Genomic DNA, 144,179 nt, shown 5'->3' with positions numbered 1-144,179 from the left:
AAGGTGCCTGCCTCATTAGATAAATGTTCATGTTTATAGATATCTGATATGCACCATAAAGTGTTTTACAGAGATCTCACTGTTTGTTTTTTTTCCTTTAAAGCAATTTAGCTTTGATATCGCTGAGAAAGCAGCTCACGTGTGCCTTGCTCATCTTTTCACATATCAAGATTTTGATATGGGAACGCTTGGACTGGCTTATGTTGGCTCTCCCAGACCTAACAGCCACGGTGGCATTTGTCCTAAAGGCAAGACTTCCTTTTCTTCCTTTCTAATTGTGGGTAGAAACCTACTTTTTGTTAACTTATATTTAATCCTCTTCTAGCTTTCAGGGATCATGACATGTTATTTGCATAGTCTCTAGTGGCTCTTTTGGATAGAATAGATGGCCATTTTCTTGGCTGGAGCTGGAAAAAGAAGGGAGGGAAGAAAAGTCACGAGGCTATCTGGATTGAACAAGCTCTGTGAAAGCCACTGCAGGCTGGCTAGACGAAGTTCCACTTTGGGTGCATCTTGCAACAGTTCTGGAATGGCAGATGCTGTTGTCTTGGAAATTTCTTGTATTATCCCCTTTACTGCTGTACATGAGCTGTTTGTGCTGTGCTTTAAAGAGCTCCCACTGAAAAAAAAAAAAAAAAAAAAGAACAAGGAAAAAAAAAACTGGCAAGAGGCTGACTGGTGAGTCTGTGAGAACAATAAAGCTGTTCATTTTGTCAAACAAGGAATAGTCCCACAGCCACTTCCAAGAAAGAGAAAGGGGAAAAAAAATTGAAACTGAGAAAAACGCTTGTCAATTCGATTTGTTTCTTTCTCACCTCTCTAGCTTATTACAGTCAGATTGCAAAGAAAGACATCTATCTGAACAGTGGCTTAACCAGCACCAAGAACTATGGGAAAACCATCCTCACGAAGGTAAGAGAATGAACGTTTGGAGTACAGTACATACGTGTTTGTTGGTGTTTTCCGGGATTGTGACAAGCTTCTGTGCTGTCAGAAGCAAGCTGCTGGCTTTCAGGCTGAGTCCAATCCCAGGGGACAAGGATCTAGGTCACAGAGACCATATCTTTTTTTTTTTGTCCTTCTTGACAAGGAGAGTCAGGGCTGAGTGCAACTGAAGACTGAATTGACTGAGAGCAGGGATGGGGAAATGTAGCCAGCGTCTAATAGGAGACGTAGTTATCCAACTACAAACAGGATTTTGATATCCTAAAATTAAATGTATTTTACTTAAAAAATTATTCTCAAACGGGACAAGAAATATTACACAGCAGGTAGACTTACAGCAAGTATACAATTAGTCTGCTGATTGAAAGAAAGCAAAATATGTCTGTGCTGTTGTATGCATCTACAGCATGCAGATGGAAGATAGAAATGCTGGGCCTGTTCTACGTGCAGGGTAGAACAGTGAAAGTAGTGCAGGCAAAGTAGGAGGTTAGTTTGGACCTTCTCATGGAGTTCCTCTACCTGATTTTTGTGTGTCTGTATGAATAGGGCAGAGAACTGTAGAGTAGGCAGGGCTTATTAGTGCTAATACTGATGGAAACTGATGCTATCTGGAGTTTTTCCATCACTAACGAGGCGGTAAAGACAGAAAGGCCTGAACGTGGGATTTGTTTCTCTTGTAAAGACACCAGAGCAGTGCCTGCATGTGCAGCTCCCACATTTTTGTAGTTGGACGTTTCCCTTCTGCTGATTTCTCAGCTGTGCATCGCTGTAGCCCGATTATAAATGGAATTCATAATTGGTGAGTGGGCTAAAACTTGGCACAGAAGCTGTCAAGAAGCTAGGAAAAAAGAAGACAGTGAAGCTTTGTGTTCGAGGGATGTTGACAAAGAGCTCTGAGCTGTTGCCACGCTATTTGCATTTGCTGCTCAGTCTCCAAGCTGGAGCCCTGTCTTGGCTGACAAAGGAGCTGGAGTTTGACGTCTTCCCAGCAGGAGGCACGAAGCTTGGATGCAGCAGTAGGTGCGCACGGGCTCTTTTCACAGGGAGGGTTTTTGCACAGCGTCTGATCAGGTTTAAAAAGGAAGAAAAAAATTTTGCTTAAAACCCTCCCCCAAACGCAACGCGCTGTAGTCCTTCCCGTGCTTGAAGAGAGCAGAAACGGCCGTTTCCTCACCCAATTTATTTCTCTGTTGTGAACCACGCAGTCTCCCTGTGGTTAACTTTTATTTCTGTGCTCCTTTTCTTTGTGGTTGTCGCCTTGAGAGCTCGACACCACCTGCTGGTCGAGGCCGTGCAGAGAGGCACTCATTTGGGGTCCTTGGCAGGAGTCCTGCCGTGTAAAAATGTTGGGAATTCACCCCCGTTGGGCTGCGTTTGTGGATGCCTTTCCTAGGAGTCGTGCAAAAGAGGAGCTTATTCAGCAGCCTGAATGTAATCGTCCATTTAGAAGGAATTATTTTAATGGCAAGATCAGTTGGAGCAAGAGATTGACGAATCGTGGTAGCTGGTGTGTGTTTGGACTGGTTTTTGGTTTGAACTTTCTATTTATGCCTTTTAAAATCAGATCTAGATACTCTGAGTATCTGCTTTGCATTGAAAACAAAACAGAACTGGTATCCCAGGACAGCACTTTGCCTCTAACAGTGCTCTAGCAGTCAGACCTAGTCCTGGAATGTGCTTTTGGAATCAGGCCGTAATTTTACTTGCCTTTAGTTCCCCACCTCTAAAAAAAATGATACTGGAGAAATTCCTTTTCCATCTAAGCGTATCTGAGAGTTGTAGGTGGCTTGGAAGTAGCTGGGATCGCCTCTTCTGTCCTGCTCAGACTGGTTATTTTCAGCAATCATTGTTTTTACTCTTCAAAAAAGGAGGCTGACCTGGTTACGACGCACGAGCTTGGACATAACTTCGGAGCAGAGCACGATCCTGACAGTCTGCCAGAGTGTGCCCCCACTGAAGACCAGGGAGGGAAATACGTCATGTATCCCATTGCTGTCAGTGGAGATCATGAAAACAATAAGGTAAAGCTGCATAATTTTGCTTCCACACACGCTTCTCCAACGTGATCAGTGATCCTTTGCACAGAAAGACTGTTTAGCTAATGATTCTTCTAGGCTGAAACAGATGGGAATAAACAGATCAGGCGTAAAAAGAAAAGATGTTTGTATGCAGCTGGGTTCTCTGCAAGATGAGCTTTGCTTTCTGAGTTTCACTGGAGTTCACAGCGTGTCCCAGTAGTGTTTGCAATCAATTGTTTGCAATCAGCTGTGGCCAAATGCTCCTGAAAGCAAGTCATCAGCCAGGTGATTTTCTTACCTTAAAATCGTTCCAAGCTCTCAAAATGTCAGCATGGAGGGATCATTGCTTCCCGAGACACCAGAATTTGGAGGTGTGAGGAGGCCAGGACTGTCTGAGATGCACTTGTTGACAGCAAGGTTCACTCCTCAGTGCTGCTCTTTCCCCTCGTGACTCTCCAGATGTTCTCAAGCTGCAGCAAAAAATCCATCCATAGGACCATTGAGATCAAGGCCCAGGAGTGCTTCAAGGAGCGCAACAACAAAGTCTGCGGGAACTCCAGGGTGGACGAGGGGGAGGAGTGTGATCCCGGCCTCCTGCACCAGCAGGCTGATCCCTGCTGCTCCGCGGACTGCAAGCTGAAGGACGGTGCCAAGTGCAGGTGAGGGGAAAGGAGCTGCAGCTTCTGGTGCACGGGGAGAGAACGGTTCGGCTCTGCACCCTGCTGCAGGAGATAAATCTCACTAAACTCCTGTTTAGCAAGAAATTCCCTCAATTTTAATGCGTGTGGTTGTGCTGAGGGCACTCCTGCGTTAGTGAAGGATAAAGAGAGCACAAAATACAGTAGTAAAACTTTGCCATGCCCGTACTTCTTTGGAAAACAAAAAAAAAAAAAAGAAAAGTTGCTCAATATTTCTTCCTTTCACGTTGATGTTTCCCCAGCGATCGGAACAGCCCCTGCTGCAAAGGCTGCCAGTTCGAAAGCGCGCAGAAGAAATGCCAAGAAGCCATAAATGCCACTTGTAAAGGAGAGTCTTTCTGCACGGGTAGGACATGTTTCTGCCTCCCCTACACCAGCTGTAGCCAAGTGCTCCGGGCTCAGCGTCCTGTTAGGTCAGCTCCCAGACTAGCGCCCTTTGTTCATCCGGGACAACTAATTTTAGAGAGCAGTTGAGCATCACGAAATCGCCCCATAATGAGTTTCATTGTAGTTCAGGAGCTGTTTGGTGAGTTTCTGCCCAGGAGAACATGGAGAATGGTGATTCCTTCTCCCCCCCTCCTCCTTTTCTTCCCCTTTAAGACAAAAAGAACAGGGCAAGTCACGGGGAGGGGACGGGAATGAGCTGAACCTTGCAGTGATTCCACCCTTTCTATGGCGGCTCTGCTTCACTTCCCCACTGGTTTCCTTCCTCCTCATAATCTTTTCTGGAGGCAAGACGACAAGGCAGGGCTGCTGGTGCTTCACTGATGGGGCTTCCAGGATCTTCTTGGTCTCCAGAGTGCCCAAATGCCCGAGTTGCTGAAAGCTAAGAGAAAGCTATTGGAGTTCTCCCTGGGATGAGTCTGGATTTTGCTTTTTCTCTCTCTTTTCCCCTTTTCTCTCTCACCCCGAGGTGCTCTGCCCTTTGCTCTAACCCTGCCGTTGTTGCCCCCACCTGCAGGGAACAGCAGCGAGTGCCCTCCCCCGGGGAACGCCCCGGATGACACGGTCTGCGTGGACATGGGGAAGTGCAAGGACGGGGAGTGCGTCCCCTTCTGCGAGAGGGAGAAGAACCTCCGCTCCTGTGCCTGCAACGGTGGGTCAAAGGGTCCCGGCTCTGCTCCTCGGGTAGAGCCCCTTGGGGAGCGGAATTTAGGGGCCCTCTCGGGTTTCTGGAGAAAAAAAATCTGGTGTTTAAGCTGTTGGTTTTCCAGGGCTGGCGTTTTCTGCTTGGAAAAGTCCTTTTTTGTTTGGAAAACGTGAATGTCCTCCTGTCCTCTGGAGGCCTGGGTTGAGGATTTTAAATGAGACGTACGGCCGGCACCCTGCTTCAAGGAGAGGGTGCTCCCACCCTCCTCTTCCTCAGCCACAGGCAGGCAGGAGGGAGAATCTGGGCTGTCCTCTGATCGTAAGGAGTTGCCAAATGACTTCTGGACAGATGTGGCCTCCAGCAAGTGGAATCTCTTCACCTGCAGTTAATTCCTGCGGTGTTGGGGCATCAGCTGGCAGAGCTTGGTCCTACTGTGTCCCCCAATAACCCAAACGGGGCATCTGCTTCAGTTGGGCATTGGGGTGCCCAAAACTGGGTGCCTTGCCTGTTCCTGCCCTCCCCATGGGAAAGCTGGGCAGGAACGGGGCCAGCCCGGGGACATCTGCCCGGTTTGGGGTTTTTTGGGCTGATGATGGAGCCTGTGGGTTTCTTACAGAGACGGACAACTCCTGCAAGGTGTGCTGCCGCGACGAGCAGGACCGCTGCGTCCCGTACGTTGACGCCAACGACCAGTTCCTCTTCCTGCGCAAGGGCAAGCCCTGTACCGTGGGCTTCTGCGACACCAACGTAAGTGCTCCTGCGTGGCAGCATGACAAAGAGCTCAGCTGGGTTAGCAGTGCTTGCTACTGCAGCCGTGCACGTCAGCCCAATTAATTTTGGCTAAAATGAAGCAATCTGACGAAGATCTGGCTGGCGCTGTCTCGGTGGCCGGTTCTGGCCACAGCCTGCAGGCCCCTTGGCTGAGCTGAGCTGAGCTGGGTGTTGGCAGGCGTGAATTTTGGAGGGCGTACCGCAGCCCTTCTGCTGCAGGGCTGAAGCTCTGCTGCCTTTAAATCAGCACGGCCAGATCTGGAAGCCTGTCTGTATCCAACAGTGCCTGAGAGCTGCAACCTTTTTGGTGTGGGAAGTAGGAACTTTGGCTTCCAGTCCTTAAACCTCTCCAGAAACCTCAGCTTTGTGTCCCCTACCGTGGGAGGCAAAATAGAGGCAATAAAAATGGAGCAGTGAAGCTGTGAATGAGTAAATCTATTCAGAATGTGTGTGAAGTGCTTCTGTGTCCATGCAGTTTTTATTTCATTGCAATCTTTGCCTCTTCTTCCCCCTCCAGGAAGCAAGTAGTTAATGCTTACATAGCCTAAGATGAGTTTCATTTATTTATTTATTTATTTATTTATTACTTTTGCAGGGCAAATGTGAGAAGCAAGTACAGGACGTGATCGAACGGTTTTGGGATTTCATAGACCAGCTCAGTATCAATACCTTTGGTGAGATGTGTAACCACAGCCTTTGGGGTTTTCAGTTCCTGACACGAAGCTCGAAACCACAGGGGGGGTTAGCTAGCTGGCTGGTTTTGCTCGTCTGTACGCCAGGGTAGTTTGTAGCTGTGCTTCTGAAATCCAGATGTATTTCTGCGTAAGATAACACTGGTCTTGCCTTTGAGGCTGAAGGGCTGGGAGCATTTTGCATTTTTCCTCTCCATTCTTTCCTACTCATCTTCCAAGCTTGTGAAAGAGGTGGCAGCCCTTCCAGCGAGCTTCTTGTCTAAGAACCAGTAAGTAGGGCAACGAGAGGAAAGGAAATAGCGGCCTTGTTAGGGGTCAGCTTGCTGCAGCACAGCAGAGGTAAAGTAGGCCTTGGTGGCATTTAAATGTCAGCAGGCTGGGAAAGGAGAACTTCATTTCTCATTTAATAAAACCACCTCCAGCTGCGTGCCTGAGCCACTGGCTGGTGAGGGTACGCATGCCTCCTTGGTCCCGAATAATAATTTTAGAAAATTATATCAAATATGCTTAAAAAGAGGCAAAAAAACAATTGCATTATGCTGGGCTGGTCCTGCAGCCTGTGTTGTACCTGAGAAATCCCATGAGCTGGCTTGCAGAGGAAAGGGAACTTGTGTGTACAGTCAGGAAATGCTCTTTGCTCAGTCACTGATGGATTTGAACTGATTTCCCAGGGAAGTTCCTCGCAGATAATATAGTGGGCTCCGTGCTCGTCTTCTCCTTGCTCTTCTGGATTCCTCTCAGCATCCTTGTGCACTGCGTGGTGAGTGAGCTGCCTGGAGATGACTGCTCTATCGAACTGAGCTGTAGGAGAGCGCCCTTCCTCTCGTGAATGGCAAATGTCTGCGGGAGGAGGAGATGGGAGGCTTTTAGGAAAGCTCAGAGGGAGCTTCCCTGCTAATTTCTGCCAGGCTCTAGCAGCCCCGTGCTCCAGCTGTCTCCTGGAGCCGTTCCTGTTCTCCCTTAGGCAGATTTTTTCTGCCCAAGCATCGTTCTGATGACTTGCATCAAAGTTTTCTCTAGCCCACAATTTGTGGGGACACCCGGGGCAGGAAGTGGTGTTGGTTGAGTGCACGGGTGAAGAGAGAAAGGTCACGGTGACTGCGAACGTGGGCACGTGGTGTGGGGTTAGGGCAGAGGATTGCTGCCCCGTGAGCTCAGCACGGGGGGCGGATGGGAAGGAAGGGGGAAGAAAGCCCCAACCCCGCTGTGTCCCTGCAGGGAAATGGGGACAGGGGCATTGTTTGCGTCTGGGAAATTAACTGTGTGTGTGTGTGCTTTGGTTTACTTTGTGTTTATTTCCCAACAGGACAAGAAATTGGACAAGCAGTACGAGGAGAACACCAAGTCTCTGTTCTGCCCCAGTGTAAGTCGCTGCCTGAACGCGGTCCTGCAGCCCCCGCCTCCAGCTGGGGCCAGACACACCGATTTGAGGGAAACTCTGCTTTCCTGCCCCAGCTGGTGTTTGATGTACCGAGCACCGTGGTGTGGCAGGTCTGGTGTTTCCTTCCTGTGAGAGCTGGGCCTTGACCTTGGTGACAAGGCAGCTTCCTCACCCCAACCACAGCCCCCGAGGCAGGAAGCCGCCGGCACGGGTCACTCAGCTCCCGCTGCAGGGTGCTTGCTCCCAGCAAAGCTCAGCAAAGCAGAAAAATCTCTGCAGCACGTGGTGTCTCTGCTGCGGGGCCTTTAGCGGCGGGGCGTGCTGAGGCTTTCCACTTACTTATAGAAAAATTGGTGCAAGGACCCATCACGTGGCAGGTGGTGACACGTCTCGCAGTGCAGAGGCTGATTTGGGAGAGGGGAAGAGCAGAAAAGCGCAGAGATAAATTTTAATTACAGTCCAGCTCGAGGCGTCTTCTGGCAGAGATTTTTGGGCATCCTGTCTGGTGCTTTGACAGCTCAATTTTTATTAATAACTGCGGCAGCGTTAAGGAGATGTCATTTTATGTCATTTTTGTAATGGGAGGGGGAAAGGAGCCTTGCAGAGCTCCTCAGCTGCTGGAAGAAGCATCCTGGAGCCAGACTTATGAGGCAAATTGCCCCTGTAAGCTACGTGCGTGTAACCAGAGGTGATGTTAGCTCGAGTCCTCAGGTCCCTCATAATTCCTCTTATGCCATAGAAGTCACCTTGAATCTGTGCACTTGGATCCAGGCAAGAACACGCTCCAGAAGCAGATCTGGCTGTAGGCTGCAGCTGTACTCACAGAATCACAGAATTTCTAGGTTGGAAGAGACCTCAAGATCATCGAGTCCAACCTCCAACCTAACGCTAACAGTCCCCACTAAACCATATCCCTAAGCTCTACATCTAAACGTCTTTTAAAGACCTCCAGGGATGGTGACTCCACCACTTCCCTGGGCAGCCTGTTCCAGTGCCTCACAACCCTTTCGGTAAAGAATGAGTTATCATAAAATACTTCATAAAATAGAACCATTCATTTATTTATGCATAGATTTTACCAAAGAGGATAATTATGATCTTCTCCTCTGGCTTAATACTGAACAGAAGTTCGGGCTCCTTGCGCCAGTAACAGGTTTAACAGAGAAACCCAGCTTCTCTTGGACCTGCTGAGTATTGAGCAGCTCAGAAACTCACTAGTTAGCATCTGAAAATTTTACCCTACTTGTCATGGCACTCCCTTGTCCATTCCCTTACCCGTTATTAGCATTTACTAAGGTCTGTAGGGCTTTTTCACGCCTGGAAATCTCCGGGTATTTCCCAATCCACGCTCAGACAGAAGCAGGAATCAACAGTTGAACAAATTGAATGAATCCTGAGCTAGCAGCCGTTTGCTTCTCCCCCTTGCAGAACGTGGAGATGCTGAGCAGCCTGGACTCGGCCTCCGTGCGCATCGTGAAGCCCTTCCCGGCGGCGCAGGCGAGCAGCCGGCACCAGCCCCTGCAGCCCCTGCAGCCCCTGGCCGCGGTGCCACCGGCGGCGGCGCCGCCCAAGCAGGACCACCAGCGCATGGACACCATCCAGGAGGACCCCAGCACCGACTCCCACGTCGACGAGGACGCCTTCGAGAAGGACCCTTTCCCCAACAGCAGCTCGGCCGCCAAATCTTTCGAGGACTTGACGGAGCACCCCGTCACCAGGAGCGAGAAGGCGGCGTCCTTCAAGCTGCAGCGCCAGAACCGGGTGGACAGCAAGGAGACGGAGTGCTAGCGCCCCGCTGCCCGCCCGGCGGGATCTGAAACCATTTCACTGCTATAAATACGGATCTATATGGATATATATTTTTGTGAGGGAGCGGGGGGAAATAAGGAAGTGACCTACTGCAGATGCTGGTCATGTGTATGACCTTCCTTACGTTACGTTTCTGAGAGCATTGTATCTTTTTAAAAAGCGAAAATCCAAACTAAAAGTGGCTTGTTTTTGAAAGCTTTTTTTTTGGATTTGTTTTTTCTGGTTTCTTGACCTCTAACATTTCCTTCAACCTGTGGTGCAAACCCGAATATCCTCCTGGATATTGTGTATATCGGCCTTGTGGGTTTTTTTTTATATAATTTAATGTTTTGTAGTCTGATGGCACTGACAGCCGAAATTAAGGGGCTTTTTAAACAAAACAAAACACTGCAGCACGTTCCTGACGGAACAGCTCGTTGGAGCATCTAAACATTACAGGTGCCTGGAGAACAAACAGAGAGTAAGGAAGCAGTCATGGCTTAACGGCATCTAATTGAGATGCACAATCCGAATCCAGAAGTTTTCCATACAGCTTTAAACAAAAACAAAACGGCTCCTAGAGGTGGTTAAAGCTTATTCAGTGCACAGAAGAGCTCCTCTAGCATGAAACTCTTCTGCCTCTCGCTGTGAGGTTGCCTTGCCTGGTGTTTTTGTGGCAGGGAGATGGTTTTCCTACAGCAGGAGCTGTGTGTGCTGCAGGTAGTGGTGAAAAGGAAGAAGTGTAAGTGGAGAAATCATTTATGCAGATGGGAACTGTTCCAGCGAATTGTTTACAGTCATTTCAGTGCAGAAATGTTTCTCTTGAGGTACCACCGTCAAGCTGTTCAAAGAGCTGAGCCTCCTCTTTCAGGGTTTATATGGCCTTTGGAAGCCCCTACTGCTAAAGAAACGAGAAAATGCCACACTCCACTGCAGGAGCACGGTTGTTTAAAAACAATTGTGACTTTAACAAAGCTTTTTGTGTTGTTTTTTGTTGTTTTTTTTTTTTGATGAAACTCCTAGGGCACGTACTGAGGAGGTGTTAGGAATTCCAGTTCCCACGCAGGCGCTGCGATGCGATGCTAGGAGCAGGTACCTGGTGGTGCCCTCTAATTCGGCGTACCTGCACAGAAGGTTGGAGCTCTGTACCGGGGGGGCTGTGGGCTGGGAGCTGAGCGATGTTTTAGCCTGGCAGCAGCTGGACTGACACAGGGGAGCCGCAGAGCAGCTGTCACCACAGCAAGGAAGCATTTAATTCTGCCTGCTTTCTCCCACAATAATGAATGAATCAAACTGACCCGAGACGTGAACGACAGCAGCCCCATTTTAACTTACAAACCTGTGCTCAGCCACGTAGGAACCACAGTGGGGGAAGCCTTTGTGTTTTTAAACGTGATGGGAAGTAACCAAAGCTGTGCTGAGAGAGTTGCCCGAGTCTCTGCCTTCCCAGCCCCGGATCTTGTTACACTAATACTTGAACGTGTGCCTTACGGTATTCCTACCTGGCTAGCTCCTGTTTTGTGTACTGGTTTTGGTTTGTTTGGTTTGCCTTTGTTGGTTTTTGTTGGTTTTTTTTGATTCCAGGAGAAGCACACGTGTGAGGAGTTAGTTAATTTAATTCCCAATACAATAAAAGCTTTTTATATTAAAAGAAAAAAAAAAGCCAATTAAACAAGAGCTGGTTTTGTGATGTCCTTTCTGAAAGATCTTTAGCTGTAAAACTGGGACCTAAAAGGGCTTGGAGGTGTGGGTTGGGGCTCAGGCTCCCAGCAGCCGGGTGCTGAGTGCCTCGGGGTGTCCTGCAGGGGCTGCTACACCTGAAATCGATCCGAAATCATTTCACCTCTGAACTCCTGTAACCCATCCCTCGTCTGATCAGGGTTTCAGAAACTGAACTCGGTTTGTTCTGTACAGCTAAAGGGAGACGACAGCTTCCACAGGGAGCCCTGCCACTCCGTAGCCAGCCTTTATTCCAGGAAATCACTACACAGCAGCCAAGCCAGTTTAATCTTCATAAACATTTACAAATAGAGCCAATGTGCTTCTGGGCTGCCTCCAGAGACATGAAGAATAACCAGCTGCAAGCCCATTCATAACGCTGGTGCCAGGTCCTGGCCAGTGCCTCAGTTCTTAACGAAGCTAAGACGCAGGGGTAAAGAAGCTGCTGCTGGTGCCCAGCCTGAGCTCACCCCCCAAGCTATCATCTATCACTATCACAAGCCTCACCAAAGCACAGGTAACGGCTTTTACTGCTTCATTACAGCCAAACGCATGAATTATTCTTGACAAAAGAAAAAAAGAAATCTATGCTGCTGCTACATATCAGCACCTGGCTGTGACAGACCGCGTGGATCGCCCTGGAGCTGGGGCAGGCAGTCCTTAGGGCAGCCTCTTCCCTTCCTGCTGTCACAGGGCAGCTCAGAGCAGTTTTCCTCCAGCTCTTTTACAGAGTTTATCACCAGAACTTCCCAAGCCCTCAGTGCAGGATGCATGCAGCCAAACCACCCCCTGGGCTCATCTTTACCCTGACATTTGCAGCACGCTGCAGGTACTGGCTGTCCATCAGCAGAATCGCTCTGTGGGGCAGGTTGGGCTCCTCGGGCTCACTCCTGCGGCACGTCCTCACAGCAGACTGGCCTCGGGGTGCAGGTGGTCCACCTCCCGCCAGTAGGGAAGCAGGGAGGGCAGCGCAGACACTTTATTCTCCAGGCGTTTCCAAAGCTGGGCTGCCAGAAAGCTGTTCCCTTTGGCCGACAGGTGAAGCCCGTCAGACAAATAGGCAGAGAAATCCTACAGGGGAGGTTAAAAACCTCGGCATCATTCCAGCGATTCGGCATCATTCCAGCGATTTCAGTCCCAGAGCCTCCCCCCCGCCGCCGTACCTGATTTTTTTGCATCAGTGTCCACAGGTCGAGCACGTCAGTCCCGCAGTCCCCGGCTACCTGCACGCAGGCCTGGGCGTACTGCCCCGTGGTGGCATTGCGGCGGTTCAGTTTGTCACCTGCCAGGCACAAGGGAAAGGCTCAGCAATCTCCAGCAAAAAGTTCCTGACGGCAGGGGACTGCAGAACTGGAAGCAAACATCTGGTACTTAATGCAGTTTTGCTTCAAAAAAATTAAATTGAAAAGCAAAACAAAGATGTTTTATAGTCAAGGCCAGCCCTGAAACAGCAAACCACAGCATCTCCCCAGCCCGTTTATCTTTTTCTCTGCCGTGCCAATCCTGCCCAGCCTGCCATTACTCAGCAGGTACAAAGAAGGAGCATGGAAACTTCCCAAGGGGCAGCCACTGCTGTCGGTGCTATGCACAAGCAGATCAGGATGGGATTCATTAGTCGATAATATTCCACGTGCTCATCCAAGAGAAGTGTAGGACCAGCGAGCAGTCAGTGCCCATCAGCTCAAAGCACACGAACGCGCTCTGGCACCAACACAAAACTGATCGTCTGGGCTCACTGACTTGAACTCTGGGGCTAAAAAGCAGAAATTCTGCCCAGACGCATTTACCTTTGGCAAGGCACTCCTTCTCCCAAGCTGACTCCTGAAGAGGGGGCGGCGTTATCAGAATGATCCTGTCCTCAGCGATGTCGATGGACTTCAGGTACTGCACCATGCTCTTCAAGTTCGCCGCGTATTCCTCCAAAGGAACGTGCTGCTTAGGGTTCAGCTCTGTCGGGGGTGGAGGAAATGCATCAGTGATGTAAAACTGAGCTGCTTACACATTTATTACATGACGAGTAAAATGGTTTTCATACAGAATAAAAAGGTGGGCACTTCCCACTTCTGGTAAACAGTTCACCTGCTTAATTCGGGAGGTGTGGTGGGAAAATTCAGCTCCTCAACATCCAGAGCAGACAAATCAGGACCTTAAACACAGCACTTCTAATATAGATGAGGCACAGGGAAAAAGAAATCACCTTTTTTTTTGGAGATGCTTTTTCTTACAGGCTGCATCTTAGTATTAGACCACATCATCACCTCAAACTTCACCCAAAACAAAACCTAAGGTTTTTAACTCTGTTGGATGCAGAGAAAATTTTGGAAACTCCCATGGGCTTTACAGACAGTCCTTTATGTACTGATCTTACCGTTTTGATTACACTAAGCTCTGCGTGCTGCTATGCTTATCTTAAAAGAGAATCCAAGTGCTATCTTCCCTCATTTCATCAACTGCCAAGGATCCATCAGGCTGCTTTAAGGGCTGAAAAATCAGCTCGATGCCCAGCTCCTGTTTTTAGTGTTGGATATATGATTAATTCTTGAGCACCTTCAAGTTTCCTGGTATTGTTAAAACTTGGTCAGAGAGAAAGGGAAGGCAGTGCATGGTTTAAATACACAAAAAAAAAAATCGATCCACTGTAAAAATGAAAAAAAAATGACAGCTATTTCACAGAGAAGAAGCAGGAAAAGTCTGTGTAACTTTCTGTCTTTTCTACTAAACTATAAATCTGTCATAAGAGCACAGGTCACAGGAAAAAAAAATGAAAGTTACCGTACCTTTCAAAGCGCTGTCATTAGCTCCAAAGAAAATCGTGACTGCAACAGTACTCTCAGCACCAGAATTTTTGCTGATCAGTCTCGGAAGGATCACTTTAGCCCACCTGGTATTGTACCCCGAGAGTCCACGATTTACAACATCGCATTTTCTGAAACAGACACACGTATCAGAAAGAACACCTCACCCCACCAGAACGAAACTCGAGAAATTTTGACCTGTTTTGTCAGGATAACTGCCTCTGCATCTCAGCCTCAGTGAGATGTCACAGGAGTTTCTAGCAGAATCGTAACTTTATGTTTTAAAAGTGCACTCACAGGTTGCAGCTACAGTATTGAGTTATCACTTTCTGAGACTATGAAACCAGAAAAGCAACTTTGACAAAAAAAAAGATATTTTTTTTTCTTTCCACTCAAGCTTTACAGCAACCTCCAATGGGTATTTCTACCAGCATTGGGATGGACACCACCAAGAAATTCCCATGTCAATAAATAAATAAATAAATAAATGATAATAAACACACATCAAACACTACTTTGTGATGCTTTTCTTTTTGAAGTTGCTTGATGCAAAAATGACTTTTTGCATGCTGGTAAGAAGTACTTTTAAAACGTAAGCTCTTACCTGACAAGTCTCTCAGCAAGGAATGCTCCCCAGCCGTGCTCCTGGAAGGAAAACTGAACACAGGGAGCATGTCAGACTGTCACTAGAAGCAGCACTCACTCCTCAGCAGGTCAGCAGCATTTACTTTCTTATTTTCCTGTTCTTTACTAAGATTATTTCACTGTGACTTCATTCTGGGGAGCACGTCTCACAAATCCTTTCTCTACATGCTACCTCAAGCGCAGTTTGAAACCCACCTCTTTTAGTAGTGGGGAATAAAAGATCAAAATCCCCTTCCCCTTTTCCTTATTCCCACTGCTGCATCACCCATCCTGCTACAGCATTTTGCCTGCTGACAGAACTACAAAGAGAGCTACTTTAGACACAAACCTGCCTTTAAAAGGAACCACTCTCCTTCCAGAAACAATAGCCCAGCTCTGTGATCTGCTTCACCGTGCTATGGTGCAGGGCATCGAGCACAGAGCAGAGCCCCTGCACTCCCCAAAAGGGTTCCCTGAAAGGAACGGAGCCCCAAAATGGACACCAGCGTGCCCCAGCGGGTATTGCCTCAGAGGAAACCTCTGCATAACCCCAGCGTGGTCACCCCGACACCAAACGCGTCCCTGGGGGCTGCACAGGAGCAGGGCTGGGGCTGGGGGGGGGGGGGAGGGGGGGGTGCAGCAAAGGGGTGGCTGGTACAAAAAACAGGCTCTGGAAAACACCAGCGACACACCAGCAGTTTCACTTTTACCTGACGCTTCTCATATGTGGCCTTCACTGCAAAAAGGGAGTGAATCTCCTAAAACACAGCCCCCTGGAAGGTGTCCCTGGGGGTTCAGCAGGCTCGCTTCCCACCTCACGGCCTCCCTCCTGCCCCTGAGGTGACAGCGGCTGAGCCAACCCCCTCCCCCCCCCCCGCAGCTGTAGAGAGTGCTCATTTTTCCTTAAAAAACAGTAATAAATAACACCACTGCAGCACCAGGCCTTGAGGGAAGTCTGCTGGTGCAGTGGAAAACCTGAGGGGAGGCCAAGGCCGGGGCTGCCCCTCAGATAACACACAAGAGGCACAGGGATGTTCACGGGGCTCTGCAGCTCTATGAGGGAACCCCACCGGCCCCATAGCGGTGAGGAGAGCACACGGGGAGCGCCGTGGGGCCGCTACCTCAGTGATGGAGTCTCCAAAAAGGACGATGCGGGGCCAGAGCAGCAGCCGCCCGCCAACACCCGCCTCTGCCAGCGCCATGGCGGCTGCCGGACATCCGCCAACAGCAGCAGCAGGAGGAGGAGAAGGAGGAGGAGGAGGAAGAGGAGCGGCTGCTGCTAAGCTCCGCAGTCAGATCCCCTCGTGTCGAGCGGGAATTAAAAAAAATCCCCGTCACAGCCATTCAGATGCTGAGCATCCTTCCTTGGGAGGTGGTGCTGAGGGCCTCCCACCCGGGTGACAACAGTCCTAAGGCTACTCTAGTGCTGTTTGCCTGTCCTAACGAGCGCTTCCGCAGCTCTCAAAGCTCCAGCAAAATACCTTAAAATGGCAGGAAATAAAAAGGGATTGGGCCTGCAACTGAAATGGGAGTGAAGCTGGGGCCTTGAGACTCCCCCCACCTTGCACCCTCACCTGCCTGGCAAGGCTCGCTGGTCTGAAACACCGCCGAACAAAACTTTCCCCAGCACAAAATCCTGAGCAGCTGCTTCTCTTCACTTTTATTTTAACATTTTACTGCTTTCCCCTCCTTTTAAAAAGCCTTTTAAGTGATGTACATCCTCCTGCAAACCCACTAGAGGTTTCAGAGGAGACTGTGGTTGGGGGGAAAATGCACTCACTGCAGGATAACATCCGTCTGCCCCATGACAGAAGCAGCTGTGAGCATCAGTTTGAAAAAAAACAGCACAAACCAGAAAGATGAAATATGAAATGACAATTTTGGAGACCTATTCCACCGATATATTAAAAATAAACCACGTTGCATTTATCAGAAACACATTTAAAAAAACAAAAAACAAAAAACAAAAAAAAAACACATGATTTTGAAAATAAGATTTTTACCTCTGCCAAAGAGAGAATTCCTTTTTAACACAATGCTGTTATCACCTTAAAAAGGCTTCATAGTCATACTTGGCTAACAAAAGATCCACAATGCAGAGTGGAAAGCTGACACACACATACCTACTTCACTAATAGCGCTGTAAAAATTATCAGGTGTCACATTAACCAGCTAGTAGAAAAAGTATGTGTACCAGAGAAAATCTGTTCTTTCAACATGATTTGCTGTCTGACAACCACCCCAGCTAACTCAGAGTATCACATTTGTGTTTGAAATTCCCTACACCCTACAGATTCCAATAGCCTCTTTCATTTTGGTCCAGGAGCATTGTTTCACTAGTGCTGAGTTACAGGATCATCAGCAGGAGCAGATGCATGCTGACTGTCTGAGAAAGTGGCAGGACCATTTGCACTTCAGGCTGTTACTGGGTCACAAAAGCACTGACTTCTCTTGAAGCTTCTGTTGTTCATCCAGCACAGTCAATGGCAATGTTTTAAAACATGCACAGTTTTAAAACTGTAGTTAATCTCACTATGCAAACCTGGATTCCATCTGAGATGTGTTCAAGCCCCCCCTTGATTTCAAGCAAATACAAGCATGCAGGTAAAAGAGCTTCCCTGACGGGAACAAAATCGTATCAAAGTTTGATTCTGCAAACTCAAACCATCCAGTTTATCCTGCAAATATTAATCAATCTCCAAAAATGTGAAACTCTTTCTGTAATTCAACATTTAGAAGGCATGTCAGTCCACACCGGGTTAATAATTTTTTCTTATTTGTTTTATGTGCATGTAAGAAAAAAGGAGCATATGCATACTTTGCCTAATTTTATTGTGATCTATATGTACAAATATAGTTGCTGTAATGTTGCTTACCCATTATTTGAAATAACTTAGCAGTTTCACAGTCACAGAATTGATGCATTTGTCTTACCGAAGAAAAAAGTTTATTTATTTTTAAAAAAGAGTCCAAATAAATTTGAACATTAAAAGTTTTTCTTGCGTGTCCTAGATATCTACAGAGGTCAGTGTACTGGGCTGAGGGCATCATAGAGCCTCTGCGCAGCGAGTTCCACCATTTCACGAAGGGAGTCGTCATCTTCGCTTCCTGGCTCACAGTCAACTGTCTGGGAATAAAAAAAGAAGTAAGTTAGGAAAATTAGCACCTCATATTCCTTTTCAGAATATCAGGAATGGTGATAAGGGGAAAGGAAAGAGTAGCTATGCGAATTAAAACTAAAGATCTTTAGAGTTTTCAGTGGTGCTGTCTATTTTTAAATGGTCCACCACCATGTAGAAGAGTTCTGTGAAGACTTATGGAAGTCTTGCTACAGAACAAGAAAATTAATTTAATGTTTTGTTAGTCACTTGCTTCAAAACTACTATGTGAAATGCCTCAAGTTCCATAGATTGCATTTGATTCAAAATCAAATAAAACCACACAATGTTCAGTCCTTGCAGATTGAATTTTATCTGTGAATTCATCCCCATTGTATTAGGTTAATATTGTAAAATATGGGGATTCAGAGATACTGGTGCCAGTACTCCACCTCCACACTGATGTTCCCACACGAGGTAACATTTACATTACAGTTGAACCCAAACATGATTATTTTATCACTATAACAATTTTAAATGTATCCACAGAGAAATTATGGATGCCCCACCCAAACAATCAAGTTTCTCAACGCTCAAACTGCCTGCTCTCTCAAAAGCGAGGGGCAGCAATTACATGCTAATATTATTCACAATCCCATGGATTTTCTAAGCACTAAGACAGTAACTTCTCGATTTCTTAGACCATCTTAGCAATCTACTGTAAGAACACTGGGTTAAGAGTTAACATGGAAAGAAAATCCACATAGCCCATCATTTAGTCAGATCCGTATTAAATAAGTTTTGATTTAACACTAGACGAAAATGAAACCTAATGTTTTGGTTAAGCAGCTTGCACTTTTATCCAATCTATTTCTTTTTTCTCTATTGCAAGAGCTCTTTTCATCAGTGCTGTATTTTTTTCTGTACTATGTATATATTGAAATGTATCTTGCTTTATTGTTATGAAATGAAAAACCAACAACACAGGTAGCACTGTATATTAACCACAAAACTGTTACCTGCTATCCTCTTAATGCAGTTAGCATTCATTTGTTATGTTTCAACAGGTAAATTTTGGGCAGGAACCAACCTTTTCTTCTGCATCTGCAGAACACTTAAAATATTTTTTGCCATCACTAAGAAAAGCACCCGAGAGCTACTCCAGTGGAATATATTACTGCTACCCAGGTTTTTAATATCTTATTAATAAGTACAAAAGGATCAAGATGACCAAAATATTTATTAGCATAATTCCTATTGAACATAGTACAGATAAATAAAGTGCTTCACTGTTCATACCCGAGTGTCCAGAGAGACGTTTGCAGTCTTTCCATCTACTGTGACACACAGAACAGAGCCATCTTTTGAGCTTACACAGTCTTCTCCAAACATATCCCTAAAACAAAGGCCAATACATGTAAGACATGGACAAACAGCAAACTTTTGCGTTCTTTCCATTAATCTTAGGCTTCCAAAGGCATTTTGACAGCAGAGTATCTCCTTTCAGAAACTATTATTTAACCCACTTAGATAAATCAACAAGTGCTGGTCTAAATTATTGTGAGAGAGGGTGTCACATAACAATAAATATTTCACTGAAATAAGCCTCATCATAAATAAAGGGAAGTATTCCTTTGATTTTAAAAGAGATAAGAATTCCACTTAAGTAACAGAACAAACATCAGAATAAGTTTTAAAGACATGATCTCAGATTTTTTTTTTTATAAGCATTCATAGCATAATTAAAAACCATTTCTGGAAGAAATAGTTGAGTCCTGGACTGAAAATTTCTATGATGCTGAGGACTTTTTTTTTTTTTTTTTTTTTAACAGTACCTCTGCCTTTACTTAATTCCCATCCTTCATAGAAATTTGACTGATGTCAATTTGGATAGGCTATTTTAAAATAATTCTATCTTTAAACAAGTAAATGGTCAAAAAATTACTATATTCACATGATTAACAGCGATCACTTTAGTTTAGAAAAATATATATGAACTTACTGAAGCATGATCTCCATTCTCTTGCTGTACAAATCCATATCTACTTTTTTAGAAATTTTCTGCACTGCAGCTGAAAAGAAAAAGTCATCTTACTTTCACAGACATTTGCTGAGAGGGAAAATTGGCTAATTGAAATAACCTAGTTCCTCTCAAGAAAAATAATCTAAAAGCTATGCAAAATACAGGCATTTAGACAATTTATAAAGAAAATGTATTTAAAGAAAAGATGGAAAAGTCAAGGAGGTGCTCACATTTTACTTTTATGTTCCCTGTACTTAACACATTTTAGAATAGTAAACTTTGCAAGTCTAATTCTCATTTTTTAATTCTCTTTTTTTTAGTTGTTTACACTTATTACTTTTCACATTTCCTTTATTTAAAAGGAAAAGTAATCCATTTTCATCACTTGTATATAATCCCTCCATTGTCTCTACCTGTAGGAAAATACAGCATCATGGAGTCCAGGAGCATACAGAGAACACCAAGTAAAACTGGAGAGCTAATGTGAGTAGCAGTAATAAGCAAAGACATTCCAGGAATGTGTTCCAACATACAAAGGTTGGAATAAAAATATTGATACTTGTTTTAGACTTCATTTCAAAATCAACACTACCAACTTGTATAGATAAAGTAGAAAAGTCAAGCCAAGTCAGATATTACAATAAGAATTTTTAAAAAAATTGCAAAACAAATTATTTTTATTTTCAGTCATATAAAGAAAGATAGAAAAAAATGAAAAAGCTAAAGTACCATCCAAAAATGAAATGTATATTTTTGATTTGTTTCTGTAGATCAGAACATGAGGGCATGGCTAGAAGTGCTGACAAGAAGATACATGCTAAAAATAATCACAACCAAGATATGAAAATTACACTCTAAATTTGCTTAGATCAAGTGAACTGTATAACCTTTATGCAAAAATAGTGAAAGAACTGCTTTCACACTGCTGTGTGAATTTCTCAACTCAGGAGAAAGAATTTTTAACAGATTTATTGAGACAGGTGTGAGACTAAACACTTAACACCGTACGAATACTTTTGTATAACACCCAATGAATATAATTTTGAATTCTGCTTGCCTGACTTCATCCAAATCTGAAGTAAATAACTCTCTAAGATGTACACTCAACTGCTACTTACTTCACAAGGAGAGCAAGGGTACACAAATGCAGAATTTAATAATCTTTGTAAGATCTTTTTAAATAATAATGTATATTGCAAGTAATGGCTTAAAAAGTGATTTTAAACACTATATGATATTTTTTTAAAAAAGTATTTTATTTTGATAAATGGGTTATCAGTGTCTTGCCCAGCTGCCAAAATTTATTCTCCATGTCATAGAAGGGATGCCAACCCAATATTCAGTACCCACTCCAGATTCTTTGCATAGTGTCATACATACTCAAAAACAAAACAGTGGAACAAAAAAATATAAACTGTTATCACTGGTAATCCCAACAAAATTCCTCTAATTCTTGAACAGCAAAGCAAAACTTGGTATCTGATGGCACTACCGTTACCCCCTGATACCACATGGTTACAGGGTCTTAGTAAGTGTAATTGTGAAATTTGTCAGACTTTTTATAGCATCACCTATCTATCTCTTTCTGTTGTATGGTCACTGGAATACTACTCATGGATGGTAACCATAACTTTTGAATAAGAAACTGAAATATTTCAATGTCTATCAGGAATTATGCAGTTTAAATAGTTTATATACAAAAAAAGAAACAGAGTAAGGTTGCATTTTCCATAGTCAGCTATACATGTTAAGTTGATGTATAAAAGAAAGTTTCAATGTGTTACAAATAAAGAAAATCAAGTTGTAATTCTGTATTTTAGTAGCAAAAAATCTGAAGGAGTTTCATAATGACATGAAGGACAATAATGGAAAATTAATTACAAGGCATGACATCCCTTTAGCTTGATATCAAAAATTAAGAAGAAAGCCTCAGTTAAATAAACATACACTAAACTTATTACCTTTCTGTATTTTAGGATTTGACTGAACTTCCAGTATCACTGTTGTCACGGTGTCTGCATACATATCATTAGCAGGATTTGCCACCCACTGGAAGATAACAAATATATATATGTATATAATTTAAGCATATTATTTGGGCTGAATGAATAATGCAACACAAAAACAACATTCATGGCATTCTTTTATTTTTTCCCTGAATTCTAGCTTAAAATGACTCTCATAAATTTATTATTTTTAACTACTTGTAGCTTGATATATTCTAGTAACCTCCCATGAAACATTCAGGCCACTGAATGTTTCTGAACACATTTATGAAATAGTTATTAATTAACACAACTAGGGGCTGTAGGGAAAGGAGAAAACACCATCTGACCTAATTTCCAATTACTATTTGCTGAATAAAAAAGGACATTGAATCTACCATTAGAATTTTGAACTACTGAATAAAAAAAAAAAAGAAACTTGGTAAGTGAAACAACATGCATCAACACAGGGCCATAGCTCAAGGGAAACTTTACTTAAAACATTTAATCCTGCATGGCATCAATCTGACACTATTCTACAGAAAAGAGAGGATTTGTTTCTTCCCCACCAGTGCCTACCTCAAGGACTACCATGCCTGGTTCTTGGATCACGGTAATATTTTTGAAAACCTTCAGGGCTGGTTTTTGTTGGATTTCTATTTCTTCTACATCACCTAAGAAGAAGCAACAAATGGTTAGCAAGAATAAAATTATACTCAGAACAGGACCAAATTTACCTGCATAAGAAAACAAGTCATTTTGAGGATGAGAGGGGCTGTCTGTTATTATCACAGCAGTTCACAATCCATTTCTAAGCCTGGAGTGCTTACTCTGTTCCTATTCTCTTTATTTTTTTTTAATGTAATATCGGCCATTTTACTTGTTTTGGATTCTTACATTTGACTGCCTTAGTACACTGACCTGAGTGCACCAACCAGCTCCTCCTCTACCCTTAAAGACTTGTTTACACAAGTGTACAGCGTGGTTCAAAAGCATTTTTGTGTGAGGTAGCGTTCAGGCTATGAGACCTGAACACCAACTGAATACAGGTTCTCCCTTCACTGGTGATACGAATTTGACGCTGTCACTAGGTGACTGCCATGAAAAGAAGAATCCTGAGCTTCAAATCTGGGAAAGCATCCTAGAAAGTGTGGGTGCCTTTATTGAACTAGGACTGGAGTTGCCTCTGTGCTTTAAAAAAGCTAGACAGAGGCACTGGGGATCACACTAATAGCAGATTGAAACAGCTTCTGGCTCAGAAAATCGCCAAGAAGACTAGATTCATCCCTCATGGGGAGGGACAAAAGAGGCTGTATGACACAGTTTTTGTCTTGTTTTATTAATTAGATGTCAATAACCGCTCTATTTTGGGGTCGAAGACAAAAAATCATTTAATAAATGTTTCATCAGAGTATTCACTTTGGGGGCTGATAGGAAACAAAAATCATCTGAAACTCTATACTGTTAGATGCTCGTGATTTTGTATTTCAGCTACAGTAGGATCTCTATAGAGGGTTAGTCATGCTCATGAACTAGATCTGGCAGAAGCTTCATAATCTAATAGAAGTTTTAAAATATAAAACAAATCGTGACACTTCAGTTACTGGCAGAGCAAAGAAATTTCCACTCAGAAGTTCTCTGGGGACTATAAGTTCTTTTAAGAATTGACCACCATAAATCACAAACATTTCTTCCCAAATACGCACCAGTAAGCTTTTGTAGCTGGTAATAAAGGAGATTGAAAGGGCCGGTATATGGAATAGCTTGTGTCTGTGTTACAGTGCTCATAGCCAAGTCTGTATAATCTGAAAGATTTTTTAGAAGAATGTATTAAAAATGAGCTTTTTAAAACTGCTTCCTAAAAAAACTAAAGTTGTCGCTATAGTGAAATAATTCTAAATAATCACCAAAACATTTAAGAAAGAGGATTGAAAAGGGCAGTTTGTAGAGTGTATCGTGAGACCGTGAGATAAATACACCATTTGCAGTTAAGGAACCAGCAAAAGCTTTTTATCATATGCATTACAGGCAATGAACTAGGACAGCAGAATTGCTTTCCCCCAGCTCTTTTGACCTTACTACTCCATTTAATTACTCTTCTGTTTTGAGAATAAATCAATTTATATAGCAACATACAGCATAGGAGAAACATGCAGTACTTTCACAGTATCTTGGTTTTTATGCTAAGAATTAATGACATTTTAGAAACGAGCAGGACAACTGACCAAGGTGCACTTCTGCTCTTACTGGTACCTATGATACACACTCAAACATAGGAAGAAGTTTTCAGTAAGTAGGAGAAAACAGTTTTGCTGCTCCACTTTCAGAGAAAGGACAGAAAAGATCTTAAACTTCAGAGGACAATGAATTGAATGCCTTCTCACTTCAACAGTTTAGTACCTTAGGCAAAACTAAGCTGAAGTAGAACTAAGGTGTCCACTAATTACTTATCCAACACAAAAATAACAGGAAAAATAAACAGTGCTGTATGTGTTTTAATGACAGAAGAAGGATACAGTTAGTTTCAATTGCCCACTAAGCACATCACTCTCTTTACTTACTGGAGAGGTCACACGGAGAAAGGATATGATAGTTAAAATTTCTTTTAACTAGGATTCCAGAAATTCTCTGTCCTTGTTCTGGCTTCTTATCTGCTAAAGAGCCCATCACCTGGAAAGAAAACATGCATGTAGGGCAACAAGGCAACCTGAAGTTTTCATGGCTTCAAGTTAACCGCGGAGATGAAATGTAGGTTCCTCAGAAAAAAACAAGCATGGTATAGAATTACTCTGAAAATAAAGGAAGGTCAGCATAAACACGGACAACAAACATTCTGGGATGTAACACAATAAAGTGTTGGTCACGTAACTAACTCCCAGAAATAGCCAGGCGTACTAATTTTCAACAATGCTCCCTAGTTTTCACACAAACTCAGAGATGAGCACTGTTACCTAGTGAGAAGAAATGCCATTCTAATCTTTACATATTTCTAGGAAAAACCTAGAATTTTTTCACCCTGAGGTAGTTGAACAGCAGAGCAGGCTGCCCAGAAAGGCTATGTAGACATTGGAGACCTTTAAAATGGGACCGTGCAGGGCTCTAAGCCACCTGCTGTAGTTGGTCCTGCTTTGACAAGAAAGTTGGACTCCCTCAGGAGGGCTGAAAAGGCTCAAACCAAAGTTTATGAATACAGATCTCACCATCAGAAAAGAGGAATTGCACTGTACAGAATTTTTTATCACAGAACTCCGGGGAAGAGCCAATTTCTTTTCAGCACAGCGCTCCAGCCAGCGTGGTAGCTACCTGTGCACGGCAGCGCATTGCAGCCTGCTCCAAAGATGTCATTAGTAAACAATTAACACCTTGACCCTTCATCTTAGGGTTGTGCTGGAGTTCAGATCTGTAATAACAAGTCCCCATTATCTACAAGTAACTCCACTGCACAAAGCAGTCATGCACTATGTTCCAGTTCTGCTTCTAGGCTAATAAGCACTTGATAAATTAAACTGTGACATTTTGCCTGTCGGTAACACCAGTGCCATTTTTGGCACTGATTCTATAAGGAGTTAAGATTAGGTCCTTATTAAATACCAGTTAATCCTTTTCAATCACTTTTCCTTCAAACTTATGTACCATGAGGAAACTGATGTTAAATTCAGTTGAGTCTAATAGAAGTTGGCTATTAGGGACTAGTCATCAAAAAAGGGTCGTCTTTGAAGGATCTAAACTAGATTCTGATTAGAAGCAGAATGTAGTTCAATTCATATAGATTTCTCTACAATTTCTTGTACATATTAGCTTCTACTTATTTCAGTATTTAGATTTTGTTGTTATATTTAAAGGTTGTATTACAAAATATTGTCATAGTAGTTTAAATGCATTACATTTATTGCTACTAAGAACACATCCATATAAACTTGTAAAATATTGTTTTTTAGCTGCTTTAAAAAAAAATCATTTTACAAAATACACCGCACAGTCATGGCTACAAACTTTCTTCTGCCAGACAATCCTTTTTACAAGGATTTTATTTTACAGGCTGTCTCACTGATTAAAGTATCTAGAGACAGCATTTCTAAATGTCTGATTACAGTCAAGTATGTAATTATTTAATTCAGCCAAAGCAATTATTCTCTTCTAGTACGTATAGATGGAATGGGTGTTTGACAGCGTCTTCCTGAAATGTAAATGAAATCTATTACATTATTTATGCACAGAATTCAGTGCTCTAACATGACTGGAATTGATGTTCTTTGTTGGGAGAAAATTGAGGACTGCCGTTTTGGATCATACAGCAAATGGATTGGGATGATGGGACTGAAAGCACTAGCAGATTTGTCGATAGCAGCATAGATTTAGGTTAGCAAAAATGAAAAAAAAAACAACCCTCTCCCCACAAAACTAAAACAAAAACCAGCCAATAACATTCACACAATGAGTTCCTGTAAAACACATGCAATACAAAAGCAATTTAAATTAGGGTCTTGAAAGAATTTTAAGAATTTTAAAGAATTTAGTTTTTAATCCAGAGAAAAACACTGTTGTACAGCTAAGAAAATACTAATTTTATACCTTGGCAAGTTTTTCTCCTCTGAAGTTTAATGTCACAGCTTCGGTGTTCCTAGGATTATGAACTTCTATATGAACTTCATCATTATCCTCATATTCCCGTATCAATGCTGCTTTCAACCTGGCCATTTCATTCTGCTCACCATGAACTAAAATCTGTAAGAAAGACAATTTTCCTTTTAACATAAGGTATTTGCCCAACCAGACATGTTTAGCAAGCAAATTATCTAAAACTGCCATCCTGTACTTAATCTTTGTGAAAATGTGCATTTCATGATGCCATAATATATGTAGAATAATTGAACTAATGTTTCACACAGTTTTATGCTTGTGTTTGAATTCTGTATATTATTCAAAGGCACAATACCTCGACACTATATGTAGAAAAATACAAGCAAGCAAGTAGAATGCATTATATAGATTTCATTTAATTTTTGTACATGAACACACTGTTATGTTATGAAAGAAAGCATTAACTTCAGTTCAACCATGAAAGTTAGCCTTATGTTTTTGTGTTTGCATGTAGATAAATATATACATATACAAATAAATGTACGATTCCCAGATATTCCTACATACAGACAGTCAAGAGCATGTTCATCTTTACTTCACTAAGGTAACACAGTGAAAAAAGGCAAAGTCTCCACCTTTTATTACTCAAAGGATAGGGATGCTGGCTACTGCTAGACACCAATCGTGGCCTTAATGACTCAAGGCTGTGAACTGGTTTGATGGATCCCACTCTGGAGAAATGGGCAGCATGTATACTAACCACATGTGGAGGTTTCAGGGCCCGGATAAACTCACTAGTTTGTTGATAATCTGTGTGAGCAGAGAAAGAAATGTAATCCACAGACATCTTCAGGGGGAGTTTTTGCCCTGACATAGTTGTGATCTCTTCGGGTTCAGACATGATGTGCTAGAAAAAAAAAAGAGCACTTCTTTAAATAAAAAATTAAAAGCCTCCTGCAGACACTACAAAAACTAAAGCTTTACATTTCAAGCATCAACGAAATAATATCGACAGACAAGTTAAATCTGAAGAAGTGAAAAAAAATCCTCAAAATGTCACAAAACAAACAGTCAAAAATTAAAAAAAAAAACATGCACAAAACACAAATTTCATCTTTTACATGCCCAGCAGATCTGGCAGTTCATTCTTCCTCCACATACATCTCTCTAAAATGTACATGGAAATTATAACAACTGTCTGATTTCTCTCTCTAAAGGCAAAGCTAAACATTCCGGTTGCCCTTAGCTGCTAGAATTGGGAAGAAGGATTTCCTTCTCTACAAGCAGACAGTGGCACAACATGCACAAGGCATGATCTGCTAGATTTAATGCTGACTCCTCTAGCACTGGGGCTAGGGCTCCCCCTCTCAAAGATCTAAGCATGGAGAAAAGTATCAGTCCTTCTCTCTCATGACAAGTTAACTGCTCCTAGAACAGCTCATTCTCTGTAACATCACTGGAAATGACCATATGCAAATTTTCGGTATATTTCATTAGTAAAGTGCAGTTAACAGCAATCTTCTCCCTAAATCCAAATAAACACACCTCCTGTTGGCCAATTCTTTTTAAATGCAACATGCATGCTAGTTTGTATTAAGAATTTGTGGTGCGCTAACAACTCACCTTAGCAAGTGTTCCTTCAACACAGTACCCGGCTATAATCACTCCATTCCTCTTATCTGTGCACCAGCTCTCAAACAGCTCTCTGGATAAGCCACTCTGCATCATACCTGGGGAAGCCATCACCACACTCGGGCCGATATCATCAAAATGATCCATACTCTAAGTGGAAAACAGCAGCAGTTACCATAATCCTTCAACAACACAGAAGTAGAGCCCGACATTCACAGATTACACAGCATCCTCATAAAAAAGGGTTTTCATAGGAAAATTCCTCCTCCTAATGCCCATAAGGGGCAAATTATAAGCATACAGATCGATACTGGAAGAAAAGTTGGGATGTAAGCTCCCCTCATCCAGCCCTCTAAACAGTGGGAGAGCAGAAAATTCAGATATAAACCTGTAACTATTAATCTATTAGGATACTACACATGCAAACAATTCAGCAAATATGAACTCTTCCATCATTCTTCCTCTATTATAAGACAACCTTACCTTCAGGTTACTGATATGCTTGAAAACAAAGGGATTGTTGATGTTGATTTGCTTGCGGATTTTGTCATTCATGGCATTGACATATGTCTGATAAACTGCCATGCACTTCTTGGCCAAAGAGGAGGCATAGTAAATAGGGATATCGTGGAGTTCTGGGTGATTTTGCCAGTATTCATCTGAAAAAAACAAACAAACCTACATATCAGACAGCTCATAAACACAGCATTAGCTCCAAAATGCATACTTCTCAGGAGTGTTTATACTTTTTGTAAAGCAGATTTAGCAATGTTTTTATCATTTTTATTATAGAAAATCACAATCATGGTCTGTTTTTTTCACCTGGTCTATTGGAGAAGAAAAAGCAATCATCAACTACAAATGTAGGTAACTCTAATACAAACATATGGACAAGAAAGAGACGAACTTCAAATATTTTTGGCCAACCCCAGTCAATCACCAGTTTCAGCCACAAGGTATAAGAATATGTGATACTACACAGCACTAAATTTACTTTTACAACAAAATAAGTTCTACAGCACTGCAAGAAAGCTTAAATGTCTCTGACAAATATAAGTTATATATCTGACAGCCAGAGACATCTGCACATAGATGGGTTTGTGGGAATTCACTATATCAAAGTTCTGTAAAACAAATCCACGGACTTCAAGGAGTGAAGGGATTACCCAGTTACACGCCTGGCTTCCTGTATTATCACCAACAGTTACATTTTACAAGCTTAACTGAAACAAAAACAGGAAAAAAAAATCCTCCACTTATTTTTAATTTATTTTTATCATGATGACAGTAGTGATGACCTTTACTAAACATGAAGAAGAGATCTGAATGCAGATACGCAAGCATAACTCATTTTCTCACTTGGGTACAGCTCTGCTAATATAAAACATATTTATATTGCAAAACTGCAGAACAATCACCCAAAAGAGTAGTATGCTCTTTTGGCTGTATTTGTACATTAAATGATACAGCTTTAACTTAACAGCTTTGGTCTGCAGACCAAGTTTTCAGAGTATGTCAGAGCAGCTCTCTGCCATGAATATCTTAATAAGCTCAAACGTAAAAGAGAAACGATGGCCAATAGCAGGATTTACTCTACTATCAAGAGACTGCACTCATCATCATACATTTCTGTATCATAAGTATCATTTCTGTAGCATTTACATGTACAGAAATGTATCATTTCTGTATCTTATTTTTTTGCCAAACACATATGGAAGGAATACAAACACAGAAGCCTGCGGGTTCAGTTGTGTAGGCATGTGAGATGCAATTTTATTTTCTACCTAATTAAGCATCCAATTGCGTGTCTAGCTTTAGTAGATGTACTTCCAAGCTTTCCTTTAGAATAGCACTTTAATATCTACACACAGGAAGGAAAGACAAAAAATTCCAAACTAATGGCTACACGAGGTTTCAAATGTTCAGCTTTTACCTCTTTTCTTAAAAAAAAAAAAAATATATATATATATATCTTGATCGTTAAGAATAATCCTACTATACAACATTGACTACTACACTATGCCTAGATCCAAATTTCTTATTAACATTTGAATAAACCAATAACACATTTTGAAAACAAATACCAGCTTTTCACATTGATCTAAACTTAAATGGAAAGTAAGAAAAAAAAATCAAGTATTGTAGGTAACATTTTAGATTTAACACCTCTAAAAATAAGCATTTTAAGTTTGAGGTAGTTATCTTTTGATTCTGACAGCAATTGCACAAGAAAAAAGTCTAGTTAAAGATCATAGTACAAATTGTGCTAAAAGGAAGCACAGAAGCCTGGAAATACTTTAAAAGTTGTTGTATCTGAAGTGCCTTACAACAACTATTTCTATCTTTTATGTGAAGTAGCTTATTATGACCACGTATAATTTTTCCCCTCCATTTTGCTCTTCTTAACAAACCCTAATTTGCTTTCCCATTGTGGTTAACACTTTAGAAATGCTAGAAGTGCCTGTGGTTATGGTCTTCTCAGATTTTCCTAGAAAGATTTCACATAGGTTTGTGAATTGAAGGGAAAAAATAGTAAAATTTTGGAAGAAAGCATACCTCTTTTTAGCAAAGCTTTTGAAATAGAACAGTCATGTTTTGATTACTAACTTTGCAATCTAAGGTAATATTTTGCATTTGCTGAAATCCCAGTTCAACAGGATTTGAAGGTTGAGCACGTATTACTGTGGAATTACCTGTTCCTTTCTAGGTCTCCTTTCTACCTCACACAGCCAAGCTGCCTGTCCTATAAACACATTTTCAAAAGGCTTCTTGGGTGGTTGATTTTTATTTTTAATTTTACATTTGAACAAACAATATTACGTATTCTCAAGTAGTTAGCATACTGAAAAATTGCTTATGTTTAAAAAATTCATATACTGGAAAAACTGCACGTGAAAACATTCTCCTTTTTTATTTGCCTTTTATTAAGAGAAATTGGAAAGATACATACCTAAAATTAAAAGTAGCTCTTGAGCTCGACCCAGGGCAAACACAGGAATAAGACCTCTACCTCCTCTGTTTACAATGTCATGAACAGTATTGCAGAATCGTGCCTCTCGCTCTTCCCTTTTCTCATGAATATGAGTACCATAGGTGGACTCCTACATACAGAAAAACCCGGTATTAAAAGCACTGACACAGACTAATTTCTGATCTTCTCTAAATCCAATAAAATTCAGAAAAACACTGGTGTTACCGTGCAGAAACAGAACTTTCATTTTACCGTTAAGGACTTCCATTTTTGTGTCATTACATCGCATGCACTAAGTTTTCAGCTTTATAGTATGTTGGGGCAGAACGGGGAGGGGAAAGAAGGGAAAAATCAACCACCTCCCAACTCCAAATTCCCATAACCACCTCCTCCACCAAGATAAATAACCTTCCCCCCAAGCTCCTACCAGCAATTTGGAAAGAGATCCTTTAAAAAAATAAAAATAATAAAAGGTAGAACTACAAATTTTGATGCTCCTTTTAAGAGGTTTCAATTTTACCACATTTTCCCAACTGAAAATGCTGCCACTTCTTTGATGAACAGGTTATTACATTAACATGGCTCACTAGTGGTACATGTTTAGAAACACCTAATCTAAAATATGGGAATTACATAAAATACAAGATTCTGATGTGATTTAAAATATAATAATTATCAGTTACAGAAAACAGTCAGATGGGACAAAACAAATGGAATATTTTCAGCATTACTCTAGAAAATCCCACTGGTCATTTTGAAATAAAACATTTATGTTAGGATTTATTAAAGAAAAAGATCAGCCTACATTGAAGTTTGTACCACATATCTAGGAAACACAAGCTGAAACTTGGTAAACTGCTTGTAAAGACACGTCTAGAGGCTTATGAAACATTATCAGAATAATTATAAAATGAAAATTAGATGTTAAGACTTTTTAATACAGTAAAAAAAAAAAAAAAGAAAGAGTGTTTTGAACACCCAAGTGTTTGGATATTGAACATCAGTCACATACTACCATTAAACCTCCACTGTCTTTCTCATGCCGTTTCAGTTCTAATTTACTGATATCCCTGTATATATGTAATTACTAATATAAAGAAATAATTTTGTAACACTTACAATGATAAGAATATCAGGCTTAATATTGGGAATCTCAGCTGCCATCAGATGTCTGTCTTCCTGTCTTGAGAAATCACCTGTATACAAAAGCTGTGAGACACAAAGAGAAGCAGTTACATATAAAAAATAAAAATAAAAACATATATTTTAGCTACAATAAGTAGAGGTATTTCAGGCAGTACCTTAATTACAACAAAACTAGGTTAAAAAAATATATATATACATACTAATTTGGTACATAAAGGTACAATTTTCACCATTTTTCATATATGCACTTGCCATTTAAAGTACAAACCGACATGAAAAACTACACTAGGTACTACCTGAAAAAACAAAGTAGATAAATTGGCATTTGCACATCAGAATGCAAATACAATGAATAACCACTATTTTTTTTAATTCTTTCTAAAAATTTATGATGCTTACAAAAAGCCTGTAGTCAAACAGATTTTTCAAACAGAGTGATCATGTTGTCTGTTATACCAAGAAGTTTTAAAAATTTATTAAGTCTGGAATTCTCAAGCATTATAAACCACAGACAAAGTCCTGCTAGAGAGCAAGCCTTGGGGCCTCTCTTCCCTCTTCAAGGCTTTTCTTTGGTGGTGATTATCCTACTGAACTCCAATTTATGAGATTAGTTTTGCATACCTGGCATTGACACAGAGCTGCCTGTGATTATAGGATAATTTATTTAATCTCTCTCTGTCTACAAGTAACAGGTACTTTCTTAGGTACTTTAGCATTAGAGTGTTTTGAGAAAAATGTAACTTGCAATCTTTGATGAAGACCATTTACGTACCCAGATGGGCAGACACGGTAGATCAGAATTAGAAAAACAGCCACCAGTTTATAGCTTTTACTAAAAGGCAGCTTCAGTAAGACTGCCTCAGCTATCAGCAGACCAGCAAGGAAAACCACACATTTACTGATTCCGAGTCTGAGACATAACTCACTCCTGTAAAACCCAAAGTTATTACCTGGTTCAATACACAAATGTCACTTGCTCCTTTTAATCAATGAGAAAAGACATGCTCCAAGTCAAGGCTTCCCACCTGCATGCCCAAGCCTGCCTGACAGCTCCAACCATAGCAGCGAGGTTTGGTGGACAATAATAATTAATGATTACATTAGAATTCAGGCCTAATTTCAACTGTGTAGCAAAAAAAAAAAAAAAATACCTTCACACCAGCTATTTCAATCATAAACATGGCTGCTCCCAGAACGTGGCCTGCGTGGTAGCACCAGAATTTGATTCCTGCCACCTCTTTCACTTCATGGAAGTTGATGGTTTCAATCTTGTCCATGCTTTCTTCAAGGTCTGTTTCTGTATATAGCATGTCATCCGCTGATATATTACTGGAAAAATGAAATGGCTAAATATCAGCTAGTTTTACCAGCTTAGATTATACAGCAGTTGAAAAAAAATGTTCCTGGATTTTTCACCATTAAGAATAAGACTCCCATTCGGAAATGTCATGCTTCCATGGCATTAGAGACATTTTTAAATTACAAATTAAGTCCAGGAACGCTAATATAGTTCACCTCAGTAGAGTTAACATGTCTCTTTAAAGGCCATGTTACAACAGTCTTTGCATTTTAGGATCTGCTCTTCATATACCAGTCCTCAAAAACCAAAGCAACCCCAACCACTTTTCCCATTTGCATAGAATACACAAGCTACAAAAAGATTGTTTATCAGACTTCTGACCCAAATCTGCTGAGTGGAAATAAGCTCAGGACCACTGCATTCACATAGTAAAGATGTGCTTGAGACATGTTAACGGACAAGGGGGGAGAAAAAAAATAAAAAAAAAGAAAAAAAGAAAAAAACAACACCATGCAAATAGCAGCACTCTTTGTACCTTTTTGCCTAGGTCTAATACTTAATTTGACCTTGTCCTGAAGAGTGAGTTATATCTTTAGGGGCTTAAAATTCACTACTTCTGCAAAGCTTAAGAAAAAAAATACTGTCATTAAATAAGATCAAATAAGAGCAATTAAATAAGAGAGAGAGAATGGGTAAAGAAAAACAGATGGGAGTGAAGGAAAGAGACACTAATAGATTCAAGGTTCAAATAAGGCAAATGAAAAGAATAAGAGGAAACAAGGTAAAATTTTGTTTTGATTGATAGGAAATTATTTTAGAGACACAGTATCCCTGAGGCAGTAAAATGATTCATTATTTCTAATCTTGCTACTAGTGGCAATACCCAGGTTCACCCAGCCACCTTCAGCAGCTTCACCTTAAGTTTCCCATTGGGTATACAGGGGAAATAAATCAGCAGTTAAAGAGAAAACCAACAGGACAGCTCACCTGACTTTGACATAGTCTGAAAGAAGCCATCTGTAAATAGCTTTTGTGGCATGAGTCATAAATGTCCTTCCTTTAAAACTTGTTTTCTGCAAAAACCATGGTAAAGCTCCACAGTGATCTAAATGGAAACTTAAAATAGACACATGAATCCCATTAATATGTTACCAGTACACAACGCTACCATATAATTCACTACTTTACCATATTGACATAACATCATGAAAATTGTCAACCTCATTGTTAACTATGCTGGTCTATATCCTGTACATCAGAAACTGGAAAAACAACTGAGAAAAGGTAAGAGTAACACAGGAAATTTGCCATTAACTGTGAAGATTTTGCCCATACAATTTTAGAACTGACTTTTTTTTTTTTTTTTTTACACAGAAATTTAGACAGAAATTTAGAGGGGGAAAAAGTAATTAAAACATGAACTTTAAATAAATTTATTTGGTCACACTTCTAATTTGACATATTCTAAGGAATTACTTTTGAGATACAGGCAAAACAAACATTTAAAAGTTTGCATAAGTATCTAAGAACCTTTTTCATATAGAGCCAATAAAACAAAACAAAACACAACAACAACAACCAATAATTTTCACAAGTCTTTTAGTAGCAAATTCATTCTAGAAGCTGTCACAATGGTCAAAAGTGACTGAACATCCTTTATTTAAAAAAAGTTAGAAACTAAAATTTTGCCATGCCACTACCATCTATGTAACACCTAATTTCAGCCTCTCGGCCTACAAGTGTGAGTGTGGCTGAGACCATGACCTCAGTGTATTTGTTCTTCTAGGTGCAACTTACTGACTAATTAGGAGGAGATCAATCTCAGCAGGGTCTATCAAATCTATGTAAGGAAGAGCATCCATTCCTTCCAGTCCAGGGTGGATGCCACAATCAAGCTGAAAAAAAAAGAAAAAAAAAAAAAGTTAAAGCTGACTGAAAATGGAAGGGATCTCTGGAGGTCACCTGGTCCAACCCGCCCCCTCTAACAAAACACATTAAAAAACCCTCTTCCATTCTGACCTAAAATATAGTTACAAGCAATTAGTAATCTTTAGCATTACTCAGAAAAATGTTTTTTTCCTCAACCACTGCTTTTAGTATAGGATACTACATCTAGGGTGTCTCTCTGAATGATTTATCTCCACAGGTAATCACCTTTTAAAAGGCTCCATTCTTTGTATATAATTTTGTACCTATGCAAGCTTTCATCCACCCTTCAGCACTACCTGAATATACAGAACTGGTATCTGCAAGATATTTTAGTTAAGTGTCTGAGAAGACACCTGAAAAGGGGGAAAAGACCGTGTATGTGTTTACACATGGCTGCTTACACACACCTGCAGCCTTAGGTTCCAGTGAAACCTAACACATACAGGTTTCAGAATCCATACTTCAGACACACACATTCTGTTGGGGATATGGATTTATTTTACAGGACAAACCTTGTAGTGCCTACTATCATAAATGCTATATTGTTCCAGAAAGCTACAAAACCTGCCTCTTCGGGCTGACTTCAGGGAGGAACTGGATTTAACCTGTAACATCTTTTCATGACCTAAAGAGTGTGACAAATCCATTCATGAAGTGATTACCATTATTTTTCTTCCTTTAAACTCCAGAATAATGCATGATCTTCCTACTTCTTGGCCAGCACCTCTGCAAAAGGACATCAGTGTTACCGAGACTCAAACAATACACAGCCTATACAGGTGCCTTTTGGGGGATCACTCTTCTGTGCTGAAATAAGGACTGCAGAGTACGATTAAGCTCAGACACTTAGTATCTCAGCAGTTACACTTATCTCAGAGGAAATTATAGAGTATTTAATACTGCAGGAGGAAAAATATCCCTAGTTTGGGGAAATGATTTTGGCCTCCTTGTGTTTACTGCACAGCTGTCTGTCACAACGCTGAGATGTGTAACACATGGAAAGCTGCTCTAAGAACAAACTACTGGGGACAAATTAGTCTTGGGACAGTCCCGGGGAACACCTTGTATTGGCATCTTTAGCAGAGGAAAAAATATTTACATATATAACGAGTTAAAGCCCACAGAAGGGCTCGCTGTTGAAGCGTAAAGGGTAGAGGGATGAGTTGCTTCCAAGCTGCAGGAGGAAGGGATGCAACCGTCCTAGCGTGAGCCAGGTGATATAGGAAGGCCTCCAGGCTCGCTGCCTGTCAGAAAGCGACCAAAACCCGAGAGGGAAACCCCAAAAAGCCCCTTTAGGGCCGGATCCCCCCCGCCTCCCCTCAGGCTGCCTGGAGCCCGACCCGCCGGCGGCGGGGCTCGGCGGGGCTCAGCCCGGCCCGGCCCGGCCCGGCCCGGCTCGGCTCGGCTCGGCCCCAGGGCTCTCACAGGGGCCGGATGAGCAGCTGGTCGCTCTCCTCCGCCGGGATCAGGGCCTCGGCTTTCCGCTTCGCCGCCATGGCCGCTCACTCCTCCTCTTCCTCCTCCTCCTCCTCCTCTTCCTCCCGGCCGCCCTTCCCCGGCGGGCGGGGCGCTGCGCGGCGCCGGAGGTGAGGTGAGGCGAGGTGAAGGGGCTGCCAACGAGAAGGGATTTTTGGGGGGCTCATAGGGGAAAAAAGGGTTTGGGGGGGCTGCCCGTGTGTCCCCTGAGGCACTAAGCCCGAGGTGGCTCTTGCCGCAGCCTTCAGGAGTGCCTCGGGTAGCTGGGGCTGCCCCTGGCAGTGCTGCAGCGGCTTGTTCCTCAGGGTTGGGGGCCTCGGCGTTTGTTGGGTTTTAAGTTTGTAACAGAGCTGTAATTTTGGGATAGGGTTGCATGGGATGTACATAAGAAGGCAATTAAGCTGTGTTTTAAAGCGATGAAGTCATCTGATGCTTCTAAGTGGGGAAAAACACTTCCAATTTTGTCTCGTTTCTGTGTATCTTCATATTTGTATGTGTGTGTTTATTATATGTGTGTATTATGTAAGTATATTTATTATACATATATGTTTATTATATGTATTATTGATATAAAGTGTATATTTATACAAATTAGAAAGTCCAACAGCTCTCGAAGCTAGGCAGCAGCATTTGGGGTGGATCAGAGGAATGGGGAAGTCTGAGCAGAGATCTCGAGGGACTTTTTCCCAGCCACAAATTAAAAACACCAAAAACTTTCCTGCTTACGTTCCTAGAGCTGCTAACTTAGTGATTTCTGGGTTTTGTATGCGTTGGATACAGTTAGCGTGGTGTTTGCAAGCAGCTCTTTTCCTTGATGATACCAGAGTTTAATTTTTATCTTTCCTGCTACCTAGAGCGTCCTCATTGATCCAATTATGAAAAAATGTTCAGAAAAGGAAAAAAACGACACAGCAGCAGCAGCTCACAAAGCAGTGAGATCAGTACTAAAAGCAAGGTAAGCTGAATTCGGTGTTTGATCTTTATGGCAAAACTTTCACCTGTTACGAGGTGGCAGCTGAGTGGTTTGCTTGCACCGATACTAGGATGTGATTTCATAAAGTACGTGTTATAAGGCCCTTGTATTCTAAAAAGACTGCTTGGTTATTTCCATACTGAAGCCCCCAAGAGCTTCTTCTGGCAGCACATACTAAGATTTGGAAGAAAAAAGTAGCACACTTGTTTACTAGTGATAAATACTGCCTTTAAGAAGGTGCCTGGTGCAAGGCACTGAGAGTGGATTTGTTCTTCAGTATTAGTTGGTTACTCAGCATCTCTAAAAGCTATTCTTCATTTTAAATAATGTGTTCATTTTGTCTGATAGGTTTTGGAATGATCAGTTGAATATTCTGGATTTTCCAAGGTGCCGTTTCACTCCCCTTGCACCGCTATGTTATTTCAAGCATTGGTGACAAGCATGTAGTTGTCAATTTCTTCAAGTTAAGATGCAGTACCAAAAAAGTCTGGACATAACCTTAAGGTTCATTTTCTCTTCTTCTTTTATTTCCACCTTATTTGAAATATTTGTGGACTTTTAAAGGGCTTCTGCTGAATTTATATGAGTCTAACCTACAATGAGGTAGAAAGATAACTTCAGGAAAAGCATAGGGCGTTTTTTTTTTTTCCTTCCAATTTTACAGTGCTGCTTAGGTAATTGAAATATAAATATTAATTTATTTTAAAAAAAGAGTTGAGGCAGGGCATCTAAAAGTGAATTGCTAGTATGTTCTCAGTAGCTTTCTGATGACATTTATTTTCTTCTTAGTCTGTAGATTCCAGTCTCGGAGGACTTTCCAGGTCTAGTACTGTGGCTAGTCTAGATACAGACTCCACAAAAAGTTCAGGTATGTAATCAGAGTTTGAGCAGCAATGTATGGAGCAAAACTAACTTTGTGTGTATTTATCTGTGAGAACAGAAAATGAAAAAGGTTAAAGTACATATTTTTAATAAAGGAATGAATCTGTTAGCCTGTTGAATTATGCATGCATAACTTCAGGCTTCTGAAGTATCTAGTACTGAGTCATCTAGTATTAAATCATTGTTTTTAAAGTAATGTGTCTAACTAAGAAAAAATCAGTTAGCTGTTCTAGCAGTCTGTTATACAGCACAAATCTGATGTAACTTTTTGGGAAACTGTATTGCATGCTCTTAAAAGCTTACATTTGCACTGAAGCAAGTGAAATAGGAGTTTTGATTTTACTTGTTCTTGATTACCAGATCACAGTGTATGGTTGATCAAACAGCTCATTTAAAGGTATATTTATATAAAAGTAGAATCAGCTTTTCTGTGTTTTCTGACTAAAGTTAACTGCAAATCAGAATTAGTATAAACAAGTCTATATGTTTAATATAAAATTATTGGATTCATATAAAATTATTGTTTTTACTAAGGGCTGTTCTGAATCAACCCAGGACAGCTCATTAAAGAGAGGTTTTAATATACTGTGATGAGGTGAAGTGTTGGAAAGTCTGCAAAAAATTGAGGAACTGAGTAAGTTAGCCCCACTAATGCTAATTAGAAAAGAATTACTGTTCTTGAGCTCTTCAGGATTGCTGTTTTATTTTGTTGCAGGACAAAGCAATAGTAATTCTGATACATGTGCAGAATTCAGGGTTAAATATGTTGGTGCCATTGAAAAGTTGAAATTCAATGAGAGCAAAAATCTAGAAGGGCCATTGGACTTGATAAACTACATAGATGTTGCCCAGGTAAGTGCATTACAAAAGAATACCAACATTTTTAGAACGTCCTAAACTTAGATGTATTTTTTTCATGTTATCATGCAGTCTAACATCTTGCCTTACAAGTTTTATACTTACTAGAATAAAATAGCTTAATTTAAAAAGTATATCCCAGTCACTGTGCTATGATCTCAAAAGCTGTACTCCATTCCCTCCTGTTGTATAACTGGGAAGATGCACCCAAAAGGACTTGTGAAGAAGCAGACTCAGAGCTAGGATCCTTCTCATGAATCGTTATGGAATGAGTGTCCCACCTGAAAGCTGTTGCATCATCTTCAGCACAGTTAGGATTAGAACAGAATAGAATAAAGCAAAGAATATCTCCAAATTTCACCAGTACTACAGAATAAGTTTTCCTGTAGAGGAAACTGTCGGATTCTGCTTACATTTGCTTATGAATCTATGACTAAAGAACCTGAATAACGTTTGGGTCATCCTTGCTGTACTGTTTGCTTGTACGTTTTTTTGTACGGAGGCTGTAACTGGATGTCCTGGTTAGGCAGCTGATGGTTTGTACCCTTACAAGCACACAATGTCTGTTTATCTGACAGCAGCTTGACACTTCAAGTATCTGAAACTATTTTTACAGCCAAACACAAAAGTGCTGCTAACCTGGAACTAGGATCACCCAGGGTCAGCGCAGGGTAACAGGGCCAACCTCCCCTCCCACCTCAGATGACAAATTCCTTTCTGGATTCATGCAGTGCTTCACATAACGTAAAGGGATGGGGCAAATGCAACAATGTCAGACTTCACACACTAAGATACACACGGGGTAGTGATGTTGCTGATCCAGTGGACCAAAGTACAAATAAATACGTTTTAGGCTATGTATTTTCATTGTTCATGTTCTTCTGTCTGCACTAAAGGCTTTTGTTTGTTTCCCTCCAAAGCAAGATGGAAAGTTACCTTTTGTTCCAGGTGAAGAGGAGTTTATAATGGGAGTTTCCAAATACGGCATTAAAGTTTCAACATCTGATCAGTATGTAAGTGATTCACAGCAAACTTTGGGGAGAGTTGAGAAATGCTTTCTTTTATTTCTCTGACAGATAATCCCAGTGACCAAGATGTCACTTCTGGCCTGAAGCAAGTGGTTTTAGTTTTTATTTATTTATTTATTTATTTTTAAGAAAAAGCTCTCACAGCAGTACCACTCTGTTTCATATCTCCTTAGGGCTCTGTATTTCCCTTGCTGGATTTTTGATGTGAATCCATTCCTTTTGACAGAGAGCATCAGACAAAAAGCAAGAAGGCTTTTATGCTCTGGGCCCGTCTTTCTCTGTGGCTGTTCTGCCATCCTCTCCTGTGGGAAAAGGGACATTACTGGTGCCCAAGACCATAGGTTCCTGGGCCTGAATTAGTAATTCAATTCCTGTTAGTGTGGAGGAAAAGAAAAATGCATCCTTGAAAAAAGCATCTCGTCTTCCTCTTCAAAGTTGCAGCCTTGTGCTGCCAATCCATGAGTGTGAGCTCACTCCAGCACTAAAACTGTGTAATTTCACTTTATTGATCGAGCCCATTTTTTGTTTGCATTGTTTCCTCCATGTGCTTTATGTTCCTTTAGTGAACTTCAGATAGTTGTTTCGCTAAAAATAAAGAGCCCGTCTCTTCCCCAGGGCCCTCCAGCTGCCTGTGTATAACTCTGTGTTGCAGTCATGTGGTTTCCTTCTGGTTGCCCTCAGAGCCCCAGCTACTAAAATACTCAGCCTTACAAAGTCACGACCCATCAGCAACCCAGCAATGCCTGATCATAAAAGCCTCAAGTGTGAGAGCGGTGCATAGCGTTGCTCAACAGCTGAATACTCTGAAGAGGGCCTGAAAGCCTCCTTTCAGAAAATAAAACGCTTGTTTCCTAATACCTGGGAGGAAGTACAACATTTGGTCCTCACACTTCTGTTTTTGCTGTCCTCCTAATTTCTTAATTCTCAGTAAGAACACAGGTCACATTATTACTTACCATTCTTTTGTACTCTGATAAAGGTCAAATAGGTATTTTTAAGATTTTTTTGTTCATCATTCTCTTTCTTCTGGCTTTGAGCTGAAAGCAAGCACAAGCTGATAAAGCCTTATGTGATTAAGCTAGCTTGAGCTGGCATTTTATTGCAATGCATTCTGTTTTCCAAATCCTGGCTTTTTGCATTTGTGCCACTGTTGACATTTAATTTGTCCTTCAGTGTTAGTACACCTAGCTCTTTCAGGCAGTTCCAAGAGGGAAAGGTTATTTTCTCTGCATTCGTACGCAGACCTCGAAGCAGTATGACTGGAATAAAGCAGATAAATGTCATCAGTTGGGTAGGAGAGCTTAAGAAGGGCTTTGTAGGGTTGGTCTGCAGAAACTGTGTACCAAATGACATCATTGACAAATCTCTGTTTGGAACGGCCAAGCTCAGAAGTGGAACTTGCCAATAAAGCAAGAAGTACACTTTATAAAACTTTCTTCCTCAAAGCACACCTGCTGCCAGGCAATAAGGTGGCAAGAGGCAGGTTAAGTACAGAGAGTGACTGGGGATAGGTGGGAAGCAAATGTGTGCTTTGGTAATATGGCTAGGAATACAGAGCACATACAAATGCAACTCAAGCAAAAATTAAAGCTAAAATTGTGTTAAATCATTGTGTTAAAAAAATGAATAAATTCTTAATTAAAAAACTTAGTTATGGTTTTACCAAGGCGTACTTTTCTCCTGTAAATAAATCTGAAGTATTCTTCTGTCAGAGTGGATCAAAATGTGCAGAGGACTGAAACAGCTGTCACAGTGCTCCACAGTAACTCTTATTTCCTGAATGTTTTCAGGATGTGTTACACAGGCATGCCCTCTATTTAATCGTACGGATGGTCTGCTACGATGATGGGCTGGGAGCAGGGAAGAGTTTACTGGCTTTGAAGACGACAGATGCAGCCTCTGAAGAATGCAGCCTCTGGGTTTATCAGTGCAATAGTTTGGTAAGAGTTTGCTTACAGTCTTTACTTCAGGTATCAGTATTTTCATTTTGAACAACTCTGGCTTGTTCAAAAGAGTTCACTGCAAACAGCTTCCCGCGTGCCATTGCAGACCACATAAAATCAAACTACTCCATTTTGCTTCTCTGCCAAACAACTGCTTTAAGCGAGTTTTGAGAATTTTAGGAGTCCTTCAGCAAGTATTAACGTGCCTGTGTTTATGCACTGCAGGAGCAAGCACAAGCTATTTGCAAAGTGCTATCTACAGCCTTTGATTCAGTTTTAATGTCGGAGAAGTCCTGATTTTCTTCAGCAGCATGTGACCGTGTAGGACAAGAGGCCTTTGTGCGAGGAAGAAACGGGGCTCCTTTGTGATACCACAGACTGGCTGTAGCCACACACAAACTTAGAAAAGACTCGCTGTGCAAAAAAGAGCCATGCAACCTTGTACATGGTACTTTGTCATTCCCCAGACGTGACTTGAAGAAATTACTCCACCTTCAGTTTCCAGGACTACAGACGTTTGTATTTAACATGATATTTTTTTGCTAAATCTGTTTTGTATATTGATGTCAATATTGTAAAAATGTAAAATAAAACTGACACTTGCTTCTATCTTTTTGTCTTAAAACCGGTTTGTTAGTATAAAATGCAGTTCTGCTTGACATAGATCTTAAAACAACAAGAGAAAAGTAGTAGTAAGTAGTCATTTAGTGCTTTATAACCCTAATATAATGTAATTTGTGGTGCCTCCATAGTTCTTACATTCCAGTGAGAATCCCCAAGATGTACTTTTTTTGCCCCTTTACTACTTGTATTTCTCATTTTACATAGCAAAAAGCAAGGGAGGATGACATAAGAGGAGTAGCCCAAGTGATTTTAAAAGTAGTTTTATTTTTCCAGACATTTGACTGGTTAACAAGAGTAAAATTTATTAATCATGCTCTAATTATAAATCACTGCATCCAGGACATTGAAAATAAGAGTTGATTTTCGGTTATACAATATATACAGTTGCTCTGCAACTAAACAAAATAAAAACAACTGAATTGAATATTATACATCTCATAGCATTCTAAGCTGCATTTTTAAATGTCATTTGCTCCTTTTTAAACAGTTAACACAGCAACCTAATAGTCTGTCTATTAACAGCTTTTTGAATCATTATTTTGATCAGATTTGAAAAGTTGTATGAAATACGCCAAAGGTTTGGACTTAAAATTCTTACTTTTATATTATAAATAGATATCTACAGGCTCTAGAATTTCTTTTTCCTCTGCCAGAGGACAAGCAAACTTTGAGAAACGTTGAAAATTTTGGGATAAATTTTGCTTAGCTGCTCCTTATTGGTCCTCAACATTTTAACAGTCTGCAGGGGTAGTGCTATTACACTGAAGTCTAAACGTTTTCTAAGTGACTAGCGAACAGGGTTGTGACATTTTAAAGTGTGTTCCTCTTCTAGCAGAGCCTAAGGAAAATTCGCATCATTGTTCAACTTTACGAGTTGTTACTTACACTATAAGATTCTGTGTTAAAAATACTGTACATTAGGAGATCTGTGCAAAATAATATGCCCATTTACTCTCTAGACTCTATCAGGGATAGAAACATACAAAATAGTGTTGCAAACTGAACATTATCAGTAAGTGAATAAAACTGTAGTGCTAAACTATTACTCTATCATCTTACTGGGAACTTTGAAAATACAGACTAATTTGCTTCAACTTGCAACAAAAATATCTTGAAACATTCCAGTTTGTTCCCCATTTATACTGCAGCAACAGCATCTAGAAAATGAAAGGTCAGTATATACCTAGCTGTACCCACACGTTTGAGAGGCTATCAACCAACTGTACCATTCAGGGAAGGTGATAAAGGGAAGATCAGTGTTGCTCTTCCAGCATTAACGCAACGTGATTTTTCTCCAAATAAGACTACGCAGTGGCCTATTTTCCTTTCTGTTAAATACGAAGTGGCCAATTTGAACACCACTTGTCCAGAGATTCAAAGTTTTCTCGGAAAATCTAGAGATGGAATATTCACAGAACGTGATCAAAGCCAATTTGACCTAGACATAGATTTCTCTTACCCTATGCCATCGGTTGTTTCCTGTAGCACAAGCAAAAACTGGTACAATCTCTCAATATCCAACATCAAAACGATGTCTGATTTGTATCGGTGTTTTCCATCAACCACCCGGGAGTTACCAATAGCCTAGCCTTTGTTCACAAATTAGTAAAACAAATTTAACAACAGTGTAGCTACCATATATGTGGGTATATTATATAAATACAGAGTGAGTTAGCAAACCATCCTTGTTTGCAAGGTAGTGGCACACAAATTTTTATCAAACAGAACATAACGTAGTGTACTTGTGAGGTGTCAGAGACCTTATTGACCACGGATAGTTACCTACATCCTCCACCAAATATGTTCTCTGTGCGAACACATTGCTGGATGATTACGAAATTTCAAGATTTAAAAAAAAAAAAAGCCTAACCACTATAATGATACAAGTGTAAGAAATGCTCTGCAATCCATCATCATGATTAAGTACATTTCAGGAAGTGCAGTTTTCATATCCTTGAGTTAATGCAGTTAACTCGGTAATATTGCCATCGTTTAGATAACCAGCAGTAGTCACATTAAATGACCAAAATGGATGTAACATACAGAAAGAACATTCAAAAAACAGGTTCCACACACGTGCAGCCTAGAAAAATGAAACAGTCTCAAGCTCACAAAATCAGAACTAGAAAGTTCAACGACTAACACAGATTTCAGATAACTTGAAGCAAATATCTACATCCATTCTGAAAGAAAGAAGTTTCTCCTGTGGTAAACTGAAATACTTTGTCACTTTTACCTGGCCAAAGGCACCTAGTTAAAATTGGTTCTTCTGCAATAGTTGACATCCTGGATGACAGCCAGTTTGGCAAGATGCTGAATGAGTCCGACTGAGAACTATACAGCAGCTTGCACGTTTTGGTTCTGAATCCTTACAACGGTATTGAGAATTGGATAAATTCACTGCCCTGTTACAGATGCACACAATTTCTTTTGACTGGGGAAGCAACACTAAACTGTGGTATTGTCACGTTACCAAACAGAGAATGAAATTACAGCAAATGTTTTCAAAAGAAAATTCATAATGTTGTGATGTCGACACACACATATGGGTTTTGATTGTTAAAGCTTTTCAGTTCACCTTAAAAAAATACAGGAAGAGGTTTTTTTTCTGATTGTTTTTGTAAACTGCTCATGAGAAGTTTTCACATAGAAAAAAGTTCTAAAAGTCCCAAAATCAGAACAATGGTAATAAAAAAGTAAGCTACAGTACCTAGGACTTGGGCAGTGCTCTGGCAAGGTGTCTGCAGATAGGTAGATGAAATGAAATAGAGCAAAACTTATTTCTGTGACCGCTGGAAATGAGAAATGTCTCCACTTATCAGTAGCAATTTAGTCAACAATAAAGTGCACAAATGAGACAGGGAAAGCTCCTTTCCGACTGGGGTCTCCATCAATATGGCCGATCTGCAAGAGTTCAGACAGTTTCCAAGTTAATCTCAAAAAGGAATTAGAACCAAAATAAATACCAGTGACCTTTGTTTTTGTTAGACTTCTATTTTTTTTTTCAAATTGTCTTATTCAGTTCTTTAGAAGTAACACCTCTTGATGTGGTCCCACTACTCCATCATTTCAGTTCATTCTGGAACGCCTGGCAGCCCATATCATGCCTCTTTTAAGTTGCTTCTGCTTCCTTCTCTTCTCAGTGAAAGGTAAAAGAATGGATCAAGCTTCAACAGATCTCAAGCGTTTTGTTTCTTAATCTATTTGTGTTTATACAAATAGACGATAATGTATCGCCTGCAATTTAGATGCAATATGAAATTCTCCTCTTTACTAGCTAACAACTAAATGAGTGTTTTCATGCATAATAACTTTCCAGATCTACTTTAGCTGATGCAGTTCTGGGGTACAAATAGTTGAGATGGTTTCCCAGCACACAGAATAAACCATTTCTCAACGTCAGTCAGCTAAAGAATTAGGACAATACAAAGCTGTCTCCTGAGGACTGTGACACAGCATCTTCAAGGAAGATGAAATAGTAGCAGATTCTCCAATTGCTGACACCCACCCAGGAGTTTCCTAAAGTCACACAGACCATGTCCCCTGTGTATTGTGACCCTACTAACCATGTGTTGTTGTTTTTTTCCCTGAATGTAAAAACTTTTCTTGAGAAAAGCTAAAAGTTTATCTGAAGCCTGAATTTTAAACAAAAGAAACATTTGGAATCAAGTTTCCACGAGATGAAACTTCTCCTGTTATTTGGAAACCCAACAGAGATCTTCTGAAGTCAGCGTCAACCTCTAGATTTCATTTCTTTCTTTCAAAGTATATCGATAGAAAATAGGAAATACTCACCCACCACTCCTGATCTTCTTCACCATCGACTACAATGATATCTCCTTCTGAAAAAGTTAGCTCGTCTGGGTTATCTGCTACACAGTTGTAAATCGCTTTTACTCTTTTGGGTTTAGTTTTTGACTGAAATATAAAAAGAAAGTGTAAATAATAAGCATGGAAGAATCAAAATACATTTGAAGGTGATCTAAAGCATGCAGCAGAGATGCTATCAATCATTTTTCATGGGTTAGAATTCACCTAGATCTTTTACACCAGGTGCTCAAGGTTCAGGCTGATTTTGGCAGCATCCCAAGCCTTTCAGAAACACTATGTCACCAACATGGACCAGCTTTCCCTTGTGAGCTTCCATTTTAGCTCACTCAAGTCTGCTTCAGAGCTCTACGCACCGTTACAGCAAGTGTGATTTCACTCAGAGAATGGGGTGATCGAGTGCTACACAGTGAGTGTAACACCAGTGTTGTCAGAAAGAGGCCTGAAACACCTGTCAGTATGTCCCTTCTTAATTTACTAAACCCTGCTCAACAGTACAAAATTTCCAGAATGTCCTCAGGCTCTTTGTAGTGCTTTGAGGACCACAAGCCACAGAAGTGGTCTTTTAACAGCAAAGGTAACACTGCTGTTTGGTAGGGAGCTGCAGCATTTCAGTACTGAGTGGGACTCCAGTCCTAGTTGTGTTCTGTTTGAAGTGATGTTGCAATTGTTTTGTATCCACCATCCTAACCTCATGCTTCTCCATGTGCAACCTGGCCTGTTTCCACTCTCAGCTTCCTGCTGCGTTTGTTTTCAGCCTTCTCAATCCCTGTTGCAGATTAACACTAATGCTACCTGCATCGTCTTTCCATGCAAGGAGCACAGGACCTGGAGGCAGAGCATTATCTTTCTGTGTCAATCTACCCTTCCCTCCACTTTCCCCAGCCTCAGCCAGCAAAAACCTTTCCTTTCTACCTTCAGATGCCAGAGCAGAGCTGCAAGTGCCAGTCAGATCAACAGCTGGAAGCTTGTGAAGGAGAAGAGACTCCATCCACAAGTCTGCTTCTTTTGACCAGCCAAATGTTCTGTTGTGGACAAAGCCCTGTTCCCAGGAGACTAACAAACAGGGAAGTTTTCCATACATCTACAACATGGTTTCAAAAACCTCTAGCATGCATTGAGAAAAAAAGAAGCATCAGGAACCTTCCTCCTGAAAAATGGGCTATTGGGTAAATGCACTGTACAGCAGGTAACTCACTGGCTGCATGCGCATTGTAACAAGGTCTCTTTTTTCTTTACTCAAGAATCACTTCTACAATCATTTCCTCAATCTGGTTTGGCTTCCAGATTCTCTGGCAAACGTAGCAGAAAAGGGTGAAGTATAAGGCTAAGGGGAGTGATTTAGCCAAAGTGCTTTAGCTAGACTGATCTAGCTAAAGCTCTTTAGCTGAGGGGCCCTTGACTAAATCTCAGCTAAGATGCTTTAGCTAGATTGATTTAGCTAAAGCACCTTAACTAGCACACACCCCCTGAGCCAGGTTTCTCTTTACTTCTCTGTCTTATGACAGAAGAAAACCATCCAGCTGATTTTCTCAGGCAGAATTTTGTGACTACTGATGCCCTAGAGATATTTGGAGACTCAGATTTGTTCTTCATACGACATGCAACTAATATTAACCGGAGAGTGGAGACACTGTTCCTAAAAAACAGCCAGGACAACCCATTCACACATAAGTGAAGCAATTTGCCCCGTAAAACAAAGAAGGAAAAAAGATAGAGAACTACTACAACCTTAACTTAGACAGAAAGCCAGGTAGGGAGCTATTCCAGAACTGATAATGTATTCAATGGATGTAACCAGCACTGAATCCCAGAGCACACAACAGAAATTGTGATCAGTTCAACAGCTTCACGGAGTAAGTATGGCAATTCCCTTAGTGCACCTAAGCTAAAGGGACAGCTATTCAATTTTTCACTAACCAGACTATTAAATTTTACTACCTAAACCATGAAAGTTGTTTTGATGCAAGACAGGCAGTAACTTGGTTAAACAAGAGTGGGAGAGGCAAGAAAACAGAAGATTTTATAATCCCAACTAATGCAAGATGAACTCCACGTGTCTCTGTGTTTTTTTTTTTTTTTTTTTCAGCATGATCAGATGACAAAAGCTAGGAGGAGTTCCAGGAACTCAAAACAAATGCACAAGGCTATGCACACATACACGCTGCAGTCCTGTCCTGGAGAATTACTATTTCAGTAGACATGGTTAAATAAAAATGAACGAAGAGAGACAGAGGACCGAAGAAGGTAAGATGTTTTTTTGCAGCCCACTAATAACACAATCATAGGGCCAGGAACAGCACAGCTCCTACCTCTCAGGTTATTATTCACCTACTAAACTATACAGACGTTAAAGCATAAACCAGCCCAGACCTAGTCACATACAGTATCTCAAGAGCACGAGCTCTCTGTCATGACCAAGCATATAAATGTTTTATGTCTGCCACAGAAGAAAACAACGTAAAATTGGAGCGAGGGCCAAAGAGTCAATTGAACTACACATAATGGAACAGCAAAACTGACATCCAGAAATATGTCCCTTCACCTACACCAGCACAAGAATATAAATATTGACATTACTAAATGTGTCACCATTCATGGACCTAAATAAGAATAAGAAAAGGCCACACAATCAGATCAGTCATCTAAGTCCAGTATCTAAGAGTCACTGTATCGTTAGGGGAGGATGGAAGAGAAGAAGAATATAAAATATTTCCAGCCCAACACTTCCAGCCTTCCCTTTCCCCCTTCAGCCACCTTATGGTTGGACCAGATGATCCTAGAGGTCTTTTCCAGGCTTTATGTTTCTATGATTCTGGTTGGGATGCCTCTCATCAGATGTGATTTCTGTGTATTTAGTAACTTCCAATGGATTTCCCTATTGTCACCCACTGAATGCCTGACAAAGCAGTGTAAAGTGAAACAATTCCACAAAGTTCAAATTTCTTTTGTTTTGAAATTAGCTCCTCCTAGTCTTTTCTGAAGCCATTTGGTCCACCAATGTAAACAAGTGTATTTACTTCCCTTGTAAAAGTAAGCAAGAAACCTCACTTATTACTTACTTCACTGAAGTTTAAGAATTGAGTTGCATATGGCTTACAAGAGACCTACTATTCTCTTATCAAGCTTACCTACCTTCAATAAATCAAACCATAAATTCTACAAATTCAGACACAAGCAGTGAATCCAAGATTTGTCTTTGTTTTCTCCTTTTTTGCTGGTGTTCTTTTTCATGTAAGATCACATATCATTGCATAAGAAATGCAAGAGAAGCAAGATTTTCATAGATACCTACCACAAGTCACACATTTGAGAGGATAAGGGTTTTGTATTTTCCATGGTTCACACACTTTATTTCTAACAGAACAGACTATTATGGCAGCTGTGCGTTTGACAGTGTGTGGAAGCTTTAATAAAATCTAAACCTAGGTTGTCTACTTACTATTTGTGATTTCCTTGGCATTGGTGCTGGTGGCTGGATCTGTGCCAAAGTATTCACTGTAGAACCAGTTTGTGTTACTGGGATCTCACACACAGAAGAAGATTCTCCTGCTGCTAAGGCAAGTAAAATGATTAAATCCTAGGCATGCTTTCAAAAAAATAAAAAAGCAAGAGCAATGATACAAATTGCAACCAAGTTCATTATTCTTAATTAGAGAATACAAAGGATCATGTATACCATGAGTATTTCATCTTTAATGTCGTTCTTTTTTTACACTGAGTGTGGCATTCCTACCCTTTTCCTTACCAAAGAAGGCCTCTTTTCCCAAAAAGAATTACCTAAGACCTTTAATATCACAGTTACACTGAGAAAAGCTATAAGATAAATGACTAAGAGAAAAAAAGCCTATAAAACAGATGACACCAGAACCAAATTTCCCATTTCCCCACCCATTCTCTACAGACTGAAGACTTTTAGAACTTTTCTTTCCTAATAAATCCCATCCTTATCAAGATGCTGTACCCTTCACAGGAGACTTCTGGCACATTCTGATAATGATTTGCAAATTTCAGCTCTGTGGAAATGTTGAAGGGAAATAAAAAAGAATCAAAGTACGAACCAATAAACATAACAGTGGAAGAATAGAGTGGGTAGAAGAACTTCCACTAAAACCACTACAAAAGCAGGATCAATTTGCAATTTCATTAATTAGATGTGATGTATGAAGTTTCATTTTAAAACTACAATCACATTTTTCTGTGCAAAAATGTATTTTGGCCTTGCCCGTTGCCTCATTTATGAGGCATGTAAACGAGAGTGAACTAACTGAAGCTTTCATACTGCATCCTCTCTTTGAGTGTGTGTGTGGGGTAGGTGAGTTGAGATGACATCAGGAAACCTAAAGTCCAGCTGGAATTGAAGCTGGCCAGGGATGTCAGACAAGGAGAAAGGTTTCTGTAAGCACATGTGTGACAAAAGGAAGGCTAAGGAAAATGTGGACCCACTGCTAAGGAGAAGAAAAAAAAACAGGTACCAGGCTGTGCTGGGGGCCACTCAGCTGGAAAGTAGTTCTGCAGAAAAGGACCTGGAGGGTCTGGCTGCACATGAGCCAGCAGTGTGCCCTTGCTGCAAAGACAGCTAATGGTATCTTGGGTTGTGTTAGGCAAAGTATCACCAGCGGGTTGAGGGAGGTGATCCTTCCCCTCTTGAGTAGCACTGGTGAGGCCACACATGGGGTGCTGTGTCCAGTTCTGGGCTCCCCAGTACAAAGGAAACGTGGACATACTGGAAAGAGTCCAACAAAAGGCCACAAAAATGATTAAAGCATTGGAGCATCTCTCATAGGAGGAAAGGCTGAGAGAGCAGGGATTGTTTAGCCTAGAAAAAAGAAGGCTGAGGAAGAATCTCATCAATGTGTACAAAAATCTGAAGGAAGGGTGCAAAGACAACAGAGCCAGGCTCTTTTCACTGGTGCCAAGTAACAGGACAAGAGACAATGGACACAAACTGAAACATGGGAGGTGCTCTCTGAGCATCAGGAAACACTTGTTGTTGATTTTTCTTTTTTTTTTTTTTAAACTGTGTGGGTGATGAAGCATTAGCACAGACTGCTCAGAGAGGTTGTGGAGTCTCCTTCCCTGGAAGACCTTGCAAACCCATTCAGGCATGGTCCTGGGCAATACCCTGTGAGCAGGGATCTGGACCAGATGACTTTCTGAGGTCCTTTCCAACCTCAACCATTCTGTGATTCTTGCTACATGGTTCCACTGCTGACATAATTGTCCCCAACTCATGCAGAAAAGCTTTAAGCATAAGGGCCTACACAATCAAGAAAAGAAACAAAAATGCTGGTACTGATTGTGCTTAAATGTACAAGGTAAACTGAAAACACTCTCCTTTAGGCTGTAATAACAATAGCTTAATTACAGTAAAATAAATCTCTAAAGCATAATTACCAGTTTGTTGTAGAGACCCAAGTCCTCTAGACTGCCCTTTGTTTGCTAAGCCAGATGACTTCTCAGTCCTGTTCAAAAAAAAAAATTAGAAAATTTTCCATTTAAGAAACAAACAAGAACTCAAACCACAAGAATTCAGACTATTTTCCAAATTATAAAATTATTGTAACATCTTCAGTATATTTCAGTGTCTGGTATTTTAAAATATTAGTTTGTTTCCCTATTTCTGAGCAGGCCAATGGTAAACTGCACCTTATCTAAAAACGTGAGGCAGAAGAATTACATACATTCAATTTCTGCAATTTGTACAAAGCTGATTTTCTTTCCCTAAGTTCTGAAGTTCTTAACATTACTTTTTAAAAATTCTTTGGTGTGCTTTGTTAAAAATATGTATCGTGTACATTATAGCAAACTATAATCGTGTACATTACAGCAAACTTCAGGAAGCTGCTTCTCCCTTTTACAATTGCATGTATATGCAATTAAAAGGCTAGAGAGGAAACTCAATGGTTGCTTGCTTCTTTCACTCACAAAGCATCAACCATGTGTATTATCTCACATATACATATATCTGTACTTGCTAACCATCTAGGCTTGCATAAACGATACTCTACCAAATATTCAGTGTCTAAGAATCCAGAATTTCCCAAGACAATTTACTAACATATCTCACTATGCTTACTTTGGGAAAACTTTCCATAGTGTCTACATTATTGTTGTCACAACTTAGAAGTTTTCTTTTTAGAGCCACCATGAGACGTAAAAAGGAGTGGAGTGATGCAGTACTTTACATGGACAGACCTGCATCTGTGCTCCAATTTATTTATTTATTTATTTTTAAGGATGAGAGACTCTCACTTCTTCCAAACTTTTATCACAGGCCATATTTTCTAGACTTCTTATTATTGATATTCTCTGGTTTTGGCCTTACTACTTTGTATCTTTATTTTAATTCAATAACCAAGACTGAATACAGTAGTCCAGCTGAGACATTATTGATGTTGAGCCAATCGGAATAAGTAACTCCTAAATTTTGCAGGTCATAATCAAACAACACTCTTTCTCTTTGCCTCTTCCACAACAGCATGAGTCTTCTTATTTACGATTCACCATGTCTTTGCAGATTCTGCTCTTGAAGACTTTTGCTTAACCATACTTAGCTGTTCTCCATACGCCATTTTTGTAGTTGGCTGTTCTTCAGTACCAAGTGTTGCTTACTAAACAACACTCCTCTTCTTCCCAGACTACTACTAGCTTTTCAAGGCTAGTTTAAATATAATCCTATTCACTAGTACATTTGTCACTTGTAACATCTTACAAATTTAAAGATCATATTCTCTATTCCAAGTCTCAACTCCTTCCATGAATGAAAATACTGAATGGAACTGAACAGAGGATAAGCATGTGAACAACAAATGGCACATTCAGACAGTAATATTCCCTTATCTCTTGTTATTAGAAGAAAATTAGAAATGGATTATTCTTTGTGCCTTATTTCCATCAGGGCTAAGCATTCTGCAGATACTGTAAAAGTTATAAAACATCAAATTGCTAGGCTGTTCTGTTTTTACCATGGGAATCCTTGTAATCTGCTCCCTCAGTATCTGTCTTCTGTTCAGTCATATATGTTAGAACATATCACTGGCAAAGACTGCATGTGTTATAGATGACTTATATGTTATATACCATAAAACTGAGAAGTTAATCATTATGAAATACATGCATTAAGTACTAAAATGGCATCAGTTACCCAGAAATAGGCTTTCTTTGAGAGATTCGACTAGGAGGTTGTGGGGGCAGTGGTGGTGGGGTTGGCTTGGTTTGTGGAGGAGCTGGTTGCTGTTTAGATTGCTGGTTCAAAGCTTCCATAATGCTGGCTGTCTTTGCCACTGGAGGCGGTGGTGCTGGAGAAAGCACATCTATGGAAAAAAGTTAGACAATGAAAAGGAATTAGATTTCTAGTTGCCATTTTGTCTCTTGGGTTCTCATCCACAGGTCTTCCTGTTACAGGATTTAGCTTCATCAAAGAAAAATGCTTTACTACTTGTTATCAGTAACTTAAAACATGAAGTTATCCTTCCATTGGAAGGGTGACCTCTTTGGAAAGAGGTTTACGTTTTGTTTCACCTACTCAAGATCAGAGAGCTCACAAATACTCCAATTCATCAAAGCATTAAAGTACAAGCAAAGAAAATTCTCAAGTGTTACCAAAGTCATTCTGATCTAACATTTTCAAGAATATGACTATATTTAGAGTGATGTTGTTGTTTGCTCAATCAAGGCCTTCAGTTGGTGTTTTATGGAAAAGTATTTGAGCAAGTGTCTGAGAAATTTTGTTTAGAGAAAATTCTTTTTAAAAATCCTGTTATAATTAATATTTAGTCAACGAAACTTTACATTATATTGAATAATTAATTAAATTTCTATTGAATTCTTGAAACCAACATAACAGCAGCTGGCAATGCATTAAAACATCCTTTTTACACTCTTACAATCTTCAAGAATTATGCACAATGTGGAGACATAGCCCCAGGCCTGTATGTAACGCTTATTTTTACAGCTCACTGGTGAGATATGCATCATTAAAACTACATATCAAAGTGGAAAGCTCTTTAGCTCTAGTAATAGCTGCTACCTTGCATTGACCCTTCACTATACCATGCACTGAAATTTCAGAGAAGACAGTTCATACTAAGTTACTGGATGGGAACGATAGGCCGAAGCTACAGTCACCAAAAGAGGAAATATGAGTTGTGAAAATGGAAAAATAAGCCAACTATGATTAGATACAGCAGAAGGGAAAACAGGGGAAAGTGGAAACATACTTGTAGATGTTACACGCAATGGCGGCACAGGGGGATGAATAGCTGGTGGATCAGATGAAGATCTCTGCCTGCTTATACTGTCCACTCCTAAAGAATTTGTCTTCCACATTGTATTAGATGAAGAAATTGTCTGAATACCACTGCCAAGAACTGAAGGCTGGACTAAAAAGAGAGGAAAATACTGTATTATTATTATTACTTACCCTAAGCACAAAGTGTTAACATTCACACCCGTGCTTTTAAAAATGGTGCAGCTACACACTACAAACACTACATTCACAAAATAATTTGTTCATATTCAGAACCACTGCCACCTTGCAGGAATGCCAGAGCAGAAATCAGAGTCCACGTAAAATTACATGGACATAAAATTACATGGAAGTTTCTGGTTGAAGTCTTACTAACTTTTTACCCTAAAGTTTGTCTCCAGTCATTACTTTAAAATATGTTAACACTTGAAAAGCAGACATTTCTTAACAAGTAGAGAAGGCACATCTTGCTACCCTCTTTAATCCCTGACTAATAGCTGTAATTATTGCAGGTAGTCCAAGGAAAGGACCTCACCTTGGGTATTAGCAGACATTGCTGACTCAAAGTGAAACAGCAGTTTTGATTTGGAATCGACATAAAACTGAATTTCACCCAAACAAGAAGCTCTGACAACTAGTCATGAAACTAGTATCAGTTACAAGGTACTGCTTCCTCAGGGCTTCCTAAACGATTCCAGTCTTAGGCTAAAGAGCTGCATCTCCATTTTATAAAAACACTATAGATTTTCACCATGAGGCCAACATTTTGCACTTCTCATGTCATGTTTCCCTACTCAGAGCATGAGCATCATATTAAGAAAAGATGAAACAGAGTAAGGTATGAATAAATATCAGGTTGCAGGGAGAAGCGTACAAGGCTCAAAAGACTTGGAGAACAGCTTAAAGCTAAGAGGATAAAGGAGTAACAATAATACATCATAAGCAAACCAACAACAATATCAGCAATCAACAAGAACCTGAGATCGGTGACACTATCATAGCTTTTAACTGAAATATAAAATATTAGGCTACTATATTGGTAGAGTAAAAAAGAATACGAGTTAATAACCTCTCTGAGCCAGGCAGCATGATTTCTTGGTGGGAGTTGCACTATCCTGGTGCCAAAAAGTCTGGGGTTGGGAGTGAATGTAAAATGACACCATTTCTAGTGTCATTTAATCAAGGGCAGTGGGTGAAATAGCATGGTTTGCCGTGGGTAAAATAACATCAAAGGGTAAGAGACTCTTTTTAACTATCCAGCTGTATTAATTTAGGGGTAGTATCTAACAGTTAAACAGACAGTAAAAGCTCCTTCACAGACAAAAAGCCCGAGAAACTAGGTGAATTTTCCTGTTTGGTGGGGGAAGCATTCCTTTTTGTCAGGTAAAATGACATTAAATTGAGACTTCATGCAAAAATGTTAGATGAAAGGAATCCCACCTTGGTTAAGGAACTTAGTTTTATATGCTGCTAAACTTCTCCCAGTTTCACACCACCCCTTCGAAGTAGGACAACACCATGCTGTTCTATTGTTCCCTCTTTTTTTTTCTTTTTTCTTTGTGCCCTCAAGACAACATATTTGTATCCGACTTCCGTGCTGCAGCCATTCCTGTGGGACCAACAACTGACTTTTCATATTATACAAATGTTCAGTTTGCAATCTCAGGCATGGTCATTGTTGTATGGAGGTATTTTAACCTCTGTGTAGTGCTTCCAAAGGCAGACATTCCTCATATATGCCTAGAACATGACCCACTCTTATCTCCTGATGTGGAGTCTGAATCACAGGAGGATAGAAAATCGTGTGTTTACACAGCCATCTTTTTGGAATTTAACATTCCATAAATTTAGCATACATGAGAGATGCTGATTAATAAAGGGATGAAGCAATAAAGCACACTGAATGTGTACTGCATAAAGATAACCTGTACAAATTTCTCTACACTTCTCCACCATGATCCAAACAGATTGTATATGAACATAAGAATGAGGTTTACAGTGTCAGCTTCAATGGTAGATTTTGCAAGCACATGTTTCTGAACTGGGATGAGACCAGTACGTTTTTCATTGTTCAGCTAGTCACCTGCAGTTACATTTTCAGTCAGCTAACAGCTGTGTAATTTATCCAGTTCTTCGCATCGTGAACCTCATACTTTGTTCCATTTTATTTCATCAACCTTGAAGCACGTTTCTAATAAGAAAGGACTTTGCGACGTTAAAATCTCTCACATTCTGCATAGACTCTCCATTTTCCCAGGTATTAAAATCATTTTCTGCAGCAGCCAAATGCTGTGGAAATTTTACATGTTTAAATTTTCACTCTGACAATGACATCTTAAAGTATCTGAAGTGTGAAAAGATGGAATACAATCAAAAAGTACTTGCTGAACTAAATCCACTGCAGCCCTCCTAAAGTTGTTTAACTTTATTGAGGTTTCATGGGCATTGTTTTTCCACACACTGCTGTGTACTTTCTTGCGGGTACACTGAAAATCAAACCCAGAATTGGTTGTGCAGATTAACTTCAAGTATCCAAGATGAAGTCATTGGTAAACTATTCCAGTACTTACCTGTGCAATATAATGCTAAAAGAAAACTTAAAAACATAAGGAAAAAATTGTTACGATCCCATTCTTCTAACATACAGTGATGTTTTCCAGTGTTAATACCTTTGCCAATATTCCTTGGAGGTAGAGGAGGTGCACTGCTTGTAACAGGTACTGCAGGCTGAATGGGAGGTGGACTGCCGCTGAGTATTGCTCCATACGTTTCGTTCTGTAATATACTTGGCATAAATCCTCTTTGCTTATCCTTAGCAATGTTCGCTGCATCTCTTGCCAACGATGCTACATTAGGCTGAAGTTGGTTTGATCCCAGCTGATAGAAGCTGACGGGCCTGTCCTCTCTCCGATTAGGACTGGGTTGCTTAAACACAATAACAAAAGCACTCACTGATACCACATTATTTCTACTCGCTTTATTTATTAATGGGAAGTTCTTAGCTTCTAGACAGTAAAGATGGCTTCTAAAATGCATTTTTATTGCTGCAAATACATAATCTAGAATCTACATTCCACCTTCTTCAAGACAAAAGTGTGCATAAGATATTACTGTATCCAATATATACACAGGGCTATGCTGCTATAGATAATATAGGCAATATAAATATTCAGACCAGAGCAAGGAAAGTTTTCCTGCAGAAAACCACCAGGTAATATTTTCAAAGGCACAGAAACAACCGAAGAACCTAAGCCTCATCCAGCAGTGTTCAGCCCAAAATAGATTACAATCAACTCAAAACCAGAACAACACTGCACCCAAGTACTCTACCTGCAGCTCAAGCTACAACACATTAGGAGCCCAACCTTCTCATGAACTCTTTTTAGCTCACTAGTATCACAGGAGCAGTTAGCGAGATTACTTTAATTGGCAGCTGGGACGGAACATTGCTCAACCCCTGCACATTATCAAATGAGCTCTAATTAGTTGTCTTTGAGATTTGCAGCAAGTCATCTGTTCGCTATGCACACTTAGCATTATTTTTCCTGTTTCAACAGCAAGCATGATAATTATTGTTATCAAATGATAATTAAAATAGCTAGAGTTATAAGTTCATATGGCTAGTGCAGGAGTGGGTTGCAACATTCCGTAGTTCAGAGAGCATAAATATGTCTTCGGAAATAGCTTTAGATAAACACATAACTGATGTACTGGCTGTATGAAATTAAAATAACCATTTAGAGTAAAAGCATTTGGGCAGAATAGATTTACACCAACAGTATCATGAATAAGCAATCAATTTTTCTCTAAATATATCCAGTGTCCACTCTGGATAGATCATTTAGGACCTTTAGACATGTGCCAGCACAGTGTAATAGCTCAAAGACTTACCAGAATGATGTACATGACAGCCAGCCACATCAATCCCCACCTTTACTTTGGTTTAGCAGACTCACTCCTCACTGGCTGACTCTCCCCCTTCCCTGACCTCTCCACTGTCTTGGCTCTGGTATGCACTTCAGCCCATGCTTGCTTCTGCTTTCTAAACCATCAGAAATTTTTGTTTTGTTTTGTTGACTTAGGTTTTCACTGGTTTAACAAACTGAAACAGCTTGATAAAGGGTCAAACGTGTGCCAGAATGGAGGCAAAAGATGAGCTAAGACCTGGCAGCAGAAACCAGTTGTATTGTTCTAGCCTTCTTTCAGGTTAGGTTTGCTTTTCTGCAATTTCAGAAGCTGCCAAGTTCAGAAGCTACCCTTTCTGACAAAGGCAACAAAATCTTTTCAATTGTTTTACCTGAAAGAGACAAGCCTAATATACTGATGCCTGTAAACATAACTCTGATGTGATCCTAAGCACCAGCAGTATTCACCAGTGCATTCAATGTAGTCACAGACACTAGTCTGTGATTAATAGTCCTTACTCTTCTTTCAAAAGTCCCTGTAGTATAAGCCTATTAATAGCAGGCAGTGAAGTAGCAGTTTCATTACTTCAGCCTCAATGCTGAGTAGCAAATAAGTTCTTACACAAGGTGGAACTCAAGGGACGGACCAAAAAAAGAACACAACTGCAGAAGGCAACTAGCAACAATAAAGGAAATGAAGAAAAAACAAATAAAAAATAAAAATAAAAATTTAGAGTGTCCTATAAAGGCACTGATTTGATAAACAGCTAGTTGTACAGTACATAAAATGTTTTAGATCAAAAAACAAAACAAAACAAAAAAAAAAAAACAACACACCACAACATACCAGAAGGTTTCAAGCTGCTTTATCAAAAAAATCACCATTATTACTATTATAAACTGGATGGTGACACAATATACAGTAGATAAATGGAGGGATATACTATAAAAACTCACCCAGAAATGGATTTAACAGCTCACAGATTACAGATCCTTGCACAGATACCAAAATTCTCCAGAGAAATCTTAAGAAAATTCTCAGAATGTAGCAATTATGCTTTGAAAGGGATGGCTCATGACATTTATTTTACTTTTTGTAGCTAAATCCAGTGAAAGTCAAGAGTTAGAGGTAATAGCTCTCTCAGATTAAGGACATAAGACATGGGAAAAGAACCCCATGCAGACAGGATATCACAAAAGGGATAAAAAAAAAAAAAAAAAAAAGTGTTCACCATTTTTCAGTGTTGTACAGGTATCGAAACTTGGTAGTTTGTTCCCTGTCTGCATGCTTAGGTGTTTAAATACTTTTTTTTTTTTTTTTTTTTTTTAAAGTTGGTGCTTAGAATAGGAAAATTTTTTTTTTTTTTTTGAATGAAATGAAGTTCCTATGCTACCAGAGTACTTTGTCATGTGACTACTTGTAATATGACCTTCCTTGGAGATATTAAAAAATCAAATAGATATAGTCCTGGGCAACTGCTTCTAAATGACCCTGCTTAAGTAGTGTGGTTGAACCAGATGACCTCCAGAGGTCCCTTCCAACCTCAGCCATTCTGTGGCATCCTGTGACCCAGTAGCACCACACCAACTCCAGAGGTACAAAACATCCATTAAGGTACAAAAACAGAGAAGAACAAAAATATTTTTAGAGGAAGATTCAGAATTAAGACCCAGGCCTGCTATTAGTGAACACGCCTAATTTAATGCAAAAGTTTAGCACCACTGAAGACAAGTCAATGCATGATTTGTTCCAAACTTAGAGGCAGCGACTAGAGCTTTCTCACAAAAATGAGGAGATACTGTAAGGTACCTGCCCTTGTACTGGCAATTTTCCTAGCTTATGGTATTTCTGCTTGATGATCAGGAGGTCTAAATATTCCTGATGCGTTGAAACAATAACAACTACTATACTATGTGTATATTGAGTCTGTTAGGAAAAAAAATATCACATCTGGCTAATTGCAATCTGATTATAACCACATGTTCATTTTTTTTCATGTATTTTATATTAAACAGGAAATTTAAGATAAACAGAAAGTAAAATTTGAGCTATTTAATTTTATTATTGATTGTCATTTTGCAATGCCTTAATACCTACATTAAGGAGTTGTGTTGAGATTGTTATGAACGTTGTATTTACAAAGATATATGCACAGAAAATTAACAGCGTTCTGATACAAACCTGTAGCTTTTCATCCATATCATCATCACTTTCATCAAGATCTTCGTGGAGTAATCGCCATTCATATTCTACATGCACATGAGAATTAAATCTTCCAGACAGTGCTTGAGTAAGCTGAGGAACAAAAGATGACTGTTGACACTACTGGTATGTGCAGTACTTACTTTTAAAACAACATACTTTAAGTAAAACTAAAAATGCACACAGAATGAACCTTGGTTTCTAGGTACAAACATTACCTTTATCTTAAAAACAAACTTTGGTAATTTGGAAAGCTACCACACTGTGGTGAGTTCAAAGAATGAAGCTCCACCCAAACACAACAGAACTAAATCAAAAGCAACGAGCCTTTTCACTACCCATTGCAGGCCCATTCTTCATTTTTTGACAAGAAACACCACATCCTACTTGCTTCAGTTTAGAAATTGCAGGTGACCGAAATTAACTGCAATGGCAGGTTTTTGATACAGGCTCGCTAATCAAAGAACCTTGACCCCATCAATCCATTTTTCTTGTTTACTAAAAGTACTGATGAACTTTGTTTCTGTGGCCTTCATCCATAAGAAGTATGGTGATTTGATTTCAACAGGATGTCAGACATAAAACTTTGTGGATTTGAGGCCAACGTCTCAAACAGAATCATGCTCTGGCACCAGGAAGTTAAGCATTTCCAAAGCATCTAAGAAAAAATATAATTTTCTTCATAAAAGCACATAACTTGATTGTTTTTTCTAAGAAGAAGCTTATTCTGTCTGGAATACATTTGTTAAATATTCAACTGTAAACCACTGAACATTCAGGCATGATTCTGCTTATAAATGCACAAAGATACGGAAAGATGCAACACTTACCAACTCTTCACAGTGAGTATGTTTTAAGCGTTTAGCTATATCAAGTGGCGTCTCTCCTGATTCATTAGCTATATTACACCAAGAAAAGAAAGTTAGGATAATAGGAGTCATCATTCATCTGTCCATTACTAAAGACAGAGATATACTTGCAGATACATAGCGAACTACTACACCAACACACTCTAAAATTAATCTGTTTCCTCCACATGGAGATCCAACTAATACCAGCCCTCTGAACATGAGGATCAGTAGCAACTTCACATGCCACATATATGGAATGATAGCCATAAAAGAGCAGTATATAATTAGGCAACAAGACATCAGTTGAAAACCTTGGTACATACTTAATGTTACACTTGCTTTTAAACAAATTTAGGCATTAGTCAACTTTAAATTTGGAATGAACAATGAATATTTATTTTTTTAAAATTATGGTATTATTCATAAAATTATGTTAAACAACTGAGGAGAAAATGCACTCACTTTTCTCTACCTGCAGCAGTTACAAATATGAAATTGAACATTACCCTTTTACCTATTTCAATTGAAGCTTTCCCTCTCAGCAGCAATTTGAGGCACTCAACATTGTCCGTCAGACAGCAGTAGTGCAGGGCTGTGCTACCTTTACATGTCTGTTTATCTAGATTGCCACTATTGGAGTACAGGAAAGAAGAGGAAAATTGATTAAAATAAGGTTCGTTCCTACTCTGAATTAGTAAACCTCTCTCATTACACGATTTTCAAAGAATAATATTAGATTTGCAAATACTAGAATTATTTTTAGATACTACTTGATGGAAAAGCAGCAAGGGAAACAATTTAATAGTTTTCAGTATACTTACCTGTTCTGCACTAAAAAGTCAACTATATGGAGGGATGTCCGATCAACGGATCTAACAGCAAGGTGAAGTGCTGTTTCATCTTGTTCCTAAGAATAAAATAAAAACCACATTGGTTTCTTCTGATTTACAGAGAAGCAAAAATTTTAATAAGGCATAAATTAGATCTATTAAAGTATTTCATTTCAAATTATTCCAACATGTTACCATTAAAATATCTCTTGCAAAGCCTTTGTTCTTTCCCTTTTGTTCTTTTGAAGTAAATAAACAAATGAGTTTAAAAAAACAAATAGATTATTGAAAAAAATAATGTTTAAAAACATTTTAACTATTATAGTATCTGGAAACAATGTTAGATTAAAAACTTTAGTAGCTTCTTTTGCTACAATTAAATTGCAGCATTAAAGAGACAAATGTTCAGAACAGCATTTCAAACGTTAGCCTCAAATAAGAAGTTCTTTTTATTATGAAAGCATATTGAACTTTTTAACAATGTTTTTTTTTGTTTCTAATAACAATTACCACACTTACATGCCCATTGGCCAGTGGAATTTTTTCTGTGAGATCCACACCGTCAGCATATACTTGGACTAACCCAAAAATGTCTCTTGACTTGACAGCTTCACAAAGGGCATGCAATTTAGCTGCATTGTCAGCGTGCTTTTTCCTTGCATATTTTCTCTCAATATACTTGGCAGTAATATAATCTTTTCTTGCATTCCTGAAATTGAATATAATTTACTTTTTATAATTTTTAGCAGAAGATGGTTAGAATTTCCATAAGTACATGCAAGTCATTTGAAATAAAATCTGAGAAAGACTGTAGTTCTCATTCATTGTCATTTTTCTTTTTAAATATGCATGTAAGACATGGAGTCTCATATTTCCAGTATGAAATGGAACTAGAATATGGACACACACCATAAATTTTCCCCTCTGAATTCTGGTGTAATACTGAGATCAAGAATACTCAGCTTTACACACAGAAAATACATCAAAGCTTCATGATCCTGGTTTGCTAACAGCAGCTTACAGGTTGATGCTTTGGATCTGTATTCACAGCAGTGGCTACATTCTGCAAAGCAACTGTTCACAACAGCTATAACAGATAGGGAGAACTAGCAGAGTTTTTAGTTTCACCTCTAAATTGAGGTGACACCTATCGCTTAGTACACTTGAATCAGTACGTGACTTACCACTTCTGCTGTTAATACACAACTAGCAAGCACCTATTCCTTTTCCCATCACTCTGCAACAGGATCTGGCATGCATCTCACAAGCATAACTGCTTACCAGCTCTTGGGATTTACACAACATTGCACAGAAGGTATCTGACAAAGCCAAAATTTATCATCTAGATAATCTGAAGAATAATAGACTGAATTAATGGATAGCTCTTGTTCCTAAAGCAGAGGATGATATTCCTTTCTGGTTTTAAAAAGTGTCTGTTTTCACATTCTTATTTAATGAAAAAAACACAAATTTGATATACAGGTTTTTCAAAGTACATGAATGTCTCATTTTTGAAATGTCTCATTTTTGAAAGTATTTTAAGCTATGGATTTAGCATCCAGTAATCTTTTTACGATTTTTAATTATTAATATATTTTATATGATTATTGATAGAAGCAATCAAAAAATATTAAAACTGTAGTATTAATAATAAATAAAATTGTATTAAAATTGTCAGAATGGTGCAAGTCTGGATAACATAAAATCAGTTTCATCCAAAGCCATTTCTTCTACGTTTGTTTCTGCATTATTTACCACCTCTCTTATGACAGCATAGGATGCAGGCAAGCCACCAGCTGTCCTTGCTGTGTCTTTGCTATCACAGTTCAGTGTTCTTGAGGAATCCAGTTAAATGTTCTCTTATTACTCTGTAGTTATGGACTGAAGTCCTAGGAAGGGTCTCTACATAGGAGGTGTTCAGTACCTTTCAGGGAAAATGTATACTTCATTCTCATTTCTATTTTGTGTTTAAAAAGCACAAAACAAATAGAGTTGATTTTAATCTCTATTTTTGTGCCCTTGTGCATCTTTAAAATTCGCAAGAAATTGTATTTAATTTCTTCCTGTCCCACAAATCATGATAGAGAGAGCTGGTAACATAATCCCAGCTATTACTGAAGGTATGATCAGATAAAGTTCAATAAAAGAGCAAAGCATCAAGAAAATAAAAAAATATATATTCCTTGGGTATAAGGTTATATTTAAGGTATTACAAATTTTCCATGGCATGCTGGTGCAAACCACGAGGGGACAAGCCATTAGCAATGTCAAATTTAATGCCTTTTTCAGAAGTAGTGGCTTTTTACTTACATATCACTGCTTGGATTAGGTTTGACCATCTCATCAACTGGCAGACAGAATTCCATAATCTCATTAAACCCAGCATTCCCAATATTCTTTGCAAGCTGTCAGAAACAAAACAAAACAAAAACATCCACAACTCACTTAACAAATATGTTTGGTTATTTGTCATACACATACTAGGAGGAGGACAAGGGAAAACAGGATTTGGGACTTTTGGTTTCTGATTCTTAGTTCTGCTATTATACCAGTGACCATGAACAAACCTTTTTAGACAAATTTTCAGCTGGGATTCAACACACAAACTAGTAACAGAAGAATCAAGACAATAGTCTCCATAATAAATGTAAGATATTTAGTGCTGTGTGAGAACACACATGAATTGTGACAGAGCAGCTGATATGTTGTAGTTTCTTTGTGTAGCAAAGCCACATACATTTTCTTCTTTTGAGGATTAATTATTTAGCATTTTTAGGAGACAACTTTCATGGGGTATTTGTGAACTCCTTCAATTTTTAATCTAAGAGATATTTTAAAAAGAATACAGCTGTTTGACAGCCAAGGGTAAAAATAAACAAAACAAACAAAAAAACCAACCACCACCAAAAACCTTGAAAGCAAAAAATATTAAGCCTTTATTAATTTGAATTCTGAGATCAGGCAAAGTTTACAGCAAGTCACTATGTTCTGGGAGGCTCCCATAATCTGGAGGAATTACAATTCCTTAAATAAGGTTTATCAGGAGGCAACTTTCAAGACTGGAGCTATATATAAAGTGACAAAAATATAGTTGTGTTGGAAGTATTTTATCGTACTATTTGTAAGACAATAAAAGCTATTTCATTACCAAAAGTTCAGATGTTCCCAGCACATCTAATGTAAGTGATTGCATTCTGGAATAGTGAACACCAAGTTCTCTATGGATTCCTGAGCATTCAATGCAAGTTAGAATTCCCAAATTTGTTGAAAGCCAGGTAGGATCTGAAACAAAAAGCACCCACAGAATTAAAATTAATACATGTAATGGCTTCATTCTAGAAAACATAATTTTTACAGAATTTCATTTCTGTGTATAAGATTATTGTACATAAATTATCCGATTTTAGTATTTATGCCTTTTTGCCTTTACTTTGTCTCTGCTGGGAAACACAAACCAGGATTTATTTATTTATTTATTTATTTTTAATAGTGAAAGAAGCAAAAATGCACTTTTAAAATTTGTATGCGCTTGCATGTGCATGTGTCAAAGGCAACTACCCCTAAGGGAGCTGCTCAAATAGTCTAGTTTGTCTTTCTCCACACTTTCAAGAACCTTTTTGTTATTTATTTATTTATTTATTTTTACAAACACCATTATTATGGTGTCACAATCTCAATCAGAGGTTATAGGTGCAATCCAAACTAACATAATGTTGTCTGGAGTTTTTTATTTTGTATTTCAAGTACAGACTTTAGACTATGTGAAGCAGCAGTGATTATGAAATATACACACAGCACCATACTACAGTGAGTTCTCACTCAACTATTGCGAAGATAACAACGCTCATCCCTCTCTTTAATTACCCTTCCTTGTCTTTTTTACCCAGTATTTTGCATTCTTGCTATAACATTCCCTCGTTTTCCAGTCAAAGAAGTCATTTACGGAGATTTTGGCAACTTGACATTTGTTCATTTGATAAAGGTGTGGCAGTAGCTATTTAGAATCTTCTTCTTTAAAGATAGCAGAATTGACTCTTCTCATAGTTTTATACAGTATCTATTGCTGAAAATTATTATTGATTTATAAAATGCATACTGGTTTAGAACGTTTTCAGCTACAGCATAAAATCCAAAAAGCCTAAGTCTTGCAGTGTCTCTGTAACATAAAATTACACTGAGAACTGCAGGAATTTAAAAATAATTTGAAGAGGATTAAAGTAGAAATGAATTGATCAACAAAACCAAAACCAATGCTCCAAAACACAGTCAGCAGATGCATTCTTTTCCAGTAAGTGCAGTCTTAGACCATCTCCTGGCTCACTCTCAAAGTCAAATATAAAAAGATTAAAAAAAATATATGGTACATTAGGAAAATGCCTTGAGTATCTTACTGCCTTACTTGCCCAAGTATTATGTAAATTTGGTAATATGTGGGCTAATAAAGTAAGTTAAATTGATTTATATCAGCAAAAGTTACAATTAGCAAAATACATAGGAGAAAAATAAGCTTTTCGATATCTTTTCTCCCCACTGATATGCACATAAAAAAAAAAATCAATCTTACTAAAGCAGCATAATGGAATTGTTAGCATATTCTACTGTGTACAATCTTTGTGAAATAAGGAGTAAAAGAGAAAGCATAAAATATCAGCTTAAACACTCTCATGATACATAGAATTTTTACCAGTTAGAAATATGCTTAATAGAGTCACCTTGTGCTCCACAGTCACAACACACATCATTTCCAGTCATCCTCTGGACTTCAGATATAATTTCTTTTGTCAGTTCCTGGACAATATTATTTTCTCCTGTGTTATCATCTCCTTTGAATGCATTATTTAAAGCTTCCTCTTTGCTGTTTTGTAGAACTGATGTCCATCTAAAATGGCAGTAATATTTTGCTATTAAATGTTTCGGCACTTCTAAAGTTCACGGTAACATCTCAGAAGGATACCAGTATCAGAAACAAGTTTAGCAAAGTAACTCACATTTGACATTCCTGTTCATCCTCTGCTTGAAAGTGGTACGTCCTGTCATCTGCACAATAAATAATTCATGTACAGATTAAAAAACTGGTTTTGCAGAAAACTCTTGGAAAAAATCTAAGATTTATGGGTGTTTGACTCCTAGGGTCTCTAGTCTCATCACTGGGGCACTGACAGCCAAAAAGTCTATTCAGCAAGTTTCACTTGCACTGGGTACAGTTAGTTCATCTGTGTTTACACAAGGTGGCTTGTTGCTCTTTACACAGAAACCTTTCTTTAGTGCTGTGATTTTATTACTCAAGCAGTGGGAGAGTGTAGTTATTTTCCCACATTCTAGATATAACCTCAGTAATCATAAGTCTAAAGTTCTGCTGATGGCAAGGAGGGGAGTGTCTAAAATATAGACTCCTTATTTGAGGTCATCTGTGAATATAAGAAAGGTTCCAAGTTTCCAAACGAGCTCTTCAACCACAATAATCAAAAAAGGCAAAACAAACTTGTCAGGCTCAAAGACGCAATCAAGATAAAGACACAGTCAGGATAAGCCCTAGGCTTTTCCAATTAAATCAAACACAGAAAGCGTGGTTTAAGCCTTCTTTTGATCCTGTACAAAGTTATAACTTCCTAAGATGATCAGCTCTGACAGTTTCCATAAGAAGAGAGATGTCACAGCAAAAATATTGTTACCCTGTTATATGGTGGCACAAAATGATATAGGAGTACTTGGAGTAAACAAAGCTCTATAAAAAAAAGTAGTCTTCCAAAGAGATGTAGTTAGTTTGCATTATGCTAAGATGCATGAAATGGTAAACTGCCCTAGAAAGGGCATTTTACAAAGACTTTATTTTATTTTAGCATTTTTTAAATGCTAAAATATTTAAGTTGATTATTGACACACCTTCAGAAATAATGCAAACCCCTTTGATATTAACTGTAAAAGTAAAAAGAAGTAAACAACAAACCTACGTGATATGAGGTCAAAACATTTTTTCTCCTCTGGATTTGTTTTCACTTGGCAGGTTAACAGATTGAGCTTTGCTGGAGGTCGGTTAGCCTATTTGAAGATAAAACAAGACAAGTTTTAGTATACTCGTACTGACAGAGTCCTGCAGTCCAAAAACATGGGATAACGTCTGACCGGCCAAGAAGACTTGACAAATGGCTGCTACCTCAGCTTTTAAGGTATCCAGGTTTTGATTTATGCTTTCTTCTGGTTTGTAAACTGTTTTCTTATATTTGGCTATTTTGTTCACTGATAACTGGATAAATGCTAGAATTTTGAAAGGGGGGAGAGGTGATAGCACCTTAACTGTCACTACTTTGATCACCTTACCAGTAATATTTATCTCAAACAGTCAGGTATAACAAAAAGACATACAGCTTATTTTAATTTAAGTTTTAAAAAGTTAGTCATCTCGGTTTTCAATAATCAGTGAAGAAAGGGAAAGACTCAGCAGACATTTAATCCCAATCAGCCTTCCACACTGAAGGAAAAAACAAGTTTGCATAAAGAAGTCTCGCAACAAACTAAGCTGATGCAGTTCATTATCAAAAAATGTAGTTAAACAGAATATTGTATTTCATAGGGATATTTGCTTTCTAGTTAAGTTCATCCCACCTACTTCAGTTCCTTACTGAATAAAACGTGGCAGTGTTTTATTAAGAGTAGAATGAATAAGCAAATTTCATTTTGAAATAGTCTCATAAAGGCTACAAAGACTTTTCAAACAGCAATTCTGCACTAATCTCTTCTTTCCCTTAGCCTGCCTGTCTACCGATCTGGGGTAGGACCTAGAAAGACGTTATGTTTGCAACCTTGACTTGAGGGATTAGGAATTAAGAAATCACTATTGTAAAGACCAAAATATACATAAACACATCACCACGCTTAATGTTGTGTTCTAGCCTTTTTAATCTATCAAGCTGCTAAGACAAGATTTAATCACCTAAGAACAAAAATTATCAAATGAAGCTGAACTGTCGCATAATGATAAGTAATTTGCAATGAATAAGAAATGTAGATCTTCTTAAACTCTTCTAAATTTGCAGATGAAAACATTTCATTCAAAAAGAAGGGAGAACAAGTCTGAGGCGTACAGATTTCCTAAAAACAATCCGATAAAATGATGTAGCTGGCAGAAAAAGGATAACAACATCATTATATTGCAAGACCAGGAAAAGATCAAAACCAGGGAGGAACATAAGGAAAACAATCACATATTCTTTTTTTTCTTTTAAATGTCACAGCGTCCTTGAAAAACAACATGCTCGTGCTTTGCCCAGCATAGCCAGCAGACAAAGTCATTCATGCTTTGAAACAACAAACCTGCAGGTCATTTGCTGGGCTATGTCAACCAAATTGTACCCATGAGAGGTTTTGGAAGCAGTAAGATGACAACTAATTGACAACCACATTGTATTCTCTGTCTAGCAAGTAGCTTTTTGAATTCCAGACATTCCTTTTAGCAGTAAAAGGGCACGCAGTTTTCATTATTTTAGCCTACAAACAGCAAGAGCTCTTTGAAACTAGAAGTATGCAAGAAAACATCTCGGAAACGCTAACTTGGGCCTATTTTCTTGGTTATGTTTAAATATACTTAACAGTCATAGCAATACAGTTTCCAGCGTTTCAATTTTAAGTATATTTGTTGTCTAAGAAGTGTCCAGAAGCTGCCTATAATGAAAATAGAAAATAAAGCAAACAAAAATCAAAATATAAGCGTTTGTTAAAGAAGCCACTGGGCAGCTAGCGTGTATTTTTCTCACAGACTGTATGAGAACGTAAAAATGTACGTAAATTCTGGTTAAGAAAGAATCCACCTGCTGGAAACTATAGAAGAGTCCCCAGGACTTCAGAGCTGAAGTTCAAAGAGGATCTAACTCATTTTCTCTAACTTGTGAAATATGAAGCTGTAAGTGGACCCACCAAAATGTTTCAGAGAGGTCTGGAGGCCCACTACACAGAGACCTCTTCTCTTTGAACAGCAGAGCACAGCATAACAATTCTGTATCAGTATTTCAGTACCAGTGGAAATGACTGCAACAACTTAAAACACATCCTGGGCCAACGTGACAGTTTTGGAATGCAGCCGTATTTCAAAGCCTGTCAACTGAGAACCTCCTTAACCCTCTAAGAGAGTCAATATTAACAACAGTATTAAAAAGAAAAAAACACCCACAAACAAACAAACCAAAATTAAAACCGTCATGTTAACATTTGGCTGTTATCACCACATCCATCCTCCTATCCTGCAGCCACATAACAGCCTCCCCATGCCCACTACTCGGTGAGCAACACGTTTCCATCCCATCGCAGATGTTCCTCAGGGGACAAGTCAGAGCCTCGGGATAAAGAGAGGCGAGGCTGTATAAATCTCCTAGACATTGTAGGTTGTTCCAGAATTTGGCAAGACACTAGAAGTAGGGAATGGTAGCAAATGTGTAAGTGCTATGAAATTCTGTTTGAAATCTCTGGGTTTTGTTCTCTGGTCTCTGACTGGAGAAATAAACTTCAGACTGCTACCAAATTTTTGGACATCCACATTAACACACCAGTGCCCGGAAAAGATGTGCTGCCAGCCCTCGTGCATGCAGACCCCAGCATGAACTCCTGTTCCTTCCTGGAAAAACTGTCCCCCTCCATCCACCAAAAGGACTTATCCTGCGTTATATCCAACAAGCAACACATGCAGGAATCACAAAGTTTGGCTTCTGACACCATCCTGAGCAGTTCCGTGATACAGAGCTGATTTTTTTTTCCAGATACCACAGTGACTTACTAAGAATCAATAGATTAAATCCGACTCTTCTGTGCTCAGTCTGTCCCATGAATCATAATGGTAGATTAAAGTTTCCAGAAGTAAAGAACAACCAAAAAGATTCCTTGATAAGAACATTCTCATATTTCTTTTTCTTTGCAGACAACCAGCAAATATCATTTAAGCTCCTGAAAATCAAATCAACTTTGTGAAATCTGAGGTTCTGCAAATGTAAGTTTTTCCTTGATCCAGAAACCACTTACGAATTCCTATTTATATTGTTCAATTGGCTTCTATCTTGTTTTTTTTTTCCAACCACTGATGTTAAATTGCAGTCAGGTAGATGTCACAAATTTGCCAATTGCTAATAATTACGCAAAGGAGCAGTGTCTATTTTTCAGTCAATTTTTATCTCCTGCATTGCTCCATGAATGCTAATTGCTTTGAAGCTTTTAGATGTCTGAAAATCTACTTTCTGCACAGATGCTGATATAGACATGTTCAGCATTACAGCTAGGTGAGAACAAATCATATTCTCCCCGTCTGTATCAGGAGATCACTTGGCAGGGAAATTTAAGTCAGAATACAGCACCTGGAACTGCCTGAAGATGGCTGCTCTAGAAACTAACCAAAGAATCCCAGTCCTTCATACAAATCTGAGAGGCTACAAGACCAAAGAAGTCCATGAAGAAAAGGTAGCCTTTAAAGGAAAGGCACTTACAATTTGCATTTAATAAGGCAAACAAAACTGACAACTTAATTTCTGAGAGATGGTTCATTTTGATGAACAGCTGGGAAAAGATAATGACATGTCATATTTTAGAGACCAGGAAATATCAGCCCTGACAATGCTTGGAAATCAATGTTATTGCTTCAAAAGTCTCAGAGGGTACTCAGAGCAGCCCAAAAAATCCTTAAGAAACAGAAATTGTCTCTACCCTTTTCAATGCCTATGAGTTGAGCATTGATTTTTGCACAAAACTGCCATCAATACATAAGGAGAAATTAAGCAAATGAGTAAAAAGTGAAGTAAATTTTAAAATGAGATGGCATTCCCTTATTTTTTTTTTTAATTATAAAAAGATCAAGACCAAACTTGTGAAACCTACACAGCTAAACCTGCATTTAAGCATCTACCTTAAGCAACTGATTTCCAGCTACAGTTCCACGGATCTGCTTCTAAAAGTGTCTGACCATCTGGTAGACAACTTATAAAAAGAACAGAAGAGTATCTTGACAGAACTCTGTAAGTGCACTTGGATTAAAAATCTGCTCCACAAGTGGATGTTGTAACCTCTGCCAGCTCTGAGCTGCCCTAGCTCCACTCCTCCTGGTCCCACTACAGCAAGTCTAGTGCCAAGTCCATTTGCAGCACATGCAGACTCTGGTACAGAAATACCAACAGATTCTTCTCTGACAAAGACGCACTCACACACAGTCAAATGGGGATAAACTGGTGGACAGTCCCAAAATTATAATGACTCTGCTTTGCAGGCCTGTTTTCGCATTCCTCTTTAGTTCCTGGTTGTCAATTCAGAAAGCAAGAGCTTGTGGCTAGATGCACAAATGAGAGATTGATTCATTTTTGCTGCCAGGGTCAACTTGTAGTTATAGCAACAGGCATAACAGGATGAAGAACAGAAGGGTTCACAAGAGGAGCAAGAAACGGGACTGTTTATTGGACAAAGAATGGGAAATACTGTCACTGAGCTGATTTTTGCCTTAAGAAACTTCAGAAAGTTTTGAGAGCGCAACATAAAAAGAGGAAGGTTAATGGAAAGGGAAAAGAGCTGAGTTCAAAGCCAAGAATAAAAACTACGCAAGTATAAATTCTGAAAGCAGGAAACTTAAAAAATTAAAGTAGAAAGCATTACAAGTTTGTTAACATGTTGCAAATGTATGAAAGAAAGAGGGGCTTCTAATGCCCTCTCATCTTTCCGGTAGAATTTGCCTTCAAAGATAATTTTCTCCAACATCTGCTCTCCAGGAAAGTTACCTTCTTACACATTACCATAGAGAAACAAGTCTGGGGGAGAAATGAGATTCGGTATCCTTTCAGATTGTCTTCTAAATATAAAGTTGTTTCAACCGTATGTAAAAGATGGCTTAATGCCCAACCCTATCTTTCCACATGCTGGAGTTCGAATTTGTATTTTTAGATAGTCTGGTAAAACACGAACAGCTTATATGAACAAAATGAGCCCTTAAAAAAGCATTTTTTTTCCATTAGCATCATTAGCATTAAAGCAGTTGTATTTTTAGATACTGTGTATGTCTTGATATATTTCTGAAAGATTGCCTTAAAAATATGTACCCATCACATTGAAAGCACCGCATCAGGAATGCAGCTAATTCCAAATTACAAATATAGACCAGCATAGTTTGTCTTTTTTTTGTATTAGCAACCATGTACATAAAATATTGTAAACAAATACTTACTGTACCATGGGAAATTGTAAGAAAACCATTTTTAACTGAGCACTTCCTTTTCTGCCACACTTTTCTGATTCTGGTTTAAAGGGAAAAAAAAAAAAAAAAAGAACGACTCAGTTTTTATAATATTATTACATCATTTTGCTCTTAAGACCTTTTTTTTTTTTCCCCTCTCAGTGGAGTCCAGCAGTACTTACCCATCACTTTTCTTGTACAGGCTACCATTTCGTTCAGTGCCATGTTCTTTGTTTCCCTGAGGCTGATGTAAACTGTAAGCTGTACTCTGACGAATCTGAGAATCCTGAAACATAAAGAACAGCAATTTGTAATGCATTCCACATTTTCAACCAAAATATCTCTCTTACTAATGAGTTTCAGAGCCCTTCCTCCTGCTCTAATCCTACAGACCAAACGAAGCACATTTTTCCTCCTCAGTGAGAAGAACAAAATCCATCTCTTTTTTGGATGGCAAAAAAACCCTTAAGAAATAAGCATTATCAGCACCTGCTAAAATCCCCTTGCTTTCATTTAGCTTTGCTGCTGCCTTTATATCTATTTTTAATCTGAACAGTAACTGAGCAGCTGGCTTTCCAACTCATGCGAACGCTGCTGTATATAAACATGAGAAATTATTATTACCTGCAATTCCTAGTGCATCCTTCTGTTGTTAAATAATAATAATAATAAACACAAATAAATTGAAAGTGGTTTTTCCTGGTAGAAACTGAGCTGTGTTATTTGTTTTGAAAAGCAGGAGAGTTACTAGAAACATGGTTCAGGAGGCACTCAGGAATTAGTAGAAAAAATTTTAGAAGTTATTTCTTAATAGTAACTTAAAACAAACCGAATTATATCAAACAACATAGAATGATGTGACTGAAAATGACAGGGATTAAACTAAGCTGCTGTCACTGCTCTCAGAACTACCCAGATGCAGGACTCACTGCTGCGAGAGTCTGACTCCTTGAAAAATATCAGCCTCACAGCAAGGGATCTGATGGGTCATGCTGTCTTAGCAGCAGCAGCATGATGGAGAGAACTTTTCAATGCATACACTGATGATGACTAATATTTATAAAATTTATTTTCTTTTCTATACAGGTGTAATACACCTTAGTTATAGGTGGCAGAAAACACAGGTATAGTGGAAAAAATACCTCAAAGAAAACAGCTCACTGAAATGACTGAGCTAATCTAGACAAACACTTAAGAACTATTATGAGATAAACATAGTAATTTGATAAAAATGCTCCTTTGTAAGAAGATGAGTCAGTATGTCTCAGATATGCTACGAGTATGGTCACAAGATACATCAGTCTGTAAATCCAGAGTGTACACATGATAAAGTCAAATATATAGGAATATAAAAAGTACGAGTTTAGAAGATTTCTCTCTAATTACAATTTGATTCATACACTTCATTAGGCTAGATATAAGGCTTATCTCTGGATTTAAGTGAGGAAAAAAGCAAACAACTAAAACTAAGAACAAGCTTGGGCCATGCCCTTCCCCAGGAGCGCCAGCACAGATGAAGTGCTGCACCTTTATGAGCTCCAGCAGCACATTCCTGTTGTCCCAGCTCCTGCTGCAGCCACAGCTGCCCAGGATCCTCCCCAGCAGTAATGGCAAGGCACAACAGGTCAGAGACGTGGTAGGGACAGAGTCACCACCTAGGAGCCCTGCTCGGTGCACTTACAGCTCCACAGCTGCAGGACATCAGGCTCAGCCTCAGCAGTGAGCGAGCTGAAGGCAGGCTACAGAACAATCCCCGCAGGCATATTTTTAGTGACTTCTGGAGAAAATCCGATCTGACACTGCCTGTTATGTCCTACCACTGCCTTAATCTCCGCCTCCCATTACTGTGTTGCTTCAGTGACAGAACTCCATTCCCAAGATCAGAGGCCTTACAGGAAATTAATCTCCGTCCTCCACATCCTCAATTACGCCGAGCGTTCAGATGACCTCCAACACCTGCCCGGAGCAGAATTCCTATTAGCTAAGATGCTGGTTTTACATTTTGTGGCCTGTTTTCTGCTACATTTCAGCTACCTTCCCTCAGCTGCTGTTTACTCCCAGTTGCTATGTTTGGCCCAAGTGGCGAGCCAGCACGACAAGCTTCCTGCCCCATTTCAGCTAGGGAGGAAGCCGCTGCAGATGACGTGCATTTCCACACATTCATTGCTATGGACAGTGTCTTTAAAAAAATTCATATTACTTCATGACATGGAGTTAAGGAAAAGACCAGGAGATTTTCCAGTTTCAAATCCCTGGTTTGGGCCATGCCCAAATCTCTAGTGTCCTGTGCGATTCCCAGGTGATGCTTTTCCACAGCCTTTTGTCCAGCAAGTTCACAGTTTTGGTCTAGCTCCTAAAAGATGTGATGCCGTATGACAGATCACCCTAACAATTCACATCTTTCTGGGCAATTTCAGCATGCCTTTTCCACGTGTGGGCTCCCTTATTTCTGGTTTGCATATTCCACTTAACAGGAGGCCAAATCCCAGATACCAGGGGCAGATCCAGCGGAACAGGAACATTACCTACAGGGAAATGGATCATGGCAGGACACAGGATATACCTAGCACAGAGCATTGCCGTTTTAAATCTCTCTCAAGCACACTAAGAGCAGGACAGACTGAAGTACACGAGCCTAAGAAGCTGAACTTTGTCCGCTTTATCAGCTTGGAAATGCAGATAGGCGTACAGAAAAAGGTGAGTCATTTCATTGAAGCATGCTCAGAGTGAATCACTTCTCTGACCAGAACCAGGTTGGAAATGATTTCTTTCAAATTCTCATAAAGACTTCTACATCAAGCTGAATAACACTACTAAAAATTCAAGAAATGTGACAGCAGTATCCTGTAAGGATGGTCTGTGACTACCAGCAAGAGCGAGCCTAAAAACCTGGCTATCAGCCTCACTATTCGATCACAACAGAGCTTTCCATGCGAGGTGCTTTAACTTATTATGCACTGAAAATTTTGGCTAGCTGTTTCACAGCTCCCATGTAACAGGCACTCAGACTGCCTGGATCCCTTCTGTGCATAAAGCTGCCAAAAAGCCCTTACAGCTTTCCAAGAGCCTGAGGTTCTCTCGGATTTGCAGTATCATCGCCAGGAGGATTTTTCAGAGACCCACCCCGTATCTATCACGGTCCCACAGAGTTTCCAGCAGATGCATCTGCCAGGATCACCTGCAGGCAGCCTCTCCTGCAGCACAGCTACCAACATTTTTGTTAAGACAAAGTTTATTCTACTTTTCAGTGGCCTAAAGACATTGCAGGTTCTACCAAAGAGGTACAGGAAGCAGAAGGAGATCTAAATACTACTCTGAGGCTACCTTCAATTCTAACTTTTTATCAAGATGGACACAAAAAGACCTTTAAAAAAGAAGTTCCAGTAAAAATCAGGTTTGACAAAGTTCACTGCAGGAAGAAACAATATATTCAGACACAACAAAAAAAGGTTGACTGTGAATATTCATATTTTTTTTTACAACAGAAACGTTCAACAATGTTCTATTAAAATGGACTTTGTGTATAAAATAATTAAAAACACACACATCTTTAAAATCTTACAAGAACATCAAATCAAGCAACTGGATTTCATTCCCAGAAGAGAGAAAATAGAAAACTACTAATTTGACCTACTGTAATTTCCTTTCTCAAGATCAATCTGACAACTTTCCTTGACTCCTCCTTCCCTCCCCCCTTTTTTGGGGGGGGAGGTATTACAACAAACACAAGAGGAGGAAAAAAGAAGCACTCTTCTCACACCAGATGAAAAAAGCTCAGAGGACAAATCCAGTTTCTTGAAATCTGAATGGAAAGAAAGCATGCCAACTATTTTCATTAAAACATAGCGACACTTACTCTCCTAGACTTCGGTCACAAAATGTAAATGCATTTCAGGAAGAAAAAAGAAAACAGTTATAGTAAAGGAAATTACAGTGCAACAAGAATAATACTGGTGGATTGTACAGCAAGTTATAACAGGATTGTTTGGCATCCCACCGATTAATTGATGTTTTCAAACAACTTTAATAATTATATTACTTCTCATGCTCTGCAGGTAGTATCTATAGCTGTATTTGCAGAATGATATATAATGAATATAGAATAAAGCATTTTCAATACTTCTATTTTTACATGCAACAAAACCAGTATAAGTAAAAAAAAAAAATCCATGTATACCATTACATTTTTCAGTCTGTGAAAAGATGTGTGCTCACCATGCCTTCCTTATACATTAATATCAGTATCTCTGATAAACAGGTGAACACAGAGGAGCAACATTCCCAGCCATCATGAAACCCAACTGCTTCTGCTACCTCTCTTGAACAAAGAGCTAAACAGAACAGCCTGCTAACATGCCCTTAACAGCAAAGATTCCTTAATGAGAGTAAGCAGTCAATGGTGAATCCCAAGTACTCACCATTTCTGTTAGAATCACTAGTCTTTCACTCCACAAAGTTCAATTTTGAAAGTTTTATTTAGCAAATACACACCTCAGTAAGTCCTAAGCACCAGGCAGAACCTAAGAAAGTGTCCGTAGACTGAATAGGACTTTGTACACAATCATCATTACCACAAACTTCACGTGGCTACAAACAGCACCTTGATGTGAAGAGCATTTAATGCCTATCAGCAAGCCTGCCACCTATTAAAGCTATGAGCCAGCATAAACTTCACGCAAAGATGAAAGCAAGACTGAGAAAGATCAAGGAAGTCCGAGGTCTACAGACTAAACTATTTCTTTGTAATGCCTCTCGGAACGAGAATCTGAAAAGGGAGGGGTTCATTCATCACTTACTCACGGCCCAGCAGCCACACAAAGGAAGCTGGCTGGATTTGATTTGTATGAAGAGGAAGCTCTAGCAATCTGAAACAAAAGTTGACCTAATGTTTAGGATTAGATTATACAAAAGATGCTTGGCTCCAGATCAGAGCTTGCCAAATAAAATTACTCCTGAATGCTTTAAATCTAACAGCAATAACAACTAAAGCTCAAAAAATAACTTGTTAGGTTGCTGAACTGACCTAGCTTTTGCACCTTCGAGAACTGGCATCTTTGCAGCAGAACAGCAAGCTTCATTGTCCTTTTTGCAGATGGTGACAGAAGTGTTTTGGGATTTGGAGTTCAGTTTTACATAATCTTTACACAGCACAGAATATTTCTGTGAGACAAGATTATATTAATTGGGTCTCCTTGTTACTGCCAAAGTTCTTCCATTCTCCATTTGAGCAACGCAGACACTCCTGCTTGCAGTCAGCTCACAGACAGTGCATCCACTTAAGTGTTTTGCAATAGCAGTAGCAAAAATAAATTCGTCTCATACATTTTTAGTGAGAATCTCTTTAAAAAACACCTTCAGAAACATTCAACATCAGCATCAAAGCAAAGATGAAGAAACAAAAAAAGGGTTTGGGGCTGATGAAAGTTAAAATAATTCCATTTCAAAAATTAACACTAGATTGGAAGAAGTTATAATGGACATTCCAACATCAAATCACCTTGTATGCTCACCTCTTTCTGATCAACCTGGAGTGCTGATTTTAAAATATCTCTAAGCTGTGTTAATTGTCTTCTTTCCTCATCTTGTGCTTGTTTAATCTTGAATGAAGAAAAACACATTAAAAATAGAATTATTGTTTCTTTTTCAACACAGTTCTTCCAAACTCGCTACTTAATTGGTTCATTTTTCTGAGAAATGTTCAGCAAGAATGAAAACACAGAGAAAAGATACCATGATAAATTTATTTTCCTTTTTATCTTCAGAAAACTCGATAATGGCTAGGATGTTGCTGGGTTAAGAATTCAATACTGCCTCACACTGCTCTTGCTTCCTTGTGTTCAATTTGAAACCATATATTGTTTTTCACTTAGTCTGCAAACATTTTATGGTAGAGGCTCTTTTCCTAACATTTTACACAGGGGGGTTCTGAACTGGATCTAGAGCTCCTGGACATGATATGAAAACAAAATTTTACTCAAAAATCTCCTCAAAACCTTAAAATAATATTAAACTGGTCAAGTAGCCTGAACAAAAAAGTTCACCGTTCTACTGTAAGAAACTAAGCACAAAGAAAGCGAAAGGTTGCTAACTCACTGTATAAAGATCTGTCGACAGTGTCTCAATTGAAGGCTTAAGACTTTCAACTGCTTTTAACCCATCCTGAAAGAAACTTAAAAAAAAAAAAAAAAAAAAAAGCAGACATTAAACTTTACTTTGTATTTTCTATTTAAAAAGTTGCCAAGAGAAGACATACATATTATACCACGCCATAAGCTTCAAAACCTTAAAAAAATAGTTTTTATTCATCTTTGACTGATTCACATATTTATTACCATTATAGCTTATTCTAACATGCAAAATCCCTTAGCAGATCCAGAACTGACACAACCCACAACCAAATAAATTTTCTTCACTCTCACATCAAACACAGGTTCTAATCGCAATTTTTGAAGGCCCAGAACAAGCAAGATTCATTGCAGAACAGTACAAGCTCTAGCAGACATAAAATCATTGTGACTTCTTGGAGCCCAATCATTTCACACCTGATGCAATCTTCCCTCTAAAGGAAAGCCTCTTTGTTTCCCAAGCATTATTTACAGCCTACATGCAAACTGAATATGCTAAATCATACTGTATCATATGTATTAGTGTATTGGCACAATAATGTTCTTTATTCCAACAGAGAATATTGCAGCTCTCTAAAATAGGTAAGATTTTCAAAACAAATTCAAAGAAACCACGGGTATACACATATGATTAAAAAATTGCTGCCACATTAGCGAAAGAAATACTTTCACTCTGGGAAGCAGACGTGAAAGTGACAACACAACACAGCATTTATGTTGGGGAAATTTTATTAAATGGACAGGAGATGAGTGACCAAGTACGAGAGAAACCAATTTTAAAGCAACATAGTTATATATATAAAAAAAACACTACATTTCTTTAAGATAAGAATTCACTGATTTTAACAGGCTGACAGTAGCTCTTTCAAGTTAATAGCTGTGGCTTTATTGCTATGTTATTGATCTGTAAGATTACCATAGAAAGGAACATCATTCTTTGTGTTTTAATACTGAGTCCCCCAATTAATTTGAAAGAAAAAGTGAGATACTTTAAAATACAGTTTGATCCCACTGCTTTTGCAGTTTATTTTCTTTGAGTACAGAATTAATTTAGATCATTGCCATTTACACAGGTGAAAAACCAACAACCAACGACAAAACTAATAGACCACTAACATATTGACCAAACAAATAGCTTTGTTTCAGCAGTAGTTTACAAAACATACCAAATTATTGTGTGGCACTCCTTTGGAACAAGCAATTATATTCTACTGTACTAATAAAACACATTATATACTTGGGAATATTGTAAGAAACTCAATTACAGATCTGTTTGACAAAAGCAATTTGTCAAAAGATTTAATGAGACCAATTGAATCTTTACTTATTTATAAATCTATAAACCTATTTTTTAAAATCCAGTAAAATACTGCAATTATGTCAGAAGTTTAAAGCAAAATATTGTTCCAGTTATTGTGTAGGTATAAAAAACCGAAAACATACTTGCACTGAGCGTGAAAATATTTGATCAAGTTCTGAAGCAAGTCCACTCCTTTTTTAATCTTGATTTCATTGACTTTCAGCAGGTACTGTTGAAACAATAATGGATGAAATAAATTAATGATTACTACCATAGTATTATTTAACATTTTATTTTCAGTTATATTTCAAACTTTAACAGTTCCGGATTTAGAAGGCCTGAAAAGAATATGCCAAACCATGGCTTCATGGGTTAATCACACAAAAGCAAGAGTTGCCACTGCTGCTTTCTGGTAACTTTGTGGGGATACATCACTATGGTTAGTTCAAATTGTTACCCCATCCCTCATGACTCCTAGTGGAAGCCTCTACTAAAGGAAGCATAAAAGTTTGTGCCGTGAATTTAGGAACCTGTTCTGAAACCCAGCAGCCCATGAAGATGTGTATCTCACTGGTTGTTAAACCCATTGCCAAACAGATGTCATTAAGCAAGAAAGCAGTTTATTCCAACAAAAAAAAAAAAGGGGGGGGGGAGGGATTATTTTAACCATCTTTTTACATCTGCCTTTTGATTTGAACATTTTCTCTACCAGTTCCTTACACACGGTAATAACAGAAAATTACAGTTTAGCACGATATTTAAAAAAATCTTAGCACCGAGCAACAAAAAAAGTATAATTAGATTGCATTACGCATGAACAAATTTCATATTAAGTGGCAGCTCCTCCCCTGAACGCCGTAGCACAAAAGATGATGGCCATGCAAGCAGAAGTAAGATTGCCAGATATTTACAGGTTTGCTTAGCTGCCCATTAAATGTGGGCAAATTTTAATGATAGTGACCTACAGGCAAAGGGGTGAACATGCTCTAACACATCTGGTTTTCGCTGACCCACGTGGGATAAATATTTCACCCCAGATATTTTAAAACAAATAAAATAAAGCAGTATTTAAGTGCCAGCTTTCAATGATGTGGCTTGTCAAGCTGGTTCTGATGAACAGACGACTGCCCTAAATATATGCACACTACACAACATGTACCCAGAAGAATCACCTCTCTGACTCCTGCTGGTACAAAGCGGAGCTCTAAGCATCTAGAATTAGGTTCACTTTCACAATTTACAGAGAACTAGCTTTTACTAATAATACAACTCCCAACACTTGTGATTTACTAACTAAAACAAAACCAAGTCCCCATTTTTTATTAGAGTTAACCAAGTATAATCTTTTTTTCTGAAAATCAGAAAATGTGACATGTCCCAGGATATGCCCCAGCTATTCCAGATTTAAGGTAATTTCACAGATTTCAAAGATTTCAAAGTGGCAGAGCTCTAAAATATCTTGAAAGACAACTGGATTCCATCCTTAGCACTTTTTTTTCAATACCAGCCAATAGTGTACTAAACTGGTGTCTTTCCTCACATAATGCTGCAACAGCTGGCGGTGCAGGGAACAATGTAGAGAATGATCTACGGCTTAAAATAACTTAGAGTGAAGTAGGAGCATAAAGGCTTATTTATTATCATCTCTTAGCGTTTAATTGAGCTTTGCATTGTTTATTCTGCAATTTACTTTCAAGCGAAATTAGAAAATTCCCTCCAAAGTTAGCACATCAGGACAAAAAAAAAAGTGATTTAGCAATGTGACTCCACTAATATCTTGCTACTCCCCTTTAACATCACATTTGCCATAAAAAATGATGTTTTTCTAAATGTTCCTAAAAGAGATTAGCAGAGCAATAGAGATTTCATGTTGCATCTTACCTCACACATCTGTAACTGGAAGAACCTTCTCTCTTTCTCCATCTCTTCCGCAATTTCAGCTCCACTTATTTCTGTACGGATCATCCCGTGCAGCTTAGCATGCTCTTTTTTCTCCTTCTCTATTTTTGTACTACAAGGCAAAGAATCAAGTCAGTGAAGTGCGAAATTCAAAGCCTATCAGGAAATCTGATTATTTGCAAAGTCTACTGACAGATGCAGAGCCAAACTCTTGCAGCTTTGCGTGTGACTTACTTCCAGATGCCATTTCATTTGAAATTTGACAATGACTAAAGATCAGCAGTGACATGCAGTAGCTGAAATCTAATTCAATCATCTGTTAAAAAATAATTTCCTGACATAATCTGAAAGATCCTAAATGAAAGGAAGATACTAAGTTCTTGTGTTGAAGAAAAAAAAAATCCATCTACAAAATAATCCTCCTACATTTTCAATTAAAATTCATGCTTAATCCCAGCTGACCAAACACTGCTTAACAGAGTTCAATTATGTCACCAGATTTATTGAGTCTTGCCTGTCATCAAGTCATCTTCTATATATACAGGGTTTCTTCAGCCAAAATCACAGTTGCCATCTCTACTTGCTACTGAGCCAGTTGGCACCGGGAATGCCGGCCAGCCGGCTGCGTTGCAGACTCCAGAAGTCTAATAGACCAGCTGTCCTAATTCCCTCAAAGTTTCCACGAACATTTTCCAAGAGCTCTGAATGAAGAAGGTTCTCCTGGAGAATATAAATGAATAGCCAGTGCCCACGACAAAGCAGAACTCCCCTCTACAGTTATTCTTCACGTTATTACTGAATAGTAGCGTAATTATATTCCCCAGTTAGCCCAGCCTGATATGAAAAAGATGCTAATAGAACAAAATACGTGAGGGTATTTACAGAGAAAGGCTTTTATTTTTGTCACTCATACAGCTTAGAAGCAGAAAAATCTGAAGGGGGCTTCCTGAGGAAATGCTGCCCTGCTTTGGGACGGGAGGAAGCACTGCACAGGAATAGAGGAAACAGGCGAGAGGCCCAAATAACACACGCACTGTCACACCTCCTCTGGGGCAGTCAAGAGTCTCTCGCTTCTCTCTCTGAAGAGATGACGTGTCTCAAGTGCTCTCTTAACCTGCTGTTAACATTGCCCTGATAGTTTACATCCTAGCTGGGCTGAGGACGTCCAGGCAGCAGCGTGTTCTGCACTTCTCAAGAATGTGAAACCATCTCCTCTTACACCTGGAGCAGCAAGGGAAAACCAGAATGAATCCCATTAATCCCACAGCATTCCCACAGGGATGCTGTGGCAGAGCCAGCCCCTTGCAGCATTGCAGCAGCCAGCACATCCAGCCAACGTTACGCTCCTTCTTGGCACAGCAACTTCTCCAGGAAAGGGACCTTCTGAGGAGAAATCCTCTCCTTTGAAATAAATAGTCTGAAAATCTTCATTTGCCTGAAGAAAAGCTCAAGTCCAGAATCTTCTATTTTCATCCAAAAAAAAGTCTATATTCTTTCTGACTTACTGTCAACGTGCCATTTTGTAGCCATAGAAAACCAAATCCGAACAAAAGAATGAAGCAGAACCAAGTGTGAACAAGGACAATAAACATGCTGCCACATAAAAGAGTTGCCAAGAATGGCAAATATGCAGCTCCTTTCCAGCACACCAGGTGAAAGTTTGCGTTCTGCAATCCTTGACAGTTCTAAAAAAGCCAAACCTCCGAGCAAAGATCCAGGATGGTTTCAGTGATCTCAATTTCCACATTCATCTAGCAGTTCATAAGGCCAAAGAATTCAATGAGATGTGATTCAAGTTTAGTAACTGTCAACTGGTAGTGTTTTTATTGTTTGTGTAGAACAATAGACATAACCACGCCTAAAATTAAGAGCTTATTTACATGTCATAAGGCATTTATAAATGCTAGTTCAACCAGAGCACCACTAACTCCCAAAGAGTCAAACAATAAGCACAATACTACAGCATGAATTTTTTTCAGAAATTGAATTCCTCTTCAAGAATAGGCTAGACTACTCTTTAAAGGATAAGCATACTCTCTGAGGTGTAAGGTAGTAAAACCAAGAATAAAGCATACCAACATCCAGCAAATAATTCAGGGAAACAAGGCATCCTTGAAGCCATTTGCAGGAGCTTCACTTGCATTTTTGTAGCAACTGCAAGTTTCCACATCGTAAATGGTGTAGGAAACAAACTCAGAGGTGAGGCTAGCAGGCAGTGCTTTGGAGGATGAGGTCTTTGGAATTGGTTCCGTGGCTTCAACAACTTCAGTGATGCTTTAAAGCAACAACAAAAAACAGCAAACTACACTCTTGGCAACAAGCACCAGAGGTACACAATGGTACATTTCATGTTTGCATTTCCTTTTTGCTTATGCTTTTGGTCTCCAACTACCTTTGCAGCTCTGTAGTCCTGAATTTAACCCGTTCTGCTGTTTTACAGTACCATGCCATTTCCTTTCTGATCCTGTTTCTAGGGAAACAAAGGAACCACGTAAGGCCGTGCCGCATGCAAATCTTCTGGGTGTTAAGGTTTAGTTGTGTTTCCTATCAAATTTCAAGGGGCAAGTCCAGGTCTGGCAGCATCAGGTGGCACTGTACTGTGACATTCACCAAATCCTTCTGGCAAATACATTTCTATGATGTACTGCAGTGGGATTTCCAAACATTACAGCATATTCAGTTTTTTCAGGCAGATCAATTAAGCAAAGTAAAGAAGAAAATAGGGAAAACTGTAAGAAAATCTTCTAGGATCAACGAGAAAGAAGCGTTTTGTAAAATTGCTGTTCTTGAAGCTCAGGCTGCACATATTGCAGATATAGATGGACTTTGCTGACTACCATTAAAATCTGAGCATCCTTCAGCCCATTTACAACACAGCTGCACATGACTAAGAAACAACGAGCTCTGATGGGGGTAACAGACAAGTACAGCTGAAACACAGGATGAAGAATTCTAACAAAAAAAAAGTAGAAGAGAGAAATAAGTGGCCTTGCCCATTCAAGTTTCCCTATATGACAATCTGTAAAGCTCCAACGTGAGGAGCAACTGTTTTTCTGTATAAATTTTAATTTCAAATAAGAAACTTGTGCCCTACATACCATGATATAAACAAACATCAAAGTAGGCTTCTTTCTTTGCTTTTCCTTTTTAATAAATAAAAAAATAAACCTTTCAGAAGGACGTGACCTGTTACTGTTTAACACGCCTAAGGCTGGCATTTATTTTCCATCAGTGAACGTGGGTAAACACCTGGAACACGCCCTGTGTAGACACAGCAGCAGCAAGCTGGCTGGGCAGGAGCTGTCTTTCTTCCTCTCCCTCCCCATGCAGCAGCAGTAAGCCAGGCACTTCAGTCTGGGTACGCAGGTGAGAAGGTGCAGAACAACAGCAACAGCACTTGGAAAGCTCAGGGGGTGCATTTTGGCAGAGTGCTTCCAAGGGCTATTTTGTTTCACAGAACAGCGTTACACATTTTCCCTCCAAGTATCCTTTCTTCATCTAGTCTGCTTTTTCAGCCTGACTCTGCAGCTTCAGCCCTGGCCTTCTGGTCTTGCAGTGGGAGAGCCTCCAACTGATTTTATCCTACTGCCTGGCAAGGCTGACAGCAAAGCACCACCTACCATCTCTCCTATCACCCAAAAAGAGAAGTAAGGCATCTCCAGCTTTTCCCTTTCACTCATCCTGCTCTGGGAGGTGGGGAGAAGAGGGCAGAATGAGAAAAACGTGTCCAAATCGTTCCAGTATTTCATCCATTATATATGCAGATTCATTCAAAGCTTTTGCCATTTAATTCAAAAGTATTCTCTTTCTAAACAAAAATATTTAATATGAAATCCCAGGCTCAAAGCAGTCTATAAAAGCTACTTCATTTAGCATTTACTTTCTATACCACTCTCTTAAAGATTATTTGTCCTCCAATTTGCCTGATGTACGTACTTCAAAAGAAAACATGGCAGAAGTATCCATGATCTATGCATAGCAATGATCTGCTGAACCAAGGTACGGACCCGAAGAAGTAATTTGAGAACAGCTTGTGGAATTTTTGGATATTGTTCTTAAATATTGCTCAAAAAATGAGTTTCACAAACTAGAAGCATCATCACTTACTAACACAGAGCTATGCAGACACCTTTACTGAGGACTGTAACAAGACCTTGTTCATTCTCCTGTTGACTTCAGATGGTTCAGAAGCAAATCGTTGATGATGGCTATATCTAGAAACGCGTGCTTGCATTCCTGCACAGTGATGTAATGCACTTCAGACTACTGCCTTGATCTCATAATCCCATAAGCACATTCAAACAACTTGTTTTATTCACTCAAGTGTGCATAACAGACTCCATGCCTAGCTTCTAAAAGGGGAATGGCAAAGGAGGAAAGGGAGCCAGCCAGACTTCCCAAGAAAAGCTTGTTAGTTTTCATTAAGCTTTAATTTTTCATAGCATTAGCAGAGCACTTATTAAACTTCTGAGGATAATATATATTCCCAGGCCTAAAAATAAAGTCGTCTTTATAAAAAAAAATTAACATTTCTTCTTTTCAGGAAAGACAGGTTTGTGTCTGGAACACAGACATTGCCATACAGCTAAAAAAGGTGTAAATGATGTGCCTCAGTAAGTTTCTGGCTCTATCTCCTGTACAGAAACAATACAATACCCACCTCGAACTCCACCACAACAGGACTGATCAGACTAAAGAATGTGGGTGAAATCTGGCTCCCTGCCTTGCTGGGTACGGTCTGCCTGCTGGAAGCACGAGCAGTTGTTCCGACATCCGCTCCTTCCCCATATGCTCCCCCGGCGTGCCTGCCATTAGTGTTTAAGTACATGGGGGAAAGCGACTGCCTCATCACAAAAAGAGCCCCCTCTGCACCAGTTCCAGGCAAAGACACAGGCAGAATGATCCCACTGCTGTCCCACAGGGGCAGACAGAGTTGTCCTGCTCACACGAGCAAAGCGAAGTCTAACTGAGGTCGAAGAGAAAAGCACTGCTTTGAACTACCTTTAAAACCAGTTAAAAATCTTCAGGGCTACAACGGGAGCATGCTAATGACAGATGGTGAGGGAAGATGAATTATTCACGAATGTCACCCCAGGATATTCCCAATTTTTGATTAAGGCAGGTTGGCATAAAGCTTCAAGTGACTTGCTCCTCTTACTCCCTTACTCAAGAACAGTTCCGAAGTGTAAAGCCTTCCTCAGTTACATCAGCTAAGGTGATCTTGAGGAAAATACTACACAGATTTAGGTATCTACAGGGAGATGATGATAATAATAATAATAATAATAATAATAATAATAATAATCAACACTGCATAATAATCAACATTGATGGATGGTCATCCAAGAGTTTAAGAGTGGATCCTAACATTACTCTCCCAAACAAGACTAGATATATAAATATTTTTAAACACACAATTTCATTGCGAAATTAAAGTCTGGGAAATGAAAGTATGGGAAAGAAGGAAAAAAAGCAATTTTGAATTAACTCAATTTCTTTTCAAATAAGCCAAATTTTTATTATTTATGTTAACACCTGCTATGTCTTCAAAAACATGCAAATAAGGTGAGGTACTGAGGCAAATACGCTGTCTTTACAAGGAAGAATCTGAAGTATTCTGCTTATCAAGCTGACGAATTGGATGAGAATCTCCTTATCATGGCAGAAATCAGGGCGAAGGCTTTGTCACTTCTCCACAGACTATGAAAATACCACTGCTATTTATTTGGTGTTTAGCTTCACAGGTCTGAACTTGTGACTTGGAAATGAAGACCAATGGTATGATTTTAAGCATATGGTGTAAGACAGTCAGGCAGACAAAACTAAAAAAGCTGCCTAGAAGCCTTGAATTGTTTGTTAACCCAAAGGGAAAAGAAAGGGGAAAGAAAAGGAGGAAAAAAAAAGGTAGAGATTCAGGAGAAGTATCACTGGAATATCTAGCTAACTAAGCATAATCCTAGTACTGGCTTTAGGCACAGTCCAAACCAGGATTTTTCCAACAGACTGAAGAAGAGGGAGCAAACCTGCAGCTATCAACACTGACATCCACCACACCACTCCAGCAGCACAAGCTGTAGGTCAGACTGAGGTTAGTCCTTAGTCTTTTTTTTTTCCTTTCTTTTTCCCCCATTTTCTTTTTTGATGCAGAGGCTACGCAGATGCTACTAAAAAGAAATTCAACACATGATTAAGAATTCTTGAAACAACTCCGCATTCCCTCACTGCTGCGGATGACCGAAACGCACAGATAGAAGGAAGTTCAGATCCATTAGGAACAGCCACAGAATCAAAACAATCATTATCTCTAGAAACCTCAGCGGCATACATAATAGCAACTCCAGCAAACCAGAAAAACTTCATGGTTTTCCTACGTCCAAAACTTAGTAGATGATAAAGCTGACCTCAACAAGTTCAGGCTCAAATTAACATTCTCACCCGAACTTCAAAATCCCATCATTAAACTTGCAGCATGAGATTTGTAAAGGCCGAGGCTCAATACCGATAGCTAGTAACATCTCAGCTTGTCTGGAAATTGATCTTCCACACGAGATAGTTTGACAAATCCCACAGTCCTCCTGCAGGGGCACGGGTGTCACGTCAGTGAAGATCCGTTCTGAATTTAGTTCAACAAAACTAGGGAAAATTGGTCCTCTCCTTGGTAGAAGTGAGGCAGATTGCACTGAAAAGTAATAGTTCTTGACTGCCAAACTTAAGCCCCAGAAAGCTCTTCCAAAACAACAACCAACAACAAAAAAAGTCACAAAAAACCTTTGAAGAATTTGCCTGTAAATGGCATTCCCAGGCTCCCTATCCCAAGCCTCAAGCAGATGATCCTTTGGTCTTGATCAAAGTGAAGGAGTCCAACAGGCTAGACAAACAGCTTTCAGCTCCAGAATACTGATGTGGAGCTTTCATCTAACTGCTTAAAAAGCTAGCAGTTAAAAACACAGCAGCTGCACCAAGCCACCACCCAGAGGTATCAGAGAAAGTGGATCTGAAAGAATTTCCTGATGAACGTGTGCTACTTCCAGGTTTTGGATGCTGTGACATAAGTAGATTAGAAATAAGTACTGTCAAGGAAATGTGTTTCACTTGTTAAAGAATCTTGCAAAACCTAGAGAGGCAACTTGGAAAGCAGCATCACCTTACAGGAGAGAAAAGAACCAGTCTAGGATCAAAAATGAAGTGTCTTGTTTCAAAGCAAAGTCAGAACGCCGAGTTTTTACAAGACAGTTGCATAAAAGGAAAAAAAAAAAATAATCTCAAGATCTCATACCAGCAGCATTGGATTCAATCCCACAGCAAAAATAAATACAATGCCAGCATTGCATTTTCAGGTGCTGAATGTAACAGTGTATGCAAAACATTTTTTCCAGGTATCTACTGTTCTTAAACTCAAATGAGAGTTCCCAAATTCACAGATTCAAGTACGTTTCCTATGGACATTTTGATTCCTCAACTACTAATTAGTGTTTTTTTGTTTTTGTTTTTTTTAAAAAGTATGCAGCTCTGAACCATATCACCTGCTACCATAAGTAAACTGAGGACCAAAGTACAAATCCTTGCATCACTGGAACATGCTCACCCTTGTGAATATTCTATGAGAAATGCTAAAAACATCCGAGGTCTTGGTCCACTAGGAACAGTGTTCTTGGTGTGTGTCCCAGCAGCCTGCACATGTATTTATTTTCAATTCTGCACATAAGCTTTGTGGGACATCACTATGAATGAGTTATACATCATTAAAGAAGCTTTCAGATCCAGTAATCAAGCACAGGTAGACAATATCGGGCTAAATTACACGGGTGTTCTTTACAGCCCATCCTCAGAGATAAACTACTGACATGGGCAACGGTTAGAAATCTTAATTACTTCAAAAGCTGAAAATTGGCAGGGAACCAAACAGGATCATTCACTGGAATTAAGGATGCAAAGCACTGGAACCATCGCAATCTTGACACAGTTACAGTCTTCCAGGGATTCAGGCTGGAGGTTTACGTTAACGTTTCAGAAAATCTTGTTATAGAAACCTAGCTATAGCTAGGCAGTTTCAAAAACGTAACACCACTAAGGTGTTACTCAAAAATCAACCCTGGAAAGCAGTAATTATACCTTTTTAAATTGTTATTCACAAAAGGAATAATGAAATTTATCTAACTTGCTCAACTTGTTGCTTTCGTGAATAAACACCCTCCAGGAACCACTTCTGAAGGATGTCTGCACATGACTTCAGAGGGGCCAGCTCCATAGGCACCAGAGAATCATTACTTTTTGGGTGAATGCAAAAAGAAAAAAAAAATGGTGCTAGATTCTCAGCCAACCTAGGCAGCCAGGGATCTGTGGGAATCTTCTGGACCTGCATCATCAGAAATGGTCTGATATGTGTGGAGCTGATGACCTCAGAAGATCAAAGATGCTGGCTGGAGAACTGACAATGCTCAATGGATAGTCACAGCCCAGGTAATATTGGAGTACGGAATAAAACCCACTGTGAAATTCTACTTCAGAGCCTACCAGCTGTGCTGACACAATTTACTTGGCCAACCCAGCAACTGTAACTACTCCTGAGAAAGGACACTAAGCCATTCAAAGATTTATGAGGTATCAAATTAATTTTGTTTGGTCTTCGGTATCAAGCTTTGTTGAATTATTTGATTCATTTAGTTGGATATAAAATTCGGGATATAAAATTGTCTTAAACCTGATGCTATGGCTGTTTAAACTGTGCATACTGCACCTTCAACAAGTGGCTTAGAGTAAATTAGGCTAGACACACAGCATGAGACACAGTTGATGAGAATTGTATAGGCATTCATCCACTTCTAGTGTGCAGTACACCTGCTGAGAGCATCCAACCTTGTCAGGAAATGCAGAAAACATTCATATCTTTAAATAAACGTCACTAAATACATGAGGTACAGTAAGGTTCCTGGTACTGGACTGATCTGGAATCACATACTGTTTTGGAGCCATACCAGTAAACAAACTTACTCCCACACCATCCTCACGACTTTGTTGGTAAGTGCCAAAGGCTCAGCAGCCACTAAGGTCTTCCTATAGACCTCAGCACTGGACACAAGTCCCTTAAGAGCTGCTAGAACCAGAGACATTACATATGGTTTACATATTCTTGTTATTTTTTTGAAGACTTGAAAACACATGGACATTTCTTCTGTGCTCTTCTGACTAAAGAAACTTTCTAACTACATTGAATTAGTCCACAAAGAGGAGGAGAAAAATAACAACAACAAATCCTTAAAATGACATCAAGAAGTGCAATTACATTGCTATACTTTTGGTACTTAGAAGATGAAAACACAGGGTGGATAACTTCTCCTTTTTAGTGTTCTCCAAAAGTAGAGGACGACAGAAAAGGAAGTGGACTTTCACATGTAGCAGATTCAGGGTACTAAAAAGGACGCTATTAAAAAAAAATCTTTCCCAATCAAAATAAAACTTCCCCAACTGAAGTGGAATAATATGTAGTGGGAGATTATGCTGATTACTTGGAAATTCATTAAGCAAACAGGTTTAACCAGAGATGTTAACTGTCATGGCATTAAATCTATCTATCTATCTATATATAACTTTGAGGTAAGTTGTGTATTACAGAATTTGAAATGGTTGTGCTTATGCACTACAGATCCTTTTTTTAAAAAAAAAATAAAAAATCTTCCCAGCTAGGACTTCTTTCAGGGACCTTAATACTAAATAATGACCTTCCTAGATTTCATAGCAATTTCATTTCATATACTTCCGTTTTATATGAAGTTTAAAACATACATACACTTTTGTTTCATAGTCCTTCCAAGCTTTATCAAAGGGTTTTTTCAGGTCCTGTCAAAAACAAAGAGAAATAATAATGCAGTTACTTATTTACATGAAAAATACTGTAGATCTAACTATGAATCTTTGCCTTTTGCAATGCCTACTAGAACAAGGAATTTTGCTTGTTCCTGCACAACTCACCTCAGGACTGTGTAAAAGTAATCCTGCACATAGGATTAATACATTCAGATTTTTAAAAGCATCTCTAAGAGTTAATGTGAGCTAGATCTTTCAACAATTATGGAATTAATTAAAGCAGCATTTGATTATTTTCTCAAAGCAGGGGCATGAAGCTACACTGTATGAAGTGCACTTCTTCTGAGACAGAAAAATAGAAGAACAAGAGGAGCGAAATGTGGTAACTAACACAGAGGTCATAAGCATATCTTAATAAATAATCTTTTAATTCTCCAGTATCTTACAGAGGCCATTTTTAGTCTGTGTACATTTTCGTTCTTCCTTCAGTGTCTTAGAACAATAGCTGCCAGTTGCTTCCTGTTTGCTCAGTAGTAAATGAAGCATAAGCCAAAGAAGTTTGTTGGCTATAGGCTTTGAAAGTTATTATAAACATATCATCGTCTGAGCTCTAAGTTATTATTATTTCAAATAGGAAATACCCTCAGGGCACAAGTAGGTTTAGTCTTTGTTAAGAAAAATGCCATGCTCATTCAGCATAACGCGCATTTCTTCCAAACCTGTGAAGTTCCAGGTTTGTTTAGAATGCTAAGGAAATATATTAATGAAAATCCTTTAAAACACTATCCCCCTTCAACTAAGTAAGCATCTGTAAATTTACAGTTGTTACACCTCTTTCTCTGCTTATCTTCTGTATCTCAGAACTGCTTTTAAAGCCTCCAAATGTTTTGTATATGTAGTCACAACAGCATGCTGTATGTGAAACCACAGATGGAAGGGATGACTCAATAATAAAAATGTATCCTCTTGTTTATTAAGCTAAAAAGATTAAAATCAAATAAAATTAATGTATTAGCTAATTGTATTTATTATATTAATGATAATTTTACACATAAATAATATAAACATACCCCTTTTACTCCTTTCAGATCTCCCTTCAGCAAGCTGTCCAACGGAAAAGTGATTATGTTGTTCATATTCTGAATCTGTATACAAGAAGAGTACAGCAAAATATTTTAATATATTTTAATGCAGGATGTGTGTTGCCTCAGTTCACACATTTCAAAAAACTTCAGTAAAAAAAAATTCCGATGTATTCTTTTCCAAATGATACTTTATGAAGACACTTATCAGTACAAGCAGTAATCAAACAGAGGCAACACCAGTTAATTAAACTTTCTCTGCAAACACCGTAACCCAAGCCAGCAGGAAACCTGCTGCTGATGCAAGTACCTCATCCAACAGTGACTGCAAAATAAGCCCACTATTTTTAACACTGCCTGATTTCACCGTTTAAATCATATCAGAACAATGACACCATTTTTCTGCATTTATGTCTTAGTTCATGAGGATGTTTTAGATGTTTTAGATCAATCTTGTTTATTTTGCAGTCTCTTCAGGCCCATTCCATAACATATATTTGCTACTCTCACACAATATGGTGTCTTATTCTGACAGAAGTTAAGATGAAGGACTCTGGCCTTTAAAATACCACTATTTAAATATTTTGCCTGTGTTCTTAAAAGGTAATATATTTACAATTGACCTATCAGCATATGCTTTTGATTAAGGATTTTATGAGGTTTTGTGTTAGCAAGTAATTCAAGAGCAAGCAAGTAAATTAAGATTTTATTTTTTCATCTGGGATTAAAGAGAAAAAAAAAGAAAGTCATAGTTCTAGATAAAGTATCTGTACCATAATATTTTGATAAGGGCAAAGACTGAAGAAAAACAGTATGAATAATACAATGAGTAGCATACACCAGGAAAAGAAACACTTCATTTCCAATCCTTCATGATTCAAGGACAACGTTCAAGGTCTGGGTCGTAATAGCTAGGCATGGGGTTTAAATTGTAACAACCTGACCAGACTGCACTGAAGAGTAATAGAGTATTTTAGAATCACATTATGGAAAGAAAATCTGATTAGCTTTTACAGCAGTGTGGTGAAAGTTGCCTTGGGGTGGGTTTCTCTCTCTCTCTCTCTCTATATATATATATTTTTTTTTTTTTAATGTGACTTTTTCAAGAAAGAATATCAAAAGTCTCATTTAGCATAATCCAGCAGGAAAAGGAACAACACTAACGGGAACACCAAGAAAAAAATACTGCCAATTGTGACACTTCAGCCTCCCCAAAATGGAAAATACAAAGGATATTTATCAGCCTACAGTTATTTGGTGTCCTCCCTAGAACAAACCCCTAAGCATGTGAGCCAGTGGTCCTCATGCCCAGTGATGCTCAACAGCTATTAAAAACATACTAACAAATGCAAATCCCCACCCTTTCTCTTCAAAAAAAATACCATTTTACTGTATTTGCTTGAAATTTCAGCCAGCAACCAAAGAGAAAAAGAACATACATAAATTTTAAAGCTTAAAAGAATAGAGAAGATTGAAGAAATAAAGAAAAGCTGGTTTACTAAGTCACCACAATAAATCCCATTTCCCCTCCTCCACCCTACTTGTCCCAGAAAGAGCTGCGGGACTCAACCCCAGCCTTTTACAATCAACAAGTTAAATTCAAACTTTGTGTTTGTTTTTAAAATAATTCCTATAAAAACTGAACGAGCAACATCTACACATGCTTAGCTGGCAGGGCTGGAAACCATGCCCTTCACAAATTCTCAACAGCTCTACAACATCCACATACCAACATAATCATAGCAACAACAATATAATAACGGCCAAAGTTAATAAAAATTGCATGTTATAGATATAAGAGATAAGTGAAGCAGCTTAAATCACCCCAAAATCAGGTAAAACACAAAAACGTCTATAAGAAGATAGATGAAACACATGCCCCTATGGACACGGACATCCAGAACAGCTATCCAAGAGGAGAAGCAGAAAGAGGTTTCATTTATGTTCTCATCCCGTGATTTTCTACAGTGTTATTCTACTCCATCGCTATGATGTAGCCAAAAGGTCTAACCTCAAGCTCAATGCCTTCACAGCCTCCATTTAATTATTCTTCAAATTCACGTAATCAGGCAGAAACCAAGAGTAAGGCATTTCTCAGCAACAGTTTCAGGACAAGAGTTTTTTCCTTAAACCAGAAAAAGAGCAGACCCTCAACTATTAGGGGAGACATTCAAAGAACATCAACCAGCCTTCCTAACAGCTCTGGATGTTTCCTAGAGATTTAATTCATGGTGCATGAATGCATGCTCCCAGATACAATGCTCCAAAAGCAACTCTAAAAAAAGACTGGGAGCAAAAAAACATTCTTTTATAAAATATGGAGAGTGTTTGCCCGTTCAGATGAACTCCTTCTGTGGGCTACTACCTGTATGTTGTTATCAGCCCAGTGTATTTATTCCCTGTGCTCCTGCTTTCCTTGCACCAAATGTGAACATACATAACGTGTGACCTTGTCATTATTAGCCTAGTTAGATGAATCACACTTGTTGGTATTTATAAATCAGCAAGCAGGATACAGAAGAACGATCTTACATTTCTCCCTCTTTCCTGAGAAGCTTAAGCTGAACTACAGAAAAATATACACTCATTTTTTTTTGGCACACGGGGAAGCACTAATACGCTGCAGCTCCTTCTCTGTGTGGACACAGAGAGCTAAATGTATACAGCTGCTTCTATCGATTATTTATGTTTCAAAATGTTTTTTAAAAGAGACATGCATGAAGGTGCAGGAAAGCTTCAGAGAAATTAAAGCCATCCTGTGTCAGAGGAACACTGCAGGTTCCACGTGTTGTTTTCTCTCTCAAGAGAGAGAAGAAAGAAATAGTTGACCTGGTTTCCACTTCCAACACTGCCGCTTTGGCAGACTCACCGTTTTCCTCTGACTGTTTCCAGCGAGCTAAGATGACAGAGACGGGATAATAAATTAAAACTTCATAACTTGGAGAAAGCTCAGAGGAGGAGGAGGAGAAATGGCAGGAGGGAGAATGTAAAAATAAACAAAGCTGCAGCTGCCAGAAGTGATGGCAGAGGCAACAGACAGGCCAACGTTTGCAGAGCGGAAAGAAGTTTTTCAAGTAGTTTAAGAGCCTATGGCCAAACACCGGAGTTGTTCCTTTGCCAGCACTCCTATTTATTTTAATGAGGCTTTTTCAGCACAGCTCTGGATACCAGCGCCTGCAGTCCTTCAGTAGGTTGTGTTGTTTTCTAAATCCAAACCAGAAGGAAAAAAAAAAAAAAGGAAAGTTAACACAGAGTGCATCTTCGGACATTTTTAATCAAACTAAAATTCAGATGCTTGCAGGACATCTGATACAACTCCCATCACCTTATTAAATTCTAGATGCCTCCCTCATATTCGGTATGGGCTTCTCAACCACCACCTTGGGTGTTTTGAAGTGATGGTAGGATTGCCTGTTGATAGGAAAGTTATTTATTTTTTGTTCTTTTCTTTTTCTTTATGGCACGTACCACTGCACCGAATACTTCCCAATAGTTTTCCCAGCGATGCATGCTTTAGGGGGACAGGGCCATCAACGTGAGCAGGGAAGGAGTGAAAACCCAAACAGACACTAGAGATGAGATGAAGTTTGAAGTTTGAGCTTTCATCATCTAACCACTGCAAACATAAAAATTTTCAAATTTTTGCAGCAGAAACTTAGCTTCATACCATGCCATGCTCCCATGCATGGTGCTGCTGCCACACAGCACTTGTGAACAACCACTGTACCACCCATAATACCCAGGCTACACACTGGGACCTTCTCCATTAGGAAATGAAAACATAAAAACAGGAAATCCATATTTTTTCATATATTCTTAAAGGCATAAAGCGTAGAAAAGGAAGAAAAGCCTTGAGGTTATTCCAGCCTGCCTTCCTTGGCAGCGGAGAATTCCCAACTGCAGACTTTCTAACCTAGGTTAAAACATCTTCCGCTCCTTTCTACGGGCCACTTCATCTAATATTTTTCACAGCGAGATCCCATTTACATGCAATTTATTAAGTTCCCCTTCTGCAAGCACTCAGCTATCTTTGCGCCAAACCATACACTACAACTCTTCTACGCTTCCTTCATAAATCAACCTCTTCGAGCCCTGATCAGTTTTTTGTTACTGTCCTCTGAGTTTCTTCCAGTTGGATCAATATCTTTTTGGCAAAGCAATACAGATAAGGATCCAGACGGAGCTGAACCCATGCCACGTAAGGAGGAATTATTACTCCTTGCTTTTCCTAGCACCTATGACAAAAAGGTCTGTTGCGATGACTGTACTTTCATATCTCACTGCAAGAGCAAGCTTTAATATCTCTTTCAAGACCTACATTAAATTTTACATTACTTTCTGGTTATTTCAATCTTTGTAGACTTTTAGATAATTCTGTCTTCAGTAGCTCCTAAAGATAATTTTTAAAAAGACTGAAAATGGAGATCAGCCCTCACATTTCCATATTTTTCTTGGCACACCCTCCATGATTTAGAATACTATGCTGTAAATTCTTCTTTTTAGAAAGACATCTGTAAATCAAACAGCACTCTTCTTTTTTTTTTTTCACCCCTCTCAGGTCCATGTGCAGGACCTTGCACTTGGCCTTGTTGAACCTCAGGAGGTGTGCACAGGCCCACCTCTCAGGCCTGTCCTGGTCCCCCTGGATGCTATCTCTTTGCTCCTGCGTGTGGACCACACCACACAGCTTGGTGTCATGCAAACCTGTTGAGTGGGCAACTTGATCCCACTGCCCAACGACGATATTCCCCATACTATATGCATTTCCATACAGGCATATAAGTTGGGCCACTGATGAAGCTGACTTACTGGCTGGAATTCCTTTGTGCTGCTCTTTAATCATCAATCTTCAATCATCAGTCTTCACACATGATACCCCAAAAACTCATGCATATGTATCAATAGCTTGTTTTATTTACTTTACTAAGACAAAACAAAATACTTTTGTGAAGGATCAGACACCAAATATATTTTTAAAACCTTGGGCTGACCTATTACGCCAGAGAAAAAAATCAGGGCATAAAATTCTGTAAGTTCATTATATGGTACAGAAAAGATATTTCCTTCAGTTTTTATTGGTTACCTTTTGTATTTAAGCAAATCTCCTTTCTTTTTACAGTTACAAAAAGAAGTAAAATAGGAGCATATGGTCAAAAAATAAAATAATATAAAAAAGTCTATCAATGTTTTCCATTTTTCCTGGCAAAAAATCCAAGAATTATTAATAGAAAAACTTCTCACATGGAATCTCTTCCTTCCAGCTACACAGTTGAGACAGAAAATTCCAGTCTTCTCAATTCAGCATCTTTCATTAGCTTTAAATTTAAATGAAAAAGAACGGACAGGAATATGTAGAACAACAACAAATACACAAAATGGCATTTGTTAAATAGCCACTTCATTTTCACAAATCAAATCTCTCTTCAGGGAGTGCTGACAAAGACAACACGAAATTACAGATTTTATTTCCTCCTGGCTGAGCAGTCTAAGAACGGGATTAAAGGAAAAAAAATATTTATGCTGTGTAGTATTTCTCATAATAAAGACTCACATCTTTATCACTTGGCGCTAAATTTCTTAGAAGACAGAGTAATTCACGCTATAAGCAAGTGCCATACAGACCTAACATACCTGGGAACTGTCAGAGCAACCATTCTGTCAAAAATTAGCACCAAGGTTACCATCAGTAAGAAAAATGTCCAAGAAGCAATACTGTATGCGCCACAAAAAGTACAGTGCTAGCTCTAAAAATGCCTCCTTTACTTATTTTTCACTACCAAAAAAGACTTTTTAATTGATCTCATGCAAAGGAAGTTCAAAGACCACTTATAGCTCGGTATTGGAGCTATGTCTAGAGAAAAAAATTGCAGAGCTTTCCATAACCAGATCAAAGCAATGTGTTAGGTTAAAGTGAGCAGTTACAGGGGCCTGATATGCAATAAACATCAATTTATTTCTTCTCCTGAAAAAGTTCTATAAATCATTTCAAATTTGAAGAACCAGAGATCTTCAAAAAAGAAGTACGGCAAAACACACATAAAAACCCCAAACATTTCCAAGACCCAAACTTTAATTTAAATAGTTTATAGCTGAATAATTTGATTGCAAGAAAAAAAGAAACTTTTCAGATTTTAATGAAATATTTTAAAACATTAATGCTGTGATAAGTCCCAGAAAACATCAAAGTCTTTTGAGAAACCTTTAAAAATACTAGAGAAAAGAAGACCTAAAAAAAAAATCTGTTAAAGTAGAACAACTTGATCTTTCCTTTACCTTACTGATGACAAGTTTAAAAGAACATCTTTCTGCAGAAGCACGTCAGAGCTCCAGCTCTAAATGCCACCCAGACCAAGAGCTGACAGAACACATCAGCTTCCAGAAATAAAATCAAAATACATGACAAAGCAAAACTTGACAGTAGCCCTTAAGCTTTGCCAGTGTTAACAGCTTTGGCATCTGTTCCAGTCTGAACATGTCCTCTCACTTCCCTGCACATTCCCCTCTCGTTTCAGCTGGTCGTCTGTGAAAATTCAGTGTCCTATGAAGCTTCAGGGACAGGTCTATTTAAAACAATACCTTTCATACTCTGTTATTTTTGTTTCTTAAACAGCAGCAGGTTATATATCACAAGCTACGTTTCCGATGAAACTACAACCAAAATGTGTTGGGTGCTACAAGGAAAGACTGAAGAAGAGGGGTGTTTGTACTGCCAACACGCTTAAGGCACTCAGAGTTGGATACTTCTCAACACTGTGAGAAAGCATGGGGCCTTGTTTCACATATGGCTGTAATTATTAAAAAAAATCCAAATTATTTCCAACTACTAGCTGGGACTTTTTATGCTAGTCAATACCCTTGTAATCTCTTGGAAAATTAGACCTACATCAGTCAACTTTTGCACAGATATTTGAAGCAACCAGAGTTACAAACAACTTATTCCAGTGGTATTAATTTCTAATAGGCAAAGTTATAGAAACCAATAATTTTGTTTTAGAATTCTTTCCTAATTTTGTAATTCTTGTTTATAAGTATGGTATTTTGGAGCAATGATTAAAGTTCTGTTTCCTGGCTTTATATATATATACACTCACACACATACAGATGCACACATATATATTTTCTTTTCAGAGGGAATTATTCCTAAAGAAAAAAAAAAAAAAGACACTAAATACAAGGTCCATTACATTCATCTATTTCTTCAGTTTTCCCTTTCAGTTTCTGTTTCCAGGAGAAAACAAAAACTTCAAATCTCGACAATATGAAGCACAGGGAAGCTTCAGGGAAGAGCAGAACCTTACAGAGACATAACCTTCACCAGACATATCTTTTTAAGAGAGAAGATGCCAACGTTATGGAAGTGTTAAGAAAAACAAAAATGACGTCATGTGTATGTAAAACTATTGTATACTTCAAAAACAGAAAATCAGAGCCACAAATTGAGGAAAAACTGAAGATTTAGCTGCTACCTCACAACTTATTCTTTTCTTATATATATAAACTGAAGCAAATACTATACATAGTTTATAGTATTAAAGCAGAACATAGGAAAAAAAAGATTCAGGAAGATCCTATGGAGAAGACAAACAAAAAGTTATGTCTTGGATAAGACAAACTTAATAAGCTGCATCCCGCTTCCTATAGACATATATTCTATTTTTATTTTGCTTTGATGTTTGTGGAAGAGAAGTTATTCTTGTCAGAATTTTTTGGCAAAGACTATAATTACTGTTTTTGGGAGGACAAACACTTAAGATTTTTTTGGTAAATCTTCAACACTTTTTGGCTTTTGAAAGTCTTCTTAAAATACAATATATTAAAGTTTGTTTTTTTTCTGGGGAGGGGATGCAACTTTTAGTAGATTGCTTTTTAAAACCACACAAACATCACATTTCGCAGATTCATTTGTCTAATGAAGTCACCACATTGCAATTAATATAATAGAGAGGGGCTTTTTAGTCAACAGAAGGTATTAATCAGAAAACCCACTCCATTTCCCCTCCCTATGAGCAGCCTACTGCTGTGCAAGAGACTACTCAGGATAAATGACTGACTCGCACTCGATAAGGATCCTTTTATGACAGATAATCTCAGATCCTATTTGTACATCCAGAGATATTCAAATCAATACGACCAACGTGAAATACATTTCACTACAGATAAACGCATTTGGGGGGCTGTCTCTCTCTCCTCAATATCATGATTGAGTAAAAAGAGGACAGCATCAGGGAACAAATGGGACTGCCCTAAATCACATCAGCTGGAAACATTCCCCAAAGAACTGATTATGACCAGCTGGCTGTGAACTAGACATTTGGTCTAGATTCACAAAAGCATCTCATCTGTCTACATCCCATTGATTCAGCAGACAAACAGGCTTTGAAATGTTTGTATCAATCTGGATCATCTCCCTTTCCTTGCTCCTAATTTGCTTCCTACTTTAAGAGTTCTGTGGCTCTATGCAGTTCAGGACTTGTTCAGACATAGCTCTAGCTAGTAGCATGGAGAATCACAATCTGCTCTGCTTGTGCCCTCTGATTAACGTGAAATTGAGGCTGAAAATTCTCCATTCATAATTAAAATTCCGTTTCTTCCATTTGGCTCCATCCCATTTTGCTCAGTAAGCCAGTAAAACTTTTAAGTCTTTTAAGTCTTACTGGCTTCAGTTACAGGACGGGTCCCCAGTGGACACTATGGTCATTATAGCATTACATTCCATTTCTTCTCCCTGACCCTCTTCTCTGAGGAGCAAGAGACTCTCTCTTCCAGGGACACTAAAATGTCCCTTTATAATAGTGTGAAAAAGTAAAGAAAAAGCAATGTCAAAGCAGAGTAAACCCAGTTGGATTTTACTGGTTTCACATTTTTAAAGCAGTTTTGTACGTGCACTTTATAATACGTTATAAATACTTTGTTGTGGGAAGCATTTAGACGTGAGAATTGTTGGAAGAGTTTTTTTGGTGTTGTTGTTTGTTTTTGAGATTTGAAAGGAGAAAGGCTAAGACATGGGATGTTTCCCTAAGCCAAGATTACTTTTTTTAATGTAATATTTATTTATTTATAATGTAATATTTATTTATAAAAATGGTGGTTACTAAAACACAAATCATTGTCAACTTGAAGAGCTGCTGGAATTCAGAAATACAGGAGCTGTAATGCCATTTCAAAGGCAACATTATTCTGCAAGCAAAATACTTACCAAATTTTTGAAGAGTGCAGTTAATTCCTTTGTAAACACAGAAAATTTTAAAAATGCTGTTCCCAAATCTGGGTCATCCCTGCAAACACAGTTGCCTCCAAATTTCTCCAGTGCTTGTGTGTACTGTTCTTCATTTTCCACGTGAGCTTCAAAAAGAGCAAAACAGGAACATACAGTCAGAGGATAACGGGTTACAAAAAGTACAACTAAATTAAAAAACAAAAAACAAAAAACTTTTCAGAAGTTCATTTAAGTGCTGTGTGCTGAACAAAGAATCAGAGGGGATGAGGTGTATTGCCAGAGTCCCGAATCCCTGCAAGAGCAGGCGATACAGTGGTAATCTGAAGCAAATCCCAGCAGTTTGCATTCACCGTGTGCTGATTGAGTTCTCAGGGCAGTTCATGACCACCAGGTTCCCTCCTGAGACAACAGAACCACAAGCTGTGCCCCAGAAGCTGAAGCCTAACGGAGAGGACAGGCTCTGAAGACAGGTTGCACCAATGCAATTCATCCAGCACCCACTTCGTGGGTTGTGAGGTTATTCACCTGAGGGAGTTGTTATGAAATCTAGGCCAAAGCAGGTTCCTCTAATACAAATCCAAGGGAAATCTGAGGGGTCTCGATCATATCTACTTTTAGCATACAAGGTCAGGGTGGACAGACATTAAAAAAAAAAAAGCCTGACAACATGGCCTGGGGAATAAAAAAGAATTCTGAACCCAAACTTTGTGACCAAGTTAAGCTCAAACACATGGGAAAAGCTTTCTTCAAGTTGGCACCTGAGAAAGTTAACGTTGCCTACTTCTTATTCTAGCTCTGGCAAATTTCTAGTGCTTCAAAAGAAGTTGAAAAAAAAAAAAGCACCCTGGAAAACAAATTATGCATGAATAAGAACAAAGCATCCTTCATGGCCATTACATGAAACCAGCAGAAACCATGAAGACTATTTAGAGAAGATTAATTTTAGTTCAAACAAGCAATGATCCAGTTTAATTTCAGGCCCATTTGTATATGTCAGCATTTTAATATCCAAAGGATTCGTGTTGCAATGTCCTTTCTTCAAATTTCTATGAATTCATTACACAACCTGCTAAATAAACCTAGCAGGCTCCAGCTTCCTAAGCCGCCTGTCTGATCCCACAGAGATCCTGTGAGCCTGTTCAGACTCTCAGAAACCTGTTGTATTGTGGAAATACAGTATCGGAGCTGGTACTCCAAAAGTCCACCTGAAGAACAGGTAATGGTCTTTTTTTTTTTATCTTTTATTTTTTATTTTTTTATTTTTTTTTATTTTATCCACAGCACCTGCCCCAAAATACTCTCCATGGACTCTGGTATCTTCCTGATAGGCTTTAAATGTTTCCTTACCAACAGGTTTGGAATCTATCAAATAAATAAATAAATAAAAACCTGAGCCAAGTTTGAGGCTTTGAGGGCTTTTTTCAAATAAGAAACTAAATTATGCACAAACTGGGATCCCTATCCAAACCTCTACACTCTAAATGGTTTCTAAACTCATACACTTAGAAAAAGAACAGGTGCACTTAATACTATTGAACCTACACTAAAAACAAACAGCAAAACAAAAACTGTGCTCTTATGAGTGCAGGGCCACATTTTTTTTGTTAAAGGGAACTTCAAGTGCTGGCAAGTGGCTGGGTTAGCAATATTTCTGCTGCTGGAAAAGAAACGCCTTCCAACTTTAATTGTCAAGATTAGGCAACATGATCTTAAAAACTATCAAGGTACTGATTTATATGCAAAAATGCAGTAGTTTTCTACAATACTCTAACAAGTACACTGATTAGCAGGCATAGTCAGGCACCCAAAAAGTGCCCCACAAATGAAACAAAACAACAGAATACAGAGGGTCAAATAAATATGTGCCATGGATGACACAGCTCCATCCAGATGAATCCACGAGCCAAAAACTGGCTTCATTAGTTCAGGCAAGAAGGAATTTCCTTTCAATTAGCTGATAAGAATTATGCCAGAGTTGAAGTTCTTGTTATAACCTTGTATCTGCACACCAACCCGCCCACGAGATCTGTCAGACATTGGTGGCTCTCCAAGACTGCTGGGCACAGCTATTTTGCATATAATATAGGTTTTGTCAGCTCTAATTGCTAGGAGCTGCAAAGGGAGAATAAAACCCAACAAAATGCTGTTTCTTGCTGCTGATGGCCCACAAAAACAAAAGCTTCATTTATTTTTTTCAAAGAAGATAAACGCCGTGAGACTGGGGCACATCTAAACAGCGTACACAGCAATAGTTCTTGGTGGTTTTATTTTGTGTCAGAGAAACGTCTGACTTTGTACGTTAGGACAACAACGCTGCAGCTCGTCAGCTGTCTCTTGCCATGAAATTCTCAACACACATAAACGGAAGCCATCAGGAACAGCAGAGCCAATGTAGCTTCTTACTGCTACCAAAAAGGGTGATTTCACCCCTCAGTGGCCGTGGATCATACACCTTGCCATTTCAGGTGCTCTTCTAACCCCAGTTAAGTTGATTTCACTGCACGTGCAACTTGATGCAAGCACCGAGGGATCTGTCCTGCAGCAGGGGTGGCAGGAGGAACAGGTAGCCCTCATCAGGGGGAAGGAGCTCCCATTCGGTAGCAGTAAAGTATGACAGGTTCAGCTATCTAAGAAGGCCAACGGCATCCTGGCTTGTATCAGGAACAGCGTGACCAGCAGGGCTAGGGAGGTGATCGTCCCCCTGTACTCAGCTCTGGTGAGGCCGCACCTCGAGTACTGTGTTCAGTTTTGGGCCCCTCGCTACAAGAAGGACATCGAGGTGCTTGAGCGGGTGCAGAGAAGGGCGACGAAGCTGGTGAGGGGCCTGGAGAACAAGTCCTACAAGGAGCGGCTGAGGGAGCTGGGCTTGTTCAGCCTGGAGAAGAGGAGGCTCAGGGGCGACCTTATCGCTCTCTATAGGTACCTCAAGGGAGGCTGTAGCGAGGTGGGGGTTGGGCTGTTCTCCCACGAGCCTGGTGACAGGACGAGGGGGAATGGGCTTAAGTTGAGCCAGGGGAGTTTTAGGTTAGATGTTAGGAAGAACTTCTTTACTGAAAGGGTTGTGAGGCACTGGAACTGGCTGCCCAGGGAAGTGGTGGAGTCACCATCCCTGGAAGTCTTCAAAAGACATTTAGATGTAGAGCTTAGGGATATGGTTTAGTGGGGACTGTTAGCGTTAGGTCAGAGGTTGGACTCGATGATCTTGAGGTCTCTTCCAACCTAGAAATTCTGTGATTCTGTGATCTCACAGAATTTCATCCTTATATCACTAATATTTAACCAGTTCAAGATTGCTATTTCAAATGTAATTTTTTATTTTCTCAGTTCCCCATATAACTCTTTCTGATTCAGGGAGATGACTGACTGACTGAGATGATCTTCCAGTTTGACCAATACAGGTGAAATATAGACTACAAGGAATTGTTATCTACTTACCCAGACCAGATAAGTTTATGGCTTTGACAGATTTCTTCATTTTATAGAGAACAGTTCGGTCAACATCCAGAGCCTGAAATAAAAGAGAAATTTAATGTAAAATACCGGACTGGCCTCTGGTAAACCCATGCCCTAGAAATCTTCTGTACTTACAACACCATTATGTTAATTTAATTTCTGTAATTATTAACTTACTTGCAAGCTGCTCCCACTCCTATCCACCAACCTGTTCTGTCCCCTTGTCCACAAAGACACATCTTCCCTCTTTTACTGGTGACCAGATTCACTTATACCCAGCACCACCTGGGTTTATTAATATTTCAAAATGGAAGTATTTATACAGTATCTTCTTCTGTTCAATTATTAAAGAGGCTTACTCGAAATAGTTTCAGCCCATCGTATGTTTTGACATATGATGCTGAAGAAACAAGCAGTATCACTTCTCCAGGCAGAATATTAAAAATGGAATTTAATTTCAGTTTTCCTGAATAATTTAGTTAATTAATTGCACTCCCGACCATGCGAACTCTGTGACTGCTGTGCTGAGCAAAACAAATTGCCTCTCTCTCAAAAATACAACTTGGTCTTTCACACATTTTGTCACTACACAAGGCTTTACCAACACAACATAAGATTCAAGTTTAAATCCCGTTAGACACAAAGAAGTGGAAGCAAGCGACCATTTTGCTTACTGTAGTGAAATATGGGCAGACCCAAAATATACAATTGTTCTGGAACAAAGAGGCAGAATTATGGGTATGCAAGTGAAATTTTGGAAAAAAAGAATGAAAGAAAACACAAAACCGTGAAGCTGCAAGGAAATTTACATATGAATTGCAGAGATGATGCCTTTAGACCTGACTGAAGAACAATACCGAACACAACAGATCGCGTTATGCCAAGAGCTGTTTAGCATGATACGTGCTAAAGCAGCCAACAAGGAGCACCAAACCCGCTGCAGCTTTCATTCAAAGGGTTTCGGTGAATCACAGCAGCAACAAACATGACCCGCTGTTGGTGTACTGTTAATCATTTGTCTAAGACAAATGATGCAGAAAAGCCAGTCCCCAGGAACCCAGCCAACTATTTTAATGTACGGAGTGTAAAAAGAAAGATTCTCCTTCAAATTTAAGGTAGCTTTCTTAAAATGCAGCCGTTCAGACCTGGGCAATGCCTCTGGAGCATTCAGTGGACACCCACAGGTCTAGGTGTTGCCTTCCCATTACCCTCAGTGTCACAGTACTGCTATGCCCATTACGAGTTTTACCTTCACCGTTTGCACCTGAAACTTCTTAGCAGAGCCACCATCACCTGCAACTCTGAAGTACAGAGGAAGAGGGGAGAAAAATCCCTAAAAAAGTCCATAAAAGTGAAACAGGGCTTCACTCAGCTACTTCAGCAGGTTGTCCCTTGGAGACAAAAAGAAAGCAGTATCCCCTACAAGCTTCACAAGTAACAGCCCAAAGAGGATGATGGCCAGTCTTAAAAGTTATACATTAAGTTCCCAGCGAAGTCTCAGATTGGGGTGTGCAGCGGATAAATTATTTAACCTCTGCACCTTAGTTCTGGGCAAAAGAAAAAGGAGAAGATGGTGTTTCTCCAAATAAAGAGGGATAAATGCATGGGGTGGATTTGGAACCACACACAAACTGTGGTGAGGGCTCCGGACAGACCTAAAGATTCATAAAACCTTCTGGGCCGCGAATGCCCCAGTCAGAAAGCACACACTCAGTAAGGGAAAAAATAAATCAATTCTGCCTCGACCAAAGTCATCATTTTGGTTTGCCAAAACCTCCAAACCCGGTCCTGCTTCCGCTGGGGTTGGGCAGCAGACCAGACAGCGAACACCACAGCATGCTGGTGATACAATCCTACTGTCTGGGGATGTCAGGAGGCTGCTTCACCCCTACAAACCCAAAACGTGCCTGACAGAAAGAAAACCCCTCAGAAAGACTGAGGGCAGCAGAGCAAGCGGACCCTAAGGCCATACTTGGGGGCACATCTTCTGGATGGGCAGAGCGGGCTCGTTGGATCCTTCTCTCTCCCCTTTCCTGCCCTTTCAGCTGTGCCAGGGTTTGTATGGCCACGTGGAGAACTGCAGCAGAGAACTGATCCCTGCTTAAAGGACACAAAGAAAATAAGTTATTTTTCAACTGGATCAGTTTTCCAACTCCGGCTACCAGGCAGTGCCTTTACACATCACCACTCAACTAAAAAGATGAAGGACAAACAGGAGCAAGGAGCCGGACCAACACACCTGGGCTGCTTTTCTTCTTCACTTGCTGAAGAAAATCTCCAGCGATGTTTCTGAACAAGAATTAAATGGCTGCACGAGCGTAGCAAGCTCTTATCTCTAGCAGCTGCTTCCCCCCATCCCTTAGCATTACGCACATGAGTCTCAGCACATCTTTTATCTCAACACAGGCAATTACCAGGATAAATCAGGTTCTGGCAGTTTAGCTTGTCTGGGAAGTGGGACCACGCTTTGATGTTGATAGTGGACACTGAGTTTGCAGAACGATGCTGAAACACCCTGGGAAGTGATATGGCTGCAGCCCAAAGGCTAAACACCACCTTAGGAAGAGAGGCTGACTCTGCTCAGCTTCTGTCCAGGCAGCTGATCCCACCCAAAGCCATGAAAATCACGGAGAGTACTCCCAGCAGCAAAGCATCCTGTCCTTGTATCAGGGCAACGTGCACTCAACCTGTTACCACTTCCCTCTCCCAGCCAAAAAAAAAAATAAAAGTAATTTGTGACATGCAGTGCTCTGTATGAAAGCTAAAGGAATATTGTAATTAACAAAATGAACAAATTGTCACAAACATCAATTCCGTTCGGTGCCAAAGTGCCATAGCCATGAAAAAATAAAACACGAAGATGTAAGAGGTCACCTTCTTCCCCCAAAGACAAGGAAACAAACCAGTCACTCAGTGCTACATACCCTTTAAAATGCAAAAGGCAGAGGGCCAAAATGCTGGTCTAGGCAGCTTACACATCTTTCCAAACCAGTGCATTTCTCAATCTGATAAACAGAGGCAGTGGAATCAAGTTTTTCTTGAACTTCTCCTGGTTTTGTAACTAGCTTAGTGGGAATAAGCGATAGAAAACGTCAAGTCAGCCAGATTAAGCCCCCAGCCAAAGGGAAGCAGCACATATCCCCTGCATGATGGGGATTATAAATAAAAAAAGCACAAAATGTAGGAAGAGCAGGCAGGCTGCCTTCCTGAAAGGATCCCCAGTTACCAAGGGGTGTCAGGCTATTACCTAGGGACTGACCAAGAGGATATTGTAGGGTAATATGGTCCTGAGTGCCCCTACCTGGTGCTTCTTCAGCCACCCTGTGACTGTAGCCTGGTCCCTGAGGCCTTGAAAGGGTCCTACCTAAATTCCTTAGCGGTGGTAACAAAGAAGAAAAAGGGATAAACACCCAGAAATACGCTGAAAACTCCCTTCAGTGTAAGAACAGCTGAAGTGAAAGCTGTATGTGAAGGAACTGCACCTGGAAATTGAGAGAAACAAATCCAATCCTGGAAAACCTTCTGAATGGGAAAAAAGGGTAAAAAAATACCAAGCCATTTTAAGAGGGACCTGACTACATTTATACAGGATTTTATGATGGTTCCACAGTGGTAAGGAGCCAGATCTGCACTGTACAAAGTTTCTTCTAGCCCTCCCCTCCTCTGTTAAAGCTTTTAAGAGTACAGCATTTAAGAGGGGCTCTGACTGCCTACAGACAGGTGGATGAAGTACTGCAACACCTCCTATCTCTAATACTGCATTTTAGACATGCTTATAGTGCCCCAAAAATGGGGAGGGAACTGTACCTTGCTTTTTGTTTAGATGAAGTACGTTGTCCCTATTCACCACCAGTGATTCAAAGCAGTCCTCGCAGCCTAAGATTTTAAAATGTGAGCTCTTTGTCTTTAGCACCGCTCTTCGTATTCTCTCATCCTTTCCTTTGTCCAAATCTTATCACAAAAATCAGGTTAAATAGAGCTGCAGCCTCATTGTATTTTCAATTGTGAAGGCAGTATTTCCCTTCCATAAACTCGCACACCCCACAGCAATGCACACACGTGTGCCAAAACCTCCCCTCCCCTCAATCACTCGCTTTGTGCACTTCCCTACAGAGTCGGAGCAGTGAAATTTAAGATGGCTTCTGATGGGGCACGTCCCAGCATTTCTCTTACCCCTTTACAATGCCTGGTAAACCTCTGAACCAGAAGAAAAGTAACTGTGTAATTCATGTGGTGGGATCATTTTCTCCTCTCATTTAATGTTTCCAGTTTCGACTCAGGAAAAAAAAAAACCTTTTTGTTGCAAGACTGTTTATTTTGGCATCTGTTTATTCCAGCACAATATATTCAAAGAGGCCAGATAAATTATTTTCATGCTCCCACTCGGCTTCTCCTGATCAGCGCTCAGACTTCCCTCTCGTTAAAAATAGCAAGCACAACTTTGATTTATGAAAAAAAAAAAAAAAAAAAAAAAAGAGAATGAATGCCATAGATAGGGCACGTTAGAAAAGAAGACACCTTACTGCAGAACTGCTGCTGTGTGGCACAAACTGCAACCAACTCCAAGCGACCTTCTCCACCACGCCCTTACCAGCACAGTATTTTTCTGAGCAGTGTTTGGGTCTTCTGTTCATTTATTTTTATGTGACTTCTGATGCTCGTCTCGCTCGTCATCCTCAGGTACACTTCTTTTTATAGCGGGATCTAGGTGGTGTTGCTGTAGCATCTCGAGATCACAGACAAGATTTGTTTGAGAGCCCAGCTGCTGAGCAGCCCCGAAGAAATACGCTCTGATCAACTAGGGTGGATCCTGTTCTCTTGACATAAATTTCAAGTTTTTTAAATAAAGGGGCATATCAGATTAAAATAAATGAACACGAGGAAATTAATTATGAGCTTGGTATCAGCATTTTCCTTCAAAATGCATAGCTAATCCCTTCAAACGGCATAGAAACGTGATTTAGTGTATAAAGTCCTTGACCTTACAATCTACAGTGGCTACACAGCGAAAAAACATCACATAACGTGTTTGCTTCAGTTGAAATACCTGGAATTTCTCATTTTTCCTGCTCTATCTTCAATTAGTTTATCCCTCTGAGCCACCACCACACGTGCTCACAGACAACAATCACACTAAAAGTTTTGTTTTGTTTTTTTTTAGTTGGATTTTTTCCCCTAGCTAGTTACATTAACACACTGGCACCCATCACAAACACACTTTGGCCACGTCGCTGCTGCGATTTCCCAAGGGGTTCAGTAACACAAGCTTCAGGTATCTGGAGCGCCACAGACGGAAGACTTCAAAACGACAAAACGAAGCAGATGAACTTCTGAAGCCCATCCATTATGACTGCAGAAGCAGCTTTTTTTCCCTTCAAGCTAAAGAGAAACAAGCACTGCTTTTAAAATCCTACTGTGCACTATGGTAGAAAGAGAAGGACTCAAGTAGCACTGACTGCTCAGCAGCAAAGCTTTGTTCCCCGGGTAGGAACCAAGTCCAGTTTCACTTGCCAAGGGCCAATTTCCATTTTAGCAGCTTCAAAGCTTTCTGTTGGAACAAAGAAACGTGCCAGCTCGTCACAACCAAACCCATCTTCCTAGGAAGAAAGCAGTCCTCGGTTTGTGAAACGTCCCGAAATGCTGCTCGGCATCCTAGTTTGTAAGCCACTATCTGCCCCCATAAATTAAAATAAAAGCAGTAACAAATCTGTTCGAGCTCATTTCACCTTGCCTAGGAGGATTTCAGCCCATTGGGAAATACAACGCTCAAACATTTCATTGTTGCTTCCCCCAAAGAGCCTCAAAACTCGCATCAGGCCAAAAATCTGCATTGTCTAAGTGGCTGTGTGCAATAGGCAGGGTTCGTTCTTCTGGAAGGGAGGGTGGTTCAAACTGAAAATATATTTAATAAATTTCAGGCTGACTACAAAAAAAAATGAATGTATTATTTGCTCTTTTTGAGTGCGGGGAAAACAAACTGCTCTATTTTTACCCTATTTAACTGGGGGCACAAACTGAGTAATTACACATCCTAAAGAAGAATTTGGCAACTTTTACAGAAGGGATATGGGGAAATCAATGGCAGTAGTAGCATAAACGGCCAGCCCATGGGCTCTACTGGTTAGATGGCCACTTTGAAGCTAGGAAGAAGAATTGGAAGTTAGAAGAAGAGTTCAAACACCTTTTCTGCCAAATTTACCGAAGTCTGGGTCTTTTTCTTACCTAAGTGCCCTGACAGCAGTGCTTTACACAAATTTGGCTCAGAAAAACATTGCTTTTCTGTAGAGGAACAGAGAACTAACCACACTGAGGCAGACCTGCAGTCCATTTAACTTGGTATCCTATCTCAGGAGTGGCCAGAAACGCACATTTGGGGCAGCAACCAAAGGGAGACACGCATCCATCCCTCCCCCAGGCAATCTCCTCGATTCCAGCGACCAGTATAAAAAGAAAAGCCTGAGAGGTGCCCGAGCAGCAAACACTGCAAGAGGAAAAGAGGAAACCAAGCTTTCAGTCTCCACACATGGGCAAGAAAAGACAACTCTGTGCCTTCTTGCAGCACAGTCCCAGTGCTCGCGTGCCTGGCCGGCCGTGTGTGGTGGGAAGTCGTGAGAGAGGAAGGGGAAGGAGGAGGCCTTCATCTCTGCTCTTTTTTTTCTTCTTAAACTTCAAACAGTGGGAAGTCTCTGCTACATTCCTTTCTTCTCACCCACAGAAGTTTCATTTTAGAAAGGCTAAAATTAACTACTTCACATTTCGGGTTATTTGGACCTGAATTTGTACAGTCTCAAGATTTTTTTTTTCTTTAATTAATCTTTGTGTTTTTTCCCCATATCATACATATAACTAACAAAGATACGAATGAAGTGTAACATTCATTTTAGAACCGATCTAAACAATCAACTGTTATATCTTTAAAGCAAAATTTGACCTCACCCTCAGTTTTGGTAATTTGCATTGAAGTATCGGGCTACTCCACAGCCATAAATCATTCTGTGTGTCACGCGTTCCCCTATTTCAGGATAAATAATAATGCCAGAGGCTGCTGCGAATGCTGAACCCCAATAGGAACGGCTTTCCCAGAGTGCAGGAAGAGGGTGCAGGAAGAACAGAGCCAGTCAGTGAGCTTCAGGACTGCTCTGATCTCTGAAGTAACAGCAGCAGGGTTGAACGCTCACGCCATACCAGCAAGCGCAATCTCGTGACATTTCTGGCCCATCTTTGCAGGTAATCTGGTATTGCTCTAGTTCCTCCTCTCTGACTCAAAAGATCAGAGCCCCACACCTATTTTATCCCAGTTTGTTGGTTTTCTGCAAGAAATCAACTCTCCGCACTGCTGCAATCCACTTTTCTTTTATGAAAGGTGGTAAAAAGGGTCCTAAATTCTGTCACCCCTCCAAACTCCTCTCCGCTCCCTTTGTTCCCTTCAGGGACTGTGAGGCATTAAAAGGGATGGGGTTTGCTGCAGAACTGGCCCTGCAAAGCCCCTTGCCACTAACACACGATTTCCACAGCACCTGGGTTTGTGGTTCTGGTGGGCCCAATGCAAAGGCAATCTGTTGGAACCAGCTCTGGTAAAAGATGGGAAAATTTGACACTGCTATACACCAACACACTTGACCACAATGTTGTGTTTTAGGAAAAAATAAAATCATTGCACAAAGTCAAGGAAGTGATCCCCAAAAACCTGATTTCTCTACAAAACTGCTTGTATCAATGAACAGGAATCTCAAATGAGAGGTTCAGACTCTACCTCCTGCCTAATCAAAAAGAATGGAGACATCTTACTTACACCAACTGTTTCTCCAGAACACATCCACCCCCTGCTTTATGTTGTAGTGAGAAATGTAATCCCTATTTACCTTCTCTTTTAACAATCTTACCACCCAAATTGCAGCAATCTGCTTTCAAAGCCAAGGCAAGCAGATTTCAGAGACCTCATAAGCAAAGGAAGACCTGATGCACTTATTCTTTACAGTGAAAGAAAGGATGTGGAAATAAAAGTCATTTTTTAATTTCTTGTTTAATATTCAAGATGCACTAGCCCATTGCTGACACCCATACCCACGTATTTAATACTGCATGCTTCCTCTACCTAAGATGCATCATTATGTAAAATAAAATAACATTTTTCCAAGGATCACACTTCTGAAGACAAAGTTCCTGCGTTGAACAGCCCAGTAAACTTCAGCACTCCTTTACCAGAGGTGAAACACTGCCGTCCTCGTCCTGCAGGGACACTGCCCCAGCTCTGTGTTCACATTTCTGTCTGCAGCCCCCAAAGCCCTTCACGGTACAGAGCCCAGCTGCTGGGAGAGGCTGATCCTCGCTCTGTATCGTTCCCTTTGCAGATTTCTCAATTCAGTGCTCTTTCCCCTAGGATTAAATCCTTTCATACAGCATCAGAACCAACAAGAATTAATCTCTGCAGAACGCAGTGCCCTTTCATACAGCATATGATGAGCTTTTTGAATAGAGACTTCTGAGTTGTAGATGGGCGTAATCATAAAATGAAACAATTTCCAGGTGCTCAGAGTTCCCTTATCAGTGGCCTGAATTAGTTTCAGTCGTCTTTCAATCTCTCTGCTTAAACCAGGCAGAGATGCCAGCTGCAATCCCTACAAAACAATCAAAACCTAAATAGTAAGATTTCCCTATGTATGATGCACTTAATCCACCTTAAAAATGAAACCTCTGTGGTGTGTGTGCACAGATAAACTGGATGCTGTGACGTGACCCATCCCTCCCCATCCAGCGCTTCTTTGACTCTAAAAATTATTTATCAAGTAATTCTAAGGGCTGGAAATTAACAACGAAAAGAGCCTACAGCAACACGGCACATTCAAAGCTCTATCTCAGCAGACTTTTGAGAACTTTTCAACAGTAAGAGAACTACAGAATGGTTTGGGTTGGAAGGGGCCTTAAAAGATCATCTAACTCCACCCCCCTGCCATGGGCAGGGACACCTCCCACCAGCCCAGGTCGCCCAAAGCCCCATCCAGCCTGGCCTTAAGCACCTCCAGGGATGGGGCATCCACAGCTTCTCTGGGCAGCCTGTGCCAGCGCCTCACCACCCTCTGAGTAAATATTTTTTCCTTATATCTAATCTAAACCTACCCTCTTTTAGTTTAAAGCCATCATCCCCTGGTCCTATCACTGCACTCCCTGACTTGAAGTCCCTCCCCAGCTCTCCTGTAGGCCCCCTGTAGGTACTGGAAGGCCTAAATAAATCAAGATCTGCATTACAAACATCTTTGGCTTGTGTATATGTGACATATATATATATATATATAGGAGGTGAAAGGGGATATAAGGCACACAAACTTTGTCCAATTTACGACATTCCTGCAACTTTTAGGATACAATGGCAGATTACTAGAGGGGATTCAGGAGACAAAGACAAATCACCTCGACAGTACCAGATCTCCCTAGGAAACACTGCACAAGCTGTTAAAATTAGGATACTGGCAGCATATTAATTACCTCTGTTTTGTTTTCTTTACTGATGAGTTGCTTCCTTTTACATTTTAATGCATTTTGTACAGTTGCACTTGCCAGTTCTGACATGAAAGCTGTGTCCAATGATAAAACTAATTTTCTCCTGAAACATTACGAAATTATTTCTGTTCTCTAGCAGGGTCTGGACTTCAGCCTGGGATTTGCAGCCCTCCCCCCGATAACGCAGTGTATATATCGCCTTTGAAAATCTCTGCATGGTTTCTCAGCATTAATACATTTTTTTTTGCAGTGGAAGAGGAACTGCGTGACAGCACAATTACCAGCGGCTAATGCAAATAAAAGATTAGCCCAGTTATGGCAATCAAACATTTGGGAACATCAATGTCTTCCTCTTTGGGCTAAATGGAAAAAGAAAGTGCATTCATTTCATTGTGGTGATGCCGTCATGCTGTAGCTATCTGGAAAGAGCTTGAGTTCCTGTTGCAAAAATCCCTAAAATAATAGCCTATTAATTTGCATTTAGGGAATTTGTTTTTAAATGGACGAATGCATCCATTTGTTTCAGGTGCCCAAGTAAAGAGCTCTCAGGACACTATTACAGCCTCGTAAACAAGGACCTGAAGTTCTGCTGGAGTCTCAGCAGCTTTATATACAGCCACAATTAACAGTATGGGCACTCCTGTCACGAAGGGCACAAGTACAAGCGAATCTTAAGCCACACAGTTATTAGTGCATCCACAGTAGACATAAAATACCTATTTATACCATATTTGATGTAAAAATAAAAGCTTTCCCTACAGGGTGACATCTGCCAAAATAATCAGGGAGTTCAAGTACACACAAATCTCTCTGAAATGCAGTGATTAGGAGCTTCCCTCCCCCGCTGACCACTGGGAAGATAGGTAGTGGGCTGTGCTGGAGCCTAGGACAAAACCCAGCTCAACTTCTGCATGTAAAATCGCAGTAATTCAGAGCAGAGAGGCAGGGCCGTGCCTGGGAGCACTTCTGTTGTGTTCCTAAAAGAAATGGGAAACAGCCACTGGGCTGGTGCCTGAAACTCACGAGACAAGTGCCTGAAACTCCGCGACCTCACACCACCACCAAACCCACACGGCTTACACGAGAAGCCCGCCAAGCAGAGCAGTTAAGCAACAGAAAAGCACAAACTAAGCAAAAGAATAAATGAAAGCAAACGAAACGCAGCTCACAAAGGAGTTATTAATTCATTGCTGCTTGAGCGCTCCCCTCTTCAGCACTGCTAGTGTCTAGCCTGCATGAAGCCAAGTGTGGGAGGACTCTGCTGTCCCTGGTTGTGTTGTTGTGTAACATACACCTACAGGGCTGTAAAACAAACAAATGATTAGAAACATGTGCTTTGCAAGGCTCTCTGCTGCATCTTTTTTGCATGTGACAACCAAACAGGGGCTCTGCGTTTGCATGGGCTAAGGAAATTTCCACTCGTCGTGCTAGAGCCCAACCGTAATCCTGTTTGATTGAAGGGGCTTAAAATGATTAGGAAATGCATTTGTTTTTCACTCGCCTTCCCTAAAACACAGTCTAAACTTCCTTAAAATTGCGTATTCTAGGAAAGAAATCTTGCAGCAACAAAGAACATAAGCCAGAAAACATGAGAAAATAATCCCCATGGATGTCCACGTCACTTCGCCCCTTCTCTCCCTTCCTATACGCTCTCTAAATGTAGAACAAAGCTTCCAGGAACGTAAAAGTCATTTGCTCAGCTCTAATCACTTCAGCTGTTTTGATGTATCTGCACGCATGCTTAGCATAATGCCCAGACAGAATTATAGATTTCAGACCAGAACTCCATTGATAATCTCGTCTTTAATCGGGGACAGCCGAGGGGTCCGCAAACAGCAGGTGCTTCTGTGCTCCGTGCTGCTCCGAGACAACAGGGAGCAGGGCTTCGGCTTCCCCTCTCGGTTCTCTGTTCTTCCTTGGGTTACGAAGTGAGATGCCAGAATTCACAGCAGAGGTTCTTTCACGTTAACTTTTCTCTTTTTTTCTTTGGAGAGCTCTTTTTTTTTTTTTTTTTTTTTTTTTTTAAAAAAAACAGCGCTCCAAAGAAATAGTTTCACCGCGCAATGTCACTTTCATAGTAAATATCTTTGTATCTGCGAGCTCTGTTTCACAAAAAGGAAAATTTTTCAAATTCTGCCCAACACCTACTCCCTCAAAAACAAAGCCTGCTGCTCTGGATGAACACTACATCGTGCTACCCAAGCTTCTGGCTGCAAAGCAGTGTTGCTTAAAAGAACGTCGCTGTTCAGCTACAGCACCGTATCTCAGTTCCTCCATCAATAAACTCTCCCCCGTAAGGCAAATTATTTTCTCTTTCCAAATACAATTAACTTTGAGACGTCCACAGCAGCTAACGAAGTCTGGGTAACACTTAGTCCTCTCCACTTTCTGGACGTGGATGCTCAGAACTCTTTCCACTCTCCCTAACTGTGGGTAGGATGAATCTGTGGTATCACCAGGCAGCCACTTCCCTCCATCCCTGCCCCTTCTCCATCTCCCCTGCCTGCCTCCTTCCCCCTGCCGACCCTCTCCATGTTAGCCCCCTGCCATTTGTGTCCTACTTGCTGCATCAACACCACTGCATTCTCCCTTCCCCTGCAGATTCCAGTCGTTCTCATTTCTCTGAGCTTGCTGACACTCCTGATACCTGTCCTTCTGCCCTTCATAACGGGGCAGAGGGCAGCCCCAACGCTCCTCCACCCCACATACGCCACCACCGAGCTTTTGCTGCTGGACGATTCCCTCTCTCCAAGTTTGGTTTTAACCCTGACTCCCTTTTCTTGCTCTTCCCTTTTGACCCATCCTCACGCTACTTCACAAACAATCCAGCTACCTTCCGCCTCTGATTTTCTTGCAGTCCCTTCTTCCGTTGCTTCCTAGCCAAGTTTACTCCTCCCCTCAACACCAACATTGACAGAAATTTCACGCAACAAGGCTGGATTTAGTCCAAACAAAAGAAGCTGGTAGTTGTCTTAATCACAGGAAAATCTACTAGCTAACAGCAAAAACTCCTCCAGCTTACATCCCAGCAAGAGCTGCTGCACGCAGCGAGCACTTTGAATAGAGAAGAGCTCGAGCTCAGCGCTAGCAAATGTGAGAGCGTGGGGAAAAGGCTGGGGAAAACAAAAAACTTCCCCATCATCAGCTTGCAATGAGCTAAACAGTTACAAACAGCAAACTTCTGCTTCTCCCGTAACTTCACCCACAGTTTCCAGATGGGTTTAAAAAAAAAAAGCCTTGGAGAAAATGCACTAAAGCAGGGATTTTACCTTCAGACGAAACCTGGCTGTAATCATCCCCTACAGCATGGTTCTCAGGGACTCAGTTTTTCCTAAGAAACCGCCAGCACTGGTGAAGGAGTGCAGGAGGAGCCACCACATCGGACCCAGAGGAGCAGAACCGCTGTTTAAACAAGTCTCAAAAATCAAGGCATTAAAGAAAGAAAAACGGGCTTAAGATCAGACATGACTTCAAAGCACTTTCCGAATCTTTTCAGAAGCCATTCATGGCCTAAACAATCACGTCAGCTCTCTGGTGCCCTCCCCATGCCACCGCTGTCCCTCTCTGCTGCATTCTTCCACAGCGTCCTGAGAAACTCCCCAAGCCCTTCATTCACCAGTTTTCCCTGTGTGAAGTTCTTGCACATCCGACTACAGCTTCAAAACTGAAAGCAAACATGAAAGCACGGTCTTCTGGCAACGGCGGTTGCTGAAAAGACCTTTTTGCAGTATTTTTCAAACATTTCTAAAAGCTGGAAGAGGAGCTGCTTACTTTGCTAGCCTGCCACTCACCCAGGGATACTGACAATCTTTAAGAACATTTCTCCTCAATTTAACAGCCATGGTTTGCGTTTCTGTACCTGTTGCCATCATTTTTATTAGCTGTAAATACTTCTTACTTCCATCCTGACTTTCTTTTTATCCATCTGTGCTTACAACAGGTTATCATCCTAGTTTTCAGAGGATTTGTCAGGACTGTTTGCTCATCATCATCCTAATTCTTTCAGAATCCCTGAAAATAAGTTAACCAGCCCCAACAAATCGAGTGCTTCAAGCTCAGAGTTTTGTTCACTGATTTGCCAACTTGCATTTCTATTCCCACTATCCATTCCATCTTCTCCCCCACGCTGAGCTCCCAAACCGTGGCAGAGCAATCACTGAGACCTGGCAATACCTGCATTACCCCGGCTACTACGTTCTAACCACGTAACATCCCTTCCTTCTCCCCTCTCAGCTCCACGTGCCGAGGGAATGGTTTTGTTTTCCTTACCGCCTGCTGCTATAGCTAAAGAAACCAGACTTCTCCAAATCTTACCCACACTTTTCAGAGTGCTACATTCCTCTGATGACCTTTTTCTTCCCATTTCTGACAGGCTCTGCTCGTTTGTGACATTCTTCTCCAGGTGTTTCAAGTCCATAGTTGTTTTTTTTCCCCATAGTTTTCCCCTTTCCTGGGACGTTTCCTAAATATTTTTCGTGCTTTAGTAAATAAACTCTTCAGTTCTGCTGACTTAGCCAGCTCTCAGTTTAATGGCTTGCTCCTAAACACAACTTTTTGGCTTATTTTGCTTTGTTTTTGTTTTTAATTGCTTTGTTTGGCTTTTGATATACAATGAATCAACCCCTAATGATTCAACAAAACACTTTGCTCGTTTCCAGTCTCATCCGCAGCAGCCATTTGATTGCTGCCTTTAAATCAGCGGCTCTCACAGCAGCTTCCCCTGCTCCTCCACGCTTCCTCCTGCAAAAATGAACATCTCGGCCTGCCACCACAGATGTCTGACCATAATGTAGCTGCAGCACAGCTCGTGTTTTTCCCCCTTGCACTCTTCCTCCACGCCTGCAACACCAGCACGCACTTTATCAGATTATAATAGCCAACAGGTTTTCTTGAAATGAAACCTACCACCAGCCACGCAGGCTCCTCCTGCACAGTACCTCTGTTACACAGCTTAGAGCTTCTCACCATTTGATTTTGATTGTTACACAATTCTGGCCTTGACAAATACAGCCTTCCTCAGCCACATCCGTTCCTGATACTGCTAAAAAGCAGTCTTCTGCGCAAAGCATCCCTCTCAGTACTTGCAATAGCACTCTCTTTTGCAGCAGATGTAAGGTGATGGGTTTTGATTTTAATGCTCCCAAGCAGGCAGCACCAACCACCTCGTCACTTCTGATCCCCTTTCCTCTGATCACTTACCCCAGCCATCAGCACCCACTTGTTGTTTCAGAATCACACCCTCACGTTTTCCTACCTGGTAGTTTTGTTACCAACGCTTATTTCTCACAGAGCCTACAAACTCTCCTGAGCTACACACGTCACTCAACAGAATGGGAAGGGGACTGGGGATGGAAGACGTTACCACAGCAGGAAAGCCCGCAGAAAGATTTCACCCAGCGAGTATCTCCTGACTTTCCACTTTTCTTCTTTTTTCCCTATCCACGGGAGAACGTTCTCCCTTCTCCAGCAGCATCAAGAACATAACATTTACCTGAAGCCAGTGAGGACAGAAAGCAAGTGAGGCCACTTGCTCATCCCTAAGGGAGGGCCTCAGGGGTGCAAAGCCCTGTTGAGCTCTAGGACCATGGACAGGGCTGCCTTGCCCCTTCCAGCACCCAGCCACCCAAGGGGGACAAGCCCAGGGAGCCCCCCCAGGAGAGGCAGGACAGAGTGCTGACACGCTCAGCAGCAGAGCTTGAAGAAAGACAGAGGGAGAAGGAGACCAAGCAGCTACTCAAAATGGGGCCCAGGAATCAGGCTCTTGTCCCGATGAAACGAAGGCCCCACATTTACCAAGCACTGCTGGATATTCTGGCGTGAGAGAACAGCATGAACGTACGGAGAGGAACCTACGGTGGGTTAAATGGAAGCAGAAAGAATTATCCTCTTTCCATGTCTACTCTCTTTTAATCAGCAGCATGAAGACAATCCACTGAAGCTGGTTCTGAGAAATGTAACAGCACTAGAGAAAAAGTTAGAAGATAAAAGCCACGGTTAGTAAAATAATTTGGGAACGTGTGTATTTTCCATTGATGCTCCTACCAGGAACAAGGCATTTGGTATTAGGAAGCAGATTCCCTGCTGGATGCACCAAGGTAAGGTGCACAGCATGACCTGAAATGGTTTTATCTGACTGCATTTTCTGTACCTCAGACGTTCAAGGCTGCGACTCTCTGTTTTATAACACGCGCAGAGCTCCAGCTGCAAACCTACAACTCAGTTCCTGTATTTCCCCAACTTCCATCTTCTATTTTCCTCTCAGAAAAGAAACAAATTCCCACACTCCTTCTGAAATCGTAACGCCATTTGTGCCATAATGACTTTTCCAGAAACTTCTCTGGATGCTAATGACAAACAAATATGACTCCAGAAAGGAAGCAGAAGTGGAAAACACAAAAGTCTTAAACAACACTGTATTTATGGAACTGTATTTGGTAATGAGCTAAGAAAAGCGTGCAAGTATGTTCTAGAAGGAGCACCACCTTATAGTGGGTACACAGATATATTTTAAGAGAAGGAAGTACACAGATAATAGCGGTAAGTTTTCCAAAATGCAATACAGCATGACATTTTCTACTACTTCTCAATCCACAAAAACATCATCACGCAGATTTCCAAAGCAAGACACTAACAAAAACATAGTAGAAGACAGAACCCCAGTCCTGAAGCCCTAACAAACCAAAACCACCTAACAGGGCAAGTACAACTTTTGGTAACACTTATGTGTATCCAGACTCACATTCACTGATCCTTCCAAACTGTTTTTACCTCTTGCCCTCGTTAGCTTTGCAGAACCACAATGGAGCAGGGAGGATTAGAAAAACTCTAACATACAAGAGGAATTCGACAAGAGTCAATCCCTTGCGCCTCTCTAAATCAGCTGAAAGCTGTGGGATTACCTTACAGGGGATGAAGTTGTTTTCATTTCTGATACAAAAATTTGTGTTGTAAGTGACAGTGAGGAAGGAGAGGACCTGATACTGAAATGACATGCTGCAGTCCCAGGAATTGAAATTACAAAACAAAACAAAAACAAAAAGCCACACAACTACTCGTTGTAACTGTTAAACGACAGACACACTGAGGTGCAATGGTCATGGAACAGGCCCTAGGGAAGAACGGCAAACACAGACCTGAAATTACAAGTCATGGTGTTATCATTAATTTCACAGATTTTATGGAAATTCCTGGACAGGGGCTTTTAAATAAACCCCAAACAATTACACTTATCTACGTGCAGCCAACAGAGGCCATCTTTGCCTACCACCACGCTCTTCCTTTTGCCTGTACGCTCTCCATCGTTGCACCACACATTTGTCCTGCCTACTTACGACACATTCAGCACGGTAGAAAGCGCTGCTGTGCTGGGGGAGACGTTCCACTAACCTATTAAACTTCTGTCAGTGTTTCCATTTTCCTCTCTTCACGTGCTTCCTGTGAAGTTTAAGCAGGCAGGGCACATCAAACAACTCCCCATTTATAGGGTAGCCTGAACAAGAGCCCCCTGCCCCTTCAATCTTGATCCAGAAGCACCTCACCACCAAAAAAAAAAACAGGTAAAATAAATAATTCAGATTTTTGTGAGTTTTGGTTCCAGTCTTTTCTGGTAAGACTTAACCCATGCTTCAAAATAAAGTGGCACGCTTGGATACTGTTCATTAAATCACTCTGTAAAATAATAATTTCCCCAAATCTTTAGAAATCACTGGTATTAGGACCATTTTGCAGGCTCCGTTACAGTTTAGGGACTATTTTATTTAACGTAGAGCACATAAAAGAGAGAAGTATATGTTCCAAGTAATAGCAGCACTAAAACCAAAATTTTAAGCATTCACAGCTTAAGAACGGTCACTATGCGGTTTCAGATCCTGTAATAAAGGGAGACCAGAAGCAGGGAGCTGAAAAGGCTGCATTTGTCAAACGAGATTACTGGTTTCAAGCAACCCCTCCCCCCGGCCATGTGACCACGCTCTGGACTGTATCAATTAAAACTTGTTTAATCTTAGTCATTATCATGCACGCAAAGATTAAACAGTAACCTGTAAGGCCTGAGCCGTACCGCTCACTGGTAACTTGGCTTCAGCGGGAGCTAAAGAGATCCCCATCGTTTTGCTAAGCAACATCGTCGTCTGAGAACAATACAGAAATGACACCATTCCTTGCCTTTGGAAATCACCCCGTGCCCCAGGAGCATGCCTTTCCTAATCCCTTTCCACTCCCGAAAGCGAAGGATCGGATTCTCTTCCTTGAATAGGCAGCGGTTTCCAAGCGTGTGCACTTCTGGGGATCTCAAAGACCGTAATGAGCGGTCTGTAATTAGTCTATACAATTACAGAAAACAGTGAGACTCCAAGTATTTCCAGCTGATATTAAAAATCAATCATACTTGGCAAACAACAGAGGTCAGTTCATCCAAGTTCAGGAAATGCTGATTTAAGGCAACACCAATGCCCACAGAGACCTAACTGGTAAATTATCCACACACCAGCGTCCAGCATCTCATCGATTTCCTCGCTTAACAAGCCCTTTACCACTCCATCACGGAAAGCCAGGCCTCATTAACGGAACTTTTAAGACATTATTAGATACCTGCTCATTAACTAAGACAGAGTTACAGAACTGGTAGCCAGCAGTGTTAGCGGTAAGCGCAGGAGGCTTCCCATTAGGATCTGGAAGCAGATATCTTTGTTTGCACAGAGGTGAGCTCAGGCTACGAAGTCACACCAGCCCCCAGCTCCTGTGCTACCTCCCCGCGTCTCTGCCTGCGAGGGGCACAGGGCACGAGGGAGGCTCCAGCTAGCTCCGTGCAGGCTCAGTCCGGTCCAGAACCAGATCTCCTAGGAAAAGCAGATAAAGACATCCACTAAACAGTACTATTTACCACTCCGAGCTTTTTACTCTGTTGATTTAAGTATTAAGTTTTTATTTTCCATGATACTGAACTGCCTCTAGTTAACAAACCGCCTCTTTCACAGTGGCTTTGTAAAATCAATCCCTACACAAAGCCAATAGTCAGCCAGGTTTCAACTTACCAATTAACCACGTTGAGTAACACATTCCCTAAATCATACAGAGCCAAACCTCCTCATTTTCCATACCGTACCGTACGCTGCAGCAGAGTAGTGCACACTGGGAACGGATGCTTCACCGTGCCTGTGACACTGGAAATGCAGATGGGTTCCCAGTGTTACCTGCCCGTTTTGAGATGCCTTCTTTACTGAGTCTTTGTTCACAACCTCATAAACCAATTCTTGCCTAGCCTTTTGGAAGAAAAACATGCTGAGTGCTGACTTCTCTGTTACACAATATATATCAACATTTTTATCAAAGGATCACATTTAACCTGAAAAACCAGGCACATTACGTTGAAGGACCTGAGTATTACCAAACCGAAGTAGTGTTGCATCTGCAGATTTCACAGGTGTGAAACCATGAAAATTTGTTTTTTGTTCTTGACACATCAAAGTACAAAATAAATAAATAAAAAATCAGTAGTCACTTAAAGACATGCTGTAGGACATCAGCATGAACAGGCAGCAATTGCTGATATTTTGCCAAAAGCGCTAGATAGATCAATAAGATTAAGAAAGCCATAGCCAGTGCAATTTCTCATCATCTGCCTTATAAACTTTACTTGGATCTGTGAGACACTAGGTCGTTCATTACCATCTGTATCAAAAAAAGCTAATTTTTCAAGTGTCTAATATCTGAAATATGCAGCGATACAAACTAACACTCAACATCCTGAGTTTCTTTACAAATCCAAGAGCGGTGTATCAGCGACCTGATACAAGAAGAATGCCAAGCATACAGATTAAATAAGAAAGGAATCCACTGGAGCAAACTTTTCAACGCGTATCATTCTCCTAACATTAAAAAAAAAATTCAAGATGCAACTCGTTGAATTTTTAAAAGACCTTAAGATGCACAACGTAAGTTACAGATTCCATATCCTACGTACATTTTGTGTAAATTAACATGAAAGAGAAAACAGCCACGAAAAACAAAAACTTTCCTGAATTTTTCTCCTGAGAAATGATGTGACATTCTCACAGACATAGAGCTTGAGAAACTGAGGCTAAGACACAGACCAATTTTTGAGATAGCTGTAAAAAAAAAAAATCTCAACCTAGCTGCTTTTGATCCCAATGCTTACACTAACTTCTATTTTGTGTCAATCAGTTTTTAGGCAGCTGCACCTTACAACTTCAGTGGTTCACTATTATCGATATTCTTTAAGTCACCTTTCACAGAATCCTGGATACAAAACTGTTGATCTTAAGACTATCAGGCTAATAAGGTATAATTAAAGCCAGGCACTTAAGTGCAAGCTTGCATGGAAGAAAATTACCTCAGGAACAAAACAGTAATTCCTTCTGTGCAGATTATTTTGAATTCAGCTCCTTGCTTTAGTGGTTTTGGGAACTGGCAAAACAGGAAAATCTTGAAAAGGGTGTTTAAACACCTAACCTGGGTTTTGTTCGCTTAATAATCCATTGCTAGTGGCAGCTCTTTTGTAAGAAGGGCCACTAACTACTGACAGGGCTCTTTCGCTGAAGAGGCTCTTTCCCAAAGCCACGCTTAGCGCAAAAACAAACCAGCTCCGCTCACACACACACCGCCAGAACTGATGTAACAGGTAGACGGGGCAAATGAATCCACATCACAACTCTCCCCTCCCACAAGTTTCTTCAGGGAAGCTGCTGGAGGAGGCAGGCTGCAGAGAGGCTCCTTTCATTGTGTGCACGGGGCTGGGACGAGGAATGCGCTCCAACTGTGTTCAGACCTGTCCCAGCTCTCCGGCTGGTGGGAAACGGCAGGGAAAAAGGGCTCCGTCTCTGCTGGCAGCCGCCCTCCTCTCCCCAGCAGCTTCGGCTGCCTTGCAGGGAAGGCGAACAGCTCTGCAGCAAGCCCGGCTGGCTGTGGGGAGACAAAACGAAGGGGCTCAGCCCCCCGGGGGGCAGCTTTTGGGGCGGCTGCAGGGCTCCTGAGGGCAGCTCACCTCAGCACACACGCCTCGGGGGGGTAAATCGGGGCTGGGAGGAGGATCCAACCCCACCTGTGCCAGCCCGAGTCCCCCCCAAAAATGGCTGGGGGGGCCGAGGGGGGGGCAGCGCCTCGTCCCTTCCCCCTTCCCTTTCTTCCCCGTGCCCGGGCGGCCGAGCCCCGTTTCCTCACGGCGGCGGCCGAGGGCGCTGCTCGGGGCCGGGCGGGGCCGCGGCCAGGCCGAGGGGGCTGCGCCCCTCTTCCCTTCCTTTTCCTTCCCCTTCCCCTTCTCCCTTTCCCCTTTCCTCCTTCCCTTCCCTGCCCTCCTCCCCGGGCTCACCTCCTCGATGGCCGCCACCGTGTTCCTGCACTGGGCCATCCGGGTGGTGAAGTTGGAGGCGGTGGGCGACTTGTAATCCTCATTGGTCTCGGACACGAATTCCGACACGGAGATCTGGTCCGGCATGGCGGGGCGGGGATGAGGGGAGGGCAGAGGGGAGGGGAAGATGGGGGGGGGAAAGCGGGCGGCTCCGGGGTGCGGGGGGGGGAAGGGAGGGCCGATGGGGGGCTCCCCCCCCCTCACATCGCTCGGCAACCGGCGGCGGCAGCGCCCTCCCGGCCGTTGTTCCTCCGCCGCCACACAAGGAAATTCCCCGCACCCACACTCCTCCTCCTCCTCCTCCTCCTCTTCCTCCTCCCCGCCCGGGCACGCAGCACCGGGAGCTGGGCACACGCCCAACGGTGGTGGCGGCGGCGGGGAGCTGGCTCCTCACCCCGCCTTCCTCCCCTCCCTCCTCCTCCTCCTCCTCCCTCACACACCGACACACGCGCACAGGGCGCCCCTCGCCCCCCGCCGCCCGCCCGCCCTCAGAAGATGGCGGCCCCCTGCCCAGCCCGCCTCGCCTTCACCCCCCCCCCCTCACACACCACACACACACACACACTGCCACGGCGGGCACCGGCCGTGCGAGTAAAAAATGGGTTTAACAACAGCGAGCACAAGGCTGGGGAGGGTGGGGTGCTACCTGCTGCAAGGGTGGAGCGCCTCAGGTGGCCGCGTTGTCCCTGTGTGGCGGCCGGCAGGTAGCAGGGATGTCCTCCTCATCCTCCTCCTCATCATCCTCCTCACCATCCTCCTCATTCCCCTCTCCCTTCTCCTCCTCCTCCTCCTTATCCTCCTTTCTTCTCCTCATCCTTCTCCTCATCCTCCGCCTTTCCACAGCAGAAAGTGATTTCTCTTAAGATTTCACTTGCATAGTTCCAAAGGAAAGTTTGAGAAATGCTGTCATTCCCAAGAGGTCCACACAAAAAATAAATAAAAAATAAAAAATACTTGCAGACTAAGTTAACGTTTGTGTCTCGTTTCTTAGAAAGCTTTTTTTTTTTTTTTTTTTTTTTTCTGTGCTGGAGGGGGAAGCGTTGTTAGCACAGCAGATGCTTTTTGTGCTTTTTTCTCTGAAGCCACATGGATGAATTGAGGCTGAGAATGCAAAAAGCAATCCCAACTGCGGGATTCGTGACTAAGGCAGCAGAAAGGAGATAGACAAGGTGTTGCCATGCAGGCACGGTGCCTGCGTTAGAAATACAAGGACGTGATCTACAGTGGCGATCTCTCCCGGCCTCAAAGCCCTCAGGATTTCCAGCCTGTTAGTGCAGAAAGCTTTGGAAGTTTGTATTTTGACCCAGGAACTCCCCAGTGGCTTTTCACTCCCCTCTGGTGCTACAGTTATTAGCTTTCTATGAGTGATTCTTTATTACTGTGATTTAAAACTCCCCGGGGAATTCAGATGTGTAAGCAGGTACTCTTTTGCTGCACTTTGTAAAATGTCCAAGTACATAACTGCAGGCCGAACCAGATGTTACTTCCCCTTGCAATCCTTGCTAGCGCCGTGTTAGGTTCTCCTTTAACACAAACGGTGAAGTTTGTCAACCACATTTCTTCTACTGACTGTAATAAAGCAGACAAATGAACAGTGAATATCTGCATATGCTTTTCTTTATTTAACTCTTACTAATTTTTCCATTCTAATCATTCTTTATTCTCTCTCACAAAAATCAGCACTATTATTTTGTTTCTGTCTCCATACAATTTTGTATTACAAACCTCTCTCCTTGTTAAGACTCGTGCATATTTCACTTAACAGGGCATGTACCTGTGTAATGTATTTCAGTGCTAATGGGTTAAACGCATTGTCTGCATGTCACATATATTTGTAACCAGGCTTAGTACAAATATTCATTCTTGCTAAAAATACGTCTGATGTTACATCTTCATTTTTGTATCAGCTGATGGTGATACCATTAGAGCAATACCTACTATCGCACTATTAATCTAAATTCAGTAAACACTCACATTCTTAAACTATCATATCTTCCAATGTGACATATTTACTTACAAAATTTGAAGGGGGTTAAAAACTTGAGGACCAAAAGGCAAGTAATACTAGATTTTAATGTTTTGCAACAGCTGTATCTGATATAGTCCAAATCAGCAGCATATCAATGATGTCCCTAGCAGTTGCATCTTCAGCCTGATACTATATGCACCTAAGGCAGTATCCTTATACAATGAAGCCTTAAATTCTATAGACCACATTTATGCAGTAGATTAGATTGGATGATTTCAGTGGTATCTCTTGATCTTTTAATGGCTTCAAATATTTGCCATCCCAATGAACCTGCCAGGTACTTTGGTCTGTCTTTTTGCTTGAAAGATTATGCATTTCACTCAACTCTCCTTTATCCTTGAGCTAAAGACTTGTGCTTGGTTGGTTCTGGAAGGTTTTCCGGTAGACATCCAATCTTAAGACTCAAAAGTTTGGAGAACCAGTTTGGAGAACCCAGTGCTTCTACCAGTGTTTTATGACAACAGTTAGTTGCAATTACTTTGTGTTCCAGCTATTGCTTGGTACTACAACTTTTCTGGTGGTTTAAGGAGCTATTCAGTACTCATGCATTTCTCCGTATGACTATTCTTATACACCGTAGTGAGATTATTTCTCAGTTTTGTTTCTTGGTAAAGCGGGCTGATCGACTCCTCTTTTTTAAAGAGGGCAAAGCTGACTTGAATTGCTTTGTATTGGCCACAACCCAAGACTGTGTACACAGATGGTGACTGTGGGTCAACTGACATGTGGTAGCTTGTTACTCTGCCGTAACGCTTTTATTAGTGTGTGCCAGTCCCGCGTCTCTCACTGAAAGGGTATTTTCTCAGCCCTTCAATCATTTTTATAGTTCTAACACCTCAGTAAATTAGGTTTTGGTTCCCTGTTCCCTCACTGATACATTCAAGAGTTTCACAAGAATTTTTGGTCCCAGTATGATAGTGGTTCAGCTCTGTCCTCTACATATTTATGAGCAATACTTAATTGCAGCATCCAGCCCCATTATTTTAGTTTGTAAGTAAGTGGTCCAGTAGCATGTCTCATTACAATGTCCTAAAGTCTGCAGGTTGCTGTGCTGAAAAGCATCTAACCTTGTGGTTATTCATAGACCACATCTCCATAGAGCGGCGTGAAATACCAGGGTTTATTTAGGTCTCTCTCATTTTCAGAGGATATGAAAATCGGGAAACTTCGTTTGTACAAAAATTTCATCCTATTCTGACTTCAAACCAATATTAACAGTTTCATCGATGGGTATTGTTAAAAGCATGAGTTAGACCTTCAAAATCACAAGGTAGATTTAAAAATAACATTCCCCCCCCCCCCCCGCCCACTTTTTTTAGCCTTTAGAAATTACATCTGTGTAAAAAAAACACTGATTTCTATCACTAAGTAAAAGCACAAACCACAGACCAGGTGCTATACAAGCACAAAAGAGTAAGGCAGTCTCTGGGGATCTTAGCTAGCGGGAAAGCAATTGAGTGAATATAAGGAAATACTGGGCCATAACTGGTCTGTATGGGAGTCTGTGATCTTGGCACGCTATTGTCCAAGTGTTTCCGAAGACATTTTAAGTAGGGTCTTCGAGAAAGACTATGAGATAGATTTGGGGTGTTTAAGGGGGAATCATTACGAGAAGGAGGGTTAGTGTGAGAGGAAGCACTTAAGACTTGACTCCTTGAGGTTTAACAGTTAGAAGTTGGAGGTTAGCATCATGGATCAGAGGCAAAAGTTAATGTCTGTTTAACGAAAGGGCATGCAGAAGGAGTTGTAAGAATAGCAAGGAGAAAAAACATGATGAGCTGGTTAGCATAGTTGATGATCCCTTAAGCAGCTGCCTGGAATAGGACTCAAAATGTGTAGGGATTTCTTTTTCCACAGTAGTCATGTGTCGTTATTGCCCTTTACTGACTAGCTCAATAACAATTCTTTCATGGTAGTTGCTCTCTCTCTCTTTCTTATCAATGTTTTTTCACAGAATTTCTTTCTTTGATAACTTCAGAAGGTCTTGGGAAATATTTTTCCTTGGCCTTTGTAAAGTACTTGGTATTTTACAGGGATTCTTGATTAATTCTATCAAAGGTATGGTTTGAGGAAATGCAACAAGAAAGTGGTTCATAGAAAATCTCATTGGCCTTGTTTATCTTCAAACTTAAAAAATAAGCACACATATAGATGTAGTCTGTCAGCTGCTAATTACTGGGTGACAATTTTCAGGCCGGTAGGTGCTAAATTCAGAAATGTATGAGTACATGCAAGTTGGAGCAGATAGGTTATACACTGTGTGATAAGCCCTGTTACTCGATCCTGTGGTTTTATTCAAAGTCTTCTTAAGATATTTATTACTTTACTTGAAGTATCAGTTCCTGGTGTTCAGTGTTCAGATAAGCACTTTCAAAACAGACTCCACTCTCCAAAACCAGTTCCTGTAGTTTTAGAGAAAGGCTGCTAGTTGTGATTTCAAAAGGTACAAAACCCTAAAAGAGCAGACATTTGGTTATTTTTAAATTACACCTGTGATTTTTAGGGTCTAACTCATGTTTTAATGATACTAATTACAGTGTGTAGCAGCTTTAGAATAACAGTGTCTACTGTTTAAGAATGAACTCCTGGCATTATTCTGTTGAAAATAGTTCCTATCTGAAAATGTTGGATTTGCTCTCATGTGTGTATTTGTGGAGATTTATTTCCACAGATGTGTTGCACCTCTGTCTAAAAATTCTGCAAATTAAGTTAGCTCAGAAAAGGATATTTTTTCAGGTGTTTTTGAATTTGGAAATGCCTGCTTGGGAGCCAATGTTGCAAGCATGTGTGGTATGTACTTTTCTCGCTCTTAATATGTATTCATGTTCCATTGTATTGCTCTCTCAGACTTTTGTGGGTAATTTATAAAGATCTATTTTCCCTAGTATTGTAATAACAACACTTAGTAACATGATGTAGACAAGGGCAAGGAAAAAAAAAAAAAAAGACTACTGATATTTTGTGCAATTTCTTGCTTCTTCCAGAAGATGCTCTTTTAACCAGTAGCAGGGGAGTGTGCTACTTAAACAGTGAAATCAAACACGTCTCGGTCTGTAAACCTGTCAGTGTAATGGAAATTTTACTTACTGAACTTTGGCAGAACTTCACCTTTTAATATTTAAATTTGGTAATGATATCTTGTTATCATCCCATTTGTAAGGCATGCCCTGGATGACCGTGTGTATTCCAATGTGTTATATAAGAATGTTTTAGGTTTTTGGAATCCAATGTTCACTTTAGTTGGTCAAACTGACTATTTCCATGCTGCTATTTCAGGATGCCTTCAAGAGCTGCCCCCCTCATGATGCCTCAGGCTGGATTGTGTTGCGTGGATCAAGCTTCAGGCCCCTGGGCCATCTCTAGCATGTGAATCAGATGGGAAGCCCTCAGGGATAACAACTGCTGAAGAGTTACCTTGCTACAGACACAGAAAGGTTGTTCAGATACTCATGCTGTACAGATTGTATTTCCACTGCATACCTTCACTTCACTCTTTGTCATTATCCCTTATTCCCGCAGCCTCTGGGTCTTTGCACTGGTTTCATAAACCAGCCTGCTAATAAAAGGGCAGGAGGGCAATCTCAGAAGAGGGAAACTCAGTATTGCTAGTACCTAGGCAATCTTAGATCCTGCTGCATTCACAGCATTCACAAAAACAAGCACATTTTGGAGGGTAATTCCCAAAGTTTCATGTCACCCCTAGACTAGCACCACATCCGTCCTGTTGGTAGCTCAAGAGTGTCCCAAGAAGGTAATGCACTGGAGCTGAACTGCTTTTCTGTAGCTTTCCTTTTTGATCTTATTCTGATAATGCAGCTTCAGATCACCAATGAAAATATCCAAGATCTGTCTGTGAGCCACTTACCAGACCATATTCAGTACACCATGCTTTGTTGTATCAGCTCCTTGGCATATAATTTGCAATAAGGTGATTTATATTCTAAGAAATTGCAGAATTACAATTCAGTCACAGAATCAGCAGTGTTCTCTGTCTTCAGGTGACAGGAATGACATGGAAGTCAACTGAATCATGTTTCGGAATAAAGAGACACTAGGTCCCTTGGGCACAATGTGAAGAAACAAGAAGAATATTCCTGAATTCAGGAATTTAAAAAAAATAAAAAATAAAAAGGAAAAAAAATGTATTGTTTTCAAACACAAAGGGCCTTTTATTTGTCTCATAAATTTGCTGTCAAGGAGAGGCTCCTGAAAGTCAGTTCAGAAAATAACAGTGCTTCATTGTGCTACTGGAATTTGAATTTAGAAGCTAGATAAAAAAACTTGAAGGTGGTCTCTCTCCAAAAAGACAGCTCCAAATGCTATGAAACCCCAGGATATTAAATACACTTCTATCTGGCTAGGGCCGGAGCAGCACAGAGGAAGAAGGACTGTCAAAAAAGGGAACTAAAACTGAAGTTTACCTGGTTTTAACAGGTAATGTAAGTGTAGAAATTCAGAGTTTCCCCATTGCAGCGAGGCTTGGCTCAAAACAAAGTAGAATTTAACAGAAAAACATGCTGTGTTTGATCTCCCCGTCTCCCAATCAGAGTGAAGCATATGTAATCATGTACTTTGTGAATGTCTGCTAAATAAAATATGACAACCTTTAAAGTAGAGAATATATTAATAAACAAAAGTAAGTCTTATAGCCTGAAGTCTCCTAGCCTTGTAGGGTAAAGTCCTCACCTTACCTACTCAACCTTCTGTCAGATAATTTGCCTTGAATGGGAATGATCAGGCAGTGATGAAGTAGCTGCCTTGGATGCCTTTAAGCAGCCATCTTTTGCTGCCTTGGTTGCTCGCCCAGTGCTGGTATTCAGGAATCCGTGGAAAATGGCAGGTAAACTAACATTTTTTGTTGGTTTACCGTACAGGGCAACTACGTTGTGATAGGGGACATGGCAGGCAGTGCAGAAAGGAATTCCCTTCAGAGGTCATAGTCCCACTCTTGTGATCTGCCTAAACAAGGTCCTGCAGGTTTTCTTGATAGTTGTACTTTGCTGGTCTGGAACTTCAGGCCTAGAAAGGGCCTAGGAGAAGTGCTTATGCCACTCTGAGTAAAAGTAAAAAGAGCCTACAGAAACTGTACAACTTGGACCAGGAGGCTTCTCAGGCAGGAAGGATTCTGTCGAGAAGGTCATTCCCTCAAGTTATACCAAGGAGACATAGTTTGTATAGTACCATGAAATCTCTGATTACGTGGATAATGAGAGAGAAAAAGAGGGTATGGTTAAAAAACCTCAACATTTTCCTTGTGGATTGCTAAGAGGTGGCCAGACTATTAGGAAGGAAATTTTAAATGACTTTCACAAATTTTAAAAAAATACTAGTACAGCCGTAGGTGGAAACTTATCTAGGATATGGGTGCAGTGCAGTAAGAACACTGTGTCAGAGCAGAGCTCTTCCTTTTATAGTCAGTGAGGAAATAATGTGTTATCTATATAAATTATCTTAGGCAAGCAACATAGCACGCACGTCTGCTGGTTACGCACAGTCACACTAACTCCTGACCTTTGTCAAGGGAAAGCCCTGATTCCCTTCTCACTCCTGAATCTCCTCACCACAAGCTTGTTTTGGCTGTCTATTGAGGTTACTCATACTGTTAATAAGTTTCTGTCCATGTTTGTTTTTTCTTAACACTATATCCTAGCACTTGACATACTCAAATGCGGGGTAAGTTAGTGTGAAGTGTCTTTGTGGCCTACAAACTTCAGCCCAAGGGTTACTGCTGGAGAAAGGGGAAGTGAGAGTGAAGACTAGGAGTAGACATAAATTAGGTTTATACCGTCCTTACTTAGTAGTACTGTCTACACTGTTGCCGTTATGGCCTACTCTCTTTACTTCTAAGGCATCCCACCAAGGAGACACTTTGCCAGACGTCACAGTTTTAGAATAGCGATGACTCTTTGTTTATTATACCATGAGATTGTGCAGTGTGAGACATCATCCTGAGGCAATTGCCAACCCTATCTCCTCTGCCTTGGCCAGTTTCCACAGTGCCACATGGCAGCCCAAGCCCCAGGCTCCCACATGGGGTTCCATCTCAGCAGCCCATCTCTTTCTTGGAAATGGACTTGTGTGATCTGAGGGACCTCAAAAAATTGGTGCTGTTTGAGGGATGATAGACAGTAGTAGCATTGACAGGTATGATGGCAAGGAAGTGGTCTTTCAGAAAAGGCCTGCAGGTGAAAAAAAAAGAGGAAGTGTTGGGGATGAAAAGGGAGTGAAGATGAAGCAGTAGCATATCCTGTCTTGCCCCTCCTACAGGACAAGTCGTGGTAATGCAGGACTGACTGGTGAGCTGTATTTGTGACATCTGCTGAAAATTTAGAGTTGTGTAGTCCATTGAGTTTGGAAGATCTTGGAAGGACAAAGGAAAAGTTGACCTCATCTCTGAAGTACATTGTCAGTGCACCTCCGTGCTGGAGTGTGGCAGACTGAAAGAGACTCAGAAAGCAGATCAGCTCTAAGCTGTGCAGTGCATTCCTCTTGCAGTACAGAAGAAGTCAAATCTGAATTAACAAATTACTTTTACTTTGTATGCTCTTGCGTTTTTGAATGCTGGCCACAGGCAGAAGTAATGACTGAAGAAGGCCTGTGATTGCTGCCTATCTCAGTTGCTCCTAGCTGGGGAAAGGGAATTGAAGCTGCACGTCACAACAGACACGCATCTACAAAGCATTCAGTATAGAAGGCAGACTTTGAGATGATTGTGAGTGTCTGACACTGATGGAAGGGTGTGTTCTCCCTGGATTAATCCATGTTAGTTGATTTTATTTTGATGCTGTCTCTGAGGACGATTTTACACACTAGTGCAGCTGTTCCATCTTCCATTTCAGACCGTGCTTTGTGTATCAGGATTTTATATACAAAACTTCAATTCAGTTGTGGATCTGATTTTATGAAGTTATCAGAATTGAGACATTGTCCCTTCTTTTTTTCCCTCTCTCTCTTCTTTTTTTTTTCTTTTCTTTTCTTTTCTTTTCTTTTTTTTTTTTTTTTTCTTCCCAGCAGCTGTTTACGTAATTGATGAATCTGAACGTTACCAAGACAATGTACCTGCTGAAGAACAGAACAGACCATGGTGCATCTCCTTTGAAGGGGACAGCATGTCAGATATATACTGATAAGTTAACTGTAAAAAGTGGAGCATGGGTTCTGGAGTGCAGTCAGCCATACTGCTAAATTGCTAGAACTTAACCTATGTTTGGCATAGGTTTTGAAGTCTTGAAGTCTTCTAGAAAAGGCATAAGCACACTTTGGGAGATAGAACAGCATACTAAAATGTTTTTAAACATTTTAAAAATGTATTTTAAAATTCCTTAAAACAGTCAAGGATTTTGAGAATGACTATAAAATGTTGTAATCACAGGACTTTAAAAACAGCCACGTCTTCTGTACCAGTTCTGAGTGTAACCTCTCTTTCTTAGTATTTAGTAATAGCTTCTGAAAATGAAACATTCTGATTTCAATGTACAAGATGTTTTAAAAATTCTTTCAAGAAAAAAAAAAAAAATAAAAAGTACTTCAATCTCTACAATTTCTATTCTTGTGTAGTTCAGTCTGACTGCTGATGTGTTTACCCATCTGTTTACGCCTGATACCCAGAATGAGGCAAAACTGGTATACGGAGATCGATTCTTCCTCCATTCTCTCTTGGCATTGGGATTAGGAGCCTGTTTTTAAATGAGGATCTTTCCCAAACTGACAGGCTCACCCTAAATATGTTAGCTAATGCTATGGCTGGTGCCTCATTTTGCTAAATCTAGCAGCCTCAGTCACCATAGCCCTACATGCTATAGGTTTGATTTTGGCTTTTTGTGGGTTTTAAGTATGCCATTGCGTTTCCTATGCTGTCATCTAAATAATTATGGAGTCTGCTCTCATTGCACTTCTCTTAGCAGTACAGTCTTAGCTTTGCTTGCACCTCACCTATTTATGCACAACTTATTACTAAGTCATAACCCTCCAACATTGGTGCTATCCATTTTAAAACACAGCCCTAAGTGTGGAATTGCTGCCAGGCACTTTCAGAATTCATGGGAGGGTCTGGCAATGTTCCTATACTTAAAGGACAATGGGTGCAGGGACTGTAGGTGGATAACACTGTCCAATGTTAAGTTAATCATGGTATGATAATGGAGTTTCTTTGAGTACAATTATAATGTTTTGAAGTACATTACGAAATTATGTGGGAAATCGTAAACAGATGAAAAAGCAAAGCATAAGGATTTAAATCATCTCGGAGGTTATTTCAAGAATAGCAGAGGCACTTAGGCACTAGAAAGATGTGCATGTCAGAAATGAATAGATTAGATAGGACCTGAAGGCTTATAGACTTCAGAGAGAAAACAGAATGAACAAAAACTAAATCAATACAGTAAGATATGTATTAATTTTCCAGTCTCCCTTATTGCTTATTAAGCACAGTTTAGGGAAACAAAATAATTTCATTAAATGGGGAGGGCTGGGGTAACTAACTAACTTTAACTCTTTGAAGATAGCATTTACGATGGTAATAAAAAATCCACTATAGGCAAAACATTCTAGCTTTGAACTTTATCAATTCAATCGTTATTTTACCACTAAAAAGAAGGCAGCAAATATGTTTATTTATGTGGCATCTATTGAGGGTAGGGAATTAAATCATAAGCACTAATGGTAAATAAAACCATTTGCGATTATTGGGAACAGTAGGGGAAAAAAGCAAAGGGAAGAATTTGTCTGAAACAGTGAATTATGTGCACTGTTCATGTTTGGTGAGTACCAGACCATCTGAATAAGGCTTATGAGGTCTTCGACATGTACAAAAAAACAAGAGCGTTAAAACAAAGACCTTCTTTCATTGTTGTTATCAGCAGCTGATCCCTACCAAGCTTTGCCGGATTAGTGGACAGACAGTGACAGACTCTAGTAGAAATGTACAGACCTACGGATGCCACAAAGTTCAATCCTTTTACACCAGCTGTTTTTCTTGTGTTTGAGCAAAGCTGTATTAACTCTCTTAAGGTATCTGCCAGTCTTTCTCTTGGTGTCACCATCTAATGACTAAAAGGTAGTGAAAAGCGTTAATGAGTACACAGTTCTCAGTGGCTAAAAGAGTGGTGAAAAGAAAAAGAAAATAATCTGTTCTTAAAGTCTAGATAGGAAGAAAAGGGATACAATCATGATGTGCCTTAAAAGGACAAAAGAAGAGGTGCTACCTAAAATTACCTAAATAGTCCAGGAAGACCACACTTAAGATCAAAATGCATTTAATACCCTGTCCTGTAAACAATGAACTTTTCATGCCTTGGCACAAAAACCTGTAGGCATATTATCAATTAAGAGAAACAAATGACATGCCACCATGTTGATTGGTGTGTAGTAGCTAGTAAGTTTATCTGATTAAAAATAATAATTAAAAACAAAAACAAAAGCATCATTTATGTTGACATTAACATTTACAGTATCCCAAAAAGGCAATAAAAAAGAAATATTAACAACTGGATTTCTGTTAAGAATTCCAATGCAGTAGTGCTTGCATGCAGTGCAGTTTCTTTCTCTGATGTATGTAAGGGGCCTAAGGCTGCCCCTTAATTCCTCTGCATTAGCATCCCCAGTACATGAAAAAACTTTCTCTACACAGAATGAGTCTGTCCACATGGGTTAGAGTAAGATGAGCATGAGGATTTGCCCCATTCTTCCCCTGTGCATGAATGGTATGTCATGGAAAGCATCTTCACCGTCCTGAAAGCTGATGCAATCCACTATCTCATGGGATCAGCAGGGAGGCTACCCGGGAGATTCAGGCTCTCTGAGCTCAGGTTATTAATTCAACTGTTAGCTTTTCCTATCCTAAATTTAAAAATACCCAGACAGTGTTTTTATTAAATTTACAAATCCAAAACTAAATCTTTCTTGCTTTGGTATTCACGTGACCAGTCACACTCATCTGAATAAGGTTATCGTCATCAATTCAAAAAGCTGGATTTGATTGTTATTTCTGTGTGAATCATTAAAGTTTACGCTAACAGCATCTATAAATAATGCGACAGTGTGAAGTATATTTCAGAAGAACAGAGCCAGCACAGTTTCCACAGTTTTAAAGGAGGTGTGTGGTTTCTGAACATCTCTGAAGTGAGGCCACTCTGGTGCAAACTGCAAGCAACCTAATTTAACATTTATGGCTTTACAATCTAATTTGCTCCTGTAAGGGAATAACAGATTCTGCAAAAAAAACTTATAATGAATGCCAGTATATGCTTCAAAGCACATATACCACTTTGAAAGCAATTCAAACTTTTTCTAAAGCATTCTTTAAATTTTGGAAAACTTGTGTAAATATGACATTGTTTCTTGTGTAACAAAGAAAAATAATTAGTGCATTAATTTGAAAGCAATTTACAAGAGTCAACCAAGAGATTTAATATAACATCCCAAGGAAATTACATGATTTCCATTCATATATTTTCATTATTTTTCCACTCACAGAAAATATGACACTGTATTTCTAAAGCTGTCTTCTTACGATAACTCTCAAATGAGAGATATTAGAGTGCACACGTGTTTTTGCTCAAAGATAGAATCACAGAATGGTTTGGGTTGGAAGGGATCTTAAATACCACTGAATTCCAACCCCGTGCCATGGGCAGGGACACCTCCCACCAGCCCAGGTTGCCCAAAGCCCCATCCAGCCTGGCCTTGAGCACCTCCAGGGATGGGGCATCCACAGCTTCTCTGGGCAGCCTGTGCCAGGGCCTCACTGCTCTTGTAGTGAAGAATTTCTTCTTAATATCTAATCTAAACCTACCCTCTTTTAGTTTAAAGCCATTATCCTGTTTCCTATTGCTCCACCCCCTGACAAAGAGTCCCTCCCCAGCTTTCCTGTAGCCCCCTTCAGGTACTGGCAGGCCTCCATAAGGTCGCCTTGGGGCCTTCTCTTCTCCCAGCAGAACAACGCCAGCTCCCTCAGCCTGTCTTTGTAGGAGAAGTGCTCCAGCCCCTTGATCATCCTTATGACTCTGAATTCATTCGCATAGGTTCATGTCCTCCTGGTGCTGGGGGCCCCAGAGCTGAACCAGCACAGCTAGGTGGGGTCTGACGAGAGCAGAGCAGAGGGACACAATCCCCGCCCTCACCCTGCTGGCCACGCTGCTTTTGATGCAGCCCAGGATGTGGTTGGATTTCTGGGCTGCAAGTGCACATTGCTGGCTCATGTTGAGCTTCTTATCAGCCACCACCCCCAGGTCCTTCTCCTCAGGGCTGCTCTCGGTTCATTCTCTGCCCAGCCTGAATTTTTTCTTAGGATTGCCCTGGCAATCCTAAGTGACCTTGCACTTGGCCTTGCTGAACCTCATGAGGTTCGCACAGGCCCACCTCTTGGGCCTGTCCTGGTCCCTCTGGAAGCCATCCCTTCCCTCCTGCATGTTGACCGCACCACACAGCTTGGTGTCATAGGGTAGAAATAATTCACTTTGTGATACCAATCTTTATGGAAAAAATAAAGATTGGAGGAAGTTCTTTAATGCAGGCTGGCAGATTATTTTATCACAATGGTCCTTCAGGCTTGAGTAGTTCTGTATTTACTTTTCCACATGTACAATTACAAAATCAGAACAGGGTAGGTGCACTCTACTGATGAAAAACCTTCATTTCCTGCACTTAATCAAAAAACGGGTTAGATAGTGTCAGCTCCTTTTTAAAAAATGAAGAGATACCACTTCCCCAAGTAGGAAAAGAACAAACATAGCTGCAAATGCTTTTTCATTTTCTATAAATGTACTCCAAAAATGGAAAATGAAAATAAAAGTACTTGGCTCATACTTATAATCCAGTTATACACAACAATTGATGGAAACCCAGAAAGGACGGTTAATGTTTGTATACATATATAATGAAATTTAAAGTGCACATATGTTAAATATGTATCATACTGATGGGTTTTTATAAATGCATAAGAGAGAGATTTATTATTTATATCGCTCCAGGACTGCACTAGATTCTCTTTGGTAAAAAGCAAGATGATGTGTTTCCTTCCTCACAGAATATAAAAGTCCACTTAAACAAATAGATGGGATTCTGTACCTTTAAATCTGAAACGAGCTATTTTATGGGGATAGGATGATGTGCAAAACGAAACATAGCCATAATTTGTAAGGTTTGTGACATACTGTATATGGCTCAAGCTGTTATTAGCTATTCCTATATGCATTCAATTAAAGAACTCATCTTCAATGATGTATTCTAACACACCCCTGGGAACTAATCCAATGTCTTTAGCTATCTGTTTTACATGAAAGCAATTATTGTAATATCTCTAATGTCTAAGTGGTATTGTCATGAGTGCCATTTTAGCATGGTCCAAAGTATTTATTTCTATGAGATTATCTATCTACTCTTCAAATCTATTATGCTTTCAAGAATATCCGAAGAGCCACATTAGCATTTTTGTATCCCACAGCCAAATGTTCAAGCAAAATTTAATACGAGTTAAATAATCAGCTGACTAAACTCACTGCTCTCCTCTTCTATTTTCATTAAAGGACCTCTTGCCAGTGCTTAACCTTCCTCTATTCTCATCCTAAGTTCCCTGTGCCAACCTATGTGAATTATTTGGTATAATCTTGTTTTTATCCTGTTCTGTGTGATGCTGGCTCAGCTCTGCTATAGACTGAAATCATTGGCTTGAAAACTCGGGGCATGAGAATTAAAGCAATGTTACAGCACTCTGCAGAAGGAAGGTTCTGTCCTATGCTACTGTGAATCATCGTTACATTACAGCAATAATAAAATCACAGGCACTGAGGTCCCAGCTGTGCCACATTTCGGCCAGGTTTCTTAGCTGGTGCAGATCTCCTCCGTACAGTTCTGGTTTTCCAGAAGTACAGTGGGGATAATAATCTATTCCAGAAGAGTGTTTAGACCTTGTGTTGCTATGATGCTTGAAGTTACAAAACAGTAAGTCATCTTCATAAATTATTATTAGCACAACCTGACTTCCTTTTTGCCTGGAAAGTGCTATTTTTGTGTAAAACTCCAAAGAGCTGATGGGTAGCTGGGTATCATTATTATTATCATTATTATTGTTCTTGTCATACTGGTGGCTCACTTCTGCTAGCTGACATTGTATGTAACAGGCTCTGTGAGCTCTTCTATGACCTCATATGGCAGTCCTTTAATGACCTCATTTTATAACAAAACCTCAATTTCTGTCAAGGTGTTATAAAACCTATCATCAAAACAAACGGCGAACTTTGATTTGGTGATGCTTTGGGCTCACTTTGTAGAAGAAAAATAGCTAAAATGAAACAGAAGAGCAAAACACAGTACTTGCATGTGAAGCAGAGGAATGGGAAGTATGCAGTGATTCAGTGGTTCAGTGTAATGACCTGTTTTGCTCGTTTGGGTGACGTTATTGGATGCCTTGCCAATAAAAGATTAAAGGTTACGCATTGGGATCTGTCTTGTTAAGGAAGTCCCAGGATGATTTAAAGCTTCTCAGGTGGGAAGTGTACATATAGCGAAGTGTTGTACCTACAGAACCTAAAGAACAGTACCTACTACCTAAAGAACAGTACCTACTGCTGTGACTGTGGGGACTAAGCAGTAGTGAGACTGTACTGATGGATGAATGAGCATATTAAAGGCTGACTAGAGCAAGACTGGATAAAATTCCTCAATGCCCTTTTATTTTCAACCTGACAAAAAAAATTCTCCCAATAAATACTAACAATACTAACAGTCCTGAGATCTCATCTGTTCTTTCGGAGTCTTCTGTTGGAGAAATATGCAGCTAGCCTTTCTTCCTCTGGGACCAGAAGCCTACAGAGGTCTGCAAACTGGAAATCACTCTGGAGCTGAATCAGACCTACTGACTCAGTATCAATGGGAAATACACTTCTCTTGGCTCCTTCTGTTAAATGCATGTCAAAAATGCTATAGCATGAATCATATTTTAATTTGCCTGCAATGCATATTATAAAAAAATAGATGTTATAACTCTGATTTCATGCAGGTTTGTACAGCTGAACTGCAGCCATGTTTGCTTTTATTTTCCTAGTATCTGTGAGTTAAATTTTTAATCAATAGTCTGCAGTAAGAACTTCTTGTATTATACTTCCTCAGGCTGGTTGTGGTGGTGATTTGCAGCTAAAACAATAGTAAACACACACTGGAATAAACATTATACAATGGTAGATTTTAACAGAAAGGAAATGATTATTTAGTGTTGCTGGAGGGGCTAAAACTGTATAAATAAACAGAAGGGAAGACAAAGACAAAGGGAAGTAAAGTCTACAAAGCTAAATTAAACATATTTGAAACCTATAAAATTCATACGAGAAGTGAAAGGATTGCTTTATAATATTCTTCTCTACTTGGTCCAAAGTCCTGCGTAC

General features: G+C 40.2%; 5 protein-coding genes across 7 annotated transcripts in view; 2 read left to right on the top strand and 3 right to left on the bottom strand.

Annotated features, from left to right (window-relative positions):
* ADAM17 (ADAM metallopeptidase domain 17) overlaps window positions 1-11,060 on the top strand; it is a 27,917-nt gene extending 16,857 nt beyond the window's left edge. Inside the window, exons 9-19 of the mRNA XM_084283540.1 lie at window positions 104-248; window positions 824-912; window positions 2,814-2,966; window positions 3,423-3,622; window positions 3,904-4,007; window positions 4,623-4,757; window positions 5,368-5,498; window positions 6,118-6,196; window positions 6,886-6,974; window positions 7,521-7,577; window positions 9,024-11,060. Coding sequence (XP_084139666.1) covers window positions 104-248; window positions 824-912; window positions 2,814-2,966; window positions 3,423-3,622; window positions 3,904-4,007; window positions 4,623-4,757; window positions 5,368-5,498; window positions 6,118-6,196; window positions 6,886-6,974; window positions 7,521-7,577; window positions 9,024-9,383 — 1,542 coding nt within the window. The 3' untranslated portion in view covers window positions 9,384-11,060. The remainder of the gene's footprint in view (window positions 1-103; window positions 249-823; window positions 913-2,813; window positions 2,967-3,422; window positions 3,623-3,903; window positions 4,008-4,622; window positions 4,758-5,367; window positions 5,499-6,117; window positions 6,197-6,885; window positions 6,975-7,520; window positions 7,578-9,023) is intronic.
* A 4-nt stretch (window positions 11,061-11,064) lies between these two features.
* Window positions 11,065-15,736, bottom strand: IAH1 (isoamyl acetate hydrolyzing esterase 1 (putative)). Its single transcript, XM_084283541.1, has 6 exons — window positions 15,643-15,736; window positions 14,502-14,554; window positions 13,880-14,028; window positions 12,890-13,051; window positions 12,266-12,384; window positions 11,065-12,173 (listed from the first exon to the last, which is right to left on the bottom strand). Exons 1-6 carry the CDS (start codon window positions 15,721-15,723, stop codon window positions 12,006-12,008), a joined length of 732 nt encoding a protein of 243 aa, XP_084139667.1. The 5' UTR covers window positions 15,724-15,736; the 3' UTR covers window positions 11,065-12,005.
* Window positions 15,737-17,410: 1,674 nt separating this feature from the next.
* CPSF3 (cleavage and polyadenylation specific factor 3) lies at window positions 17,411-36,698 on the bottom strand. The gene is made up of 18 exons (XM_084283309.1): window positions 36,612-36,698; window positions 35,849-35,912; window positions 35,055-35,152; window positions 34,245-34,373; window positions 33,109-33,286; window positions 31,931-32,020; window positions 30,791-30,941; window positions 28,324-28,499; window positions 27,832-27,990; window positions 26,969-27,115; window positions 26,200-26,352; window positions 24,189-24,297; window positions 23,334-23,432; window positions 22,207-22,301; window positions 21,604-21,691; window positions 19,622-19,691; window positions 18,919-19,015; window positions 17,411-17,648 (listed from the first exon to the last, which is right to left on the bottom strand). The coding sequence occupies exons 1-18, from the start codon at window positions 36,680-36,682 to the stop codon at window positions 17,547-17,549; spliced, it is 2,076 nt and encodes a 691-aa protein (XP_084139435.1). The 5' UTR covers window positions 36,683-36,698; the 3' UTR covers window positions 17,411-17,546.
* ITGB1BP1 (integrin subunit beta 1 binding protein 1) lies at window positions 36,635-42,868 on the top strand. Of its 3 annotated transcripts, none has more exons than XM_084283310.1 (7): window positions 36,635-36,777; window positions 37,517-37,617; window positions 38,425-38,503; window positions 39,233-39,369; window positions 40,296-40,388; window positions 42,194-42,343; window positions 42,572-42,868. In XM_084283310.1, exons 2-7 carry the CDS (start codon window positions 37,546-37,548, stop codon window positions 42,641-42,643), a joined length of 603 nt encoding a protein of 200 aa, XP_084139436.1. In that variant the 5' UTR covers window positions 36,635-36,777; window positions 37,517-37,545; the 3' UTR covers window positions 42,644-42,868. The 3 variants fall into 3 exon arrangements, with proteins under 3 accessions (XP_084139436.1, XP_084139437.1, XP_084139438.1); XM_084283311.1 differs by having other exon boundaries at window positions 36,750-36,772; XM_084283312.1 differs by lacking the exons at window positions 36,635-36,777; window positions 37,517-37,617; window positions 38,425-38,503 and having other exon boundaries at window positions 39,243-39,369; window positions 40,324-40,388.
* A 2,874-nt stretch (window positions 42,869-45,742) lies between these two features.
* On the bottom strand, window positions 45,743-127,859 carry ASAP2 (ArfGAP with SH3 domain, ankyrin repeat and PH domain 2; the record flags this gene model as incomplete). Its single annotated transcript, XM_084283694.1, has 28 exons — window positions 45,743-45,874; window positions 46,766-46,888; window positions 50,241-50,350; window positions 52,196-52,263; window positions 53,946-54,114; window positions 55,021-55,170; window positions 57,719-57,974; window positions 61,140-61,250; window positions 61,988-62,055; window positions 62,523-62,638; window positions 62,830-62,915; window positions 63,358-63,547; window positions 65,149-65,243; window positions 65,987-66,120; window positions 67,551-67,717; window positions 67,827-67,875; window positions 68,790-68,877; window positions 74,021-74,090; window positions 74,212-74,315; window positions 79,540-79,626; window positions 80,123-80,198; window positions 81,598-81,683; window positions 83,336-83,465; window positions 93,141-93,190; window positions 94,228-94,302; window positions 103,436-103,581; window positions 106,892-106,964; window positions 127,734-127,859. The coding sequence occupies 28 exons, from the start codon at window positions 127,857-127,859 to the stop codon at window positions 45,800-45,802; spliced, it is 3,078 nt and encodes a 1,025-aa protein (XP_084139820.1). The 3' UTR covers window positions 45,743-45,799.
* Window positions 127,860-144,179: the final 16,320 nt, after the last annotated feature.

Source organism: Netta rufina (assembly GCF_964035555.1).
Source record: "Netta rufina genome assembly, chromosome: 3".
NCBI lineage: Eukaryota > Metazoa > Chordata > Aves > Anseriformes > Anatidae > Netta > Netta rufina.
Note: the sequence above shows the minus strand (reverse complement) of the source record. Positions and strands in the feature narration are given on the sequence as shown.

What these genes read in the sequence shown, in the direction of transcription:
- ITGB1BP1 (XM_084283310.1), top strand. Translation starts at nt 37,546, where the DNA reads ATGTTCAGAAAAGGAAAAAAACGACACAGCAGCAGCAGCTCACAAAGC. An exon ending in AGACTCCACAAAAAGTTCAG is followed by an intron (nt 38,504 to 39,232) that starts GTATGTAATCAG and finishes ATTTTGTTGCAG; the next exon opens with GACAAAGCAATAGTAATTCT. An exon ending in ACTACATAGATGTTGCCCAG is followed by an intron (nt 39,370 to 40,295) that starts GTAAGTGCATTA and finishes TTCCCTCCAAAG; the next exon opens with CAAGATGGAAAGTTACCTTT.
- IAH1 (XM_084283541.1), bottom strand. Translation starts at nt 15,723, where the DNA reads ATGGCGCTGGCAGAGGCGGGTGTTGGCGGGCGGCTGCTGCTCTGGCCC. An exon ending in TTGGAGACTCCATCACTGAG is followed by an intron (nt 14,555 to 15,642) that starts GTAGCGGCCCCA and finishes CCCTGTGTTCAG; the next exon opens with TTTTCCTTCCAGGAGCACGG. An exon ending in GAAGGAGTGCCTTGCCAAAG is followed by an intron (nt 12,385 to 12,889) that starts GTAAATGCGTCT and finishes TGTGCCTGGCAG; the next exon opens with GTGACAAACTGAACCGCCGC.
- CPSF3 (XM_084283309.1), bottom strand. Translation starts at nt 36,682, where the DNA reads ATGGCGGCGAAGCGGAAAGCCGAGGCCCTGATCCCGGCGGAGGAGAGC. An exon ending in AGAGCTACTTTTAATTTTAG is followed by an intron (nt 28,500 to 30,790) that starts GTATGTATCTTT and finishes TGTTTTTTTCAG; the next exon opens with ATGAATACTGGCAAAATCAC. An exon ending in AAATCCTAAAATACAGAAAG is followed by an intron (nt 19,692 to 21,603) that starts GTAATAAGTTTA and finishes TTTTCTTTTCAG; the next exon opens with CTGCAGTGCAGAAAATTTCT.